At 37.9% G+C, this 144,179-nt stretch overlaps 6 protein-coding genes and 2 pseudogenes across 9 annotated transcripts; 3 read left to right on the forward strand and 5 right to left on the reverse strand.

Moving 5' to 3' along the window:
- Window positions 1-5,531: 5,531 nt before the first annotated feature.
- Window positions 5,532-10,926, forward strand: LOC143536068 (zinc finger CCCH domain-containing protein 19-like). Its single transcript, XM_077030151.1, has 10 exons — window positions 5,532-5,778; window positions 5,890-5,969; window positions 6,040-6,224; window positions 6,347-7,328; window positions 7,411-7,538; window positions 7,622-7,681; window positions 7,757-7,807; window positions 7,888-7,958; window positions 8,062-8,213; window positions 8,308-10,926. The coding sequence occupies exons 1-10, from the start codon at window positions 5,534-5,536 to the stop codon at window positions 10,773-10,775; spliced, it is 4,422 nt and encodes a 1,473-aa protein (XP_076886266.1). The 5' UTR covers window positions 5,532-5,533; the 3' UTR covers window positions 10,776-10,926.
- Window positions 10,927-14,272: 3,346 nt separating this feature from the next.
- On the reverse strand, window positions 14,273-15,944 carry LOC143536043 (cytochrome P450 84A1-like). The gene is made up of 2 exons (XM_077030127.1): window positions 15,000-15,944; window positions 14,273-14,910 (listed from the first exon to the last, which is right to left on the reverse strand). The coding sequence occupies exons 1-2, from the start codon at window positions 15,894-15,896 to the stop codon at window positions 14,302-14,304; spliced, it is 1,506 nt and encodes a 501-aa protein (XP_076886242.1). The 5' UTR covers window positions 15,897-15,944; the 3' UTR covers window positions 14,273-14,301.
- Window positions 15,945-29,860: 13,916 nt separating this feature from the next.
- On the reverse strand, window positions 29,861-31,129 carry LOC143536096 (receptor-like protein 32). Its single transcript, XM_077030167.1, has one exon. The coding sequence runs from the start codon at window positions 31,127-31,129 to the stop codon at window positions 29,861-29,863; it is 1,269 nt and encodes a 422-aa protein (XP_076886282.1).
- A 5,508-nt stretch (window positions 31,130-36,637) lies between these two features.
- LOC143536097 (uncharacterized) lies at window positions 36,638-64,937 on the reverse strand. The gene is made up of 11 exons (XM_077030168.1): window positions 63,912-64,937; window positions 63,709-63,837; window positions 63,243-63,624; window positions 62,192-63,030; window positions 40,305-40,601; window positions 37,642-39,645; window positions 37,504-37,555; window positions 37,281-37,420; window positions 37,109-37,195; window positions 36,853-36,981; window positions 36,638-36,754 (listed from the first exon to the last, which is right to left on the reverse strand). Exons 1-11 carry the CDS (start codon window positions 64,935-64,937, stop codon window positions 36,638-36,640), a joined length of 5,202 nt encoding a protein of 1,733 aa, XP_076886283.1.
- Window positions 64,938-101,646: 36,709 nt separating this feature from the next.
- Window positions 101,647-103,310, forward strand: LOC143536072 (protein SHORT INTERNODES-like). Its single transcript, XM_077030154.1, has 2 exons — window positions 101,647-102,394; window positions 102,940-103,310. Exons 1-2 carry the CDS (start codon window positions 101,719-101,721, stop codon window positions 103,290-103,292), a joined length of 1,029 nt encoding a protein of 342 aa, XP_076886269.1. The 5' UTR covers window positions 101,647-101,718; the 3' UTR covers window positions 103,293-103,310.
- A 27,959-nt stretch (window positions 103,311-131,269) lies between these two features.
- LOC143536069 (protein MICRORCHIDIA 2-like) lies at window positions 131,270-135,112 on the reverse strand (annotated as a pseudogene). Its single transcript, XR_013135820.1, has 16 exons — window positions 134,918-135,112; window positions 134,231-134,305; window positions 134,106-134,140; window positions 133,914-133,992; window positions 133,735-133,824; window positions 133,581-133,656; window positions 133,429-133,507; window positions 132,931-133,059; window positions 132,771-132,869; window positions 132,605-132,706; window positions 132,376-132,522; window positions 132,195-132,287; window positions 131,945-132,108; window positions 131,605-131,862; window positions 131,489-131,531; window positions 131,270-131,406 (listed from the first exon to the last, which is right to left on the reverse strand). The product of XR_013135820.1 is annotated as a protein MICRORCHIDIA 2-like (transcript).
- A 1,104-nt stretch (window positions 135,113-136,216) lies between these two features.
- Window positions 136,217-137,294, forward strand: LOC143536070 (protein RTE1-HOMOLOG-like). 2 transcript variants are annotated; one of them, XM_077030152.1, is made up of 3 exons: window positions 136,217-136,256; window positions 136,481-136,758; window positions 136,853-137,293. In XM_077030152.1, exons 2-3 carry the CDS (start codon window positions 136,489-136,491, stop codon window positions 137,243-137,245), a joined length of 663 nt encoding a protein of 220 aa, XP_076886267.1. In that variant the 5' UTR covers window positions 136,217-136,256; window positions 136,481-136,488; the 3' UTR covers window positions 137,246-137,293. The 2 variants fall into 2 exon arrangements, with proteins under 2 accessions (XP_076886267.1, XP_076886268.1); XM_077030153.1 differs by lacking the exon at window positions 136,217-136,256 and having other exon boundaries at window positions 136,485-136,758; window positions 136,853-137,294.
- A 1,284-nt stretch (window positions 137,295-138,578) lies between these two features.
- Window positions 138,579-143,264, reverse strand: LOC143536071 (beta-galactosidase 3-like; annotated as a pseudogene). The gene is made up of 16 exons (XR_013135821.1): window positions 143,092-143,264; window positions 142,901-142,996; window positions 142,414-142,526; window positions 142,233-142,299; window positions 141,943-142,032; window positions 141,729-141,857; window positions 141,303-141,497; window positions 141,134-141,221; window positions 140,926-141,044; window positions 140,687-140,851; window positions 140,431-140,609; window positions 140,236-140,345; window positions 140,050-140,159; window positions 139,736-139,960; window positions 139,120-139,660; window positions 138,579-139,053 (listed from the first exon to the last, which is right to left on the reverse strand). The product of XR_013135821.1 is annotated as a beta-galactosidase 3-like (transcript).
- Window positions 143,265-144,179: the final 915 nt, after the last annotated feature.

Genomic DNA, 144,179 nt, shown 5'->3' on the forward strand with positions numbered 1-144,179 from the left:
ACTTCTCAATACTTAAAGCTTGATGTTACAACATATATATAATATACACTCCTTGTTTACCTTCGGTCTTTCATTTCTCCGGTCTCGGCCGGTTGAAATGTCGGACTAGTAATGCAAGGTTACATGGAGGACTTTGTAGTCCTTGTTTGTATATTTAACAAATCTAACCATATAACTTGTTATAATTGCTTAAATTCTACATATTTTAGTTTATTTTTCATATTTGTCAAGTTCCATGGTATTGGGTATGTGGTGACTAGCCTCGGTTTCATCCCGAGTTGAGAACCGAACCAAAAACCGAACTTTTGTTTAAAAGCATTATTGTTAACTTTTTGAATGTAAAACTTGAGTATTATTATTTATAAGTTATTTTACAAGTTCCATGGTAATTGGGTATGTGGTAACCATCCTCGGTCTTATTCCGAGTCAAGGACCGAACCAAAAACTGAACTTTTGTTTAAAAGCTTTATTGTTAACTTTTTGAATGTAAAATTTGAGTATTATTATTTATAAGTTATTTTACAAGTTCCATGGTAATTGGGTATGTGGTAACCATCCTCGGTCTTATTCCGAGTCAAGGATCGAACCAAAAACCGAACTAAACCGAGTTCACTCGCTTAAGACACACACGTGTGTTTTTAGCCACCAAAACTCATATTTTTCTTCAAGATTATATTTTAAATCAATTTTAGTTAATTTCTAAACATACTTGGCATGTCGGTAACCAACTTGATCTTATAACAAGTTCGAACCGATAAGGTCGTATACTCGCTTAACGAACGTTAAGGTTCTTCACAATAGAACTACATACTTGGTTATGTCTATTTTGATTTTATTGAGTTATCTCATAACATTTATAATTTTGGGAAGTTAACTGTGAGCTTGGTCAATTATCAAGTCTCGATCCGACAAACCCGAACACTCGTTTAAACCTCGTTTTGGTATTCTTATAACCAAAGGTTTTGCAATATCGCATTTTAACCCACATTATTACTTAACATAGGTTGAGTAAAAAAAGAAAAAAAACTAATGAATAGAATACCGAGACCCGGTTTCGAGTAAACTTATTTTACAAAACTCGTTTCTTTAATTTCTCAAATATTTACATTTTAAATCCTAAACTTTATTTATTTACTTTATTTGTCATGTATTTTATTTTAAACCCTTCCAAGACTACCTACTAACACAAGACCCGTTTAATATAGGTCTTGCTCGTTAAACCGATCTCTCCGATTATTCACGACACTATCTTTCAAGTTACTTGTTAATGTGAGTACATTTTCATCCCTCGTTTTCCATCTTTCGTTTTGGGGGTGGCATTGCATACTTATTCAAATTCAAATGATTTATACTTGAGTCTTAAACCACAACACGAATTGTATATGTTTACTTAAATAAATGCTCGATTTGGTGTTATATGCTTTACATGATTATGTGCAAATTCTTGAATGCTAAGGCGGGTAGCCTCTTGAATGCTAAGGCGGGTAGCCTCATCAAAGTATGATCATACGTTAATTCCGAGTATATATGGTATCCCCATATAGAAATGTGTCGTCAATGTATTCTTATTCGGTTCGACAATGTATTCTTATTGACGGTTTCATTTATCTAAATTGTTGCTATTATTTATTGTTTTCATATACTAGTTGTGGATTTCATACTATATACTTATTGTCCAAAACTATGAAAATTGCTCACCAACCTTCGTGTTGACAAACTCTATTTTATGCAATGTTACAGGTTTGATGTTAGCTTGATTGGATTACTTGAAGAAACTTATTATCTTGGCTTTAGGATATTAGAAAATAAAAGAACAAGTTATTTGTTTATCTATCTATTTGGCATTTTGTATGAACAATTGTTGTGTTATTTATGATGATATGGATTTAAATGAGTTGTTTAAATATTCTAACTTTATAGTGTCATTGTGCAATGAGCAATCATGTCGCGCCTCGACGTTTCCGCCTTCATTGGTCGGGGTGTGACACTGCCCATATAAAAATTCCACCCACAAGGAAATAGAAGGGCATCTGATCCTTACCTCATGAAGTAAAGCTGATCTATCCACCATATTAAATGCATTAGAAAAATCAACTGTAAGCATTGCAAGAGACCCATTAGTGTGGCGCTCACTCAATACCCTGTTGGCGCTATGTAATATGGCCTCCGCACCACCCGACACACCAACCCCAAACTGGAAATCATTAAGGTATTTGGTCATTTCTTTGCCAACCCCTTTCATAGCCACCTTAGAAACCAAACGCCTCCATATAGTACCCACTGCAATAGGTCGAATCCCGTTGTCGGGTTTTAAAAGCGGTGTAAGAGGAGCAGACGCGACAAACTCTGCCAAAGTAGACGGACATCTCCCTCCTAACCATAAATTAACCACTGCAGTGATAGCACATATGAGGTCAGTGGCAATAGCCAACCCTTCTCCACAAAGAGCATCCAAAATATGTTGCGCTCTCAAACCGTCCCTCCCACACGAAGTTCCTTTGGGAAACGATTTAATGCAACAAAGGACACTATCAACCTCTGCCACAAGAGGAGGCTCAGAATAAGTCATGTTCGGCATAGCCGGCGGCTTCTTGTACGGGTGTTTAGCTTCTAAAGCCTTTGTGGTATCAGAATTGTAAGGTGCAACACCAGATGAGCATAACACCTTTACTGCAGCAGTAAAGTGACCATCCACAACTTTTCGAAGACACTGTTTAACGTTATTGTTGACAAGATCCCCCTCCTTTTGAATATCCATGTCACCTTGGCCTAAGGACCTCAAACCAGAACCATTTAACAGATTTTTAATTAACATGGTAATACCGTCAACTTTCCCCCATGTGGCTAAAGAACTCATTATTGAATGATGTTGCATGGCTTTCCTATTCCCGGACCTACTTTCGTGCCTATTTTTGGGTCTGAACACCTGTAAAGTGCAACGAGGAAGAAGTAACAGCCTAACCCACGCATCAACAAAATCTGGTTGAGCAACCACTTTATAGAGTGTTGTTTTCAAATCTTGCGAAAAGGCCATCCGACAACTATGAGGGATACTAGACGGTAACGATAGGTGCCTTAAGTACACGATCAAGGAGGGAGAAATCCAACACGAAGGACTCATGAACAGTTGTCTCGGGGCCCTTGATAAAAGGTTTCGAAATCTCAATAATGTGTGTATCGAGTCAATTGCATGATCATTAAACTTCATAATGCCATCAGGGTGATGACAAGCACGTTTCAAGCTCTGAAGGTTCATGCGATCCCCACACAACCATTGATCCAACACCTTCAATGTTTCATCCACTTTCAAAAACAAGCCATGGTCTGTACAGATCGCCTCCCGCAACACACTTTTACGTTCTTCTTTAGTAAGGTGCACACTCTTGAGATGAGAGATCAAACGAGAAATCCCCTTATCTCTCGCTCCACCATTCGAACAACAATGAAACGCACGGAACGGACACGGCCATGAGCCGTTCAAAATAGAGGAATGAGTTGTCATAAAATATGACAAAACGATACTAAAACTTAAAAAGACATTTCATCGAACACTTGGTGCGCAGTTATAAAGAAAACCCCGTTTCACATGATTGGAGGAAGACGATAGGATCGATGGCCGGTAAAGTCTTAGTGAAGATTAAAATCTTGAAAGACGGGGATTGTTTTGTGGGGGGGGGGGGGGTTGGGGGTTGGGGTTGGGTTTTTACATTTGGTATGTTAAAATACGAATTCGACGGCTAAATCCAGGAGGCTAAGAGATAATGTTGGAGCCGGCCATAAATCTAATTTGAGTACTTATAAGTTTCTATAATGTATAATGTAATGACCTCCTCGGTCATTACATGTACATGGAAATATATGGACAAGTTAGAATGACTAACATTAAAACATATAAATTTGAGAATGTGTTAGAATGACCGGTTCCTTAAATTGAGAAGGATTAAAATGAGCAATATTGTTATCTGGTGTTGTTCGTCTAATAGTCTAACGCATTGTTCATCTTTGTTTTCTTAACACCATAACACATCAAACGTCACCACCACAACCTTCTTTGATGCCCATAACTAAATATTAAGTTCGAATAACATAAACAATAAATGCTATTTTTAATGAGGTAAAGGTAATTTTTTTGAACTCTCAACGAATTTTTAAACGGGTGACTGACTAAATTCACCATACTGGTATACAATCGCTTTTCGATATGGAGAAAACCCTTACATAAGGTCAACACCTGTGCAGTGGCGGATCTTGTACACATAATATAGGTGGACTGGAGGATTTTGAACAATAATTTGGATGGCCGGATTCAATCCATATAATTTTTTTTTATTTTTTCAAAAAAAATACACTATTGAACGAAAAAGCTGGGTGGGCCGCGACCCTCCTTGGCCCACACTAAGATCCGTCAATGCGCTCGTGAACACTCTCCCGAATGCATGACAATACAGTGAGATAAAACTCATTCAGTTTAATGACTCAACCATTGAACTTCATCTACTCGTCTAGTCGTTCATTGTCACTATTCCTTTTGTTGAAAGTCTGAAACTAAATGATGGGAGCATGGCTAAAACCTAGGTTATATAGAACACCAAAATACTATTTGTGCCTGGACCTCCTTGATTCTCGAGTAAGGAGATTACCAATTGTTGTGCAAAAGGTTTGCATGCATTATTAATTCTTATTGTAGGTATAGTTCTTCTTGGGTATGAAGCAATATCAAACTAAAAATACTTCGGGAGGGGAACAACTAGAACTGGCTGCTAATACCCAGTAGACCAAGGAGCAAAAGGAGGAATCCCCCAAGGAGGGGCTCATATCTTTCTTAAAACAAAAGGAATAGAGATAAAATCAAACTGATTCTCGAAATCCCTTTTTGTATGACTTCAATTATCTATTTCACTATGTCTCGTCTAGCCTCTATAGTTTCATGTTGTTTTCCATGCTCAAAAGTTTAGATCCTTAGATCTATCATGTAGCAGTTTGCCAACGTTATATTACAATCATCAATTATCAAAGGACCTGTAGTCTAATGGTATCAAGATGCGTAAACACATATATTTATTATGTTAAAAAACCATCTAAGAACTAAAGGGGGACATGTGTCCCATGTCATTGCTTTAGCTTTCCCTTGGTTGGACATTCTATATTCCTTAACCCTTTAGGACTTTGAAATTATGAGCTAGACTATGCCTTTTGTGTGGAACATGTTGGAGTTACAAAGGTGTGCCATAAAAGGTCGGAAAGAATTGCTACAAAGTCCAAAAAAGTATAAAAATAATTAAAAAAAAAACCTAAAGAATCTACAACTACACATTCAACGCCCCCTCTCTGTTTCGTGTAACACTGTCTGTTGTGTTGCCGATAAAAAAGAAAGCTAAAGCTAAACTCCACCTGATCAACAACACATCAAACGACGACGTACTGGTCAATCAAATACTCACCTCCATTTCTGACTTCAACCTACCCCCAAAATCTAGGGTTTGTTTCTTCCGTAATACATGCCGACCAATTCACTTTAACCTACTTCAATTCCATGGAAGCTGAGAGTCAAACCTCTGACCAAAGTCAACAACCGATTGACGCCGCCTCGAAGACGGTTGGAGATCCGGTGGATGCTGACGTGGAGTTAGGTAATGGAGCTGATATGGTGAAGAAGAGGCGTGGCCGCCCGCCTAGGGCTCAGGCCAAATCGCCGCCTGCTAAGATTGTTAAAGAAGAAGATGAGGATGTCTGCTTTATCTGCTTCGATGGCGGCAGTCTCGTCCTCTGCGATCGCCGGTTCGTGTTTATAATTCATGTCTATTGGTTAGGATTGGCTAGGGTTTTGAACTTTTGATTGAACTTTATGCCAGCATTGAAATTGTTCTTTTGTTGTCTTTATATTTGCAGAGGATGTCCGAAGGCGTATCATCCTGCTTGTGTGAAGAGAGACGAGGCGTTTTTTCGGTCCAAAGCTAAATGGAATTGTGGTATGTTTTAAGCTGTCTTAGATTAAGGTGCTATAACAATGAAAGTTTATGGTGTTTGAATGGATTTCAGGTTGGCATATATGTAGTGTATGCCAGAAGGCAGCTCAACATATGTGCTACACTTGTACGTATTCGTTGTGCAAGGGGTGCATAAAGAAGGCTGATTATGTTTGTGTCCGAGATAAAGGCTTTTGCACCGTGTGCATGAAAACAATCATGCTGATTGAAAACGGTGGACAAGAAAAAGATGAGAAGGTATGTTATATCCAATATACCGTGAATCCATGATATCGAATTTGTAATCCAAGTTTGGGATTTTATAATTGTGTTGTTACCATGTATAGAAATTTAAATAATGTATGAACCGTTATGGCCAGGCACAAGTGGATTTTGATGATAAAACTAGTTGGGAGTATCTTTTCAAGGTGTATTGGATCTATTTAAAAGGAAAGTTATCTTTAACACTCGATGAGCTTACTCAAGCTAAAAATCCACTGAAAGAAGCTAGTTCAACTACTACGGTTATTACATCAACATGTGCTCAAAATGGAGACACTGATATGAAAAATATTAAACCAGACATGTCTCAGAATGTGGAGGAGGCAAGTGAATCCAAAAGAAGAAAAACAGTTATTGCATCAACATGCGAACATAATGGAGACAATGATATGAAAAACATTACACCAGACACGTCTCAGAATCTGGAGGCAATTGAATCCAAAAGAAGAAAAACAGATGAACAGGTTAGTGTAATACCTCATAAGGAAACTGTAATCGCAAAAAAACCGCGTACTGACTGGGCAACTAAAGAGCTTTTAGAATTTGTTGCACACATGAAAAATGGCGATACATCAATGTTGACTCAGTTTGATGTTCAAGAACTTATGTTAGAGTACATAAAAAGAAACAATCTTCGAGACCCTCGAAAGAAAAGTCAAATCGTATGTGATTCGAGGCTAAAGATTCTGTTTGGGAAACCACGTGTTGGTCATTTTGAAATGTTGAAGCTTCTAGAATTTCATTTTTTCATAAACGAAGATCTCCCAAAGAACACAATCAAGAGTATTGCAAAACAGGTTGACCCTGATTGGAATATTGATAATATGGTGGCAGTGGGAAAAGAAAAGAAAAGAAAAAACCACAAGAAAACTGAAGAACGTCCACCACAAAATAAATTAGATGATTATGCTGCCATTGATGTTCATAATATGAACTTAATATACCTACGCCGGAAATTAATGGAAAATCTTATTGAAGATAGTGAGAATTTTCAAAAAAAAGTGGTTGGTGCGATCGTTAGAATAAGAATATCTGGTAGTGATCAGAAGCATGACATGTACAGACTTGTTCAAGTTGTAGGTAATGGCATGTTAGCAATTAACACCATTTTTTGGAGCTATCGTGTAAGATGCGCCACTGAAATTATTGTACATGTTTGCAGGCACAAGTAAGGCAGATAAGCCATATAAAATTGGCAACAAGTCTGCAGATGTTGTGCTTGAAGTATTAAATTTGAACAAGAAGGAAACTGTGTCAATCGCTACAATTTCAAATCAAGATCTTTCTGAGGTGACAATTGTTTTTGTTCGTATAATGAACACAAAACATAATATATTGGTATTAATTACATATTATGCCCTTTCTGTTTACAGGACGAATGCAGGCGTTTGAGACAAAGTATAAAATGTGGGCTTGTACAACGCTTTACTGTAGTAAGTTTTTTGTGTTTTTAACTAATTATTTTTATTTCTCTTTTTTTTTTGGTGCTAAATTTGTGCTTGGTTTAGGGGGATATACAGGACAAGGCGGTGTCCCTTCAATCTGCGAGGCTCAATGATGTGAGTTATAGTAGGATTTATTATAGTTTTGAATTTTATTTATTGGTTTAGAATATATTTTTCTCCTTTCTATATTTTAGTTGATGGAAACAGAGACATTGCGGCTTAATAATCTCCGCGATCGAGCTAGTGAAAAAGGGCATAAGAAGGGATATCCTTTGATGCTAATAAATTACTTGTTATTTATTTATTTTTTATTTTCCATAATAATATTATTCGTCTGATGGGACCTTGAGTTCCTTGACAAATTTCACTCTTAGAGAATATGTTGAGAAACTTCAACTTCTTAAGACACCCGAGGAGCGTGAGCGCAGATTGCGGGAGATTCCCGAGGTTCATTCGGATCCTAAAATGAATCCAGATTATGAAAGCGATGACACCGAAGAATATTTTAATAAAGAACAGGGTTGGTTTTATCCTTCTTGAAACATATCTCTTGTATTATACTTTAAATATATTATCACATTAACTGTTGTAATTTTATATAATGTTTTCTACAGAACACACGAAACCGAAGTATGCTGGAGTTGGTCGGAAAAGCACAAGCTCTATACAAAAAGGAAAAGACCTTTCAAATAGTATTAATGGCAGGTCATGGAAAACCGAAGAGGGTCTTACTCCTACCAAGCCTACAGGGAGAATAAACATGAAAAGAGATGGTCAAGGACCCGGTAGTTTGGGCCGACCACAAAGTCAAGTTGATTATAATGGGCCAACAGTCACCAACCGCAGTCATACCTCTGCATCAGAAACATCTACTTCATCCAACTTAGTGAAGAACACCCCGATTTCCAACTATAGTGAGTTAGACAAAATGTGGCATTATCGGGACCCGAGTGGAAAAATTCAAGGCCCGTTTTGCATGGTACAGTTGCAGAAATGGAGCACGACTGGATACTTTCCAGAAGATATGAGGATATGGATGAATCGGGAGGATGAATCTTTACTCTTAAATGATGTTTTAAAACAGCAATTGAACGTTAAAACATCCACTGATAAAGCTGGTATTCGGATCGAGGGTTTTACAGTTCGTACCACCAATCTATCATCTCCACAAAAATCAGTCAACCACGAGAAATTATCCAGTATACATGGTTCCGTGGGACAATCTTCTGTACCAAATTGGATTGTCAACGGTACCACTAACACCGCTTCTTTTGGAAAGTCAAAAGAGTCAAACATGACGGGCCTGGCTAGTCCTACACCAGCGGAAAACAGTGCGGATGCCAAAAATGTGTCTTCCGCTTTTGATATTGCAAGTGCAGAGATCGTGGACTTACCGAGTCCGACTCCAAAGGAGACAATGGCCCGTGTAGTTGGAAAGGTTCAAAATGGTGTAGATGAAAAGGTTCAAAATGATGTAGATAAAGAAGTCGCGAAAGCTGGCATGGCCCAGCTTCCAGAAACAGCTAAAGAATGGACTGGATATTCGCCTACTGATCGTGCTGTTACTACAAGTACTAACATGGAGCTAGCTAGACCTTCATCATCTACACCTTCATCACAGCCGAAGGAGACAGCGACCCTTGTAGATGACAAGGCTCAAAATGGTGTAGATGAAAAGGCTCAAAATGGTGTATATGAAAAGGTTCAAAATGATGTAGATAAAGAAGCCGGGAGTGTTGGTGGGGCCCGGCTTCCTGAAACAGCTAAAGATTGGACTGGATATTCGCCTACGGATCGTGCTGTTACTACAAGTACTGACATGGAGCAAGCTATACCTTCATCATCTGCACCATCATCACAACCGAAGGAGATGACTGCCCGTGTAGATGAAAAGGCTCAAAATGGTGTAGATGAAAAGGCTCAAAATGGTGTAGATGAAAAGGTTCAAAATGATGCAGATAAAGAAGTTGGGAATGTTGGTGGGGCCCAGCTTCCGGAAACAGCTAAAGAATGGACTGAATATTCGCCTACTGATCGTGCTGTTACTATGAGTGCTGACACGGAGCAAGCTATACCTTCATCATCTGCACCATCATCACAGCCTGGATATGATTATATGCCAGCCTGGCAAGGCGTTCGTGAAACAATCGAGTTTAGCACGTTAGCGGAAGAATCTGTTTCAGATTTGTTGGCTGAGGTGGATGCAATGGAGTCTCAAAATGGTTTCCCTTCACCTACATCAAGAAGGAACAATTTTGTAGAGGATTTGTTTAATGGGTCTTTTGATGACTTCAGTCCCACCCCTCATATTCATGGTTCAAGAAATCATCCCTTTAGTTCCAATGAAACCGAGATACATTTACCATTTCAACCAACCACCACCACCACCACCACCACCACAACCACTGCCGTGGTGGTGTCTTCTCAAGGCAACAACAATAATGCATTTGATTTGGTTAGAAGTTCTACTGATTTACAGTTTAAGTGGCCTGAAATACCGCCCGAAACTATTTCCAAAGACGTGATTGATTTGAATAACATCATAAAAGCCGATGTGAGAGAAAGAGAAACCAAGGCTTCTGAAACGAGCCATGATTTGGGTGACCACACCGAACCCGTGCCAACAAAGTTAAAGGACCCGAGCCCTGAATTGGTACTGCAGTTTAGAGCCAACCATAAGGAAGCAGGTGATGGAGCGGGACCTGCAACGAGTGACACTGCTGAACCTCCACCACCATCCCAACCACCAAGACTTGACCTCCGACAAAGTAGCATGAATAATTTTGGAAGACCCGATCAAGAATTGACCCAGGCCGCTCCATATTTAAGCACGAGTCGGGGCATGACTGCAGGATGGGACCCACACCAACAAGGTTATGGTGGGGAGAGATTTAACAAGGTTGAGGATTCAGGGTATAGTAGGAACGGTAAACCTTGGGTTAGACAGCTTTCGTTTGGTAGTGGTGGCAATAGTGGTGGTAGTGGTTATTCGAGAGCACCGCCAAAAGGGCAGCGTGTTTGTAAATTTTACGAGAGTGGGCGGTGTAGGAGGGGAGCTTCCTGCAACTATTGGCATCCATGAGTTGGCTTGATGGCCTGTTATCTCTATTGTTGACCATGTATGTATAAGCCATATATTTATAAAGCATGTGTCTTACTGCTATATGTGGTTGTAAGTTGTAACAATCATGATTTGATTGACTGAGAATATCTCAGTCTTGATTTTCAATACCATTTTTCCCTGGAGTTCAAACTTCCAAAACTTGTCACTTGACCCTGTGATCGGGTATTATCGTTTGGGTTTGTCTGGGCCACAAATACATGTGCAATGGGCTCAATAAAATCAACATTAGCGGCTGGCCCAAATGGTAAACACATGATTATTTGGATACTGGTAGATTGTTTGGCATTTGGCCTGAGATAATATATTTAACAATCACTCGTTTTCTTGGTAAAAAAAGAAAAATTATTAGTGACCTGGTGGTTGGTTTTAAAATTTATGCGGTTACAGAATGGGTATGGTGTTAGGTGATGTAGATTCAGTTGCATGTTTACCTGAACCATAATGTAAATGCTAATGTTACTTTAAATTCTTTTTTTTTAACTAGTACAGTTATTATTATTTTTTCAACCGTTAACTTTTATAAACAAATCGAAACCGAACCTCTCTCCACAACATTCTTCACAACATGGAGAGGCGCCCAAAGACAACAATCACCTAAGATTGAGTTTACTCCATTTTTACCAACCTATTGATTTACATATGGATCTATTATTAACCCATAGGAGCATTCCTATCCCTAAATAAAAAATTACATTAAAACGCATTACATTTTCTCTTTCTATTTCAATTAAATAATACTTTTTATACCTTTTATCATTACATTTTCTCTTTTCTTCACTCACAACCACTTTCAAAATATATTAAAAAATTATAGGGGGTGAACAGTAACTTTTCAAATATACAGAAAAATTACTACTTTTTCTAAAATATAAAAACTCTTCACTCACAACACCCTGAATCACGCTCTAAATTATAAAAACACCCATCACATAAAATAAGGGGTTGGATGAGAATACTCTAAGAAGCTGAGAGACTTCGGGGGTGGTTGGGATTCCTTATTTTTACCTCTTTGACTTATAGCAATAAGTTATAAGTTTGTAACTTATCAACTTATTCTTTCACATAGAAAAGTTGTAAGTCATTTAGGAGCTAAAAATAAGGAATCCCAAACACCCCTTTATGTCGCCAATAATACCTTCGTTCTTGATCTCGTTGCCTTAAAAAATCTTCTCGTTCCTAGCTTTCTAAATCCTCCAACAAGCTAAAACCACAATCTCTTGAAAATCTTTCTTTTTCCAAATCCCCAAACCTGCTTAAAAAAAACATCTCCAACAAATCTCTAATCAAGAAGGCGTAAATCAAAGGAGCCTTACACCACAAACTCAAGAAATCCCAAACCTTGGAAGCCACTAGACACCCCGAGAAAAGATAATCGACCGACTCAACTTCCGAGTCATAAAGACCGCAAAACCAAGAAGAAGCCTACAAATATCTTTTCCTTGGTGCCTCCTGAGTGAAGATTCTATCCATCTCCGCTCTCCACGTATGGATGTTACTTTTAATATAGGGATATAATATGCAAAAATTAGAAGTAAGAAATATAATTTGAAATCCCAAATGACAATTTAACACCTAATAACGATCAAATTGAAAAAAGCAAAAATCGCCCTATGTTTTCACATATTTTTACTCTCTTAACTCTCTACTCTTCAAATTCAAAAAAAAATAAAATAAAATAAAATAAAAATAAAAAAAAATAAAATTCACACAATGGATACGTTGAACGAATTAAATATTTTGTTATATTTTTTATTATTAAATTATTTTATATTTTAATAATATAACATTTTTAAGTTATTGTAGTTTTATTGTTTCTTTAAAATTACGATAATAAAAATAAATGCGTGTAGAATTTCTATACTTTTGAAAATAAATTAGAGTTGCTACAAAATGAGATGACACCCTGCTGTTAATTTTGAAAAAAGTGAGATGAAATTGGGAAAAAGGTTATAAAAATAGACGTGGCATGCGGGATAATTAAAACGAGAGGGGATCCTTGTTCTCTAGTTGATTGACAAAGTTGACTATATATTCTAAATTTCCTGCATGGCTGCATGTCGATGAAATTTGAAAGCATAGCAAACTGAGATGAACCTATAAAAGCCTGTATAACAATAAATCCATACAAATCGTTACATCATATTCCAAACTTGTCTCAAAAACCTTATTTTATTTCACAACAACAAACCTTTACAAACCCTATTAAAAATATTAATATTAAAGTTGGATATATATATATATATAGGGTAAAGTTAAAATAAAAACCCACTTGAGTTGTGAAAACTCTAGAAACCCATTCTCAACCACATGTTTTTAATTAAAGTTTGAATCTTGCGTTCCACAATTAAAGTTAATAAAAATGTAAACATAAATATAACTTTTTCTCTCTCCTGAAAACATATATAAAAATTGGTAAAAAATTGTTAAAAAATAGCAAAACATTTTTTTTAGTTTTCGATATTTTGTATTAAATGTTATAACATATATTACGCGTGTAATAAAAAAAACAAAAAAAAACGATGTTGCATAGAGTTTTCACGGGTTTTCATAACTCAAGTGGGTTATCATTTTATACTTCCCCATATATATATGTATGTATGTATGTATACGTGTGTGTGTGAGAAAGAGAGAAATTGCCACATAATTAGATTGTTCCTAGTTTGCTTCTACAAACTTCTTACAGACTTAGAAGGCAAACTCTACTTCCACAACAAGAGGATTTGTGACAAAAAAAAAAAAAGTGTCACTTGCCACGTTAATTCAAACCTTGGGTTTTGTAGCCCATTGTGGTTGCTTAATGAGTATCCACAACAGGACATTCTTGAAGTGTTTTTGAGAAAAAAATGATGATGTGGATGAGGGATGTTATGATGTGAAAGAGAGAGAGCATTGCAAGGTTTTTGATGAAGAATGCTTCAAGAATGAGTTTGTAAGAAAAGATGTAGAGAGCGGAGAGAGAAGAGAAGAAATATACGGTATTTTGGTAGGGCCAAGTGCTATGTGACACATAAAAAACACCCAACAAACATCCCTGTTGGTGATGGTGTAAGACATTGGTTAGAGAAGCACTAATCTGAGCCGTTGTATAAACATACCGAACTCTTATAGTCATATATTGAATAAAGTGCATATCTTCTACTATAATAATTAGTTAGGCAATGCCATAAAAAGTCTCTGAGTCTAAACCGGCCGAACTGTTAGCCCAAGCACCATAATACGTTAACATTTGTCTGGTTGTCTGGTCGTAAAGTATTGTTTGAGGATGACTCAAACCGATTTGGTGTTTCCTATTCAGGTAATTGTGGACGTTTTAATGATTAAAAGATGGATCATAATTCATTGGGCATGCAAGGTTTGTTATGAAAATAAATTGTGCACAAGAAAATATGGATTTGTTGCATGTTATTGTACTCTTACCATTTGGTATAGATTTTTTCAAAATAAAACCTTATAAGGAAAAGAAATATAAATTATTTAAAGACAATCAATACAAGGGACATAATAATCGTGGTGTCGGGACCGCAACAAGTCGACTCGCCTTGGGTGCGGTAAGTCCATACACATCGCTCATGTCGATTTCATTTGGCAACTCCCATGTGAAACAATGAAGAAGGTGGACCAGAGCCATCTCCATCGCGTATAACCCGAGTTGCATCCCTGGACACGACCTTCGGCCTGAACCGAAAGGCAAAAACTCATAACTACTTCCTTTAAAATCCGGAGCGTCATCTTTCAAAAAGCGAGACGGGTTGAAAGTATTAGGATCTTCCCAAGAGTTCTTATGGCGGTTGATAGCGAATACGTTGACCATAACACGCGTCCCTTTCGGGATGTGGTAGCCCGCAACCTTTGTCTCTTCGGATGATTTGTGGAGGGTAACCGGGATAGGAGGGTGGAGACGAAGTGTCTCTTTTATGACGCACTTGAAGTATGATAACTTCTCAAAGTCGGATTCTTCGACCCGACGGTCAAGACCGACAACATCGGTCAACTCTTGTTGCACGCGTTTTAGCGTGTCAGGTGTATGCATCAACTCGGTCAACGCCCACTCTATGGCAGAAGCCACTGTCTCGGTACCACCAAACATTACGTCCTGTAAAAAAGTTAAGTTAGCTGTCAGATCATATTCTTTTAATCTGGGGCGAACATTAAAGCAATAGTAAGGTTGTTTTCATTACTTACCATAATTATAGCTTTGATATTATCTCGGGTAAGCTTAATGGCATTTTGCAAGTCCTCTGCTTCGTTGGCTTTTCCTTCCTCGCTATAAAACACCAACATCTCATCAACCATATCGCTATCAGCATTTTCATCGCCGGTTTTCTTCCCCTTGCTTAAATGCTCGTCGATGATCTTATCAATGAAACGGTCCAATGCAGCTCGGGCCGCAGGTAAACGGGTATTCAACCCGGCCGGGTCAATAAACCCGAGCCATGGAATGAAGTCAGCCAAGTTGAATGCACCAAAAAGCTTAGTGTATTCTTGTAGGATTCTAATGAATTCCTCTTTACCTTCATGAGATATGGACCCAAAAGCCGCTCGGTAAATAATATCATGGGTGAGCCCGAACACAAGCTCACCCAGGTTTACCGGGGCACCAGTATTTACAACGGTGGACTTCACCATGGAGTCCACCTCATCACGGACAGAATCCCATGATTCTGCCCGTCTGCGACTGAACAACTTCATGACGCTCAGCTTCCGCATCTGCCTCCAGAAGGGACTATAGTCCGAAAACGCCATATCCACTCGGTTATACGTTAAATAAGTGATGGCAATGGTGGCGGGACGGTTGGCAAATATGTGATCTTGAACTTGAAGTATTTGGCGTGCCATCTCGGGCGATGACACCGCCACGGTGTGGCTAAATCCCATCTTGAGATGGAGAATGCCACCGTATTTTTTAGCCAACTTGGCTAACCCACGGTGGGTGAGTTGGTCCATCATCAGCATGTTGCCGATGATTGGCCACCCCATTGGCCCCGGGGGAAGGGGTTTTCGGCGGAGCCAGATGAGAAAGAAGGCAGTCAAGAGACAGATCGCGGCGTAAACCGATACTGGGATTTGGATTGAATCCATTATTGAATGAAGTGTGTAGATATGAGATAATTAGTTGCAACTTGTTGGATGTTGTTGCCTAGAGTGAGATAATAAGGTGGTATATATACAAGTTGAGCGGGCACACCGGGTTTGAAAGGGCTTGTATATAAATTATATAATCGTTTTCTTGAAAACTGAAGTTGGGTGTTATCAATTTATTTGACTTACCGTATACAAATTTTTCATTTATATTTTTAGAAATAAGATGGAACAATAATATCTCCACCCACCTTTTAGAGCTTTTTAGGTTTTTCGATAAATATCTCGTCGGTAGCATAACTAAAGTACTAAACCAAGGGGATCGATGTGATTTGTACATCATTTTACACCATCTATATGTTTCTTTTTATCTAGTAGATGATGGGCATGTGTCACTAAACTATATTAAAGTGGATAAATGCAGTGACGGATTTAGAATTTTTTTTTATCTGGTTCGCTATTTTAAGATGCTCTAAATATATAAGAACGCGTATAAAAAAATTGGGTCGGGTTGACAATTCGGATTGGTTTAACGGTTCGGGTCAAGTAAATGCTCCACTACGGTTCGAAAAACACCTGGTTCGCTAAAAAAGTCGCTATTAAATGCTCCACTACGGTTCGAAAAACACCTGGTTCGCTTGACCCGGTACTCAATTAAATAAATCCGTCCCTGGATAAATGTGTAGTAACGGGCTACAATTTCATGTTTAGAGCTATCACTCAACTAAATGTGATTTACATCTGTATATATTAAATACAGACTTGAGTGTTAGAGGGATATCGTAGTCTTGTTCTAACGAGTTTTCTTATGTTGTGGTTTTAGAAAAGAATCGTGAAAGGTTAGAACCGACTTGCGTAGCTCCGAAGTCTGAATTCAACAACCGACGCTTCAACCATATCATATCAAAATTTTATTCTAATGTTATAAGTTGGATGCAATTCCCTCTCAAACACAAGATGGTGTCGGGTTGGTTGAAGTGGGTTAATTTTGAGTTATGAAATTAAGTCAATTAATTAAAGGGATAAACTAAAAGATTTGTAAATTTATGATAGCTAATTAGATTAGCAAATAACATGTGGGTTTTATTTATTTGTTTAATGAGAAGTTCGAGTCCATCTCTAATTGTACCGAGTCATGGTATATATATAACCTAATTAAAATTGTGATTATGGTTATGAGATTGTAATCCGTTTTTGAGTTGTACTATTATGGTTAATAAGAGAGACAATTAAATTCATCATGTGTGATTCATTTTAATTGTTGATTGGGAATTGATTATTATATAGAATTGTTATTATTCAATATAATCGATGCTTTCTCATATTATTAGGTTGACATCAATAGTAAGTTTTAAGTTCTAAGATGATCATACAATCAACAAAAGTTGAATATGGGTTCGAAGGTGGCTAAATCTAAGTTGTTTTTATTGACGATATATTAATAACCATTATTAGAGATATATAAATTAACCAGCTTTAGAACCTGTGTAATATATGGGATGATTTAAATTATAAAATTACAAGTAAAACAAATAATTACATATATTGATTTTATTTATGCTTATACCTATACTATATGGACATAAATTGATTTTATTTATATCACAAAACGATTTTTTTTAAATGAACTTAATAAAAATAATGCACGTGCAAAAACGTACACGAGAACGCTTTTTCTATTGAAAATTTCATACTCAGTATCATATAGTAAAATTGAAAGAATTTTGGTTATGAACCAATTTTGGAAGAAGACTTCTCATACGATAGTAGTTATGACCACTCAGACTAAATACAAAAAGAACGTTACCTTTGTTGGAAGTTTTTGGACTAATGTCTAATAATAATTATTAGTATATGTTACAAATAAAATAATTATTAACGGGTCCAATGAGTAAAGATGAATACGATATCGATACTAAAAAGTGTGTAGTTGAGAACTTGAACACTGGTAAAAAGAGAAATGGGTTTGTCCCACATTGGTAGAACGTTCGAGAGCCGCCTTATTATTTTTGTGTAGTAGGGTTGGGTAGTGTGACACTTGTCGTTGTCCAATGATAAATTAGCAGCCTACATGTCGCCTTCTGAAGAGTTGAGTGCCACCAGCTGCCATGTATCGGTAATTGAGATGAGTCAACACGCCATGTGTCAGCGCTTGAGCTCACCTCAATTCTGTGAGTGACATATGCCCGATGACACATCACACTTCCTTGCTATAAATAGAAAGTGTGTGGGAGCATTTGAGATACAACAACCACAACACTAACACCGAAAACCCAAATCAGTAACATCTCGTATGCACCGACACATGTCACACTCGACCCAACCACACAACGCAAACCAGTTCGTGTTCTCAATTCCAACTCTCTTCTCTCTCTTGATCCCGATATCTCGTTACAAATATAGTTCGGGTGCTAGGGTAATCCCGGCAGTACATACTACTTCGGCTGTTGTACCCTGGGAAACAAGCGGGCTCGCGAAGATGGCCTGAAATTTGTTTTAAGGGACCTCTGTTTAACAAAAATCCTCAGCCACAATCGGAAACCATAGTTTGTTCAGTCTTGCAGCTAGATGGTTTCGGGTGATCAAGGGGTTCACCAAGCGAAGGGACATACGAAGACCTGACTTGGAGGTGATGCTCGGGTCTTAGTAAACACGAGCTAGATGATGTGAGCGCGGTTCCGGTGCGGTTTCAACACGATGATCAACTCGGCTTCGGTCCAGCTTCAACTCGTCAAAGAATTACATGTTCGAGCATAAGTTAGGGACTTCGGTATGAATCAAGACATATGTGTGTGTGTGTGTGCGTGTTATATTTGTTGTTATTCTCGTTTAAATTTGTATACGGTATATGCAATACAATTTCCCAAATTTGTATAAAGAGATTATTTATTTTATTGATATTGTTTAATAAAATCGTGACTCATTTCCTACAACCTTTATTGATATATTTATTAATTTACCACTCATAGAAGAAAACGAGAACATTAAAGAACGTTACTGTGCACACCTCTACTTGGGATATGCCATCCTTAACATGATATATATTAGAAGTAACCAATTCATGATTTCCGAATATACCGTCACCACATGTTTTTGTATTTATGTTTCGATATGCAAAATTGAGGTGTCGTATTGATCATATTTCAACTTTAAATTTGGGTATTCACTTTTGATTGCTATAGCGCATGCCGTACTGTACAGGCATCGTAACAAACCGCAGGTATACTGACCGAACTCCATCACGTATCCACTACAACGTTGAATTTCACTAGAGTTTGATTATTTTACGATTTATTAACGCTCGTGCTTCTTCTTTTACTATTGCTTTTTACAAGCGTTATCTGTTTTAGCTTCAAGAACCCGATCTCTCTATTATCATAGCTATGCTTTTGGTACTAAAATTGTTTTTGTTCGAACATGACGAGAATAATTGGGTGGATCTACATGAGAAACCAATAATTTTAATGATTTACACAGACAGTATCTCGTACTTATTTGTTATATACGTATGACAATTGTCAGCATGATGTGTAAACATGAGAGGAGATAGTAACATTTTCAAGATGTTTAGTGTGATGTTCTTTCTACGTTTGTTGTTTAGTCAAAAGTTATACAATTTTCCAGATGTTTAATGATTTACAATTTTATGATTGTAACTATTTTTGTTTTATGTGTAAAAGTTATATAAATAGCGGCACTCGTTTGTTGCATTTTGGGTTTGAACGGTTAATGAACAGCACTTTAGTGTTTTAAAAACCGGTACGTACTGGCCGGTGCTGAACCGGTTATACCGGATTTTCGTTAGAGCACCGGTATTTTTGGACGGTTCGCTAGAACATTGTACCAATATACCGGTTTAAACCGGCAAACCAATTTTAAATCCAAAAGATTTTTTATGTTTTTTACGTCCCATATTTTTAAAAATGACTAGAAAATTGAAACGAGTAAACACAATAAACAAAGATTAGTTAATCAACCAATTTTGTATCATGCAAATCTATGCTGGTTTATTTACATATTTTGTAATTGACTAATTTCGTATACAAAGTATAAACTTTCTATTTGACTTGACCATTGTTCATGTGTGATATTTGGTTCAAGTGTGATGTTTATTAATGTAATTTGGGTTATTTTTTGAGTTGAAAGTGTATTTATATGGAATTACAAGGTAAATTATTTAACCCGGTTGAACCTCCTGATACATTCCGGTTCAACCGGTTAAACTATTTTTGAATCAAATCCAGTATAAGTAAAATACCGATTTTTAAAACATTGTACTAGTGTGATAGTGTATGATGCTGAATTTGTCATCTATTTCATTTGACTGCTTTCCTTACATTTTCCCTTGCAATTGAGTTTTACCATAACCTCATTAGTTATATTTAATACTAGTTTTTATCTCACGTATTATAGGGGTTGTTTTATATTATTTATTTTTAATATTTATATCTTTTTTTGGATTCTATTTTTATTTATGGTAAGAAAGTCAATAATATACTTAAAATTTGATGATGAATTGATTTTACAAATAAATGAGATGTCATAACCGGTTTAAAATTATTTAGGTTTGGTGAAACCCATGGCTCGCTTACTTTTTTTTACTATAAAATTGTTCTTAATTATAAATAATATATTTAAAAAACGGATATTAATTTTTAGTATATCCCTATTTTAGGATTTTCATATGAAATATTTGATAAGATTAATTTTTAATTAATGAGATGTTATAACCTGTTTAAAGGCTATCTAGGTTTTGTGAGACCCATACTCGTAAATTCGGGTCAAATGTATGAGAAACCTCCATTTACAAATAAAACAATATGGTAGCTTGAGAGAATGTACGGAGGTTTCGTTTATGTGTATTAAAGATGAAGATATATTAGTATTGTTAAGAGATATATATAGATTATTTTCACTATTAAATTAATCTATCTATCTATATAAATATCTATCAAAAATCTTATGTGTCACTTTCTGATTGCTATCCACTCCCTCTCAAGCCACAAGATTGCTTGATTTGTGATTTAAAGTTTCTCATGCGTTTTATCCGAATTCGCGAGTATGGTTCTCACCAAACCCCGATAGTCCTTAAATGTGTTATAATATCTCATTTATTTATGAAAATCTTTCATAATCAAACAATAATTTTCACGGGTCATGGGTCTCACCAAATCCGTATAGCCCTTAAACGAGTTATAACATCTCATTTATTTGTGAAATAACCCCTTAAACATAAGACAATAATTTTTGCAGGTCATGGGTCTCACCAAACTCGGAGTTATAACATCTTATTTATTTGTGAAACTTTTTTATCATCAAACCCTATTTAACTCCTCTTTCTCCACCGCCAGTTTATCATCTCCATCACCAGTTAACTTTCAATTACCACCCACCATCGTCAACCTCCTCTCTCTTGCATCAACAACCATCGTCATCTACATCAACTGCCCATTTTCATAAGACAAATATTTGTGTTTTTCATTTTAAAAACTCAACATGTTTTTTTTCGTTTATGTTCGTTCGTTAAAAATATAAAAAGTCTGCACGTCTCAATTGAAAGAGCCCAACCGCTAAAAAATATGATACACGTAACAAACGAATATATACGTATTAAATCAAAACAAAACTACGTTAATAGTTAAAACTAAAAATTACAAAATATAAAATAACAAAACAATTAAAAACAAGAACCTAAATAAATCATCGTAACACGGGGTCAAACTAGTACCATAATAAATGTTAGTTTTGCTATTTGAATTCTTGGGTACGGCTTTATCAGGTTCCTAAATTTCCTATATCTATATGCTACCAACCTAAAATATACAGGCTGAAAGCTTTATATTATGACGGGTGAATACAATCACTTTTAAAAGATTTTATATTCTAAAATTAAACAATATTTTTTGACAAACCGCCTGTTTTTCCACGTCTATTTCGATGACCTCCGGTAAGGAGGTAACGCTCAAAATGGAGCGATTAAGATTGACAAAACATCTTCTTTTTTTTTTCCTTTGTTATCTAGTTTACGATATTTAATGTCATTTAGCTTCAAAACAATTAAGCCGTTCAAAAAAAATTTATTTATCTTGATTTAAGTAATTTAAAATATTATTTCCTACTTTTTTTACTTCAAAATGATTATAACAAGTTTTCTCTTGGTATCCGGAGTGTCCTAAAGAAGGCGTCAGCGCCGCTAGAAACACCACCTTCGATGATTCGGTGTCGACTAAAAGACTCTCTGATCAGGGTAGCCATAGTGATTTAAGAGAGAGAAAGAGAGGAGAAGAAGAAGAAGCTTACTGTTAGAGAATTGTGGTTAGGTTGGTTAGGTTAGTTAGGTTAGTGGGGTTAGTTTGGTTGTTTATAGTTAGGTTAGTTTGGTTAGTAGGGTTAGTTAGGTTAGTGGGGTTAGTTTGGTTGTTTATAGTTAGGTTAGTTAGGTTAGTAGGGTTAGTTAGTTGTTAACTGGGTTAGTAACGGGTATAACGTAATCCGCTATTAACAATAGCGGATTAGGTGCGAACGGAATCTTTTTTATAATTCGTGTTTGACAGTAGCGGCTCCTACAAAATATGTAAACAATATGGACACTTTGAATTATTTATATACTTTTTATTTAAATATCGAAGTGGTGGGCTAAAAGATGGGATGTTTTGTTGCATAAAAGAAATATGCATAAACCTACAAAATGGGTATCTTAAGTAAACTCTTAAGCTCCTAAAAGAAACGTCTGCATTTGTACCTTCTTGTTTGCTGTGCAGTTGTCTTTCCACTCTAAAACAGGAAGAGTTTTACCCAAACGAAATATTCAGAATAATTCAGAATTCGAAAGCCCGATTAACTTTCAAAAGGCAAATACATGATAAAAAGTAAGACCAGCATACATTTCCAGTAAAGAAGAAGAGGAAGTAGAGCATGATACCATTTTCGAGAGTTGACCGTATACATGCATTAACCATCATATCGGGAACAAGCAGATCAAATGATAGGCCTTTAAGATCCTTTGTCTGTATGGAAGTCCAAGAATGACATAAGTTGTAGCAAATAACAAGTCAGACTATCAAAAAAGTAAAGAGTAAAATGATGGATATAGCCAGATATCTTAATGACTGATAACATAGGCGGAAATAATACTAGATTTTTTAAAATTGTATTTGACATTAAAAACATATCAAATAAAAACAACCAAACCTTGAGCTCTAGGATTCGTCGAAACTCAAAAGGTGTTCCTACAGGTAGTGGTGCACTATATGTATCTGCCACCGAGTCAACCGGGGATAGAATAACCTGTACATAACATGCTAAAAACATTGCAAACAACAAAACTTCAAATGCGAATCAAGACTTTTCAAATAGTTTTAGAAGAGAAAATGAGACACCAGGTTAATCACAAACCTTTAATAGTGCTTCTGCTTTGCTTATCTCATGACTCGCAAACATTGAGTAACTAGCAGCTCCGGCTCCTTATCTCTGATCAGAGCAACTTATAATTAAATGAAATTATAATAACAAAGATATTAACTTTATCGTAACAATAAAATAAAATATATCAACATATTTGTTGAGCTCTGGTTCAGATATCTGCAAGAAAAAATAAGATTATAAACCAATGGGCATGCACATCAATAATATCATTACCTAAATATGAAATAAGGCTATTCACCTTGTCTAAAAAGAACTGGAAACAAACTGAACAAAGATGGCATCCAAGTACAGGGAGGCCACCATCTAGAATCATTTTTATGTTTGTAACATACATGCAAATACAACAAATTTGTAAAAAATAATGCCTTAGCACAATACTTTTAAGTTTAATATGCACGACTCGCGACTTACTCTGATTTTAAAAAATAATGTCTTAGCACAATACTTTTAAGTTTCATATATACACAGCTCGTGGCTTCCTCTGATTGATTGCCCACACTTTCACGTGTGCCCCATGGTACACGTCTCATTGCAGCCATTTCAATGCCAAATTTGGGTTACTAATGGGTCCAATGCTTTGGTTGTAACTACTGAAAGCTCGTCCTGTACATACAATACTATGTTAAGTATAGCTATAAGAGGCAAATAATTTTGATATACATGTGTGTATTGACATAATAATACAAATTTAACTATGTTATTATTAAACATACTAAACAACTTATTTAGATTGATCAACGCGTATAATACATGACTAGCTTACCCTAGTTTACCAAGTATATATATATATACACAAATCAATGTGTCGTTTTCGCTCACCAAACTTTTCGGTTATACGATAAAAAAAAAAGGGGTCATTTTAAGTTAACTGTCTGCAGTCAAGATCCTCCTCTTGCTCCTTTCCCACTTGCTCCATTTTTCATTATGCCAAGAATTCATTCTTCTAGAGAATAACTTGGAATTTAATTAAAATAATCTGCAAATATTTGAAACTCATAAACACATGTAAGACGAATATGAGATAACTTTTGTCGGATACATATATTTCTAAGTTATTAAGGTTCCATGTTTCTTATTTCAATAATGGATTAGACCAAATGACTTTTCATCTTGTTTGTTACTTTAACCTCAAAAAATATAGATCATATCCCAAACACAAATATACAAATGCATGTTTGTTTCACTTCTGTTCGACACATTGTGAAGAAAATTCGGTTTACAAAAACATAAAATCAAACCATCGGTTTTTGTTTGGGTCTGGTTATATCTATTATAGATATGTTTTTTCGATTTCAAGCCGCCCCGAAAAGGCCGAGTACAACAATTCTCTAATTTATCTAACTAACATCGCTGACCTTTCTTTCCAAGCCGGCGTGCCAACTCCTAATACTTGTTCACCGAAGAAAATGTCATTCGAATAAAAACTGAATTATGTGATCTTCTGAAAAAAATGGGATTTAACAGACAGTTTTGCAAATTAAAGATTGCTATAAGTTTTGGATATATAATAAAATTATAAAACTTATACCTCTTCAAGGATTTGCAGAGCTTCGGCTTGCCAGCGAGTGATTTCAGGGGCAATGTAGTTGCTTATCTCCCATACCTGATCAATCCATAGTTAATGTCACAATATACTACGTATAAAAAGTAGCACAAAATTTTATACTAGGATATTATTGATTACACAAGTAGTACTTGGAAGATTTGAGACCAGATATTCATTAAAGAATTTTTGAAGTTCAAATTTGAGCTGAAACATGGTAAAATATTTCTAATTGCAAAATACTCATTAGTTCTCTTAAGATTTCTTACTATTAAGTTTAGTGTAGTCATCTTCGAGTCAAACCTTCAGTGCATTGATACAATTCATGAACTTTAAAAACTGACAGTTCCAATTCAAAAGAGAAAGATATAACTAAATTGATAGTGTTACATGTTTTTTTTACAAAAGATTTGGGATGTGTAATATACATTTATTGTAAAGTGTAACGATTGGATGAATTTCTTACCTTACATATGTTGTTTGAGCTAGTTATTAGAGTTTATATATTACTATTTACTTTACTTAATGCCAGATGAAAAAGAAGATTCTATGCTAATCTTAGCATTTGATGAACTTCTAACAATATTTTTATTAAAATGAGTTAACATAAGTATATAGATAAAGACATCTCGCAGTTCGAATAAAAGGAGCAGCTGGAATGAGAACCTTTCTCTTTCTCGGCTTTTTTCTTGGCTGCAAAATCCACAAGTAACCAAACAGAATCAGAACTGAATGAAAACAACGTAAAATTTGAAACGGAAGAGTATTACCACACTCGATGAGGTAGTGATGGTTGGGTAAAAGTTAGTTATTATTATATATTAATTAGTTATATTTAGTTAAATAATTAAATGAACATTGTTACTTCAAGCGTTGTTATGTGTCAAGACATTGGAAGTTAAGGAGCTCAAACAAGCTAATTCAGAGCCATCCAGATGAAGATTAAGCAAGCCTCGAGATGATGGAAGCATGGGGAAACATGTATTGAGGGTTAAGAAGGATTCATGAGAGGATTGGATGAGAAACATGAAGCCGAAGTGAAAACTGAACAACATGGGTTACCAGGAAAACGTGTTTTAATAAAATGGGCATATCTTGGCCTAGAAAATGAGTTACGGAATCCATAATATATGAATTTCATGTTTCTCAACAAGAGGAATTCGAATATGAAGTCACTTGCATCTTCGCGTATCTCAAAGATGCAGGACGTGCAACTTCGCGATACGCGAAGATGCTTAATATCGACAAAAGTTAGGGTTTACACTATATAAACGATTTTTCGACCTTGTTTTGGATATAACGACTTCCAGAGGCAGAAGAGGTGTTCTAGGACGATTTTCAGCCATCCCGAAGCTTCCGGTTTGTCCTACAATCGTATGTTCATCAAGATAAGTGATTTAACGATTATGTCGATGTCCGGCTAGTCGTGTGTGTTCGTTCTAGGCTAAGGTTTTGTGTAATATACTGTTATGATCAGATTCTTGTGCTTCATGAATATAACTTGATTAAGTTTATATGATTTGTCTTGCTTAATTAGTAACTGGTTGATTAAAGCTTGAGTTTGCGATTATTGATTTGTGTAACGTTTGTTTGGTTGTCCATCAACACTTAGGGTTAGGCTCTTGTATCATTGGACTAGAATCATCAAACCTTATCATTGAGTTAATCATCTTAGACATAGAGTTGGTAATTGTGGTGTCTGGGTGCATTTGTGTCAACAATTCGGTTAGGGTATCGTTTGTCATCATAAATCAAACCATAGGACTAGCAATTATTATAAAACCAAAGACTAAAGAATCTGTGATTAACGTATGGAACACATTACCCGAACCTAGAATGAATACTTTTTAAATAATATTGTTTACAAATCTTTTTAAGTAATAATTAGTTTTAATTAAATCTTTTCATAAAAACCGCCTGCCATCGTCTGTCCGCTTAGATTATAATTAGTTATAAATTAAATAAACTTGCACTTTCCTTGAGTTCTTGTGGAGACGACCATACTTACCCGTATTTATTATAGGTATTTAAGTCTTAAAATTAATTGTTTGAGTAGACCGCAACAGTCAGGTAGCTGCAAATTGAGAAAGGGAAAAAATCAGGATTTGAAAGCAAAACTGAAAACCAAACCATTTCTTCGAGTTCCTTAACTTCATGTTTGATTCTCGTCATTGTTGTCATTCGGTTGGTCCCCGGTTCCTATTTTATACTTAAATCCCAATGGTGTGACAGAGGTCAAACTACCAACTCTTTGAGTACATTACTTTTAAACTTAATCGAGATTTTTATTTATTTCATATTCTTTAGTTCTATTGATAGTGTGATTGTGCATGCAATTCGATTCGACCCAAAAATCCAAGAGGAGTAGGCGAACACCATTTAAAAAACCAAAACTCACCTCATGACTAATTCAAACCAACAAGGTGTGTTTAAAATACACAACTTTGCAGCAGGTTGAGTTGGATACCCTTCATAAAAGTATAAAACAGGACGGATATAGACGGCCTGCAAACGAACTGAACGATGGCATGTTTGTGTTCATTCAACTTTAATCTAGCACGAGCACGGACATATAATCAAACACAATTTTTTGTTCTTGCACATTCATTAAGAAAGTAGGCATGCTCATGTTTGTTTATGTCCGCTCGTCTAAAATCTAAACGAACAGTTCACTAACAGAAACAAACACAAACGGATATAAACAAACTTAACGAACACAAATGAACATAAGTTAGCATTAATGAGCACAAACGACCAAGTCTAACGCATCACAATTTATCCAAAAACACATCTAAATTAGTTGTTTAAGTTTACATGATTTATTCAAAATATCCATCATGATTAGTGATTTAAATGAGCCCGTAGTATGTTTATATTTATATTAATACAACTACTTATGTATTTACTAAATATTAAACGGACATAAACGAGCGTAAATAAACGAACATAAATAGACGTTCACAAACATAAATGTACGAACAAAACGTGTGTTCATGTTCGTTCGTTTATTTAAATGAACAAAAGAAATTATTCATGTTCATTTGTTTAACTAAATAAACGAACTTCTAGCCGAACACTTCACGAACAATTCATCAATGTTTGATACGTTTGATTCATTTACAGGCCTCGTATAGTTGGGAGGGGAAATATAGCCTTGAAATATACTAAGATCAAATTCTTGTTTGTATAACTTGCTTATAATATCAATGCATAAACATGTCTAAATTAAAACAGAAATTTTCGTTTCATTCAGTTGACCGACCATTCAAATGTCGTAAATTTACCTTTGTGTATTCTTCATAATGCTATTCAAGTACAGTCTCATGTATCTGCCACTCATCTCAAACATGACATCCATTCCCTTTATTATCTACCAAATCAGAACATAACCATGTGTTACAATTACTTGTTTTATTCAACTAAATTAAGAAAAACAACATATCACTAGTAGCACAAATCATATTAAATTCATTAATTACCTTAGGCAAACAACTTGAACCAAGTGCAGCCAGTTGCCCATGAGCAACTGATTCTCCATTCATTAAAGCTGAATCCTTCCGGATATTTTTAAGCGCGGATCCATGCCATCGTTCACCATCTGTATAGTAACCTGGTTTGACAAACATGTTAACATTTACAGTATTACAAAGTATTTTTAGATATTAAACGTTGTTACAAAAATAGACATGCTGGAAATCAATAGCAGGGCCGTCTCCCGTCTCCGAGAATTTATGTACCTCGGCCAAACCGAAATGAAAAGGCTCGTAGGCGCTAACAAGTAACGAATATATAAACTATTTTTTTTAAATGACAATAACGTTATACCAATAAATATAGTAATAAAATCAAAGGGGATGGTTTAGGCGAGAACAGTGGCGGATGTATATGCATTAGATATCATACAAAGTTGGTTTGTGCAAATATCTCTGTGAGTAAATCGATATGATCCCTATGCATAAACATTGTCAAGTAAACTCTCGGACAATATATAAAATATACTGAACGAGACATATATGTATATATGTATACCTTGACATAAAAAATGAATGAGTCTCGCGAAACTTTTTCAGACATTTCTAGGTACATGCATCTATTGCGTCTAATGAAATTCCATAAGCTAGTTGAAAAAATAGCAGTCGTACATTTTTGGATGGTTGTGAAACCTGGTCTACGTCTTGCATCTTCTCTTTGTTGAAAAAAAGGATACCGATCCAACAAATCATTTGATAAATGCATGAATAGTTGTCTACTCATTCGAAACCGACGCCTAAAATGTTCTTCGTCAGAAAGGGGATCGGGGCTAAAATAGTGGCGTACCAAAGTTTCATTAGCGCCCACTCGATCATGACGAAGAGGTGGTTGTCTTATTACTCTTTGTCGTCCTTGGAACCGTTCAACCAACAAGTTAACCATATTCTCCCGGCTTCAAAAATAAGATCGTCTTCCTTTGAAGAGTCGGACGAAAAAAAGGAATTCCATTGCAGTTTTGGTTTGTAATTTGGTGTATTGGAGAGAAATGAGTTGAATGAGTGAGTATTTTTTGTAGGTTTTTTGGTATGTAAAAGTGTTTGTTATGTAGGTATATATAGAAAGCAAAAAATAAAAAATAAATAAAGCTTCAACGGTCACATGCACGCCCCCCAACACATTCTATTCCCAACGAGCCACTGTGACTACACTCGCAGCTGCTCGCTCATGGCTCCACTCACGGATGGCCGTTGTGGTGTTCACCACCGACATGGCTAGTGCCAGCCACTCGCCGCTCCATAATAGATAGCCAAAGGCTGGAATAACATTTAGTTACACCATTAACCCCAAACTTGCTACCTGTGAGTGTTTGACACAAACTTGTTACTTTTGGCAACAACCGGGACTATTTGCGGTAATTAATTAACTTTACATGTATAGTTTCACACTAAAATATATTATAATTATAAAAATAATATAAATTGGAATTATACATCACACAAATACAAATAAACTTGCCCTACAAAAATTAATCTGATGGAATAACCGGAGTAAAACTAAAAGTCTTACACTCCATCAAACTTTTCTGCACCCCGCCATCACAAAAGTAAAAACTCTCGGGACACTCGTACAAACAATTATCCCCTAACCGGATCGTCACACTCGACCCGGACTTCAACTGCAAAAACGGACCCGGTATCAACCCGAACAAATAATTCCCACCCAACAGCAACCTCTCAAACGGACCCACACCCAACTCACCCTCCGTCACCGCCTTCACCGCATACTGCGTCGGAATCACGCCGGAAAACTTATTATTCTCCAAACTTAAAGCCGATAGCTTCGGCATCCAACCCATGAACCCGGGTAGAAACCCATTAATATTATTGTTGCTTAAATCAACTGCTATTAGCTCGCTGTTGTTGATACTATTCCGGTTTAAATTAGCCGGAATTAGAACCCGTTGGAGCTGGTTGTGTGACAGGGTTAGTTGTTGTAATGACGGGTGTGTGAAAAGCTCCGGCGGTAGAGAACCGGTGAGATTGTTGTAGCTTAAGTCCAGTACTTGAAGATAAACGGAACTTACTACTAAACTCGCCGGAATATTACCTTTTAGTGAGTTGTTTCTCATCGTCAGTTCGATTAAGTTGGCCGGAAGAGCCGCCGGAAGGTCGCCGGAAATAAAATTGTTGCTGACGTCAAGGAAGTTTAGTGTACCGAGTTGAGTCAACTCAGGGAACTCGACACTGAGTTGGTTTTGTTGAAGCTTGAGCCTTTTTAAATTTTTTAATTTGTTAAGTGATTGTGGGATGGGCCCAGTGAGATTATTGTTGTCAAGTAAAAGCTCTTGGAGTGAGTTGGGTAAGGACCCGCCCGAGTTTGGGATTGACCCGGTGAGCGAGTTGGTTGACACACTGAGTCGACTCAAACGAGTTAGTCTTGAGAACGAGTTGAAGTAGTTGTTTGTTAAGTCTAATGTTTGAAGGTAAGGAAGGTTCCATGAACAGGAATTGAGTGAACCGGAGTAACCAGCTTGGTCGAGTGTGATTTCGGTTATTCTAGCAATGCCGGACATTGTTTTGTCACATCGGATGCCACAAGTGAATTTATCGGTCGAGAGCGAGTCGCATGGGTCGAAGGTGAAGTCCCATGAGGATAGGCAGGAGCCCGGGCTGATCGATTTCGAAAGGACACCGTTTCGGAATTGTATGTCTTCCCAGTGTGTGAGGGAGTAGGCATGAAAAAAGAGTTGAGTGAAAATGATGAAAAAATGGAAATTGAATTGGAATAGATTCATTTTTTGAATTTGGGAGTGAATCTTGGAAGCGAGTATTTTGGGTAAAATGAGTGAGTGGGTGTTTTATGATTTGGGCAGAGTCTGGTTGTCAGAGGGCTTCTTTAATTTTTTTTGTACAGAAATGGATTGATGAATTTTAATTATTTTTAGCAAGGTGATGAAATATGATACAAACTTTGGATCCTAAGCTTAAATGTTTAATGTTTTCGTATCTAGTACAATGTTTAACCTGTCCTTTGAAAGAGGAAAAATTGGTTGGGTTTTAATTGGGATAGTACACTTTATATAAATTTTGTGGATTACTAAGGACAAAAGGTAAAAAGGATTTCAAGGTTGGATTGGTGTTAGATTTTGTAGAGCTAAATACGAGAGGCCCAATAAATGTGTTCTTATTTGTTTTGTCTTTTTAAAGTATTACATTAAGCCTATTGGCCCAACTTCTTTTTCACTTTTATCACTTATATAATCCAAGTATAAGTACACTTTGTATAAATCATGAGTTGTTCGAGACCAATTCATCAAAAACTTAAATTAACTCGAGTTTAAATGAGAATGAGTCTATGTAGCAGCTCATCAAGAAGCTCAAGTATGAGCTTCATAAACCAAGTATTACTAAACCACGACAATAAACAAGTCTATTACTAAGTAGGAACCTCTCTTAGTATATTTGATTACTAAACCACGAACTTTTAATAATTTTATGAGAATAATTAAATAATTTAAAAATATAATTATAATATCTATCTCTACTATATATATATATATATATATAATATACACGAGTTAGGAACCTCTCTTATATTTTAAGAGGTACAATCACTATTACATAAATTACAATCACTAATGCAAACAATTTTAAAAATTTAGGGTTAATATGGTCTTTCCTCATTATGTACAGTTTGTTAAATAATTTAGTTTGAAAAATATTTGCGATAATGGTCCTTCAACTTAATGGTAAGTTTGTTAACTTATTAAATAGTTACACATTTGTCCTTTATTTTAAACCAACTATCCCTACAACATTTTAACGACCATAAATTTTTTATATGTTAATATTTAAAAAAAAACCATCACAAAAACAAGAATTTTATTCTCTTTAATTTAAGTATGGTATTGCTATATTTGTTTAATTTTATTAAATAACATGTTATGTGCTTACAAGTTACTAGTTAAGACTGCAATGGGCCGGGTCGGGTGGGCTTGGGTCATGTGTAGGACATATTTATGTGTTCAATAGTCGGTTACATATGTACTGACTTTGCATGAGTTACGTCCAATTTTGGGTTACTTGATAATTGATATTGGACTCTACTTGTTTAAACCATGTTGAAGATTCATCTTCCGTCATAAGTTGAAGTCTGATTTTTATTGTATATCCGAGGAGAGCTATTATTGTAAACATTCTGTATAAAGTATTTACATTATTTTACTATAAGTAAATGCAAGTTTCAAGTTTGACCTTTTCAAACTAAATAACTATACCTTCATAAAATGTACTTGGAATTCAACAAAAGAAGATAGCATGGGTGTTATTGCCATTGACAAAATACTAACAATAAGTCAATAATATGGGCAAAAGAAAACCTTATTGGCAAAAGAAAACCTTATTGACATTCATACACAATATAAGATTTTCATCACAAAACTTGATCATGAGACTAGTGGTTTATTGAATTATTGCACTTTGACCATTTCGTTCTCATTTTCTTTAAAACTAACTAGAACGCGCCAGGACATGCTGGGCAGTTCTGTATTGGTTACACCCGGACGTCGTTTCCTTAAGTTGACGCAAACTCGGTTGGTATCGGCAACTTTCTTTACGGTATCAAAACTAAACCAAAAAAATAATTCCTCAAACTAACGTATTTAAAACAAATTAAAAAACAAAACACCACACCACATTACTTTTTTATTGCTTGATAAGTATGAAATCTATAAATACAAAAATCTATTTATATTTAAAAAAACAAAAAAAAAATGGCTTCAAGATGGCTCGAGCGCAAGACTTGCAAGTTGCAACAACAATACCACAACAACAGCTTCTTTTTTTGTTACTTCTATTACTTTCAATAAACAAATACTAAAACAAAACAAAACAAAAGGCTCCTGAAAGAGGCTCGAACTTGCAACAACACAACAAAACCACTACACGAGCTTCCATTTTTGTAACTTCACCTAATTTCAAATCAATACATTCTAAAACAGATTTAAAAAAAAAAGAAACTTAGTAGTTATCACATGGTAGCCACTGATTAGACCACAATTTTTTTTACTGTAGTTTTAGATTTCCTTTTATATGTAGTATAATTTTGCTGGGAAAAAAGTTGCACGTACACACATGCAAGTTATATAAAATACCCTATTAAAGGGAGCAATAAAAGAACGTTAAGAGCTTAGATATAAAAATTAAGATGGGTACGGGTCGGGTGGAACGAGGTCCATGTGTGCTTTGTGAATGGGGAGCAACATGAGGACCCATCATTTATTGAATCAGTTTCATGATCCGGGTGATGGGCATCATCACGAATCACATGGGCATGGGACATCAAACTCTTATAATTTTATCAACTTACAGAAATTTTAAAAAACTAGATTATGTGCTTGTTTTTGGTTAATTCTTCTATATGAGAAAGTACTCTTTTATCAAACACCAAAGCGTATCTAGCCCACGCCCTACGGTATTATATTAAGGTGTGTAGGAAACATGTTTAACAAATTTATCAACTGGGTTGATAGAGCACACAGAGTGATCTCGATTCTTCCGGATCAGTTTATATCCCATTTTCCCTGCCTTCCTCAATTTTCTTCTTGCATTTCTCTAACCCCCCCACCCACCCACACCATGTTGAATACTTCACGAAAAACGGTTAATAGTGATATGGAAAAAGCTGGGGACGGTGTTTCCATCCGATACCGGTTTTCTCCTGTCCTTACTCTGTATGCTCTTATATTAGTTTAATTGCTTTATCAACAGATGTAACCATTCCTATATAAAATTATATATGTTTGGTAACGATCAAATATGCAAAACCAGAATCTTGTACGATTTGTTATAAAAATTATATTATTATTTTAATATATATTACTTTTTAACACTTTCATTAAATGTTAGGTAAGTATACACGGGAGAATTCTATATATAAGTAAAATAATAAAATATGGATATTTTGGATGACTCGGTAGCAATTAAAATTTAAAATATTATGTTAAACTTTGACCAACGTTATTGTAAAATACTGAATTAATATAATAGAAAAATGAAGATCGAGAAATGATAGCCGTTACATAATAAAGATGGCAAAATATTGAGCATATAATAAAATATTAGAGATGATAATAGAAAACTGATCAAACAACGTAACAGAGATGTAAGATGATTTCGTTAAGTTTCTCTATATGATGCGTAAAAAATACAACCGACGTTATATGTTATTTGTTTTATTAGCTTGATGATTTTTTTGTCAATATAAAATATCCACTCAAAAAATAAAAAGCAAGATGAACTCTAACGGCACGTGATACCTTACGATGTGCTAAAGTGTTGGTGAACTTTCATTGTAAAAGAATGAAACGCTCATGACACGTGACATGGAGAAATAGAAAGAACTTGTACTTGGTCAATGTATCTTCTTCGTTTTCATAATAGATTGTATTTGATTTTGTAGTATTACATTTTGATGAGTTTTTGAAAACTCTTTAAACTCCTTTTATAATTTTCTTCGTCAACTTCCGTTGTATAAACGTTTATCACTATATTTCTTTTGAAGACTATTTGAGTACTCTTGTGTTACAAATCCATTGATTGAAATACGTATAAATCAAAATCAAAGTAAAAAACACAAATTAAAATCTCAAATCCGAAGTAAATTTGTAGGCAAATGAGAATATTAAATTTTTGTAGAGTTAAAATACTAAATAGTTTACATTGAAACTTTTGGGCCTAAATTAAAAACTGAGATATTTGGGTTATGTTGTCTTTAAGTTAGAGGTGTATATTTGAACTAGTTAGAACCCCGAAAGTCCGGTTATGTTGTCTTTAAGTTAGAGGTGTATATTTGAACTAGTTAGAACCCCGAAAGTCCGAAGCCAACCGATCTAATAACCAGTTATTAGAAAAACCAATGTTTAACTAATTCGGTAGGTTAGGAACCGGTTATGTGTTTTGGAAAAGGAACTGCTTAACCGAAACTAAGTTTTTCGAATGAGTTAATAATCATGTATTACCATTAGAAAAAAAAAGTTGTCGTTATAAAGCCATTGGAGAGTTCTTTTGGACCATTTTGCCCTTCATAAGTTACTATAAATAGGTATTGTGCAGAGGTGCCAATCATGACCCATTGTTAAAAAAAATGGGTTGCTTTGAGAAAAAAATCATCATCATCATCGTACTCAGTAATTCCCACCGATAACAAAGTTATGGTAGGGTCTGAGGAGGGTAAGATGTAGACAGCCTTACCTCTACCCTGAAGGAATAGAGAGGCTGCTTCCGGTAAGACCTCCGGCTGCTTTGAGAAAATATAAAATGTAAATATTTTAATTTGGGTCACCTTAAATTAGTCATTCAAACTAGGTCAAAAGATAGGTTAGCACAACTTAAAAAAGGCCAAGATAGGTTAGCACCACTGAGACTATGTGTAGCGGAGAGCTACAAAATAGGGAAGATTTTCGATACGTGACGTCATGTCAGCACATGAGCTATTTTCATTTTAGAGGTGTAACGGTGTTCCACACCACTTTTCTAGTTCTCAAAAACACAAAAATCCTCAAAATTCTCTAGTCTCAAATACATGAAAATTATCAAACTCAAAGTTTCGTTGCTATTGGTGCTTCCTCATGTGAATAACCATTTTCGGGTATATATGTTAGTTTCCACGTCAAACAAGATTTTAATCAACAGTCACGGGTAATCAGAAACAACATGGAAATCTAACATACTTATTCATGAAAATGTAGATAAGCAAAATAAAGTATACACTTAACAGATTTTTCCTGTATAAATATAAGTATATAAGTTGATCTTTGTACATTCCAAAACATTTACAAAGTGAATACGAAAAAATGCAAAATGATTTCACTTATTACAATTTTCTTTTGAACGGTGATATATCAATTTAAAAGATTAGCTAGGGGCAGAAAAAGTTCACTTATTACATGATGTAAACATTTGTTCCATACGCACACTAACGCATAAATATATAAAAAAAAAAAAGAAAAAGAAAAAAAAAAGAAGAGAAAAAAAAAGAGAGAGAGAGCCAGATATTCTCATGATTCACTCTTTTAAGTCATAACACCATCAAAAAGACTAAAAATCAACAGACTGGTTTAAAATACTCAAAACGTTGCAGCAGGTTGAGTTGGATACTCACCCTTCATAAAAGCATAAACAAGATGGATATGGATGAAGGATATATATAACCATGAAATAAGTATATAGCAAAATCTTGTTTGTAATACTTGCTTATAATTTCATGTATAAGCATTTGTATATTTAAAATGTAAACTTTTGTTTCAATTGACCGACCATTCAAATGTTGTAAATTTACCTTGTGTTTTCTTCACAATGTTATCCAAGTACCATCTTACGTATCTGTCATTCATCTCAAACACGAAATCCATTCCCTTTATCTACCAAATCAAGACATAACCATGCATTACTATACTTGTTTTTATTCTACTAAATTTAGAAAAACAAAATATGACAAGTGAATTAATTAATTAACTACCTGAAGCAAACAACTTGAACCGAGTGCAGCCACTTGCCCATGAGCAACTGATATCCCGCTCATTAAAATTAAACCCTTCCCGATATTTTTAAGAGTGAATGTCCCATTGTTCTCCATCTTTATAGTAGCCTGGTTAGACAAACATGTTGACATTTATTACAAAACATATTTAGTTATTAATGTTGTTACAAAAATAGACATGCTGGAATCAATAGATCCTTAAATTAGTAGAATTTTCAATTTTGAAGATTCTCACCTGTTGCCTAGATATCATGTTGGCATGAGTTTCTTTTCTTAGATCAATATCAACTTCTGTGTCATCTGTTGATCTGCCTATTGTGACCTGCAACACAAATTTCATTGGTTTTATATAATTCAAGAAACAGTAAATACCTAACCTTGGTAACAAAGTTGACAAATAAATGTACCTCTGTTTTCTTGATATAGTATTTGAACTGATGGCTGTAAAAGACAGCAAAAGCACCAAGAGATGGCATGGCTCTTTGTGATGAAGACTGTTCCAGTCTATTTAACGACGATTTATACCTTTCGTACGTACCCCTCTTAACTTCAATTGACAACAAATCGAGTGAGTTAACAATTATACACAAAATGCTCATCATAAATGGAATGAAATACTAACTTAACCACCTTCGTTGGTAATCCAGGACTCCTGAGCATATTCATAGTCCAGTTTACATATCTGAATGAAAAATATACAAGTATTAAAAGAGAAGAAATGATCTAAAGAATGGCGTAGACATCAGACAAAAGGATTACAAAGTTTACCAAAGCATCAATATCAGGAAAGCTAGGTAGGTCATTATCACTGTCGGAATTGTTATGATCTGCGATAAAAGGATCATGATCCACTGATACATATTTACCAACTTGTGGATGTGCAGAATCAAATTCACAAGACAAATCTGGACCATCCATCTGTGACCGAGCAAAACATGATGCAGAGTCGATAAAATCTGTAGCAGAAGGAGATGACATTTGTTGATCTTCAATATCTGGATCATCCTCAGTAAAACATGATGTGAGGTCAATAGAATCTAGAGCAGTTTGGAGTCTAACTGAAGCAGATCGTATTTCTGGATTTATAATATCAAGAAAGCCGTGTACATCAATATCACCGTTATGGTCTGATAGAGAAGTACTGTGATCCATTGATACAGATTCAAGAGTGCAATCAACATGTGTATTTGCAGATTCAAAATCAGAAGATAAATCTGGACCATCGATCTGTGACCGACTAAAAGATGAGGTGGGATCTACAGAATCTGTATTAGTTTGGGGTCTAACAGAAGGAGATGATATTTCTGGATCTTCAGTAAAGCAAGGTAAATCACTATCGCTGTTGCGGTCAGATATAGAAGGACTATGATCCACTGATACAGATTTAAGAGTGCAACCAACACATGGACTTGCAGATTCAAATTCAGATGATAAACCTGGGCCATCCATCTGTGATTTAGTAAAACATGATGCGAAGTCAATAGAATTCATAGCGGTTTGGGGTATAGCAGTTGGAGATGGTACTGCTGGATCTTCAGGAGAGCAAGGTACATCACTATCACTGTTATGGTTTGATATAGAAGGATTATGATCCCCCGACACAGATTTAAGAGTGCAACCAAGATGTGGACTTGCAGATTCAAATTCAGATGATAAACCCGGGCCATCCATCTGTGATTGAGTAAAACATGATGTGGGGTCAATAGAATCCATAGAAGTTTGGGGTCTAACAGAAGGAGATGGTATTGCATATTCAATATCAGGATAGCAAAATAGGTCACTATCACTAGAGTCGTTATGGTCTGATATAGAAAGATCATAACCCATTGATACAGATATAAGAGTGCAATCAACATGTGGAGTTGCAGAATCAAACTTGGGAGATAAATTTGGACCATCCATTTGTGACTGAGTAAAAGATGATTCCAGGTCAACAGATTCTGTATCACTTTGGGGTCTAGCTGAAGGAGATGAATGATTCAGCATGAAAATATCATCATTGCATGGTATTTCTGGATCTTCTGTATTTAAGATGCAAATAGTTTCCTCTTCAAAAAGATGAACAGGGTCAAGGTGTGAGATTGAAATTGACTCCTCGTCATCTTCACAGTGACAAACATCCTGCTGCTCATCATCAAATGAGTCATCTTCAGAGAGAAAAACATACTGCTGATCACCATCAAACGAGTCATCTTCACAGTGGCAATCATCAAGCAGGTCACCATCAAATGAGCAATCTTCTAGATCATCTTCATCAGAATCCAGCAATTGTGAATCAGGAATATTATCAATCGTTTCTTCTGTATTCAAAACACAATTTATATAATCCTTACTTGAGAAGCTCAAAAGACTTGGATATTCAACTTCTGTAACACCACTAGAATCATCCGAGTCACCATTATGCATATGACTATCATGATTTGGTTCAATGCCCGTGTCAAAAAAAGTCATCAGATTATCTGTTAGTAAAAAACAATAATTTTCATTAACTTTGCATAATCCATCTCCTCTCATTGGACCATTTGAATAGCCATTTTGAATTGACTCGTGACAACCAGTAGTTGCATTACTCCCAAAATTGTTTGCAAGAGAGCCACTGGACATAGCATCATCAACCTGAGCCTCATGATTAAGTGTAACATGAGAGTTAAATGATTCAGATTGTACGCTTCTTCTTTTCTTGCGGTAATATTGTTTACAGATGCTCCTGCCTTTTCTCTTATTAGGGATCTGCTCGTTTCCTTTAGCAAGTGCTTCCAGAGAAGCTCTAGCCTGTAAAAGAAGGCATCACTTATGAGATAAGACATAAAAGACTAGACTACAAGAGTACAAGACTATAACAAAGTCAGAGTCAAGCAACAACCCCCCACCCACACACACACAATCCACCCATATTTGCTGCAAACGTCTTTAATCCTGCAGGACATCTCTATTTTCACTAATTTAGGAATTAGTATATGCACATAAACATGTTTTCAGTGACATTTCATATATTCCTGAGTTCATTCTATTCTAAAATATTGAATCCACATTCAAATAGATACACTGATACACACCAGTCTATAATGATCTATATACTCTCCACTTAATTTTGCTAACTACAGGTATAGGTTTCTTCAGCTATCATAATACATTCAAACCTGTATTATATACTAATCATGATTCATGAGTATAGTACATTCAACCAAATAAGTATATACACACTTATACAGTCCTGTACATGCTAACGATTTTGTTAGGCAACATACATAATAGCATTTCAAAAAATCAGACGCAAATCCACTAAATATTTCATGCATCACCAACACCTAATAATGAAAACAGAAAATCATGAACAACGATATCGTCACTGAAGTTCAGAAATGCAGATTTCTCATAGAAAACCCTAAAAACGATAATCGATTACATAAGGCAGTAGAACAGTCTGATACCTCGATTGTACTCTCTAGCATCAGCTCATCTTCCGGAATCAACGCACAAGTTTTCATGTTCATTGAATCATTTTGAATTGACTCATGACATCCAGTAGTTGCATTACTCCCAAAATTGTTTGCAAGACAGTCACTAAACATAACCTGAGCCTCATGATTAAGTGTAACCTGAGAGTTAAATGATTCAGATTGTATCCTTTTGCTCTTGTGATTATACTGTATACAGATGCTTCCGCCTTTTCTCTTACTAGGGATCTTCTTGTTTCCTTTAGCAAGTGATTCCAGAGCAACTCCAGCCTGCGAAACAAGGTCCCTCTTATGAAGTAAAACACAAAAGACTAGACTACAAGTTTACAATATATTCGGCTGTGCACGATTCGATTAGGTTATTAGCCTCAACCAATTTAACCATTTGGTTTTCAGTTAATCGATTAGTTTGTCGGTGTCAGTTCGGTTCAGTTAATAGCCAAAATCAAACTTGGGCTAAAATTTTTACTTAGAAATGCATGAAATGGATGCATAAATACATGAATGGAGATATAAATACATGAAATGGAGGTATAATCATATAAACATGTAATAGTTGTATAAAACACAAAGTACATGAAATGGAGGTATAAAAGCTAGAAATATATGAATGGCGTAGATAGTCGAAAGACAAGGGTACACGCACCATTCGGCCGGTGTCCCGGTGGTTGAGTGTTATGTGCCTTATGTCCAAGGCTTGATGCAAAAACTACTATCGAGCCGGGGGTCTCACTGGAAGCAGCCTCTCTATTCCTACGGTGTAGAGGTAAGGCTGTCTACATCTTACCCTCCTCAGACCCTACCATAGCTTTGCTATTGGTGGGATTTACTGAGTACGATGATGATGATGATGATATGAATGGTTCGGTTCAGTTTGGTTAAATTCGATTAACCAAGAGTACAAAAAAAAACCGATACCTGATTATTGGTTAATTTCGGTTCGGTTTCGTCTCTTTTCAGTTCGGTTATAGCTCACCCTAGTCAAAATCAACCCCCCCCACCCCCCACCCCTCCTCATTCCATCCATATTCACTGCAAACATCCTTAATTCTGCAGGACATCTGTATTTCCCCTAATTTAGGCATTAATATATGCACATAAACATGTTTTCATATATTCCTGATTTTATTATTATACTCTGAAGTCTTAACATTCAAATATATATGCACCAAACAATATGGATTTATCTACTCTCTACTTAATTATGCTAACTACAGGCATAAGTTTCTTCATCCATCAAAGGACATTTAAACCTGTATTGGATGCTGAAGAGCTGTTTATTTCGAGCTCGAACTCGTGAACAGCCCTTATTAAACTACGGGTATAAGTTTCTTTCTTTATGACATGATTCATGAGAGTATATACACATATTATAAAGTCCTGTATATATTAATGATTTTGTTAGGCAACATATTCAACAAATGAGGACGCAAATCCATTAAGTAGAATAGTAGCTAATAACGAAAAGAGAAAATCAAGTCATAGAAAACCCTGATAATCGAGTAGACTACAGAATAAGTATAAGTAGAGTTTGATGGTACCTCAATTGTAGTCTCTAGCATCATCAGCTCATCTTCCGATTTCATGTTCGCCGGAAGAAAACAGTCAGTAATTGCTTGAAATTTATGATTCCGAAGTGACCTCCGTATCCATTTGCGAGACACCGGAGACGGAGAATTTGATTGATGGTGGAGCTCGGATAGGGACGGCAACGGGTAGTGGTAATCCCATGCACGTATCCATTACCACGCCCATTACCCGTAGAATATCGAACAATAACATATTCGTGAGCCATGAGTATATTTTTCATTTATACTACACTTATTACAAATTAATATATAATACAATCTATATATAAATATGAGCGTTAAAATAAATGAATTATATCACTATAATTTTCATATAGTTTACATGCATATACTTCACGATCTATAACATACAAAGAATTTTTTGGGTGTATGATTCGGGTATATGGTTCGGATAAACAGGTATATGTTTTCAGGTAATCGGGTCGGATATCATCTAATCCCATACCCGCGTTTTAAATCTCAATCCCATACCCGACCCATACCCATCGGGTTTCGGGTATAACCGTCTCGTTTGTTTCGAGTTTCGGGTATATAAGTCGCAGTAATCGTAAACAAAATACCGTCTACAATTAATAATTTTCTATTTTTAGTAACCTTTGTTATGAATTAGAGAAAACGAATAGGTAAAAGACATTTAATTCTTATCATCAACTATTAAATATATCATATATATATATAAATATATACAGGTACAAACATGAAACCATAACTAAATAATAAACAGGGGAATGATGCTACATGATGTCTGCTAATTATCATCATTTATCACACTCCCCCTCAGACATATAACCGCTTATTATGCACATTTAAAGCATACTTCATGATGATGTTAAATCGGTACTTCAGGACCCAAATAATAAACTAGTACTTCTGAATCAGCTTTGCTACTTCATTAAAAACTTTACTAAGAAAATCCTGTGAAACAAAACTTAGTTTAGGTAAAAAGAGTTTAGTGTGTATACTTCTCCTCCTCAAATAAATCCACATCTTTCAATATGTAGAACCTAATCTTTAATGATGAGTACTTGAATTGATCTTAGGTGTAGTGTTTTCTTATTTGTGTTATGTAAGGAGCAATGTCTTCATAGATGTTCGTCAGGTCCTTCTTCATTATTTCTTGTTTGACACTTCTTGTATTTGTGATTGAGCTTGACTGTAAGCATTCTTGAGTTGTTTTGTTGTAAATTCTCCTTGATTTGATAATGCTATTGAAGTTTGTAATACCGACAACGAAGATATAAATGTGTCGATGTATGAGAACACGTAACCTATATGATCATATTTATGTATATCTAATATATTATGAGATGTATAAACGAATACATAAGTCACACGTCTTGTAAATATATAGATATATGTGTTTTATTTTGTTTTTGTTTGCACATGTAATAGATTGTAATATAATTTCAGAATATAAGCGCATTGATCGTGTTTAAGCATGCTACTTTTGGACCAACTACTTCTTTGCCCTCTTCTTGGGACGGTAAGGATTCTTGAATACATTTAGCGATTAGACAATAACTGTGACATTCGTCAATTTCGGGTCTTGTTTGTATTTGTTTTTGTATTTGTTTATTATGTAAACCGACCCGATTTGTAAACCGAAGCTTATGTTATAATCAAAATGATGGATTTATGTTACAATATTGTTTCACACTTGTTGGGTCTTGAAAACATCCTATTTTTATTTTTATTTATTATTTATTTATTTATTTTTTTGTTGTTTTCTGTTTTTGTCTTGATCCATTTTACATGAAAACTCTTGTGTCTCACACCCATATTTGACCACCAACATTACCCTATATATACACCACCTTTCCTCTTTATTTTCCCTTGCTACAACTCCAAAAAAAAAAAAAAAAACTCTCTTAAACATCAAAGATTCAAGGTTATCTTCTTAAGTGTTCTTGAAGGATTTTGGTCTTTCATCTTAATTAGTTTATGTAGCCTTATTAATACTTGTTTATGGTTGTGCAACATATATATAATATACACCCTTGTTTACCTTTGGTAGTTACTTCTCCGATTCCGGTCGGTGAGGTTTCGGACCCCATAAGGCAAGGCTTCATGGAGGACTTCGTGTCCTTGATATATATACATCTATATAACTTGTTCATACATATTAATCTTGCTTATTTTAGTTTGTTGGTCATGTTTACAAGTTCCATGGTTATGGGTTTTTAAAAGTCTATGCTTCGGTTTAACCGTAAATAGCTCTAAACCGTAAACCAAACTTTGTTACTAGTTTTGTTTGTTTAAACATACTTAGTGTTAGATCTAAGTTTCTAAAATCATTTTTTCAAATTCTATGGTTATGGGTTTGTAGAATCTTACCTCGGTCTTAACCCGAAACACGATCCGATCCGAACCGAAAACCGAACTTTTGTTTAAAGACTTTATTGTTAACTTTTGGTATTTTTTTATTTGTACATTATTATACAAGTTATTTAGTGTTTGGACATGTGGAAACCATCTATGAACTTGTTGTGAGATGGAAATCGAACCAAACCGATTCTTGCTCGCTTAAGACACACAAGTGTGTTTTTTTAGCCATCAAGACTTGTATATTTCTTTAAAAATAGTTACAAATTGATTTTTAAATATTTTCTTAAGTACTTGGAAATGTTGGATCCAACTTGATCTCATAACAAAGTTTGGACCGACAAAACCGAACACTCGCTTAACGTGCGTTGTTAGTTCTAAAACAATGGAACTACATACTTGGTTAAGTCTTATTAAATTTAATTGAGTTATCTCATAACATTCAATATTTTGGAAAGTTGACTTTGGGTTTGACCAATTATCAAGACCCGAACCGACAACCCGAACACTCGATAAAAAAAACCCGTTTTAGTATCTTTATTCCAAAGGGATTTGCATTCTTGCATTTTACCCACCTTATTACTTAACATAGGTTGAGTAAATATTAAGGTTAGATACTTTAACCCGGTTTCGAGCAAACTTACATTTTTAAAGGGTTATTATTATAAATTCTTAAATAGTCACATTTTAAACCTTGAACTTTAATTATTTACATTTCTTAACATTTATTTTGTTTAAAGACCTTCAAGACAACCTTTCTAAATTCAAGACTTCTTTTCTTTTTAGGCATTGTGCGTTAAACTCGTCGTTCCGACAAATCTCCAAATTATCATCTTTCAAGTTTACCACTTGAAGGTGAGTACTTCATACCCCATTTTCCATCTTTTATTTTGGGGGTGACATTTCATACTTATTCAACAAAATGCTTTATATTTGAATCTTAAACCACAAACGTAGTTGTATACTTTACCTAAATAATTGCTCGATTTGGTGTTCTATGCTTATATGCCTATGTGTTTATCGCTTTTGGTTGGTGGAACTATAAAATCCTAGACTATTTGGCATCCCCTTATAGCAAGGTGTCGTTAACGTAATGCAATTAACGATAACTATAAAATCCTAGACTATTTGGCATCCCCTTATAGCTAGGTGTCGCTAATGTATTTAGCGATATCTATTTATCCAAATTACCACTTTTATTTATCGTTTCGTATGCAAGTTTTGTGGCTATCTTTATTATATACTAATATGATTAAACTTATGAATTGCTCACCGACCTTTGTGTTGACAAACTTTATTTTATGAATGTTGCAGGTTTGCATCTTGGTTGATTTATGATTGTGAAGAAAACGACATCAAAGACCTTAGGATATTAGTAAAAATGAACAATATCAATTTTCCATATTTTGTGATATCTTGTTTATGGTTATTTTATGGATAATTGTTATGTGACATTTTCAATGTTGTGAAATGAAAAGAGTTTATTAAATACTGTCACTTTAATTAGTGTCATGTGCTTATGGACAATCGTTACTCCTCGGCATGTTCCGCCGCCTTTGATCGGGGTGTGACAATAACGAGTATGCTTAACAAATAAACTTTGTCCATATTAAAATGTACTCGCATCTTCTTGGTACATTTTGATTAATGGGAAAATATACAATTACACAAATACTCCAATGTCAAAGTATAATTACGTTGTGTTAAATACATATATGCTCGAACTTCCGGTCGAACAATAATTAGGATGCGTGCATATGTTATTTATTTCAAAAATTCACTCTTTAGTAGTTTTGTAGTTCCTCCGATGAACTTTAGATTAACAATGTAAACTGTGATTATATGAACAATTAAGAACAAAATTTTGATAAGTAGACATGCCTGATTTTTATCAAAATTTATACCTCTCTTTAACAATATATAATGAGTCGACTGTACCATATACAACATGATTTATTGAGGTTATATCAAAACATCTCGAGGTATTATTTTTAATGCTTCAGGCATTTTAACCATTTAGGGATTTTTATGTGAATGCCATTTAAAGTGTCCCATACAATTACGCGGTGACGACATTCATAAGTTTATCTGAAGTTTTTTTGAGAATGTGAGGCTGATTAAATATGAAGGGGTTTTCGTCTCCACTACAGGGGATTTAATGTAAGTTTTTTTATATTTAACTAGTATGATTTGAGAAAGCCCCTGTGTTAGAAGTTGTGCCTTATTCACATAATCTCATTCTTCACGTTTCTTTTTATTTTGAAGACACCCATTTGGTTTGACGTCTATGGGTTTTCGGACTACAAGTCCGAAACGTTTTGCTTATTGAGAAAATTTTTTTAAGCCTTTAAGGCATCTTGTCATTTTGGCAAATCAAATCTATGTATGTACTCTTACACACTTTTGTGTACGTAATCGTTTTTGTTGATTACATTTATTGCTATAGCATATGCAAGAAATTTCTGTTAGACTCGTTATGCCCAAGACACATAATTTTATTGATGTGGCTAGTACGTCATGATCCAAGTCGGGTCATACCCAATAACAAGCTAGACAAACACCGATAATTTTTGTTTATATATGATATGATCATAACAAATACATATTAACACTTGAGTTATTTGAAAAGGGGTTTCTAAATAATATGTACTTGTGAAATAAATAAATCATATGGATGATTTATGATTTGAGAAAGAGCATTCCATATTGTTACTTAAAATGTTTAAGTAACAATATGTGAATAATGTTACCTAACATGTTGCCCATGTTATGTTATCTTTATAACACAATGTACCTTTTTTTATAACACAAAATATAAACATATATATGTTATATTTAAAATATTGAAAATAATATAAACAAAGAAAGGAAAAGCCCCCCCCCCCCCTCTTCCTCTTTTCTTTTATTTGTTTATTATTATTTAGAAATAGTGGGCAACATGCAAGGATTCTTATTGGACCAAAGGTTGCTGCATTTAGAATAAAACATCTCCACTCTCTTTCATTTCACAACACACAAGATACAAAACAAGTCTAGAGGATAAATCCTCTGCACATTTTCTCCCTCTCTTTCTCTTGGACGGCCAAGAACAAAGACAAGAAGGAGTCCACAAGTGTTACCAAATCCTAGCTAGAAGTGGTGTTTGTTGAAAAGCTTGGGGTATGCTAGCTTGAGGAGCTTCATATTCAAGTTCTTGATATCTTCATCATCATCTCCTTCCTCTTTCTTGAATTTGAAAGGTAGCTTTAACATGCATGTGTTTGATAGTATGTATTTCGTATTTGGATCCGGGCTTGGGTTTTGCATGTGTAAAATTGGTTTTATACATATCAAATTAACAAGATTTAAAACTTATTTCCGCTGCGTTTTCATAAAATTGGGATTTTATGACTTTGATAATCTTGTTAAAACCCAACAATTTCATCAACACGTGTTTTGTTTTGGTTCCACATTATACTATTATGTGCTTAATTTGTAGAGATCTCATTTGTATTTAATACGGTGTTCATTTTGAAACTTTGTGTTCCTCTTCTGAGATAATTTCATTTCTATAATTGTATTTGTCACTTATTTGACAATAACCGCTTATGGGGTTTTTGTATTAGTCTCTTTTGAGAAATTGACCTCTTATGGGGTCATCTAGATAAAATATTCTGGATGTTTTGTAATTAACATCTTTTGGGGTTACATCAACTGCATTATTCTGCTGATTTGGTTTACGTGGGTAATATCCTGGAACCGAGTTGTCTTTCACGTTTTATTTGTATGGTATAATTCGAGTAGTTTAATTTGATACTGGTGACTTTGTCACCTGTTTGTGTTTGTGAATGCATCTAATAATTCATTTGCTACTCGTGGCAAATGTATTCACTCTTTTGGACTTCATATTTACATTGACCATTTCGGGGATCAAAACTTGATAGATGCATTTTACATTATTTATTGTTTTACCAGTATTTCCTTATACTTATCTCCCTCTAAGATTGGGAATACTGTTACATCATATTTAATGGTAAGCACATTGTGTTGCAAAATAAGTCTCGTGTCAATGTTTATAAATATTTTGAATTGACTAAGAGTAAAGCTCATGAAAATACCAAGTATTTTATGCCGTGTTGGTACATAGGCCATACAACCTGATATTTTTAGGTGGGACCGACTTGATTAGCTTTGGAGACTACTTGCATCGGGGAGTATTCCCGATCAGCGGCTGGGTTTTAAACTAAATAGTGTAGTAATATGCCCTTATGTGGAGATGACAATTTGCATCTTATCAAGAGCAGCTAGCGATTAATAATTCAGCTAAACCGCTTTATGTGTGGACATTAGCTATTGAATGTTCAACATATATTCCAATAAACATATAATAGTCGTTACAAACTTAGAATATGAATTCTATTATATTATGTAGTAAGTTAGATCCCGTGTTACACACGGACGGAAAATATAAAAAACTTCATATATATATTTGTGTGTGTGTGCGCGCATGTGCGCTTATGTTATATACATTTTAACGAATTATAAACGTCAGATAATCTAGCATTATTATTATTATTATTATTATAAGATGTCACATTGTTATTTTAATTAAAAGAACCCAACATACAAAGACAAATAGAGAAAAAATAACAATTTAAAACATAATTCTAAATTATGTCACATATTATTATTATTATTATAAGGTATCACATTGTTGTTTTAATTAAAAGAACCCAACATACAAAGACAAATAGAGAAAAATAACAATTTAAAACATAATTCTAAGTTATGCCACATATTTCTAACTTATACCATTAAACAAAAAAGACATAACAGTTAAAACTTCATCATTTACTGAAATCATATGTTGTAAACTATGAAGCATAAACATGCAGATGCTGTAACATAAGTTGTGTGTTATAAAACTATTTTATTGAAATTATAAAACATTTAAGTGCACAACATAAAAAATGCGAAAAATATGAATATAACAATGAGATATAATTATAATTTTTATTAAACCGCGCGTTTAATAAAACAACAATATAATCTAAACCTCGTGACTTAAACCACCATTTCAATCCAAACATCCAGTCCAAACGTTCATAAATAATTTCCCAAAATCCAAAAAAAATAAAATAACAAAGTCTCAAAATTTAAAAAAAATAACAATGAAAACAATTAATAGTCTTTATTACTCAATAAATAATGATTATCACACTTTATTTTGAAACTTTCTTCAACTTAGGAGATAATGTTTAAAATTAATGTTAAAATTAACATGTGAAAATTACATAAAAGAAAAATTAATGAGTTGGAAGCCTATGTGGAAATGCTACTTGAATGTCATGTGGAAACCTTCTATTGCTTTAATAGTATAGTAAGATAAGATTGTTATAAGGTATCACATTGTTAGTTTTATTAAAAAGAACCCAACATACAAAGTCAAATAAAGAAAAATAGCAATATAAAACACAATCTAAGTTATGCAACATATATCTAACTTATACCATGAAACAAAAAACACATATCACTTAAAACATCATCATCTACTGAAATCATATGCTGTAAACTATAAAGCGTAAACATGTATATATTGTAACATAAGTTGTGTGTTATAAAAACTATTTTTATTGTAATTATAAAACATTTAAATACACAACATAAAAATGCTAAAAATATGAATATAACAATGTGATATAATTATAATTTTTATTAAACCACGAGTTTAATAAAGCAACAATATAATCCAAACCTCATGACTTAAACCATCATTTCAATCCAAACATCTAGTCCAAACGTTCACAAATAATTTCACAAAATCCAAACAAAATAAAATAAGAAAGTCTCAAAATTAAAAAAAAAATAACAATGAAAACAATTAATTGTCTTGGTGCTAAATAAATAATGATTATAACAATTTATTTTGAAACTTTGTTGAACTTAGGAGTTAATGCTTAAAACTAATTTTCAAATTAACATGTGGAAATTATATAAATAGAAAATTGATGGGTTGGAAGTCTATGTGAACTTGCTAATTGAATGTCATGTGGACACCTTGTATTGCTTTAATAGTATAGGAAGATTCCCCTTAATTCAAATGTATGATTTAGGCTAAAAACCAGACAAACGCTATACTTTAGGGAGCTAAAAAAAACTTAGATGTGATGATATAGAGATGCATCACTTAAAACAACAAATATTGAAAATGGTCCACAAGTAAATTAATATTTATAAATGTGGGGATTCTTTATAGGTGTTTTGCTTTAGGAAACCTAAAGATTTATTTCTCAAGAAAACTTACTACACATGTGATAAATGTTTTAGTAACAAATACTTCAAAATACTTTTAATGCTACTTGGATGACCTATTTGGTCATATTGTATGATGAAAAACATTTTGGTTTTGTAAGTTTGGGACACTCATAATATTAATAAATTTATATTTGTATATCATATTCTAGTTGGTAAATATTTTGTTTACTAATATAATCTTTTGGCCATATTAGTTAAAGTAATTAAAGATATTCAATATGATTTTCACCATAATTTTAATGTAATAACTGTTATTTGAATATATTCAAAACTTAGTAATCTCTTCAAGATCTATCAGGATATAAGACATCATTTATAATACATTTGATATTTAGACAAGATACCATATGCTCTTCTGGAGCTCTCACTAGGTTACTAACACCCGTATTAGTACCAATATCTCTGTTGGAGATAACCGCTAACAATATGTCGCATGTTTTAAAAATAATGTTGGCAGCACTGCTATCTACCAAGAATTTATCGATTATGATTAGAATCGTTAGGGTACTAATGGTTGGTCTTTTTTACAATTTTATAACATGCTTTCTTGCCCCTTGTGAGACCTTTCACTCGGTGACTGATATGCTATGTCGGTTTGAATCACTAATGTCGAGTTCTTATCAGAACCGTCCACAAAGTACTACCTCAACTAGGGTCACAACTTCTTTCTTTTCTCCTATGATAGTCACATTCGCTTCTGGGAATGTGATAGCGTCGATAAGTTGCTTGTGCTGACTTTTAAATAGGAGGTTGTTTATTCTGTAAAACCACATTAATTATGAATGATTAGGTTAGGTTTCATGCAGATGGTGGAGTTGATTCTCTAAGGCTATTTTCCTTATAGTGGATTTTGACATCCATAATTCAAGGGAAGTAATTGGGTCAACGGATATCAAGTACGACGAAGCTTGAATTTAATAGAATTTGACATTCTGTTTAAGAGTGTCATAATATTGTTTGTATTTTTTTTTTCAAATCATTAAATAGTAATAAAATAACAATCACTCAGTAATGAAGTGATATATGGTTTTGTAACATAACAATTAATAAATAATATGTTTGACCAAGTTAGTGCCCTACACGTTCTTTTCTTCATCAAGAGTTTTCTTTGGCTTATACAAGTCCAACTGTTGAATGAGATCATGATCGATCAATTTCCCTCTTCCAAATGATCAGTGTTTGCTTTGCTCATCATCGAACGTCAAGTGCATACAAATGCGTTGAACATGCATCCAAGGTTGTCCTTGTCCATAGCAGAGAAAACCACAGTGAATAAACTTCTTGACTTTATCCCGATTAGAACAACTAATTGAATCAAGATGTTAAAACAGAAACCAATGAAAACAAGCACGGATAGATCTTCAACAATAGCAAAAACGATTATAAAGCTAAGGTAACGTGTTATAAACTAGAGAAAATGAATAGGGAAAAGGCATTTTATTCCTATCATTAACTATTACATACATCATGTATATATACAAACACAAACATGAAAACCGAAAGTAAATAATAAATAGGAGAATGACGGTACATTATGCCTGCTAATCATCATTTATAACACTTTTAAGTTTTATATTTAAACGAGTTTTTATAACCCACACGTTGCGCTGGGTTTCTAACACGGAAAACAAATTCATATATATTTGAAATCTTAATGTTACTCAAAACACAAATTAAAATTATAATAACATTGAAGAGGTATGCACCCGCCTCAACACCGAGCGAGGCGGGTCAACCCACAAGATATAGACAAGAGGCTTGAAATCAAGATATTATAAAGGCACAAAGCCAAAACCTATGCGCATGACGCATATCACATATGCTCACGCATATCACATATGCTCATGCATCACATGCTCAGGCATCACATATGCTCACGCATCACATATGCTCACGCGTATCACATGCTCACGCATATCACATCTGCGCGTGGCGCATATCACATGCTTGTGCATATCACATTTGCGCATGAAACATCTGCGCGTGAGAATAAAGAGAAGACCTCGCGCATCCTCAGGATAGGCGCATATCACACATGCACATAATCAACCTCGTCCTTATCCAAATCAGGATTAGGGCAACCTTGATTGTGCACGTCAGACAACCTTCCAGAAGGTATATTTTTAAGGAATAAGAATATGCTGATGTTGACAGCAATGAAAGGTGGACAACTCAGCAAAACCCATGTGCTACCACGTGATTATAACCAACGAAAAAGCACCAGGTGTCCCAAGGACACGTGGCGCAAAGCAATTGGAGGAGGCCAACAAGGCCCTAATTGTGTCTGAGCCCAATCATTGGAAACCCTAGCACTATAAATACCACATCAACTCCACAAGGAGACACACACTCAATTACACAGTATTCATCTATATTAAGCAATACACTCCAATTTCCTTACTCTCATATTATTATCTTCTCCTACAAATTCTTATTCTCACACCGGAGGGTTACCCCAAAGAGGACCCCTCTGTCCCTTTCTGAGGGGTAAGTTTACGGTGCTGTTCATTTTGTAGGTGGAAGAATCCAGATTCCAGAGAACCATCGGTGAGATAGCATAATCACACCCGAGGAGAGTAGATCGTCTACCAGTGAGTCGATCCACGTTTCTTCATTGGCGCCATCCGTGGGACCACGGCAACAAAATCTCATCAGATCTCTAAAAAATTATCACCATGGTTTCTGGTGTTCGTAACGTCGATCAAGTTCTGGAGGATATTGAGCGTGAGGATGTTAATGAGGGACAGCAGTTTCTGAGGGTGCCGCGTGATTCTACGCGCACCACCAGTAGCCATCCCTTCATCACAACTCCTCATGGCCAAACTGAAACTCCTCCAGACGATCTCACGTTCCAAAATCTTACCGGCGCGAAACAAAAAGGCCCAATGGGTCCAGAAGATGAAACCAATGACCCTAAAGAATGGCTCATAAACGAGCAACGACGTCTAATGGACAAGTACAATGAGATGGTCAAACAGAAAAAGTTAGCCGACTTAACACAAAGGCTAGCGTTTGACAAGCAAACCATTCAAGGAACAAAAAGGGCGCGCGCGCCGGAAGAGGGTCACTCTGTTCACACTGAACACGCTGAGTTTAGTGATGAAGAAGTGCACAGCATGAGGAAGACGCGAGATACTCATGAGGAAGCAAGCTATGTGATCAGAGAGATACACGAAGGAATCTGTGGAATACATGCTGGCCCGCGCATGGTTGTTACCAAGGCAATGAGCGCAGGTTACTATTGGCCAGGCATGTACTTGGACGCTTTAAAAGAGATCCAAAAATGCAAAGCATGTCAGAGCTATGCGCCAAACACCATGCGGCCAAAGAACAACTTGATTCCGGTGACCTCCGCATGGCCTTTCCACAAATGGGCAATCGATATTGTGGGTCCCCTACCGCAAGCGCAAGGGCGAGTAAAATTTTTGGTAGTGGCAGTAGACTATTTCACAAAATGGGTTGAAGCCAAGCCACTAGCAAAAATCACAGCCGAAGCGATGAAGCAGTTCATCTGGAGCCACATCATATGCCGTTTTGGCTTGCCCATGGAAATTGTGAGCGATAATGGCAAGCAATTCACTGACAAGAAGATATCCAGCTGGCTCAAGGAATTGCGCATCAACTAAATTTTCACTTCAGTTTATCACCCTCAGGGGAATGGCCAAGTGGAACGCGCGAACCAAAGCTTGCTGAATGGGCTGAAGAAAAGGTTAGAGGGAGAATCCCATTCTTGGGTCGAAGAGCTACCTAATGTCCTGTGGGCACACAGGACATTAAGCAAAACCAGCAATGGCGAATCCCCGTTCAGCCTAACCTATAGAACGGAGGCCATGATTCCAGCAGAAATTGGATGCCCATCCCATAGAGTGCTCATGATGAGCAAGATTGATAACGAGCGCGAAAGAAGGTTGGATCTCAACTTACTTGAAGGGCGCAGAGAAGCGGCTATCATCAGTGAAGCCAAATACAAGAAAAAACTGGAAAAATATTACAACCAGCGCGTGAAAGAATGCCACTTCAAGAAAAATGATTTTGTCCTTCGAAACAATGAAGCTAGCCGCGCGATACCCCCGGGAAAAATGTCCCCCAATTGGGAGGGACCTTATCAAGTCTTGGAAGAATTGGGAAAAGGCGCATACGCCTTAAAAGATTTGAATGGAAAGAAGATCCCGCGCTCATGGAACGCAGCACAGCTTGGAAAATGTTTCATGTAAAAATTGTCAAATTTGTAATCAAGGCTCTTTAAGCCATTATGAATAATGATACGCGCTATCTTCTCTTAATGTGGATTCTATTACCTTTTGCATACATGTTTCACACTTCCCTTTATTAATTTTGAGCAATATGACAACATTGTATTGACATCAAAACGAAATAAAACGAAGTAAAACATACATGCGCGAGCTTCAAGCTCAAACGCGTTAACGAGTCTTAACTCTAAAACGTCAGGGCCTTAGCCCAATAATATGAGCCTTAGCTCAGGGCCTTAGCCCAATAATGTGAGCCTTAGCTCAAATCACTCACAACATCCATCCTACATGCTGCGCAGCCTGACCATAAAAATACCTAAGCACAACTAAGGCAAAGCAAAAGCCAAAACATAGTTGTTAAGGTCTCAGGTCGAGGTCGCGCATGAAATTGTAATGGATATCTGAGTAACACATATTGACACGTAAAGGCTAAAAAACTCATAATTCCATATAATAAATGCGCGATAACGTCGCGCAAAAGAGGAATAATGAAAACGCCAAGGCACGTGTCAACATAATCAAGATATGGCAAAATCACTTACAATATGACAAGGATTAAGTATAATAATTTCATAACAACCTTGTTCTTATTTCAACGTGCAAGCATATCTTATATTCAACAAGCAAACATGCAATATAAAGAGATGAATGGGGAATGCGCAAGATGCGAATAAGGAAAAAACAAAATTTCATTCCAAAGCATTGAAATTTACAAGTTTACAAGATGATGAGATACAAACTACAAATAAAAAACAAAAAACATGAAGGGCTTCTCGACGTCAGCCTCTTCATCATCCTCATCACCGCCCTCAGCATCTGGCGCAGCCTGCTCCTCGTCATCTCCAAACTGACCATAGTCAAGTTGTTCATCCTGAATGGAGTCTTCTATCACAATAGTGTCAGGAGCGGATCCTTTGGCCACGCCAGAGCCGCTAGCAGGGGCAGCATTCCCCGCGCCATCATCGCCGCCACCAGCCCCTTCGCACTCGTCAAGTAATTTCTTTAGCGCGCCGAGGTCGGGCTGGTCAGCAAGCGCGGATATCTGCAAATCATATGGAAAAATATGAGTACAAAAAAGACTTGGAAAATAAGTCAAGGTAATATCATTAAGGTTAAAATACCTGCCCAAGGATGGGAATGGTAGTATTCAAATACTTCTCCCCCATCTCGGCCATGTCTGCGCAGGCAACGTCGCTCTGATAAGGGTAGTCGGATGGGTTCTTCTTCAGCATCCCATATTCATAGCCATCCTTAAACCCTTCAGCTCGACCCACCAGGCGCGCGGCAGCGTTGCAATCCATCACAAGGGCCTGAAACTCGTCTGAGTATTTCATCGCATAAGCGCAACGAGTCATACCCTGTGAGACTAGCCATTGGTGATCCTGCGCGAGAGAAGAAACAGTCGTCTCGAGGGCAGGAATCTGAGAGTTTAACAACTCAACAGTTTCCTTAGTCTGTTTCAGCTCCTCTTTGTCGGACGCTGCTGCCGCCAAGGCTTCTTCCTTTTCCGCCCGCTCAGCATCAAGTGCTTCCTGGCTAGACGCTGCCGTCGCCAAGGCTTCATCTTTCTCGGCCTGCGCGGCCGCCAGCTCCTTCTTCAGGCGGGCAACCTCACTCTCCAGTGATGATTTGTCAGTTATAGACTGGACAAGAGCTTGGTCACGCGCCTCCGCGTCCAGCTCCAAGTCGCGCACTCTACGCGCGTACTTGGCCGCGTCCGCCTCGGCCGCCTGTAACTTCTCCCGCGCAGCCTGTAGCTCATGCCCGCGCTTCACGAAGGCGGTGTTGGCACTTGCTCTGTTCTCACTGAGCTCTGCTTGGAGCTTCTCAGCTCTCTCTCGAGCATCAGAAAGATGCCAAGCAGACACTTTAGCCTCTTGCTTGGCTTCCGCAAGAGCATCACGTACCTTTACGTAATCATAGCGAAGCTCTTGGGAGGCAGCAAAGAAAGCCGACCCAGCAAACAGATGATCGTTGAGCAAGTCATCGCGAGCGCGGCCCTCCTGAAACCTCCTTTCAGCTGGAGGCACAGAATGAGCCCAGAAGTCCGCACACACACCCATGGACTGAAATGAGCTGTCCTCAGTAACATTCCATCTCGGGCGGTAAATGTGATCGGCTTCCTGCAAACACAAAGTAATTATCTAAGTCATCAAAACACTAAGATGGAAGTCCGCGCAGCGGAGCAAAAACGAACCTATACCTGCGGGGATGAAGCAGAAAAGTCAGCGCCAGCCCCACGAGAGGATTCCGCCACGAAACCTCGTGGCGCTGCAGGGCTGGCGCGCCCACTGTCGGAGCCTTCAACTTGAACCTCCTCATCCTCCTCTGAAACAGGCCTTTTCTCCTGCGACCTTGAACCAAAATCAGTCTCGCGAGGAGGGCTGCGCGCAGGAGGAGGTGAGGGAGGTCTCGACGCCGCCAGGTCGGCGCGTAAAACGGCCTCCTGCTCCTTAGTAATCCCGATGAGGGGAGATTCAGCGCTTGCAGGAGCAAGAGCAGTACCAACGGCGCTGGCACCGGCGCCAGGAGTGCCGCCAGCAGCTTGTACGCCAGCAATGACTCCTATGAAAAAATCAACAAAAAGAAATGGTTCATGACTTGATCTAAAAGAAAAAAGTCAGAAAATAAAAGCGCAATACATACCTTGGCGCAACTCCGTTCGCGAGTCAAACATCGCCATGAAGTCCATTCTACCCTTTTTCGAGGGTAAAACAGGGGACTTCGAAGCGACCTCCGGCGCATGCTTGGCACCTTGTTGCGCCTGAGTTTGGTCCACCAAGGTCGCCGGCTCTACAAACATTTGAGACAGCAAAGATTCATTAGTAATTCTATCAGAATCGCGCTCATAGAACCATAAAGAATAAGCAAAGTATACCTGTCGAAGAGGAAACGGCAGGCGCAACGCCGCTTCCCTTTTCCGCCGCGCGAAGGGAGGAGGTAGTGGCACCATACCTCGTGTGGACAGGATGTCTGCCCACTTTTTGAGGCAGGGAAGACAAGGAAAACTTGGTGGTAAACACCTGGGTTTTCTCAAGTCCCTTCGCCTGAGTAGGAGGATCCTGAACTACAGGGGCATCATCTTTCTTCTGTTTCTTACTGGCCCCTGCGCCAGTTTTCCCTTTAGCCTTACGCTTTAGTTGGGGCACCTCAGCCTCCTCCTCCTCCTCCTCTTCCGCGAGCTCCAGCTCGTAGTTTTCGAGCACATCTACAATACGTGCAACGGAAATGTTAGTCAAATTTGGTATTATAAAGGCATAAGCATAAGTACAAAGGCTTACCAGGCGCATCGCTGTCAAAGAGAGATCCCAGATCAACAGGGATGAACATGTCATCAAAGCGATCGGGGAAGCCAACCTCCCCAGCGCCCAGCGCGACGGAGCCACCCTCCATATGCTCATCATAGGCGGCGTGGACATACTCCTTGCTGACTGCACAAAACAAGTCAAATGATATCAGCAAAACGAATTATATTCGCGCAGAAGTAATGCAATGAGATTAACTTACTCAAGCCGTCAACTTGGATAACGGGCTCAGTCGCGCTGTCGGCCCACCTCCTGCTCATACCAACCCCCACCAGCGCCTCCTCGCAAATGTTCTTGGCGGGGGATGGTTCGGCAGTCAACTTGTTTACCCAGGCGCCAGTTGGGTTCTTGAAGACACCCACATCCGCAGGCGCAGAAGAGATCGCGCGCATGGTCATGCGGATGGGGATCACACCAGCCCTGATATAGAAAAATCTCTCAGACCAGTCATGAAGGCTTTTGAATGAAACAGTGCAGCACTTGACCTTCTGACTGCGAGGAATAAATGAGAACCAAGAATCTTGGATCTTGGGCTTGTAAAAAAACTGAAAGCGCCGAGGGGTGGGCTCCTCGCGCTGAGATTTGCACATGAACTCAAAGTGAGTCATGCGCACGAGTCCAAACGGATGGACTTGGGATATATGAATCCCATAAAATTTAAGCAGCGCACCCACAAACCTTGTCATCGGGAGACGAAGGTTGCAGTGGGTGAAAAAATGTCAATAAAGGGATATATAGCCGGTGGGCGGGTCCGCCGCCGTTTGCCCGGCCGCCGACAGCATGCAGCCATACTCAGGGAGAAAACCCTGAGAGGCGATAAGGCTGTCAAAATCGGCCTGCCTCAGTTTGCAGGGGATCTCATCCCACTTCTTCACTGCCTTGGTCCTCCCTACCTCCTCCGATGAGGCCTCAGCAGCCCTCTTCCCCTTGCCGGTCTTCTTCAACGTAGACATCACTAACGATTTCACACGGCAATGGATGGGGGAGATTGTGTTGTCTGAGCTATCAGACATACAACTGTAAAAACGGACAAAGGATGCTTCTGAAGAACAGAGATCCGGAAGCAGAAGACAAGTAATCGGAATAGAATGAAAGAAAGGAAAGCTTCGAATAAACAACAAAGAAGATGAAGAATAAAAACTCTAAGGGCTTGCTTTTATAGGCCTAGGAGAGAGAAAATTTGGTACTGATCGGACTTCACGCGCCCCCACTCGCAGGTGTAAGCCAACGCGAGCGCGACACGTGTCCCTGACACTGTGTGAGGGAACACGAAAAGAAACGATACAGGTGCTGCCAGACTTCACGCGCCACCACTCGCAGGTACGGACCAACGCGAGCGCGACACGTGTTCCTGACACTATGTGAGGGGACATGAAAGGCAACTATAGCACCTCGAGCACACGAAAGGTCTGACACGTCTCCATCACTGACGCATGTCAGCAACAACCAACCACGTACAGAGACGACTCGTTTTCAACCAAAAGGATAGAATTTCGCGCACCGATGAGTAATAAGAAGAAAAGACAAACCCTATTAAAAGAGCAACCTATTAAGTCTAATATCTATCTTACCTCGCTCGCGCGAGACAAGACACACATTAGACTGGGGCTTGAAGAGGTATGCACCCGCCTCAACACCGAGCGAGGCGGGTCAACCCACAAGATATAGACAAGAGGCTTGAAATCAAGATATTATAAAGGCACAAAGCCAAAACCTATGCGCATGACGCATATCACATATGCTCACGCATATCACATATGCTCATGCATCACATGCTCAGGCATCACATATGCTCATGCATCACATATGCTCAGGCATCACATATGCTCACGCATCACATATGCTCACGCGTATCACATGCTCACGCATATCACATCTGCGCGTGGCGCATATCACATGCTTGTGCATATCACATTTGCGCATGAAACATCTGCGCGTGAGAATAAAGAGAAGACCTCGCGCATCCTCAGGATAGGCGCATATCACACATGCACATAATCAACCTCGTCCTTATCCAAATCAGGATTAGGGCAACCTTGATTGTGCATGTCAGACAACCTTCCAGAAGGTATCTTTTTAAGGAATAAGAATATGCTGATGTTGACAGCAATGAAAGGTGGACAACTCAGCAAAACCCATGTGCTACCACGTGATTATAACCAACGAAAAAGCACCAGGTGTCCCAAGGACACGTGGCGCAAAGCAATTGGAGGAGGCCAACAAGGCCCTAATTGGGTCTGAGCCCAATCATTGGAAACCCTAGCACTATAAATACCACATCAACTCCACAAGGAGACACACACTCAATTACACAGTATTCAGCTATATTAAGCAATACACTCCAATTTCCTTACTCTCATATTATTATCTTCTCCTACAAATTCTTATTCTCACACCAGAGGGTTACCCCAAAGAGGACCCCTCTGTCCCTTTCTGAGGGGTAAGTTTACGGTGCTATTCATTTTGTAGGTGGAAGAATCCAGATTCCAGAGAACCATCGGTGAGATAGCATAATCACACCCGAGGAGAGTAGATCGTCTACCAGTGAGTCGATCCACGTTTCTTCAAACATCAAGCACAAAGTCATTAACTGAAAAGTCATAACATTACCTAAAAAAAATCAAAATATAAATCAAATTATTTGAGGATTAGATTTTCATCTTACGTCAGATAGCAAAGTGCCATCATAGACTGAAGATTTAAGCAACAAATGAGAACAACATAAAAACATCACCCATTGCCACTGCCATTGGCAGCCAAAAATGGCACCGACACAATGCACTAACGTGTCAACAACCAGCAACCACATACCGCCACGCCACCATAGCATCATCGTGTACCGCCACGACGAATCAAATCACTGCCAGCCACCGCCACCATCCTCAACAACCAACGACAAAACGCCACCACGTCACAAAGCATTAAAGCCCAATCGCCGTCGCCACCATCACAACATCACGTTTATAGTTTTGTAGTACGCAACTTTGGTTTCTGATTCGATTTTAAACTACCATAACTTGGTTTGATTTTTGGTTTCGATCGTAAACAGGGCCGACTGGGGGTGGTGCTGGTTGGACCGTCAGCCAGGGCGCGTAATTTTTTGGGGCCAAAATTTTTTATATGTACATTTAAAAATATAAAACTTATAAAATATGATTTGATCTATAATTTGTCTAATAATTATTGGCCAAAAACCCTTTTTATCCATAATCCATTTAATCAACTTTAAATTATTGGGTCCAAAGTAAAAACTAAAAAAAAATCAAATGCAAAATAAAAGAAATAGCTATCGATTATAATTATTTCTTGGCTCATTCATTCTCTGCGAAGGCTGAACAAAACATGAACAACAACCAATCCAACCGACCACCACTGTTCGTTCGTTGTGACCACCAGGCTCCTTCGTGGCTGACCAAGCCAGCCACCAATGACCAATGTATGTATGTATGTTTTTTTTTTCAATGTTTGGAGAGCTTCATGAATCATCGATTAATCATTAGCTATTGCAGTATTTGATTTTAATAATATATTTTTCTATGTTTATTGTTATAACATTTAGCGTCGTTTAAAAAATTAGCTTATATATTTCGTTATTTGTTAGGGCTATGGGCCTTCTTATTTCGGCTCGGCCGAGATATTTAAATCCTCGGAGATGGCCATGATCGTAAACTTTTCAAACCGAGTAAACCGAACCGATGAACACTAAAAGTACAAGTGAAATGTGTTTCAATGAATCAAAAGATATGACTAACGTGTAAAAATGGTAATTTAATTAAACTTATGTTTTATCTCAAAAGACTTGAGGTTCCAGAGTCTTAAAAGAAGAACTTGCAGAACACAACAAGGTTTACAAGGGAGAACAATCCAATTCAACAGTCTGATCAACAGTTTTTCAAACTTTTTGCAGATATTATTCTAATTTGCTACTTACATATTCATCTGATGTACATAAAACCAATTTACTTGGACACCTCTGTTGCCATTTGATCAAATATCATTATTGAAATTGTTTGAATAATACATTTCAAGTTCATGATTCCAATTTCAATCTGTAGCATTAACAGTTAGATTCCAACTCCTCAAGATCAAGAAGGTGTTACATATGTACTCGGCCGCCACAGCGACTTTCGGCCACTGATCACCCGCTTTCCATCTAGCTTAACCTCCCAATCTAACGACCTTAAATGTTTCTCCAATTCGGTAATCATACTTGCTTCATCGCGAGCGATCAACACTCCACCCGGTCTCAAAATCCTATCAATCTCCGCCATTAAACCTTTAATCCTGCACCTCTCTTTCACCTTCGAAAACAAATGGTCCGCGTGGAGAAGATCATACGTTCGAGGATATGTGCTAAACGACTCGCACCAATCATGGTAGATTCCTACAAGACCTCTTTCGAATATCATCGGTAATGTATCTGGTGATGACGAATCTACATTCACTACATTTAACACCCATAGTTTTAAATCCTTCAATGCTGCAGCGAACCCACCGTAACCAGCTCTCATGTCCATAACATTTCGCACATTCGACCACTTAATCCCTAAGTTACGAGTATATGTTTTCTTGATCACTTGTTTCCAATATTCATAATCTTGTATAAAGTCTCGTGGAGCGGGTTTCCCGTCGATGCCCATTTGGGTTTTGTTTAACCAGTAGGGCGGTTTCTGAACCCGGGCTGGCCAGTCTTCGGGCCAATGTGAACCTCTTTCCGTGTCACCCATTGGGACCATATGTGCACATGTTTGTAAAGGTACATACCAAGAAAAGTTAGGATCATCATCGGGTTTACATATGGGAGGCTGGTGTGGCTTTACTACCTCGTAACATGCATTCGTGTCTGGTTTGTGGTAGATGGCAACGCCCATCGCGTTTGGTTTATCCTTCTTGATGGTCACAAGCTCCCAACACAATGCCACCGTCAAAGCAGACATCTCTGATTAATAAAACAAACAAACAAAAGTAATCAGCTTGTTAAACATACCCAATAAAATCTCACTGGTAGCAGGTCAAGTATGAGATAATAGCAAAATTTTCATCTATACCAAAAGATAGAGAGATTGCACCAATGGGACATAGCTCATCTCTTACTAATGAGTGTACCCAAATTATTTCAAGAAATCATAAAGCATAACTATAGTATTACACCTTTCCATATTTGGACATCTTCTTCAAGTGTTCCATAAACAGGTGTTCCTGACCAAACGAAATAGCCTCCGGGGCGAAGCAAGCGGTTAACTTCCAAAAGAAGAATGCCACCATCTTTATGCCAAGGTACTTTACATCGAACACAATGCACAAGATCAAACACCCTACTTGGAAACGGAAGGCGTTGAGTGCCCATGACAGCCGAGATCGCGGGTATCCCTCGTTCTAATGCGAATTGGATTTGAGATTCTTGATCATCTTTAGGCGCGAATGACATTGTTAAAACCTCTTTATCAAATAGGTACCCTCCAAAATTAGCCACACCGCACCCTACATCAAGTACCACTCGCGTGCGCTTCCCCCACGCTATCTCAGGCACCACCTGTTGTTCTTAGATAGAAAATAAACCAATTAAAAAAGATGTCACAAGATGTATATTAAAGTTAATAGTTTGGTTTGTTGTTACCTCTTGTAGAAAGTTGATATAATGAAGAGCTCCTTTTAGGAATGTGATGAATTCTCCTGTCACCTTTATCCAGTTTTGGTTACCCTTAAAATTTGCTAAGGCCTTGTTTGGCATATTATGAAGCCATATCTGTAATTAAAATCCGTTAAACATTTAAATTTAAGTAATGATGTTTTTATGTAAATTAAAATATTAATCAATACTTTATCTCTACTTTGACGCCATGAAATAGGTGTCTTGTAGTCATTTGGAAGAGGGACTAGACACAAAGGAGGCTCATTTCGGCATCGTCTCTTTATCCCATTATCCAAACAAGGCATATAGTCTGCCCCGGTTGTCACATTGCATAAACTCCATTTGTAACTGTCGATAAAACCGCCAACACGACCGTTAGCGACACTTGACTTCCCTGCTTTAATAGGTATGGTGATGTTGTTAGTTATGATCGGTTCTATCTTAGCTTGCTCCATTTTGTTTCTAACATCGCGCACCTCTTGACTTTCGACATGCGCCTGTGTCTCGGCTGCCACTGAGTGAGATTCTATCGGCCCGTCCTCATGTTGTTCTTGTTCATCTTCTGGTTGATTCTCTGTCCCTTTCTTGCGGTCTTGATCCGTCGTTTCTTGTTCCAAATCACGGATATCGTCCTCTTGATTCACATTCTCACTTTGTTGATCAGCATTCTTTTTTGTTTTGTCGTCGTGTTCTTCGTTTTTCGATGCTTTTTCTTCGATGTCCGAATCAGTTGATGTTTCAACATCTTGTTCTTCTTTTCCCTCCTCTTGGTGTTCCTCAGCCTCTTGTTTCCCAGCATCACTATCATTCAAACTCTGGGCATCGTCATCATCCACAACATTATTATTAATATTCACGATCTCTTGTTGCGGTTCCTCTTCGATTTCCGCTAACCAATCCCTATCGTCATCAAGCTTATAACCATTGTGAACAGGTTCGTCATCATCTTGGGGTTTCTGTTCATCATCATGTGGCACAACATGATCACTATGAATGTGTTCATAAACACTTGTATTAGTATCAATCGGGATTTTACGATTCGATTTTAAAAACGAGGAATCACCGTAAGGGGTGTTTGGTGGAGAAGTTGTGGAGTTGGAGATTAGTATCCAGACACCAAACACACAGACTGTTACAAGCACCGCCGTGGTGACGGTGGATGAACATGAACCACCAGACTGCCTTTTGCTGCCACGTGTTTTTCCGATCGCCATAGGATGAGGGGAAGTAGAGTTGACGAGGTGGGAAAGACATGAAGAAAGATGAGAATATTCAGCAAGGTTTGTGGAGTTCATATGTCTTGAGATCCAAAATAAATGGGGTAGTTTATTAATGTTGTTACACTATTTTCTTCTTATATCATGCAACAACCATAACATTGTACAAAACGAAAATTATATAGATAAAAAATATAATATCCAAGTATCACACTTTGATCGGGCTTTTAACAAATTAAACAAAACGACTCTATCCATCATCTTCTTCAAGATTTTCCTGAAACAGTTGAAAGCACTTTCATAATGTGGACTCGAGCTTGATACGAAAATTCAAGACTGGAGTCTAGCTTAAAATGCTTGATATATCTCTCTCTCTCTCTCTCTCACACACATATATATATATCATAAAGAATTTTACTTTTTGTCATAAAAATAAGTTCTTATCTAATGGTGGTTTGTGATAGACGATAGTTTAACTATGATAACTTAGACAAAGTGCATGTATATCCTACTTTTAACTTTGTTGACTATATGTGTTATAATTTGAAGTCATATCTTTTGAGGTATATATTGTGCAATTTGATGACCAAGTAAATGTATAATTTTTTAAGAAAAACTGGATTCTAATAATTAAAACTATTGAGTATTGGTAAACAATAATTCTAACTAACAATATGAAGCGATGTCAAGTTTTTTAACAGTAACAATCTCAACCTAACTTACCATTAACTTGGTTAATTATGTGTCACTTTTGACTATTTAATAGGTAAATTTTATTATAATAAAATACTCACTCATTTCATCATCTTCAACACGCAACCCCACCAAATCCTAACCTCGTCACCACCTAAACCACTCCATCGCCGGAAACCACCAGCACCACCGCCGGAAACACCAGGTTTAAACTTTGAACTCCAATCTTGAATTTGATGAGCTGAATGTACTAAATGCACATCCAAAGCCTAATCATCTCCTTCAATTCCCGGATACTACAACACACTTCGACAATCTTGAGATTGTTATCTTCAATGGTGGTAGATTCGTTTCAGCGGTGCCTAATCGAGTTCCCAGTGACGGTGGCTTAATGTGGATGAATAAGGAGTGGCGGCGAGCAGTTGTTGCGTGGCTACTGGAGGCATAGGTGAAGGTTTGGCGGAGGCGAACGTGATTAAACGTGATTCCGGCAGAAAATACCGGCGACGGTGAAGAAAGATGTTTGATTGGCGGGAAGGTGATTCCGGCAGATTGAGAGCTCCATTTTCGCCAGGGACGTGGAATCGTGGACGCAGCTTTGCATATTTCAAATTGAGCTTCAAAATATGGCACATAACACGCCACATCATCAAAAAATTAACGAAGGTAAGGGTCAGTTTGGTTGAGATTGTTATTGGTTAGAAAACTAAAAGTTAAGATTACCACCACTCACGTTGTTTGTTGAGATTATTGCCGGTCAATATACTCAATAGTTTGGATTATTATAATCTAATTTTTTTTTTAAATAACTATGTAGCACTTTAAATGACGAGTTGCATTTATTAAGAAACAACCACGTTATATAAATGACGATGTTTGTATTGATTAATAGACGTAATTTACTATCAACGTTATCTAGATTAATCCATATATAACCACGTGATGCCATCATAACCAGTTGGTGAAGAGGTAGGTCCCAGCAGAGCCCAGTTGGACCCGCAAGACTTACCTTAAACAGGGACGTCTGCGCAGAGACCAACTGGATCCGCAAGACCAACCATGCTCAGAGACGTGACGTCCTTACGCGCAGTACGCAAGCTGTTCCCGCAGGAAATGCCTCCCATGGTGAAGGACTCCGCCTGTTCCCGCAGCCTCGGATACAAGCCATGAGGGAAGGCCACCCGCGCAGCATGGCTACACGCACAAGGTACTTAGCTCTCGATCATTCAGTGTCACCTGAAGGAATGAGCAAAGCCGGGAGCAATCCCGCACAGAGGCGGGAGGGGGAATACTCCCGCCCAAATAAGCCAGTCTGTATACTGAAGGATCTTTTACTGTACCTGACGAGGTATGGGCGAAAGATCTGATCAGAGATACGACAGCTCACTGATACAGTATGGCGAGCAGCATGCTCCTGTACTGTATCACTATTAGCCGCTGCCTACTCACCAACTACTGTCATACCACGTGCGTAGCCGGCAGTTGGTGGAAAGGGAATAGTATACAGCAGGCCTGGTCACTATCAGCCGCTGCCTACCCACCAACTACCAGCAGGGCACGTGCGTAGGCTACTGTTGATGAACAGGAACACTGTTGCAGCCGGCCATACCTCCTTGGAAACCTACCTTCGGCTATAAATACCCCAAATGGTATGATCATCTGGACACATTACATTATCATCATATTATACCTGATATCTGCTCTAGCAATCTCTTAATATACTTTTATATTTAAAGAGCAATCTAGTCTGATTCTCACGCCGGAGGGTGGTCACAAGGAGGAACCCCCCCCCCCCCTTCTCAGTGACGAGCTCACGGTGTCTGTTTTGCAGGTTATCAGAAGAACCATCTTCCAAGGGTCTAACCCCTCGTGGGAAACAGCTATCCAACCCCCAGGTTACCAGTAATCTGTCCGGGGTCCGGTTAGTGTTTCTTCATTGGCGCCATCCGTGCATAAAGCTAGAACTTTATTTTTCTCCAGTTTTTTCAAACTTCTACAAAGATGGTTAGAGAAATTCCGGTAACCACAACCCTAGCTACTGGGATGAACACCGGCAACACAGTTTTTACAAACACTACCCAGGCTACCGAAGCCGGGGCAAGTGAAGTAAATTTTACGAACACTACCCCACTTACCAAAGCTGGGGCAAGTGCAGTAAATGATCACCTACTGGGATCCACCGATATCCAGTTTGAGAAACGAAGACTTCCCCGCCAGACTCTCGATGAAGTTAAGGCATGGGCGGAGGCACGACAAAAGGAATTCCAGGCTGAGTTGAACGAACGCTTGCGTTCCGTGCAACAGGCCGACGAATTCGAATACTGGGAGGACGACTCGGAGGAATCCGACTCCGACGCGAACCCTCGCCATAGGGCAAAAGGGAAGCGTAAGGAAACGGAATCCCAACCGAAAAGGCATTTTGGACAAGCCTTCAAACCAAAAAGCACAGGTGGAAGTCCACGAGACTTCTCTAAAACATTCAGACCAAACGTTACAAATGCAGGAACGTCCAAATTTGCAAGGGACATTGCTGAAGCAATCGCCCCAAAGAGTGCCAAACAAATGCCCAACATAGGCACATATGACGGTATATCTGATCCAGACGATCATTTGAACAGGTTCATAGCGGGGGCAACCGTCAGCAATTGGACGGAACCCACGTGGTGTTACATGTTCCAAATGACGCTGGTGGGGGCTGCTAGAGCTTGGTTTGATCGCCTACCGGTCAACCACATCTACGACTGGGCAGACTTCCAGCAGAAGTTTAGCCAACACTTCAGCCAGCAACGGAAGTATACCGAGGAGCAATGGACAATCCTCAAATGCATACGAGAGGAAGATGAATCTCTGCCAAACTTCATCACTCGCTTCAACTCAAAGAAGCTAAGTTTGGGCAATATCAGCGAAGATCTTGTTCGCGCTGCCTTCATCCAGGGCGCACATGACCCAGAGCTCATCCGCACCCTAACGGGTAAAGATGGCATGCCATCCACATGGGATGGCATCATGACAGCAGCAAAACGCTATGCGGAAACAGAAAAGCAACTGGGTAGAGATCTCCCACAGAGCACAAACCTCTACACTCAGAAGACGAGAGAAGACAACGTCCTCACCGCCAGACTAAATAAAAAGCGAAAGCTAGGCATTTGGCAGTCAAGGGGCGGCTTGCAACATCGAGTGGGCGGAAGGGATAATGTACAGTCGCACCGGAACTCCAGATGGACGCCACTCACCAAAAGCGTCACTGAGATATTCGCCACTGAAGAGCTCCCATGGCCAAAGCCTCCAATAATCCGACATCGTCACGATGCTGATCGGAGCAAATACTGTGACTTCCACAAGACAAAAGGCCACAACACTGAAGAATGCATAGACGTAAAGGACATGGTCGAAGCATTTGTCAGAGATGGGACGCTCGCGCACCTCGTGGCACAATAAAGGCTGAGCAGGCGGGTGCGTATAGAACCTCAGCTGGGGAAGACACGAATCAATTCCAGCTTCAAAATCGAGACTACATGCTGCGTAAAGAACGAGATCCCGAACCAGGTGCGTATCGGCTCGATGACACTCCCATCCCAACATGGAAGGGAGCTCATTTACACAGTCTGCATGTAAATCAATTCCAATTTGTAAAGAAAAGGCCAAGAGCCACTTCTAATGGAAATGATTCTCTTTAAGAACATCGAAGCTGATGATTTTACATTCATACTTTTCTGAACACTAATATGCCGGTTTTCACCGCATAATTACGAGAAGTCATTGCATGGGAAGGCGGTCCTACCCGCACGAACCCAATAACGTGACAAACCTTCACGCAGGTCAGTTGAAGGGGAAGAGTTCAATTATCCTATTAAATGAAAGTGCCGGTCTATCCGCATGAATCATTAAAGGAAACTGAATAATAACCTATCAACAACCGCGCGTCGAACGGTTAAACTATGCAACACTGGTGACGGCGTTCACATTACGTGAAGTCGTTGCGTGGGAAGGCGGTCCTACCCGCACGAACCCAATAACTTGACAAACCTTCACGCAGGTCAGTTGAAGGGGAAGAGTTCAATTATCCTATTAAATGAAAGTGCCAGTCTATCCGCATGAATCATGAAAGGAAACTGAACACTAACCTATCGACAACCGCGCGTCGAACGGTTCAAAACAAAATTCTTAAAAAAGGATAAGGAAAACCTACACGCAGGTCAGATAAGGGTAAAGTTTTGCCATCCTACTAAGTGCAAGTGACGGATCTACCCGCACAATCACGAAAGAGGAAGCAAGACTTCCTGTTATCAACCACGTTCAAAGGTTAACTTATCTTAATGCCTTAAAAATTTCGAAAAGTAAAACCTACACGCAGGTCAGAAATGGGTAAAGTTTTGCCATCCTGCTAAGTGCAAGTGACGGTCCTACCCGCACAATCACGAAAGAGGAAGCAAGACTTCCTGTTATCAACCACGTTCAAAGGTTAACTTATACTCAAAAGGTGAGGAAAACCTACACGCAGGTCAGATGAAGGTTAAAGTTTAGCCATCCTACCAAGTGCAAGTGACGGTTCTACCCGCACAATCACGAAGGAGGAAGCGAAACTTTAACCCATTATCAACCACGTTCAAAGGTTAACTTATTCTAAACACTTGGAAAATTGCTAATTTAAACTAAGTATGCAAGTCATAAGTTTATAAAGCAAGGAACCCAAAGAAGGAAATAACAATCTTAGCAAAAAGATTAATATTTCAAGAATATATTACAAGAATGGCCGGTAACTACCCGCCTAAAAGAAAAAAAAAAAAAAACTATACAAGTCTATCTTAGCAATGGGAAGGGATCTTCAGGATCAAGCTTCAGGGCCGCTTCCACTTGGACCAGCTCCGTCAGAAGAACGGGGTGGTTCGAGGAACGCTTTGAGGACAGCTAACCCATCATCAGCCGCAGCTACTTCGTCCACCTTTTCCACCACTGGATGCGGGAAGGCGGCGTATTGGTTCAATGCTTGGTCATAAATGGCTTCGGTATCCACATCGAACAAAGGGAAGTTGGAAGGCGGGACGCCTTTCTCAACAAACCCTAGACCAAGCAGGAAGCCGGCCTTTTCCCCATCCTCATGAGAAGCGTTGAGGGCTGCGGTCATAGCATCATCGTAAGAGGTCTCTGAAAAGACCCGACGCACAACCTACAAAAAAAAAAAAAAAAATACAAGTATTAGAACCTTTTCTTACAAAAGAAAAGCGTGAAGATAAAGCTAAACATACCTGAGGCAACGCTTCTCGAAGAAGCCATTGGAGGGCAGCTTGAGCTTCGTTATGGGCGCGTTCGGCTTCGCTCTTGTTAAGGTTGGCAAGTAAAACTTCCTTTGCGGCAGCCTCTTCGACGCCCTTAAGTTTCCGCTCGGTGTGGTCAAGCACCCCCCTCTGGTCCAGGATTTCCTGGAGTTTCTTGGCATCTTCCATTGCCAAGGCATCATGAGCGCGTTGGAGAGCCTCTAATTTGGCCTTGAGCTCCTCATTCTCCACACGCAAAGGCTCAGCAACGGCTTCAGCCTTGGCAGCCCTCTCGGTTGCGTTTCGCGCAGTCTCCCTGGCCAGCCGAAGCTGTTCATTCACAGCTTGGGCAGCCTTGGAGCGGGCCTCGAGTCGCGCCTGAACTTCAACCTCGAGGGCCTTGAAGGCCTTCTCCTTGTCGGCGGCAGTTGCCGCCAGCTGTTGGTTCTCCTCCCGAAGAGCACGCGCCTCAGATACGTCCCTGGCGTGAGCTGCTTTCAACTTGTCGTTTTCACGACAAAGCAGCTCGACGCGCGGCTGCAACCGGGCTTGGAGAACCCGAAGCTCATTGGTTAGCCTACCCTCCTGGTAGCTAGCCATGGCTTCCCCCAACGCACCATGAGGAGCGGCGTGGCGAGCCCAGTCCACGCACTCCACAGGGGTACGAAGGGTTGTTCCTCGGCGTATGTTCCATCGCGGAACATACATTTCATTGGAATCCGACACTGCAAAAGAAACAAATGCAGTAAGGAAAAGATGATAAAAAACATAAGGGAAAAAGAAAGGAACCCTACGCACCTGTAGGGTCAATGACAGGCCGATAGCCGCCAAACCCATCACCTGAACCTAAAGGAAATCCATCCAACAGGTCAGGCAGACGGGAAGGGGGCAAAGATCGGCGGAAAGCCCTGCGCGTACCTGATGGTCCGGCCGTAGGTGCCGGTGGCGCGGGCATGGTGGCAGCCGCCGTGGTCGCCGTTGTGGTCGCCGCCGCGGTCGCCGCCTCAGCAGCAGCAGTAACCGCCGGCTCCGTGAAGGATGCGGTAAAAATCGCTCTCACGGCCGGCGGTGACGTCATCTCGGCCGGAACAGTTGGCTCAAAGGAACGAGCAACTGGACCAGCGGATGCAGGCGCAGGCGCCTGGGTCGACGCCTCAGGAAGGCTGACCGAGCCTACCGTCATTGGCGGGGAGGTACTCCCCTGCGCTTCACCCCGGAATGCGTAAACATCCACGCCTGCACAAAGAAGAAAGTGTTAGATAAATTTATGAAGTAATAAATCTGCAAACACATTATGATTGTACTTACGGGTTTTCTTGACCCTGAACGTACGGACGGGCGGGGAGGAACCCGATGGAGCCGGCCTCTTGGTACCGGACACCGTAGTCTTCGTTGGTTCTCCGGAGGTAACGGTCGTAGCCTCCGGAACAGTGGTCTTCTCACCACCGGGCTTCCCCGCCACCTCTTCACTATCTGACTCCGAGTCAGATAGAACCATTGGATCAGCTGTGGAGGCCTTCTCCTTCCCCTTCACGCCGGCAGCAGCCTTCTTCTTCCGCACCAACGGAGGAGCATCTGAGGATTCCTCAGAAGAAGACGGGTCAGGAATTCCAGCAGCGGGTACAGCATTGAGGGATTGAGGAAAGAATATCGCCTTACCTGGCCGCCGGTGGCTCAGGATCTCGTGTCCCGGCGGATAGACCTCCACAAACCGATCCGCCGTTTGCTCCAGGATGGGCAACTCGCCCTCGTCCAGAGCACGAGTACCCATCCGCGCGGGACCGTCGGTTTCCCGCGGGTACAGAAGCGACTCCAAATCATTTCCCTCTGAAAGAAAAGAAACAGTTAGAAGACAAACTCGTATCAAAAAGAAAGACAAGACATACCATAGGGAATAGAGTTCAAACCATATTCGAGAAGGATGGGAACCTGAGACGCATCTTTCCACACCCGGCTCATCCCTAACATAACCATCCCGGATTCCGCAAACCGGTAAACCGGAGATTGGATCCGGGATATCTTCGAAAACCATTCCGCCTCCTGGTAGTTGGGGGCGTGAAGGCTCGGTATCGCTTGGCCATTTTTAAACTTCATGGCTAGGGGGATGGCGCGGGCAGAAATGTAGAAGAATTCCTGCTTCCACGCGCGAAGACTGCGCTCGGTGTCGCAATTCTTCAGACCCTTAATGCGGGTCGTCAGGGTGTACCACCCCTGGATGCACCTCCAGGTATAGAAGGTCATCAGGCGGTCCACATGGGGCTCGATGCCCAAAATTTGGCACACCCACTCAAAATGGCGAATCTTGGCGATCGCCATGGGGTGCAGCTCGGTCAAATGAACACCGTGCCTCTCAAGGACACGGTAAACAAATTTAGTCAATGGAAATCTAAGATTCCCATAGACAAAAAATGCAGCATAAACCCCGATCTTGCCTCTGGGGGCATCGTACACGGTCTGGTGGGATTCAGGAAACTCAGGCTCGAGATGATCGAGCATGAACTTCCTGACAACATACCGGTACTGATCGCCGGGCAGAGCACACTGGCACTCGCCAGCAGTACCCCTGTCGTCAGCTACAGCTTCAGCATCACGTGAAGACATCTTGCAGAGGAAGAAGAAAACGATTTCGAGAGAATGCTCGATTAAATAAAGGAGTATTCGCCGGAAATCGCCTTAAAAGATGAAGAGAAGAGTGAAAAGTATGGATTACAAATAACCCTCTCCCCCTTTATATAGTAATCGCAATTAATGCGGTGAATTTAATGCGGAGGAGAGAGAAATCGAAGGTGCAATGAAACTATGACACGTGGCAAAAAGCAAGCTGGCAACAGCTGTTGAAAGGACGTGTGCCAGTAATTTCGCGGCCACGCGCCCAAAAAATCACGCCCACGCGCCTGAAAAAGCGTCTGGAATGACCATGTTCTGTCACGTCACCATAACTTCCTGCACGTCCTGACACAGTCAGAAGAAACCGTCGCACGACGTTTCAGAGGTTTGGACTGTTATCTTTTCACCAACTCTTCGAATTTCAAAATTCAAAATTCGAAAATATTAAAAAGCGGGAAAATACCCCTTACCTTGGCAAACAAGTAACCATAAGCCGGGTGCGGGTACAGTGTAAAGGCAAAACCCTTCACATACCTAGCACCCGCAGGGAACTGAAGCCAAGTAAACCTTGGTGAACAAGTAACCGTAAGACGGATGCGGGTACAGTGTTAAGGCAAAACCCTTCACATACCTAGCACCCGCAGGGAATTGAAGCCAAGTACCTTGGCAAACAAGTAACCATAAGCCGGGTGCGGGTACAGTGTAAAGGCAAAACCCTTCACATACCTAGCACCCGCAGGGAACTGAAGCCAAGTAAACCTTGGTGAACAAGTAACCGTAAGACGGATGCGGGTACAGTGTAAAGGCAAAACCCTTCACATACCTAGCACCCGCAGGGAACTGAAGCCAAGAAAATCTTGGCGAACAAGTAACCGTAAGACGGCCGCGGGTACAGTGTTAAGGCAAAACCCTTCACATACCTAGCACCCGCAGGGAATTGAAGCCAAGTATTCCTCGGCAACCAAGTAACTACAAGACGGGTGCGGGTACAGTGTAAAGGCAAAACCCTCCACATACCTAGCACCCGCAGGGAATTGACGCCAGGAATACCTTGGAAGTAAAGTAACCGTAAGACGAGCGCAGGTACAGTGTCAAGGCAAAACCCTTCACATACCTAGCGCTCCGCTGGGAATTGAAACCAAGAAGGATCTTCTGGGCAATGCTTGCGGAAACGGAAATAACATCCCCGCATAGCGGGAACGTCGAGAACTACGTTGTTGGAAGTTCCAAGATGGAATTGATGGTTTTAACATAATTGATCACTATGTTCAAAACTACCAAAACCTCATGGAAAATACATACAACTGGGACTCAATGCTCCTGACTTGCGAGGAGGTTACAGACCTACCCGCATCATACCCAAAGACCAAGCAGGAAACTCGGGCATTTCTGCAAGTGACAAGGACTTCCGCGGAAAGAATCCCCATGGAAAACCTTACAAAACCCTTTTCAAAACCCTTTGCTTAAGTCCAAAAGTTCACCTCACTTTATTAAACACGCATGAGAAGAACATTGGACTGGGGGGACTTGAAGAGGTAGGTCCCAGCAGAGCCCAGTTGGACCCGCAAGACTTACCTTAAACAGGGACGTCTGCGCAGAGACCAACTGGATCCGCAGGACCAACCATGCTCAGAGACGTGACGTCCTTACGCGCAGTACGCAAGCTGTTCCCGCAGGAAATGCCTCCCATGGTGAAGGACTCCGCCTGTTCCCGCAGCCTCGGATACAAGCCATGAGGGAAGGCCACCCGCGCAGCATGGCTACACGCACAAGGTACTTAGCTCTCGATCATTCGGTGTCACCTGAAGGAATGAGCAGCGGGAGGGGGAATACTCCCGCCCAAATAAGCCAGTCTGTATACTGAAGGATCTTTTACTGTACCTGACGAGGTATGGGCGAAAGATCTTATCAGAGATACGACAGCTCACTGATACAGTATGGCGAGCAGCATGCTCCTGTACTGTATCACTATTAGCCGCTGCCTACTCACCAACTACTGTCATACCACGTGCGTAGCCGGCAGTTGGTGGAAAGGGAATAGTATACAGCAGGCCTGGTCACTATCAGCCGCTGCCTACCCACCAACTACCAGCAGGGCACGTGCGTAGGCTACTGTTGATGAACAGGAACACTGTTGCAGCCGGCCATACCTCCTTGGAAACCTACCTTCGGCTATAAATACCCCAAATGGTATGATCATCTGGACACATTACATTATTACATTATCATCATATTATACCTGATATCTGCTCTAGCAATCTCTTAATATACTTTTATATTTAAAGAGCAATCTAGTCTGATTCTCACGCCGGAGGGTGGTCACAAGGAGGAACCCCCCCCCCCCCTTCTCAGTGACGAGCTCACGGTGTCTGTTTTGCAGGTTATCAGAAGAACCATCTTCCAAGGGTCTAACCCCTCGTGGGAAACAGCTATCCAACCCCCAGGTTACCAGTAATCTGTCCGGGGTCCGGTTAGTGTTTCTTCAGTTGGTTTAACTAAACTTCAGGCTACCTCTAAAGAGAATAAATTATCAAGTAGCTGATCGGTGATAATTGCATACTATTTTGTACAAAATTTGTAGAGACCTAATATTTAAATTTGATGCTTCTTTCAAAATTTTATGTTCATATTAGTCTCTTCTAAAAACATATTAGTCTTTTCAAGGACATTAACATTCACTGGGCATTATATCAATAACCTCTTATGATGATTTACATGTAACCTCTTCTGATGTTACACCAACTAGATTATTCTGCTCATTTAATTATTTGTTGGTTTTTGGTTTTTGGTCTTTGGAACCAATTTGTCTTCTACATGTTACTTTTATATGGTGATCTTGTTTGGATTGCTTCATTTCGAATAAGTGAATTTTATACTTGTATATATGGTTATGAATGCATCTAGTAATTCATTTACTACTATTAGCACATGTGTGGCATATTGCACTTCATATTCACATCGACCACTTCGGTGGTGAAAATTTTATTGTGATGCATTTCATGTTATGTGTTGTGTTACGAGTCTTTACTTATTCTTATCTCCTCTAAACTGAAAATACTGTTTTATCAAAATAGCAGTCAACACATAACGTTGTAAGAAAGTCTCTTGTCAATGATTGTAACTATTTAGAAATAATTGAAAGTTAAAACTAATATAAATGCCAAATATTTTATGCGGTCTCATTTTGGTATGGTGTGGTGGTGGTAGTGGTAGATAGACCGCACACCTAATATTTATATATGGGACATAGGTGTTATCTTCTAGTCTTCTAGAGACAAGTTATACTTACAATAACTGTTTAGCTATTAAAACTGATCACTGCAACGATATGAAAATGGCATGCCCTCACGCAGAAGATGACTATTCATATCTTATGATATATAGCCGGTTTAACAACTATAATCGTTTAACGATTCAACTAAAACGTCTTTGTATGAACGTGAGCTACCTGATGTTCAACACTTATCCAGATAGGTATATGATAGTCGTTAAAAGATGAAATCCATCTCGACTACAAACTCCTCTATACTTCACATTATGCCCAACAATGACCCTCATAACTACTTAGTCAAAAAAAACAACGTTAATACATGTAAAGAAAAACAACGTTACATATCGTAGGCCATCAATTACGACCACTAAATATGAAATAAATGCATATATGAAATTAACGGGCATACATGCATCTTTTATTGGATTCTTTCCAAACGTAACACAGACTATTTGTAGACGTTGTCTTTCGAATGGCCTTACTAGTTGTAAATTAATAAAGGTATTGCTAAGCGTATCCCGTTCCGTCTCATTTTACTGAACATACAATCTCCCTCAAGTTTTACACTAACACAATTTAGACCCTTTTTTGTCATTTTTTTTATCTTTAACTATTATTATTTTGAAAATATATTTTTTTTTTAAATATTGTTGTTTACTTTTAATTTATATTTTTTAAAATGATTTGTTATTATTTTTTAAATAACCAAAAACAAAATATAAGCTATGCGAACATATTATTCAGTATTTGTTTTGTGTTAGTTTTATTGATTATAAGATTTAAAGTAGAAATATGAAAGTTTGTTTTTATGTTGTTAGTATTGGTTTGTGAGACGACTTTTTTTTCAGTTTATTCTATGAAGAGAACTTTTTTATTGGCTACTAAATACTAACGTAATGTTTAATATGAAAGAATGAATGCTGGAATGGTATGAATTATTCCAATTGAATGAATTAAAACATGTTTGGTTGTCATATGGTGATGGAATGAGTTATTCCTTAAGGAATGAAACTTCTTTCAATTATAGGATTTCCATTCCTTTAAGAATGGGTGTTTTTTTTTATTTCTTCAATGAATGAAAATACCCAATGATAATAATAAAATAATTGTTATTATAATTATTATTATATTGTCAATATTATATTATATAATATTATTATTATTATTACCATTATTGATTTGTATATTATAATATAACTATTATTATATTAGAATTGTTATTATATTTAAATGTGGTGAGTTAACATTTCAGAACGCGCATGCATGATTCAATGTTTTTATGATTATTGTAATTCGATTAAATATTCTCGTTGTAACCCGCGGGTTTTAAAAACTAGTTATTATGAATACTCATATTATTAATTATTATTATTATTTTCTACTAATAATAATAATAATTAGTAAATAATAATAATAAATATTATCAGTTTATTATTATGAGTAAATAATAATAGTATTATTATTATTAACAATAATAATATTTACTAATAATAATAATAAAGTGAATAATCATTTCATTCCTACATGATAACCAAACATGACAATGAAATGTAATGATCCATTTCATTTATTTGTCCATTCCATTACCACGTCCATTCCATTCCTAACTGTCCCGGATTGTCACACCTCAATCCTGACAAAATCAGATTGGGTATTCTTCTTTTTTTTTCTACCTTTTTTTAAATGAATTAAAACTCAAGTTTTAACTTCTTATCTAAGTCACATGAATATTGAGTAAGAATAAAAACTAAAGTAGCTTCATATTTATCTAATTAGCTTATGTATTTTCTATATCGTCATTTTTTATATAACTGTCATGTGGTTTTTATTTACTTCTTAAATAGTTTTTAGTAATAAGTTATTATAATTTATTTCTTATAAATAGACTGGTCCCGTACGTAATGCCACTCATAATCCCTTCATTATTAACATAAAGAAAGTTTCTCCACACATTCAATTGATAATTAGTTTTAAATAATGGGCATTAAGTAATTAATATTATAAATATCAATCATTTTACTTTTTAGTTCTTTTGCTTTTTATAAATTATAGTTTAGTATTTTTTTTTTTCTTTATGCCTTTGTAGGAGAAAAGACAACTACATGCAAATTGTTGCTCACTTGCTTTGTTTTTCACGAACAATATATATTTTAAACTACGCGTTAAAAACGTATATATACTAGAGAGGTGTGCACGTGATATGCCAGATTACATAAACACTAGTAATCACGTAACATGTTACATTTTTTAAATTAAAAAAAATATACCATACTCAGATTAAACCAAATGCTTGAAATGAGTTTCCTAATTACAATAAAATCACTATTAATTTAACTCAATTATATATCTATTTTCATAAAATCGCCTCTTGTCAAAATCACTATTGTTATTACATCATTTAATACTCTTAAAGCTCCATCATTTTCCCACCACAATAGACATAGTATATATATATGACCTACAAGTCATTGCGTGGTAAGGTAATTATGATATAAAATAGAAGCTAAAAGGTCCAATCTGTGTGACATGTAATATTTAGCTGTTAAAAAAGAAAAGAATTACAAATAGTTCCTAACATTATGACAAGCTTTTAACACATTCTTTTATATGTTTCCAATTAAATATAAAACTTTCTTTATAAAAATAAAAGCATGTGTAGAATTAAGCTTGGCAAGTTGTGAGCCACAAGCATGTTCTGATAAGCCCAAAGCATGAAGACTATAGGCCCTAAGTAATGTAACACCAATAATGATAGCGATATATAGTTACTTTCTATGGAAAATAGACTTGATTACACGGATAGTCGACTGACGACTGCAACATATTATATATCATTTCCTTGAACTCAAGTCCATTAATTACTTTTGTTATGCGTATTCATTTTAATTAAGTTTGATACTCAACCTCTTTTCATATGAGCAAGCAAGAAAGTAACATGCATCAAGAGGGTAGAAAGGAAGATGACAAGTAAGGTTTTGTATTATCAACATTTACAACACTAGCCACTAGAATTAAAAAAGAAATACGTTTTTGGAATAAGACCTCAATCTCTCATCATCATATAGTTACAATAGCTAATGATCATAAGAAGTCACATTCTCCGACCAACTTAGCTTCGTTTTAACCATATCAACTCTTGCGATTCTTCTATTTGCTATTAAGGAAAAATGAGAGGTGTCATACTTAAAATGATATACGAAAAAAGAGAAAAAAAAAGGAGTTTGATTAGGCAAATTGTTAAATTTATACTACATTGTTTCTTAAAGATAATAAGCATTGTTAGGAAACCGATTTCACACATGCAAACAAACTACGAACATAAGCAATAAACGAACACAAGAGATTTAATATGGTTTAGTCTAGGTCTGACCCCATCCATGAACAGCAACTAGGGCTTATATTAAATGATAAAAAAATACAAGTACAATGAGATGAATATATAGGTAAAACCACATTAGATTTAACCCTTGAAAACTTAATCAACAAGTTAACTAGCTAACCGTAGTAGAGCTAGGGCCGACCAATACCCTACCGCTTCTCCTCATAACTGACTTGGCTCCAAATGGGCCAAAGCCTATAAACATCACCATGGGTCCAAAGAGGTCCTTTTGGCTTTCAGAATTATATGTTGTTTCACACTACTTCGATATAAATAGGAAATTATTATTGCAATAAGAAACAATATCATAAGAGAAATAGACATTTTTTAATGGCAAACGCACACACCCGGCCGTAACCTTACTCACAAATCTACATCATTTGCCCACAATGACATTTAAATCCTTACCACTTGAGAATTAAGTAATTATAATTGAAATAGGAATTTTATTTAATCTTTAACAATTGTAATCAAATACGAGAACCAAAAACATAGAAATTATACAATTTGATATGTCTTTTTAGGTGTAAAATTTTTAAATATGAGTTAATATTTACTAACCCGAAATTTAAAGCCACAAAATTTAAAAGAATACCTAGTAAATACAGGTAACAGCCCAGCTACCCTCGCATCATAATATTGTCCGCTTTGGCCGGGACGTACCATCATCGCCTTACGGATTTGCTTTTGGTTGCCCAAGTGAAGACTTCCCAGAAGGTCACCCATCCTGATACTACTTCCACCTGAGCACGCTTAACTGTGGAGTTCTCCTCTCATCCACTACCATTAAGCGCCCAAAACGCGTTATGATGGGGAATGTATCCACCTCCTTATAAAGAAGGCTTAGTTCTCCTCCCCAACCATATAAATGGGTGGTTTCCAGGAACCACCTGAGTTTTGAAATAACAGCGTGTTGGTTATAGAAAACAATAGAGTGAACCATCTTATAAATTAGAAGAGAACCACTTTGATTACAATATAAGTTGCTGGTCTGGTGGATAACTCTCTGAGTTGTTTAACTACAGGTCATAGGTTCAAATCTGTTTTACGCTACTTTTATTTTTTTATGCAGTCTTTTAGGTTTCACAAACAAAAACTTTTAAACAAATATGCAATTACAAACGTCGCTCTCTGCCTTTCTTCCTTCTCACCACAATTACACAAGCGGCTAGGCGCCACACCTCCTTCCTCCGGTAGTCCGGGCATTCGGTCGACCACAGACCACCGCCATACGCCGCAGGCTCGTGCCTTTCTTGGGTCGTCTTCCTCCAGCCTTACTAGTTGCTACTCTTCCTCGAATCCTCCGACAGTGACGGTGAATTTAGATTCATTTGTTAATTGTTTTTGATATTATTCATTGTTTAGGTTCATTAGTTAATTATTAATATATTTGTTAAATTTTAGATTATAATTAGCAAATTAAACCAGCGGTAAAGCAATATTATGTAATGAACTAACCCGAATTGTCGAACTGACTCGAAATTTTTGTATCCAATTCCATAAAATTGAAGCATTTAAAACTAGTGCACCACCTGAAAAAAATTCCTGGATCCGCTACCGAGTAAATAGCATATGGAAATGATGATATTGTACGTGTACATATCATATGTGTACGTACTTTCTTCCATGGATTGTTTGTAGCTATAGTTTTATTCCTCATGTTTGATTGACGCGGCCGGATGTCCGGATACCTTAACGTGCGTATAAATTAATATATTATGCATGCAAGATCAAGATCAGTAAATTCAAATTTTAACAAATCATTATGGAGCACATGAAATTTGAATTATTAAATAACAATTACCTAGCGTATCAACTTTAGTTACGTTCTATTGGTAATTTATTTAAGATATTAATGGACGTTATAGATGGTAAATTGGTAGAAAAAGCCGTTTTTGAGGGTCTTTGAGCATTACATGTTTAAGATTTCCTTTTTACTATCCTTATAGATATGCTAGGTTATGTTTCTGATGGAGTATCGTACTATCCTTAAGTATCGCTTCATATTTCCGATTGATGTAATATCAATCTTTATTGTAAGGCGTGTTTGAACTCCTTTGGGGAGCACACAGTACATTATAGAGAGCTCCCAAGGTTCCAGTAGCCACATGGTTTTGTTAGGGATGTGTTCATTAACATTTTTAAACGCATTGAGATTTCTGTTAAAAAAGAAACACATGTGAATTTCTAGACAGGCCTGTTGGATGGAAGGTCAACTCTTATTGATATTTTGGTCTTTATATGGATAGGAGAGAAACACGCATGTGTAGTTTTGACAAGGGTATCCCCTTTTGTGCGCTTGAGCAGTAGTGTTTTCACAGCTGTTCAGACTGGATTAAAAGTTGCTTCATGTAAAATGACGAAACATGACAACCAACACGTGTTTATACCCTTCACATTTTATACTTTTGGCATCCTATATCGTCTATGTTGTAGAGATAGTTATTGCCGGTTTACCTTTTTTTATTGATCACTCTTTTAAAGAAGCGTATATGTTTAATATAAAAGATATATAGATGGATAATTAATAGCATAAATATATTAAATTAAAAACTGTTCCCAATGTCTTAAGGAATATTTAATCCTATAAATTAAAAGGATTAATAAATAATTAACCTAATCCAGACTTTAATGAAACACTTTTCCATTTTAAACCATGCCCGTATATGGTGTTGTCTTTTGGTTAATTCAAAAAAGGAAAGATACACCAAAAGTAGCGGGTTTTGTTGGATAAAAGCGCCAATGCAAAAAAAGGCATGTCATCGATCTGCATGCCAATATTTTACCCTAATTATCTTCATGATCATCTCTTACTGGGCTTGCATGTTTCAACTTTTACACACTTTTTGTCTCCCTACAATTCATACACACATGCCTTTAGTCCATATGCTTATAAATTTAGCAATAATAATAATAAGTAGAAATCGGTCACTTCCAGTTTTAGTTATTTCGTATGTGGGGGTATAATTAATAGACTAAATCATCATCGTTAATTAGTAGACTAAACCAAGTTCGCGTACAATGTCAACGGGCGCTGACTATAATTCTTAAAACAAGTAAAAAACATGTTTATTCCATTCCAACGAGGACGACTTATTTGAATTGGATAATTGTAAGGATATTTAACAGTTTTTTTGTAAGATCCTTGGACATTGTATATTAATTGTACACTTGTTACTGTGTTATGTGTGCACGTACTACAAATTGGTATGGCCGTATGGTGTAAGTATATTGTCTTAACTTTTACCGATACTACTTTACGGGTTGGATTATTTTACAAATGCCAACAAAAATGAGAAGTGTGATAAGCAATAGTTAGTTGGCATGTGTCAAGTGAGGACCAAAGCAAAAAAGGTATAAAAGTAATTGTACACTACACACTTCTCTCTCCACATACAAGTCATATGTTAATTTTCCTATCATTTTAAAACGTCTATAACTTTTTCATATAATATTTAAAAAAAATTCATCATAATAACAATCGTTTTTTATCTTTAATATGAGTATCACTTTGTTCATCTCAGTAGTTCATCTCCTTTTAATTAGAGCCCATGTGATTTTGTCTTTACATGAATAAGTTTTGTGTTTGGTTTAGGATTGCATGCTAGACTGATTACTTGGTGTTTTCGGTTGTTTGTGGTAGACGTCACCATAGGGTTTGATTGGTTAAAGTTGTTCATCTCAGTAGTTAATCTCCTTTTAGTTGGACCAAGACATTAGGAGTCGGTTTATCTCTTTGGTCTAGTCGATTTAGTTAGCCGTTGCGAGACCTCGTTCGGTTTTCTAGCCATTGATTAGGTTAATTTGTAAGCTGAGTTATTTAATCTTTAATATTGAATTACCCCTTATTCCCTAAGTTTGTTAGGATTACGAGCTTTAGTGGAATTTGTGATTTTGATACGGACCAAGTAATAAATCATTAGGGTTCTTAGAAAATCAACCGTGCTTTACCTTTCTTTTTAGACGTTTTTAGGGGTCTTTAGTAAAACTGATCGTGGGGACCTATTTTCCCTTATTATTGTCTAGTTAGATTATTTTTAGAACCTGGTTTCACGTGTTCGTTGCCACCCGAGCGTCGTTGATAGTCGTTAAGATTCCTTACCTAGGTGGTTCCTCTTCATCATATTTGAGAGCTCCGTTAGTGTCGTTAAGTTTTCCCGTTAGTTTCGTTAATTTAAGTAAGTTAGTTAAATTAGTTTAAGTTAATAAAAAATAATAATTAATTAAATATTGTTATTAGGCAGTACTTAGTTATGGTTTAGTATCCAAGCCACCTCACGTGTCCTTGAGTCCGATATCCGGACTTCCTTATATCTTTGCTGCACGCGACCGGTACGCTTGCCGATTGTGTGAACTAGGTTAGGTTGTTTGGTTTTAAAAGCTTAGTTGTGAATTGTGTTTAGTATATATATATATATATATATATATATATATATATATATATATTCGCACATCAAAACTATTGCAAATTGGATACTTGGATTATTTTTGGATAAATAAACAAACCAAAAGAGACATTAAATATTACAATCAAAAGGTCACTAAAATATATGATGGAAGATGAAAAACAACCCTGAAATGAATAACATAATTTTTAGCCTTTCGTTCTTAATTGCCATTTTTCCTTTCAGTAGCTTTAAGATGCCTGAGTTCATCTTAGTCATTGTTCTTGCATTTTCTTCATGTGTGTTAATTTAGTTTAAAAGTCTGGGTATGATAATAGTAGCTCTTTGACATATCAGAGGATCAAGCCAAATAATAAACCCACAGCTTTGTACCTTTCAGTATAACATCAATTAGGTCAGAAAATCGGAGTAACAACATCGATTAATTGGGTCAGAAGTGAACAAAATTAATAATTTAACTTATCTTTCTACCATAGCAATAAAAATGTCGACCGAGGTTATATGATGTCCAAAATGTTCGAACGATAGTTGACTAATAACTATGATAACCAAAAAACAAAAGGGAAGACAGTGAATTCAGAGTTGATTTTCATTGATTGTTTGTTTTTTTTTACTTACAAAGAGAGAAAATACAAAATAAATAGAAAAACTTTTTGTGAGGTTTTAGCCTAATAATGGCAATTTAAAACAAATAAAGGATGTGAATCCTTGATTGATTCTCTCAAACGGCTCTATCTTGGCTGTCAATTAGGTGTATCAATCTCTAACAAAAGGCAATGATGTTGATTGCGTACTGATCCTTGATTTATCTTTATTTTTTTTTTCTAACACTCCCCCTCAAGTTAAGTAGTGGGGTCTCCCATGCTCAACTTGTCAAGACAATTGCTGAAAATTCTTCTGTTGACGGCTTTGGTTAATATATCAGCTAACTGGTCTTCTAATCGGACGAATGATAGTTCTATAATTCCCGCTTCAAGTTTTTCTTTGATGATGTTCCTATCAACCTCTATATGTTTTGTTCGATCGTGTTGAACCGGATTTTCTGAAATTTGTATAACAGCCTTGTTGTCGCATATAATCTTACTGGCTTCGCTTTGGAGAAAGCCAATTTCTGTCATCAGTTTACGTATCCACAGAACTTCTGCCACGCCCCATGCAATCCCTCTGAATTCGGCTTCAGCACTAGATAGTGCTACTACTTTTTGTTTTTTGCTTCTCCATGTAACTAATCTTTGTCCCCTGCCCAGTCAGTATCAGTGTATATTTGGATTTTTAGGTGTTTGTTTGGTTGAAAGAGAACCCCATGACCTGTTGTCCTTTTGAGATATCTAATCATTCTCCATATTGCCTCCATGTGAGCGACTTGGGGTTGGTGCATAAATTTGCTGACTACCCCTACTGCATATGCAATGTCCGGACGAGTGTGTGAGAGATATATCAATTTTCCTACCAAGCGTTGGTATCTTTCTTTGTTTCTCAATTCCCCTCCTTCCTCCATATGAAGTTTATGATTTACCATAATTGGTGTGTCCACCGGTTTGCAGTCGATCATTCCTGTCTCGGCCAAAAGATCAAGTATTTATTTTTTCTGATATATAAAGATACCCCTTTTAGACCTTAGTACTTCAATACCAAGAAAGTACTTTAGTCTTCCTAGGTCCTTCATTTCGAATTCCATGAATAGGTTTTCTTTTAATTTCTTCATTTCTTCCTCATCGTTGCCTGTAATAATCATATCATCAACATATATAATTAAACAAGTTACAAGGTAACCTCAGTTTTTAAGGAAGAACGTATGATCAGAATTGCTTTGTCAAAAACCGTATCCAATCATTGCTAAGGTGAATCTGCTGAACCAAGCTCTAGGAGATTGTTTAAGCCCGTAGATAGTTTTTTTAAACGGCATACTTCCTTTGCTTTAAAATTTTCTGTGAACCCAGGTGGGGCTTCCATGTAGACTTCTTCTTTTAATTCCCCATGAAGGAATGCATTCTTAACATCAAATTGATGAAGCGACCATCCTTCATTGGCAGCGATCGAAAAAAGGACCCTGATTGTGTCAATCTTGGCTACTGGAGAGAATGTTTCTTGGTAGTCAATTCCATACGTTTGGGTATAGCCTTTAGCCACCAACCGTGCTTTGTATCTTTCAATGGTTCCATCTAGTTTGTGTTTAATCGTGAATACCCATCGGCATCCTATCGGTTTCTTCCCTGGTGGACAGTTACATTTTTCCCATATATCATTTTTAATCAATGCCTTCATATCTGTTTCCATAGCATCCTTCCAGTCCTTGGATTTTAAGGCTTGTTCTACAGAGTTCGGAATATGCTCAGCGTATAAGGAAGCGTTAAATTCTTTGGCTTCTTTTGACAGGTTTGCTTCGGCTATGTTTGCAATGGGATACCTACTTGATTTGGATTGTTTCTCTAGGGAGTATCTTTTTGTAGGTATTCCTCTGTTGACTCTTGGTGGGAGGACGTATTTCTCGGTCGTTTCTTCTTGTCTTGTTTCTTCTGTATAGGTTCTTGTTCCTCATGCACTACTTCCTGCACTACTTGTTCTCCTTCTACTTCATGATCAATATGTTCATGAGATACGTTTTCAAGTGTTTAGGAATTACTTTCTCCGAATGTAAGGTAGGGAGCATTTGGGTCTGGAACAGTGATTGAAGGCCCACCAGGTTAATGTGATGTCGGTGACTCATCTTGGGTACTATGATTAATTTCATCATATGATGGGCCCATTTTGGAACCCATTTTAACCAACTCAGTGTATCATGCCCTTTCTCCTCCTCACTACTGTGCTGGAAGGTATAAAAGTACTATGTTTCAAGAAAGTCACAGTTCATGGTAGTGTATACATGACGTTTTGCTGGGCTATAACATCGGTACCCTTTTTGGTTGACCCCATAGCCTACAAAAACACATTTTTCAGCACATGGGTCAAGTTTTCTTTGGTTGATTTTAGGTATGTGGACAAAAACCAAACACCCAAATATTCGTGGTTGAAGTGTAAGAGGTGGGGGTAATTTGGTGAATTCTGAAAGGGCTTGAAGAGGGGTTTTTAGGTCAAGAGCCTTTGTTGGTAATCTGTTGATAAGATATGTAGCAGTTGCAAGTGCTTCGGGCCAGAAAGATTTTGGAACTTGGGATTCGATCAGAAGAGCTCGAGTTGTTTCAAGTAGAATACGATTTTTCCGTTCAACTGTGCCGTTTTGTTCGGGAGTGTGGGAACACGATGTTTGGTGAATAATTCCTTTTGTTTGGCAAAACTGTTTCATAGAATCGTTAACGAATTCCCCCCGTTATCGGACCAAAGGATTTAGATATTGGTTTTGAATTGTGTTTGTATCATGGTGTAGAACATAGTAAATTTATCAAAAACTTCAGATTTATTTTTTAAAAAATAGATCCATGTCATACAAGTGCAATCGTCAATAAATGAAACGAAAAAACGGAAGTGTTGCCCCCAATAACTTTTGCCGAACCCCAAACGTCCGAATGAATAAGTGAAAAAGGTAAACCAACTTTTGTGTTATTTGGTTTAAAGGTATGTCTATGACTTTTCGCCATGACACATGTTTCACAAGTTATTGTTTCATTACTAGGATATAATTTTAGAAATAAAATATGCAAATAACCGATAGATGGATGTCCTAGTCTTCTATGCCATAACCAAGTTTCTCTATTTATTGTTCCATGAGCTAACATCACAGTACCATGATGAGTTACTTCGTCCACATAATATAACCCCTGACGTTCAGTGTCACGCCCAATAATCAATCCCGTCCTGATATCTTCTAAGATACAGAAGGCCGGGTGCATTAAAACTGTGCAGTTTAATTCCTTTGTCACATGACTAATAGATAACAGTTTATGTGACAAAGAAGGAACGTAAAGACAATTTGACAATTTCAACATTGGTGATATTTCAATAGTTCCTCCTCCCCTTACAGGAACTATTCCCTTATTGGCAGTTTTTATATGATTAATTTTAGGTTTAGAATTTGAAATTATGTCGGATAATTCGAATGTCACGGTGTCGGTAGCACCACAATCAAAGATCCAAGCTTTATTTAAATTTTCACTTGTTTTAACCATATTAGCTTCTCCTATACTTTTAGTTTCGTAAAAAACATTATCCCGAAGGTCTTTCGAGAGAGAATCATTAAATTTTTGACCTGTATCAGAAAAAGATTCTTTCGGGTTTGTTTTTAATTTATACGATTCTGTAAGGGGGTTACCAAAGATACTAGGTTTTTTCGAGAAGTTATTAAACATAACAGATTCTCTATATTCTTTGTTTAAAATAGTAGTTTCTTCAAGGGGATAATCAAGTAATTTTAAAACTGTAGGGTTAATAAAAGAAGAATTGCAAATACAAGGGTTTGAAGATAATTCCTCAAACCCTTTACCTTCATCATCGCATCTTCCATATTCTGGATCCCAATTTTTTGCTGATTCCATTCTACCAAATGAGCGGCTTCTTTCTCCACCACCATGAAGGCCGTCGCCGCCGCCGGTTTTGGTAGCCTCTGAGTTGCCGCCGTCGGTGTTGGTAGCCTCTGAGTTGCCCACGGGGGCCAGCGGCTTTGCTTTGTCCGTTTCCCCTTTTTTGTGGCCATTGTTACACCAATTGGGAACTCGGACGCGCTTGAAGCATTGTTCCTTCGTGTGTTTAGGCAGCTCGCAGTGGTCATATTTCCATTGCGATTTATCACGCCGGGATGATGACCCAGTCCGTATCCACCCCTGGTCTGACCGGTGATTTCCTTTTTGCACTAACCCTAACCCATCGGTAATATTCTGTTTGGGGGTTTGAATAGGACATTATTTGTGGTTTTGAGTTTCAGTCGAGGGTTTCAAGGTTACTGGACGAGTTACCGTCTGAATCAGACATGGCAACTTGTTCACGGTTTGGCTGGCTTTATTTTGGCTGTGAGGTATATGAGGAGTAGTAAAATCCTATGATCGTTAGCACTGCTTTGATACCACAATAACTATGATAATCAAAAAACAAGAGGGAAGACAGTGAATTCAGAGTTGATTTTCATTGATTGTTTGTTTTTTTTTACTTACAAAGAGAGAAAATACAGAATAAATAGAAAAACTTTTTGTGAGCTTTTAGCCTAACAATGGCAATGTAAAACAAATAAATGATGTGAATCCCCTTGATTGATTCTCTCAAACGGCTCTATCTTGGCTGTCAATTAGGTGTATCAATCTCTAACAAAAGGAAATGATGTTGATTGCGTACTGATCCTTGATTTATCTTTATTTATTTATTTCTAACATTGACAAACCACATTCGCAAGGCATCATATCGCAATTCATTGAACTGGAAGATGAACAATATTTATGTTTGAATGATCGAAGAGTAGGGGATGATATGTTCATTTAGGGTTAGTATTTAACTTTTTAATTCTAATATGTAATGTTTTTTTTTATTTGCCTAGGCATTCAAAACTAATCCAAGTATCCAGTTGCAAGAAATTCAAAAAAGTACTAAATTGTGTAACTGAACAAACCACATGTATGAAAATGATAATTAACTCAAAAGAGAAAATAAATCAAATAAACGAAATTACAAGTTTACCCCTAACTTAATCAAAAAAAAGACGGGGTTAAAAGTACTAAAATGACATATTTTTGAAACATGAAGCATCCGGCTGCAATTAATTCAAAAACGATACTAGCGTTGCGTATTTTAACAAACCGTATGTATGAAAATGATAATTAACATGAAGTTGTAATAAAAGTTACAGTTTTAAGAGAGAAATGGAAGAAACAAAAGGAAAATAGAAAATATGTTTCTGAGTTTTTTAATGGAAGGAAATAGAAAGAAACAAAAAAGAAATGATTTAAATACTTTTTACTTCTAATTTTTTTTTCAAAAATAGAAGGATTTAGTGAGAAAGTAAAATTCCTCCTTTCTTCAAGTTCTTTAATTTTTTTATTGAATTCCAAAACTGAAGAGGTAGGTCCCAGCAGAGCCCAGTTGGACCCGCAAGACTCACCTCAAAGAGGGAAGCCTGCGTAGTTAAACCCGCAAGACTCACCTTCAACAGGGACGTCTGCGCAAAGGCTAAACTCGCAGAACTCACCTTGAAGAGGGACGTCTGCGCAGAAACCAACTGGATCCGCAGGACCCACCATGCTCAGAGACGTGATGTCCTTACGCGCAGTACGCAAGCTGTTCCCGCAGGAAAAGCCTCCCAATTGTGAAGTACCCCGCCTGTTCCCGTAGCTGCGGATACAAGCCATCAGGGAAGGCTACCCGCGCAGCAAGGCTACACGCACAAGGCACTTAACTCTTAAATAATTCAGTAATGTCACTTGAAGAAGGAGTAAGCAAGCCGGGAACACTCCCGCCCAAATGAGCCAGTCCGTACGATACTGGAGGATCTTTTGTACTGTACCTGACGAGGTATGGACAAAAGATCTGACCAAGGATACGACAGCTCACTGACAACAGTATGACGAGCAGCACGCTCTTGTACTGTATGTCACTATTAGCCGCTGCCTACTCACCAACCTGTCTGAGGACGTGCATGGCCTGCAGTTGGTGGAACAGGAGTAGTACACAGCCGGCCTGGTCACTATCAGCCGCTGCCTATCCACCAACCACCAACATGGCATGTGCGTAGCCCACAGTTGGCAGAACAGGAACACTATTCAGCCGGCTATACCTGCTTGGAAACCTACCTTCGGCTATAAATACTCCAACACCTTGGAATGGTATCATCTTATCTCATATCTCATATCTTGATATATTACTGGATATCTGCTCTAGTCATTCTCTTAATATACACTTATATTCAAGAGCAATCTAGTCTGATTCTCACGCCGGAGGGTGGTCACAAGGAGGTACCCCCCCTTCTCAGTGACGAGCTCACGGTGTCTGTTTTGCAGGTTATCAGAACAACCATCTTTGCCGGAACTAACCCTCGTGGGAAACATCTATTCAACCCCCAGATTATCCGTAATCTGCCCGGGGTCAATTAGTGTTTCTTCATTGGCGCCATCCGTGCATAAAAGCTAGAACTAATTTATTCAGTTTTTTCAAACTTCTGGAAAGATGGTTAAGGTTACTCCGTTGCCAAAGCCAGCGAATGACCAAGAAACCCCGGTAACCACAACCCCAGCTACTGGGGGGAACACCGGCGAATACACACATTTTACGAACACTACCCCCGTTACCCAAGCCGGGGCAAGTGCAGTAAATTTTACAAACACTACCCCGGTTACCCGAGCCGGGGCAAGTGCAGACAACAGACGAGGCCCCCCCGCCAAACACTTGAACAAGTTAAAGCGTGGGCGGAAAAACGTCAAAGGGAATTCCAAGCTGAGTTGGATGAACGCTTGCGTTCACTCCAACAGGCTGACGAATTCGGAAGCACTCAACAGCTCAACATGAGCAATGAGTGCGAGTACTTGGACGATGATTCGGAGGAATCCGACACAGACGCAAACCCTCGCCATAGGGCGAAAGGGAAGCGTAAGGAAACGGACTTCCAACCGAGAAGGAATTTTGGAGAAACCTTCAAACCAAAAAACGCGTGTGGAAACCCACGTGACTTCTCTAAAACCTTCAGACCAACCGCTGCAAATGCGGGAACCTCCAAGTTTGCAAGGGACATTGCGGAAGCAATCGCCTCAAGAAGTGCCAAACAGATGTCAAACATCGGTACCTATGATGGTATATCTGACCCAGACGATCATTTGAACAGATTCATAGCGGGGGCAACCGTCAGCAACTGGACGGAACCCACGTGGTGTTATATGTTCCAGATGACGCTGGTTGGAGCAGCCAGAGCGTGGTTCAACCGTCTACCGGTCCACCACATCTACGATTGGGCAGAATTCCAACAGAAATTTAGCCAACACTTCAGCCAACAAAGAAAGTATACCGAAGAGCAATGGACAATCCTCAATTGCATTCGAGAGGAAGATGAATCTTTGCTAGACTTTATCACTCGCTTCAACTCAAAGAAGCTAAGTCTGGGTAATATTAGCGAAGATCTTGTTCGCGCTGCTTTCATCCAGGGCACAAAAGACCCAGAGCTCATCCGCACCTTAACGGGTAAAGATGGCATGCCATCCACATGGGATGCCATCATGACAGTAGCTAAACGCTTCGCGGAAACGGAAAAGCAACTGGGTAGAGATCTTCCCCAAAGCACAAACATCTACACCCAGAAGACAAGAAAAAACAATGTCCTTACCGCCCGACTAAACAAAAAGAGGAAGCTAGGCATTTGGCAGTCAAGGGTAAACTTTGACACCTCATCCGGCTCGCACCCTCGGTTAGGCGGAAAGGATAACATGCCGTCGTCAAACCGGAACTCCAGATGGACGCCACTCACCAAAAGCGTCACCGAGATATTCGACACCGAGAGACTCCCATGGCCAAAGGCTCCAATAATCCGAGAGCGTCACAACGCTGATCAGAGCAAATTCTGTGACTTCCACAGGACAAGAGGCCACAACACCGAGGAATGCGTAGACTTGAAGGACATCGTCGAAGCATTTGTCAGAGATGGGACACTCACGCACCTCGTGGCGTAATAAACGCTGAGCAGGCTAATGCGTGTAGAACCCCAGTTGGGGGAAACATGAATAAAACTGCAGCTTCAATGTCGGAGACTACAAACTACGTAAACAACGAGATTCCGAACCAAGTGCATATCGGCTCGAAAGGCTCGATGACACTCCCAAGAACATGGAAGGGAGCTCAATTACACAGTCTGCATGTAGATCAATTCCAAACTTGTAAAAGAAAAGGCCTAGAGCCACTTCTAATGGAAATGATTCTCCTTATCACATTGACGCTGATGGTTTTACATTTATACTTATGAACTTTCTACACTGATATGCCGGTCTTCACCGCATACATAAGTGGGGAAGTAAGTCGTTGCTTGTGGAAGGCGGCAAAACCCGCATAAACACAAAAAACGGCAAACCTTCACGCAGGTCAGTCATAGGTAAAGTTTGGTCATCCCACTAAATGAAAGTGACGGTCTTACCCGCACAAATCATGATAGAGGAAACCGAACTAACCTATTGACAACCGTGCGTCGAACGGTTTATTTATTCAAAACGCTGATGCCGGTTTTCACCGCATGTGTAAAGAAATCGTTGCGTGTGGACGGCGGCAAAACCCGCGTAAACACAATAAACGGAAAACCTTCACGCAGGTCAGTTATAGGTAAAGTTTGGTGATCCCACTAAATGAAAGTGCCGGTCCTAACCGCACAAATCATGATAGAGGAAACCGAACTAACCTATTGACAACTGCGCGTCGAACGGTTAACTTATTCTAAACACTTAGAAAATTTCTAACGAAATGATGAGGAAAACCTCCACGCAGGTGAGATATAGGTAAAGTTTAGCCATCCTACTAAGTGCAAGTGACGGTCTTACCCGCACAATCACAAAGGAGGAAGCAAAACTTCAACCTATTATCTACCACGTTCAAAGGTTAACTTATTCTAAACACTTAGAATTTCTAAAGAGAAGATGAGGAAAACCTCCACGCAGGTCAGATATAGGTAAAGTTTAGCCATCCTAAGTTCACGTGACGGTCTTACCCGCACAATCACGAAGGAGGAAGCAAAACTTCAACCTATTATCTACCACGTTCAAAGGTTAACTTAGAACACTTGGAAAGTTGCTAATTTAAACTAAAGTATGCATGAGCAAGTCATATAACGTTTATAAAGCAAGTCATCCACTGAAAGTAGCGGTCCTACCCGCACAAAGATTTGTATTCCATAATAATTCAAGTATTACAAGAATGGCCGGGTAACTACCCGCCTACAAGAATATAAATCTATACAATGTAAACCTATCCTAACAGTGGGAAGGGATCTAAAGGTTCAAGCTTCAGGATCACTCCCTCCAAACCCACTTGTACCCGCACCATCAGTTGGCTGTGGCGGTTCAAGGAAGGTCTTAAGAATGGTTAGCCCATCATCAGCAGCAGCAACTTCGTTCACCTTCTCCACCACCGGATGCGGGAAGGCGGCATACTGGTTCACTGCTTGGTCATATACAGCTTCAGTATCCACATCATATAAAGGGAAGTTGGAAGGCGGGATTCCCTTCTCAACGAACCCTAGACCAAGCAGGAAGCCGGCCTTTTCCCCATCCTCATGAGAAGCGTTGAGGGCTGCGCTCATGGCATCGTCATATGATGTGTCCGTTAAGACTCGATGCACAACCTACAAGAAAAAAAATACAAGTATCAAAACCTTTTCTATGTACAAAGAAAAGCGTAAAGATATTATGAAATTGCGCATACCTGAGACAACGCTTCTCGAAGAAGTCATTCCTTGGCAACCAGAGCCTCCTGGAGGGCAGCTTGAGCTTGGTTACGGGCGCGTTCGGCTTCACTTTTGTTAAGGTTGGCGAGCAACACTTCCTTAGCAGCAGCCTCTTCAACGCCCTTTAGCTTCCGCTCAGTGTGGTCAAGCACGCCCCTCTGGTCCAAGATCTCTTGGAGCTTCTTGGCGTCTTCCATAGCCAAGGCATCATGAGCCTGCTGGAGCCTCTCTAATTTGGCTTTAAGCTCCTCTTTCTCGGTGCGTAGAGGCTCAGCAATAGCTTCAGCCCTGGTGGCCCTCTCAGTTGCGTTCCGAGCGGTTTCCTTAGCTAACCGAAGCTGTTCGTTAACAGCTTGGGCAGCCTTGGAACGGGCCTCGAGACGGGCCTGAACTTCAACTTCAAGGGCCTTGAAGGCCTTCTCCTTATCCGCAGCAACGGCGGAGAGCCTCCTGTTCTCCTCCCGGACAGCCCGCGCTTGAGCTACTTCTTGGATACGAGCTGCTTTTAACTTGTCGTTTTCACGACAAAGCAGCTCGACGCGCGGCTGCATCCGGGCTAGGTGAATCCGGAGCTCATTTGTCAACCTACCCTCCTGGTAGCTTGACATCGCTTCCCCCAGCGCACCAGCTGGGGCGGCGTGGCGCGCCCATTCGACGCAGTCTACAGGCGTCCGAAGGGTGGTTCCCCGGCGGATGTTCCACTGCGTAACAAACACCTCGTTCGAATCTGACACTGCAAAAACAAAAGGCAGTTAGGAAAAGATGATATATATATATATATATATATATATAAAGAGGCCAAATTCACCCTACGCACCTGTAGGGTCGACAACAGGCTGGTAGCCGCCGAACCCATCACCTGAACCTAACGGATATCCATCCAAGAGGTCAGGCAGATGGGAAGGAGGCACAGATTGGCTTGAAGCCCCAAACATACCTGCTGAACCGGCCGGGGGCGAGGTAGTTGCCGGCGCGGGAGGCACGGTCGAAGCCGTTGCGGTGGAAACCAACGGAAGTGAACTCACCAGAGGTGAACTCACAACCGTGGCCGCGGCTGCAGAAGAATCCACAGAAACTCTCACCGCCGGCTCAGTGAAGGAATCAGTGAATATTGCACTGACAGCCGGCGGGGGACGTCGTCACAGGTGGAACAGTTGGCTCAACCGGGTAAGCAACTGAACCAACTGAAGCAGGCACAGTCGCCTGGGTCATCGCCTCAGGTAGGTTGACCAAGCCTACCGTCATGGGTCCGGAGGTGCTCCTCCCCGCTCCACCCTGGAATGCGGTAGCATCCACGCCTGCACAAAGAAGATATAAGTATAATGGTGGAAAGCTATGCAGTTAAAGTAAAGGAAGATTATACTTACGGGTTTTCTTGAGCCTAAAAGTGCGAACAGGCGGGGACGAACCCGATGGAGCCGGCCTCTTCATACCGATCACCGTCGTCGTCCTGGGCTGCTCGGAGGTGACAGTCGTCTCAGCCTTCGGAGCAGTGGTCTCAACACCACCTGGGTTCCCCGCCGCCTCCTCGCTCTCGGTCTCCGAGTTTGACCGGTTCCCCTGATCGGCGGTGGAGGCAACCTTCGCCTTGCCCTTTCCGCCAGCAGCCTTCTTCTTCCGCGTGAAGAAAGGACCGTCTGCGGATTCCTCATCAGAAGATGACAGAATTAGAGGAACTCCAGCAGAGGTTTCAGCATTGAGAGGTCGAGGGTTGAATAACTCCTTACCTGGCCGCGTGGCGCTCAGAATCGGGTGGCCTGGCGGGTAAACCTCCATAAACCGATCCCTCGTTTGCTCCAAGATGGGCAACTCGTTCTCATCGAGAGCACGAGTACCCATCCGAGCGGGATCATCAGCCTCCCGCGGATGCAGGAGCGACTGCAAGTCATTCCCCTCTGAAATAAAAAAAAAACAGTTAGAAGAAAAACCTAAATCAACAAAGAAGACAGAGCATACCGTAAGGGATAGAGTTCAAACCGTATTCAAGGACGATGGGAATCTGCGGCGCCTCCGCCCCAGCATTCTTCCACACCCGGCTCATCCCAAGCATCACCATCCCAGACTCCGAAAAGCGGTACACCGGAGTCTGGATCCGGGAGATCTTGGCGAACCATTCCGCCTCCTGGTAGTTGGGGGCGTGAAGGGCGGGGAGTGCTCTCCCATTCTTAAACATCATCGCAAGGGGGACGACGCGAGCGGAGATATAGAAAAACTCCCGCTTCCACGACCGAAGACTGCGCTCGGTAGCGCAGATCTTCAAACCCTTGATCCGATTGACCAAGGTGTACCACCCCTGGATGCACCTCCAGGAGTAGAAGGTCATCAACCGATCAACGTGGGGCTCCACGCCCAGAATAAGGCACACCCACTCAAAGTGGCGGATCTTGGCGATCGCCATCGGGTGTACCTCCGTCAGATGCATACCGTGCCTCTCCAAGACACGGTATACAAACTTCGTCAATGGGAACCTGAGATTCCCATAAACGAAGAATGCAGCATACACCCCTATTTTGCTCTTGGGGGCATCGTACACCGTCTGGTGTGGCTCCGGAAACTCAGTCTCGAACGGCTCGAGCATGAACTTCCGGACGATGTACTGATAAAGCTCGGTGGGAAGAGCACACTGGCATTCGCCAGCAGTGCTCTTATCGTCTTTATCAGACGTAGACGTCGGAATCTCGACGTACACGTCAGGTTCCTCGGCGGCAGCCTCAAAATCGTGAGTAGAAGACATGTTTTGGAGGTAAAAAACGATTTCAGAAAGAATATTCGTCGAAAATCGCTTAGAATGAGAAGATAAAAGTGAAAGTGTGGATTACAAAGGACCCTCTCCCCCTTTATATACTAATCGCAATGAATGCGATGAATTTAATGCGGAGGAGAGAGAAAAGAGCTGGTGCAATGAAACTATGACACGTGGAAAAAGCAAGCTGGCAACAGCTGTTGATGGGACGCGCGCCGTAAAATCCGCACCCACGCGCCCAAAAAATCGCGCCCACGCGCCTGAAAAAGCGTCTGGAATGACCATGTACTGTCACGTCGCCATAACTTCCTGCACGTCCTGACACTGTCAGAAGAAACCGTCGGACGACGTTTCAACAGTTTGGACTGTTCTTATCCTTTCACCAACTCTTCGAATTTCAAAACGATTCAAAAAGATTCAAAAGTAAGCGGGAATATACCCCTTACCTTGGCAACCAAGTAACCATAAGACGGGTGCGAGTACAGTGTCAAGGCAAAACCCTTCACATACTAAGCACCCGCAGGGAATTGAAGCCAGGAATACCTTGGAAGTAAAGTAACTATAAGACGAGTGCGGGTACAGTGTCAAGGCGAAACCCTTCACATACCTAGCACTCCGCAGGGAATTGAAACCAAGAAGGATCTTCTGGGCCATGCTTGCGGAAACGGGAATAACATCCCCGCATAGCGGGAACGTCGAGAACTAGATTGTTTGAAGCTCCAAGATGGAATTGGTTGTTTAAACATAATTGATCACTATGTTCAAAACTACCAAAACCTCATGGAGAATCTACACAAGTGGAACTCAATGCTCCTGACTTGCGAGGAGGTTACAGACCTACCCGCATCAAACCCAAAGATCAAGCAGAAAAGTCGGGAATTTATGCACGTGACATTAGGACTTCCGCGGGAAGAATCTCCATGGAAAACCTTAAAACTAAACCCTTTTCAAAACCCTTTGCTTAAGTCCAAAAGTTCACCTCACTTATTAACAATTCATGAGAAGAACATTGGACTGGGGGGACTTGAAGAGGCAGGTCCCAGCAGAGCCCAGTTGGACCCGCAAGACTCACCTCAAAGAGGGAAGCCTGCGTAGTTGAACCCGCAAGACTCACCTTCAACAGGGACGTCTGCGCAAAGGCTAAACTCGCAGTACTCACCTTGAAGAGGGACGTCTGCGCAGAAACCAACTGGATCCGCAGGACCCACCATGCTCAGAGACGTGATGTCCTTACGCGCAGTACGCAAGCTGTTCCCACAGGAAAAGCCTCCCAATTGTGAAGTACCCCGCCTGTTCCCGCAGCTGCGGATACAAGCCATCAGGGAAGGCTACCCGCGCAGCAAGGCTACACGCACAAGGCACTTAACTCTTAAATAATTCAGTAATGTCACTTGAAGAAGGAGTAAGCAAGCCGGGAACACTCCCGCCCAAATGAGCTAGTCCGTACGATACTGGAGGATCTTTTGTACTGTACCTGACGAGGTATGGACAAAAGATCTGACCAAGGATACGACAGCTCACTGACAACAGTATGACGAGCAGCACGCTCTTGTACTGTATGTCACTATTAGCCGCTGCCTACTCACCAACCTGTCGGAGGACGTGCATGGCCTGCAGTTGGTGGAACAGGAGTAGTACACAGCCAGCCTGGTCACTATCAGCCGCTGCCTATCCACCAACCACCAACATGGCATGTGCGTAGCCCACAGTTGGCAGAACAGGAACACTATTCAGCCGGCTATACCTGCTTGGAAACCTACCTTCGGCTATAAATACTCCAACACCTTGGAATGGTATCATCTTATCTCATATCTTATATCTTGATATATTACCGGATATCTGCTCTAGTCATTCTCTTAATATACACTTATATTCAAGAGCAATCTAGTCTGATTCTCACGCCGGAGGGTGGTCACAAGGAGGTACCCCCCCTTCTCAGTGACGAGCTCACGGTGTCTGTTTTGCAGGTTATCAGAATAACCATCTTTGCCGGAACTAACCCTCGTGGGAAACATCTATTCAACCCCCAGATTATCCGTAATCTGCCCGGGGTCAATTAGTGTTTCTTCAAAAACACAGAAGTTAAATCACATATTTTTTTCCCTCACTTTGTTTTCTCTCCTCGATTTTCTTTCTTTAATTTTATTTCGTTTATTAAACTCGAAAACAGAGCAAAAATGTTCTCACTTGTCACGTATTTAGTATCTCATGGAATCCGGCCAACATGGGCATTCATTTTTGAATGTGAATTGTCTCATGCACATGTTTAAACCTTTCATGTGTGAATACATATTACAAATGTACCCAACTTAAACCACCTGTGATTGCTCAATCTCGACCATTCAATGTTATATCAGCTGGTGTTCACTTTGGACCTCTGGTTTCTCCAGGTTTCTAATATTTTGTAGTTGTTAAAGAAATGCCAATATGTGTTTCTCCGATTTTCACTTTGGACTCGCTTGATATTGGATGGTTGTATGCAACCACCACTTCGTATTTAGAAAATACCTCTTGTGATTTCGTTTGTAACTTTATGTTAGGAAGCAATTGGTCTTATGTTCCAACGACATTGAGGTGATGGTTAAACTTTGGGATCCTTATGATCTTAGGTTCAATACCTGACTCAAGGGAGTTTCCCACAACGGTGGGTTTCTTCCTTGATGGTGTTCTTGGATAAATCAGGCTTGGAGCGTCAAAATCAGTATGGATGACTGACATCCCGTTTCAGAAAAGCTCACTCAGGTATTAGAGGTTTTTCCAAACGCTGCTAAAAAAACTTTATGTTAGGAAGAAACACAAACTATGTGATTATACCTAGACTGGTATAATGTGTGAAAAGAAGGAGAGCTATATGCTTCCGATAATTCCTAGAAGTCATCAACCTTCTACATATGTTTTATAACTTCAAACCTTTTTCATCGACAAACATACCCTGTAATTCTACTTCTAATTCTTCGTGTTTGTCTACCATCAGACTTGAACACTCAACTATATTAGTAGGAATACTTGCATGCTTCTCTAGATATCGAGAGACTAAATACCCTTTGATATATGCCTTTAATTGCGTAGTTAATTAAATTTCAAAATTTGTTTCAAGACAATGCTCCGAAATCAAAATTGATTTTAAAACTTCAATCAAAATCATTATATTTCTCAAGTTTCTCTAATTACATATTTAAACAAAAGGTTTATAATTAAACATTTATAGCATTAAGTATGACGTGTTTATGTTCTTAGGACCAGTCTATACGAGACCAAAGTTACTGACGACCCGGGAGTAGGGGTCTGATAGATTTACAAACATTATTTGTAACTATATGCCAAGTGTTCTAAACAGTTATGTTCAAGTTGGTTTTTCAGTTTCCATATTTTTGACTAACTAAAACTACACAATTAAAGAAATATTTATATTTAGTCCTAACATATTAACATAATATTTATATATGCTTATAAATACAAAAGTTGACAAAATGGGTAAGCTTGAAAATGAAGCCTTAGTTTGGAGGACCTTTAAGTAATTCACTCCCTAAGAGTTTTCACGTCTCTCCCTCACTCGTAGTGATAACAAGAGGAGAGAGGATGATGAAATCCCAAAAAACAAGTAGCTCCTGTCAATGAAGGAATTAAAGAAAGAAACAGGTTGCCTTAATGGCTATGGCGGCGTGGCAGACCTGTAATTTTTTGGCTTCTTTAATGCTCACGTACAGCAACCACACAAACCATTGAATGAAAAAGTGTATTAATTCCTCAATTCTCAGCTGAGATATCAGATTTCAATTTTAATTTCAATTTCAATTTCAATTCCAATTTCAAGTTCCAACCCTGGAGCTAGCTAGACATATAATTAAGTCAGTCACCATCTACTTTCATAACCTTTTATTTTCTGTTTTTGTGCCTTGTGTTATATATTTTTTTTATAAATATTTATAAACTCATCTAGAAATATAGGGTTAGGAGAAGGTGGACATAAATAGAGTTTAGGTTGGATTTTCAATTGCTATGGATTGTTGTGAGGAGTCTCAATTGGGGTGTTGTAGTTGTAGTTGTAGTTGTAGGAGTAGTAGTACTTGTCACATAGTTAACACCTTGCAGAAGCTATGGCTGGCTTCTTCTCATTAGGATCTGCAACTTACCCTACTCAACAACACCCTAACACCAACACCAACACCAACACCAACACCAACATAAACCTTGCTTCAAATCCCACTTCCAACTCAAACCCTACTGAGTCCAGCAGCTGGTTCTTGTACAGCTCCACCAGAAACACCACCTATGACCACCGCCCCACCACCACCAAAGACTTTGAACTCTGGCAGCAGCCACCTATGACTGCTGCTGGTGGTGGTGGGGATGGTAGAAATAATAATAATAATATTATTAATTTCTCAGATGAACCCACCTGGGGTTCTGCCGGCTTTGTGATGATGGGGCATGGCATCACCGGCGGAGCTACGGGTGCCGGTGGTGTCAGCTGTCAGGACTGTGGAAACCAGGCCAAGAAAGACTGTCAACATATGAGGTGTAGAACTTGTTGCAAGAGCAGAGGGTTTCAGTGTCAAACACATGTGAAAAGCACGTGGGTTCCGGCGGCTAAACGCCGGGAGAGACAGCAGTATCTCTCCGCCACCGCTGCGCAACAAGATCACAACCGCCGCCGTGTTATTACAACCACCAAAAGGGCAAGATCAGGTCAAGATCATGATAATAATAATAATTTGGTTCATCCGATTACTACTGCTGCTACTACTATAGCTATTGCGTATAACTCCTCAGGTATATAAATTCTTTATCCAATAATATTCTTTAGGTTAATTTTATATAAATTTAGTATCTTTCATTCTTTCCCAAATGGTGTTTTTTAAATTTGTCTATAATTAAGAAACCTAACTGCTTCCTAGGAAAAAAAGCCTAACAAATTCGGACTTAAGATCTTATACAAGCATATTTTATAATTTTATGAGGTCGTTACTCGTTAGTATTTTGTATTCCGTATCTTTAATTACATTATTATATATAAAGATAAAGATTTATATAAGCAAACTAATCATCACGTTCTTTGCCATCCCGTGACCAGATTGTTAGGGAGGGAAAGTTGATGAAGATGATTAAGACTTATATTATATTAATATTATTTTTGCACAAAAAAATATATTTAATAAAAGAAGCTTAAATTAAACGTGCATACAATTGTACAATACTCATACGCATATATAATTTACAATCACTAAACCATAATTTTTACTGTAATAATTAACTTAATACTACTGATAATTTAAATCATTTTTACTTTAGTGATTGTTTACTTGTTGTGCAACTAGGGTTTGAGGTAGGCAACTTCCCATCAGAAGTTACAACACCGGCGAACTTCAGGTGCGTAAGGGTAAGCTCGATTGATGACACCGATGATCAATTCGCATATCAAGCCGCTGTAAACATAGGCGGGCATTTGTTTAAGGGAATTCTATATGATCAAGGCACGGAAAGTCAATACATGGGCGGAGACACCTCGTCCGGTGGCAGCGCAGGGATCCCGCAGCTAAATCTCACCACAACGTCCCCGGGTAATTCGGCCGCGGCCGCAAACTTTATCGGTCATTCTTTATATCCTTCTCTTGGTGGCAATGATTACTTGACCAGTACGCAATTTTTCCATCAAATATCAAGAGATTAATTAAGTACTCGTCAATCATCGCATCATAATATAATAAGTGTTATGAAGATCAGTTAATGTCACATCCTACAATTAGCTCAAATGAAGGCTGTGATTTTGTTTTCTGATTATATTACCGGTGCACATTTCGATGCAAAGTTGAAATTAAGGTCCTATATTTTATACTCTTGTCGTAAAGATTTCTTGATTAGTAGGAGACAATATACCTAGGAGTTGCGTCCGTATTGTTTGTTTTGGTGTTTAATTTGTTTGTTTTTTTAATAAAAAAATGTTTTGGTTTCCTAATTTCAATAATTTGTTTTGAGTGTCTCGTGGGTTTGAATTTGTTGCAAAAATCCTTCTTTTTCTTCCTTCATTTACGCCTTAAAGCTGGAATCCTCTCATTTTTATTTTATTTTTTTGCGTTCTTTTATTCGGTTTCTTTGAGCCCTACAGCCATGCATGAAAAGTATAACCACACAACACATATATTTTAAACGATTTTTTATTTTTTATTTTTTTAAACCTAGTAGAACTTCCTTATGTGGGTCTAAAGATTTGACCTTTTTTTTTATCTTGTAGTTGCATAGAGCCACAAAAACAGACATCTTTTCATGTCATTGGTTCTAGAAAGGGTTTACAGTTTTGTATATGAAGAATCATCATATGAGTGTTTTTGTCCTAACGATGGTGCTTTGAGTCCCAAATGTAAAAAAAAAAGTAAAAAGAAAAAAAAAAGTGCACAAGAGAATATAAATGCGACTTAAAGGTGATGTTGAATAATATATGTACTGTGGAACATAAAAGAGCCATCATGTATATCAATTATTTGTGTCTTTATTATACCTTAATAAACTTTGGTTTGCTTGTTTTAGTTGCTGCATGCCGTTCAATCTTTGCCAAGAAACTCCTACCCTGTGACTAATAAATGCATTAGCCTTTTCCAGTATTGATCGTTAGATGTCTATTATGTTACTCCCTTAAATATCTTAGGGGTTGTTTGAATCTAGATTGCCTTGAATCGGTCAAAGGTATAGTGTTTTTTGTTCACTAATAAGACACCTCTTAATGGTTTATAAAGTTTTTTAATGCTTAAGTTTCAGAGACATGCTAAATTATTCATAGGTACCTCTTGATCAGTTAGATCTTTAAATGATTTAACACAAGATTATCAAACAGCCCCTTAGTTATATGTTATGTATTAAGTGGTTTGGAAATTGGACTGGTATTTCTATTTATTTTTTGAAACTTGTACTTCTTGACAGTTTGCTTCCCTGCAAGCAAACTAGGGAAGTTCGATTATTTTGTTGGAAAACAAACTTGGCAAGTTCGTTCGGGTAGCAATCGAACTCCATTGATGAAAGACTCTATGAAGTTCAGTTTACACCTAAGCAAACTTACCGAGTTTACTCATTGATAGCAGACATAGAGGTGTAAGAAGTCTCAAATAGCCTCTTTAATTAAGTACCTCTCTCATTCCTAAGCAACCTTCTCCCTCTCCCCAAAAATTCTTCTTTGTCTCTTCTTCGTAGTATTTAGGTAATGTAATTTAAGCGACAAGCGCGGATCATCGTGCACTTTGTCCCAATTACAGATGGTTGACAGGCGCATAACAATGGTTAGCCTTAGAGGTTTTAGAATTCACGTCAGTTAACCTCACCAAAACAATACCTAAAAGAGTATGGGATTATTGAGAGAGTTCACTAATTATTAATTATTAATCACTTAGCTGAGACCAATAAAATTTAGCGTGACTGATTGACAAGATATGTTGTCCTGCCTTCATTACAATATATATATTTTATCATCTACAGTAGGGAACTGTGCTTTGGACATGAAATTTCATCTTTTTCATATATATCTCCTCTCTGCAATATCAGTCTTTAAGTGATATGAGCGTCAATATCCAAAAATTTTCTGTTGATTCAACGTTTGAACATTTTCCTTAACTGATAGCCAACATTTATATACATAAATGGGTACAACAATATAAATATGAGTGGCATTAGAAAAAAGAATGAAAAAAAGGTTAATCTTCTACGGATCTAAGAAATTCATATTTCAACTCCATTTCACAAATAACCCACCTATAACGTTTGATGAAAAATAACAACTCCTAAAGTTTGCAAATGAAATGTTTCTTTGTCACATAAAGATCGATACGTAAATTGGATCATTCCATTATCATGCGATAAGTAAAATTGAATGTTTCCTCGTTTCACGAAACACTACGAATGTGATTTTCCATTATCATGCGTAAATTCTACTAATTGCATTCTAAACAAGTTCTACTAATTTTGTTATTAGGAGGAATGAAGAAGATAAACGGCTTTTATTGTGTTGGGGACTATAGATGTGTTGGGTTTATGGAGGCTTAATTGGGCCCGAGTTAGAAGACATATTTTGTGACAGATTAATTAAATGAAAACTAGTGGCAGGCCTGGCCCATATTATTTAATTATGGCCCGATATTAGTTTCTTGGAGATTAAGTTGTAAAACCTAATATGCTCTCTCTATATATTCATTGTACTTGTAATATCCTCATCACGAGTGAGGCAGAAAGCAATAATAAAAGTATCCTGGTTGCAGCCCGTGGACGTAGATCAGCCGACCGAACCACGTAAATCTCGTGTGTCATCTTCGTTTATATTTCTCTTGCAGTATTATTGTGTTTGTGTGTGTTTTGCAATGTCTAAATCCCTAACAAGTGGTATCAAGAGCCGAGGTTACGGTTACACACAGGAGAAACACGGTAGCGAGAGGATAGTTGGTGTCGAACTAGGGTTTAGTGTTTTGGCAGTCGCCATAAACCAGTTCGTTGGTCTTTATTTACAACCGCACTGTTTGTTTTGGAGCTTATCACCAAAATACGACAAATAAAGAGATATGTTGAATTTGGTTTTCTAATTTGTTTTGTCTTTTGTGAGTTTATGCATCACCACATATTAACAAAGTAAGCAGGAGGCTTATTAATTGGTATTATCCATTATTGTGTTGTTCGATCAAGAAGAAAAGAAAAGGCAGTAGGTTTTTTTTATTCTCTTGCTTGCATTGTCATATTGCAACAAAAGAAATTATTTTTTTTGTTGCTTAATCTCAATCAGAAAGAAACCAAAGGAGCAGGTTTGCGTTTCCAGTTCGTTTCAGTTTTTGATTCTTCATTAGGTTTTGGGTTTTTGGCATATTTATTGGGCAGTTTAGCCGGGTGGTATTGTGGTGACTTTCGGGGTTATTTTGTTGGTCCGAAGTTTTTCTTGATATTGTTACCTAGATCCAAAGTTGGGAATTCTTAGTTTGAGATAATGGCTGAGAGCGGGAAACTTCAGATTGAGAAGTTTGATGGCTGAGACTTTGGTTGGTGGAAAATGCAAATAGAGGATTTGCTGGTTCAAAAGGATTTGGACATGGTATTGGGTGAAAGACCGGAGAAGATACAACCAGACGAGTGGGAAACTTTGGATAGAAAGCCAAGGCAGTTATTAGATTGTCGTTATCGAAGGATGTTGCATTCAACATCTTGAAGGAAACCACAACGCGTGGGATAATGAATGCATTGTCTAATATGTACGAGAAGCCTTCGGTAGCTAATAAGGTTTTCTTGATTCGTGAACTGGTGAACACGAAGATGAAAGAAGGAAGTTCAGTTACAGTACACATCAACAAAGTAAACTCGATTTTGTCAAGACTTGGGTCAGTTAGTATCAAATTTGAGGATGGGGTTCATGCTCTACTACTGTTATCATCATTGCCAGATAATTGGTCGGGGACTGTTACAGCGATTACTAGTTCTACCAGTGAGTTCACTTTTGATGGGATTCGGGATCTTATTCTAGACGAAGACGTCAGACGAAGAAGTTCAAGTGAATCATCAAGTGATTTAATGCATGTTGGCGAAGGAAGAAAAAATAACAGAGGTAGTGGGAGCAGGAACAGGAAAAGGAGTCAGTCTAGCACTCGGAAGGATGTGGTATGTTGGAACTGTAACGAGACGGGACACTTTAGGAATCAGTGTCCGAATGATAAAAACGAAAAAAAAAAAAAAGAAGTCAACACAGCGGAAGAATACGAGGACGAGGCTTTAGTTCTTAGTGTTGAGGGTAATGTTGATTCCTGGGTCATGGATTCTGGTGCTTCATTTCATGCCACCCACAGCAGTGAAGCATTGCAGAATTTGAAGGAATGTGATTTTGATAAGGTTAGACTGGCGAACAATGATGTTCTTGATGTTACGGGCATGGGTGTCATGAATTTAGTTACTTCAGTCGGTTCATGGACCTTGAAGGATGTCAGAGTGATTCCAAGCTTAAAGAAAAAGTTGATTTCTGTTGGGCAGTTGGATGAACAGGGGCATGAGGTTAAATTTGGGAACGGGCAGTGGAAAGTTGTTAAAGGGAAATCTTGTCATAGCTCAAGGAAGAAAGATGAGTTCATTGTATATGGTCAGTTTATCGTCTGAGGGGGTGACTGACCCAGTTTAGAAGAAGACCAAAGTCCGGTTCACAGAGTCTAGTGGGCAGAAGAATGTTTGTTCTGCAGGAGATAAACCCAGAGCCACATGTCAGATTCAGGTTGAACGTGCTAGAAAAGGTTCAGATAAACCAGTCAGGGGTTTTCGTGGCAGTGAGAGCACTGGCAGTCAGTCAGTCAAAGCTTTAGCCAGAGTTACCAGACAGTGGGTTAAGAGAACCGGTATTTCAGCGGTTAAAGTCTCTCCAGAAGATTACCTGCTTAATATGGAGAGTGTTATTTGTTCTCAAGGTATTCCAGGATTCGGCAGTTTTTGTAAGTGGGAGCCGGTAGGGATAGAGAATGAGTCGGTGGCAGTTGTAGCCATGACTGATGTGTTGGAGCTCGGGGGAGCTTCAACGAACATTCAGGTTAACTGATGAGAAGGCAGATGCAACCAGGAAGACGAGGAAGATTACAAGAGGTACAAACGATCATCGTAGGCAGTTTGAAGTTTATCAAGCCTCCAAGTGGAAGATTTTTGGGTTTATGGAGGCTTAATTGCGCCCGAGTTAGAAGACATATTTTGTGGCAGATTAATTAAATGAAGACTAGTGGCAGACCTAGCCCATATTATTTAATTATGGCCCAATATTAGTTTCTTGGAGATTAAGTTGTAAAACCTAATATGCTCTCTATATATATTCATTGTACTTGTAATATCCTCATCACGAGTGAGGCAGAAAGCAATAATAAAAGTATCCTGGTTGCGGCCCGTGGACGTAGGTCAGCCGACCGAACCATGTAAATCTCGTGTGTCATCTTCGTTTATATTTCTCTTGCAGTATTATTGTGTTTGTGTGTGTTTTGCAATATCTGAATCCCTAACAAGATGAAGGCATATGAACATCAGGATGAAGATAGTGATCTATTATTTTAAAGAGTGGATGCATGGTGGTAGCTATGATCTTAAACGTTGATTGTAATGATGATGATACTATAATGGTGACGATTCAGTTAATTTACTGATGTAGATGAATATCATAGTGGTGATAAACCTAATTGTATTAATGGTCAATGTTGTAAAACTCCGGAGTATGTGACCGAGTACTCCCCGATTACTTCCCGCCTAGATAGAGTACTCTGCGCCTCGGCCGAGTACTCCTTAGGTATTTTCCGAGTAATCCCCGACTACTCCCGAGTACTCACAACTCCCCAGTCTACCGCCTAACGACTTTTACAACCTTGTTTATGGTCTATTGATTTTAGAGTCCCACATACACAAATTTAAAGATGAGGTAGAGATTAGTTGTCACTTGTCACCTAATGTACATGTGACAAACGAAGAACTTAAAGTTTCAAGAAGCGTAAAAAAATGAATTGCATGTGTGAAATTAAATAATAACACAACTATTAAAATTATCGTGTAATTATAGTCATGTCACCCCTTTGCAGCCCACAGCGCACAATCGGTCGAAGGAGAAGGATATTAAACCTCTGTAAAACCTTCTAAGAAGGCAAGAAAGTAAAATTCAAGATGAAACACTAGATTATATCTAGAAAAAATATCTTTCAAACATAAGATATCTAATCTAGTGAGAGAGGTGCTAAACAAAACGCATATAATAGCCGCAATCTTTGATTTCCGCAAGTCATTTCTTGCTTTGTTGTTGTACATATCGACTTTCACAAGATTAATGTTATGATATTATGTACATCATGACAGAATTAGCACATGATATAACCTAATAATGAAACAATGAAACGAGCCGATTTAACAAATGTAAATATAATCCATTTACAAATAAAAATAGCGAATATGTACAACGAAACTTGTGATATAGATATGTGTGTGTGTGTTATTAATAAACAAAACCGAAATTTAAAATAGGTCAGGTTTTCGGGTTTGAAAAGTAACGAATGTTACATCAGATCTACTAGAGGTTTAGGAGAACATGACAAGCCAACACATTAGATACACTCATCCAATGTGTATAGCCTTCCATTTCTCATTACCTGGAATTGATCTAAAAGTCAAGAAAAGACAAGAGGCCATTCAAAAGGTATTATATTTTTGACACCATCAATTCCAACAAAAGTTCAAGAACCTATAGTACGTGAGGTGGCTTTGGAAGAGGACGTGACATAATATTATACATAATTTGGTGAAGGGAGGATTTTGCAAGAGGAAATTATTGAAGAATTTTGAAAATGGCCGATTATTGGAGGAGTACATTTGCAAGTTGAAAATTGCGAAGTGATCGATCTTTTATTTATTGATATGATTTTGTTATGGTTGCTCCTAACTCATTTAATCGATATTAATTCTTATTAGTTGATAGATGGACCACCTATCTTATTTAAAACCATTTACTATAAATGCATTTTATCTTCCAATTTTGAATCACTACCATAAATGCATCTGTTTCAACTTTTAAATGTTCAACTATTTTAAATTTATAGAACGGTTTGCATTATAACCAGTGTAAAATTACGTAATTTTTTATTAAAAAAGGAAAAGGTTTAGTATTTTCAACGGTTTAGTATTATAACCGTTGTTATATGCAAAACGTTTTAAGTTTTTGGAACAGGTCTTTGGAGAACCGTTGCAATAATGAATATATTAACGGAATCTAACGAGAAGATGTTAACCGTTTTAAGATAATGCTTAAAACCCGTTGTTAAAGGTTTTGTCTATAAAACAACGCTAATTTCCTTTTTATTTACAACGGGTTGTGATAATTGTTCAAAATAAAATGGTGCTCTGCATTATATTCACCAGTTGAACTTCACATCGTTATAAATAATTTTATAGACCGGTGTCAATATACATTTTGTAGTAGTGACGTACAACAGATCCCCGCCAGTATACACTGTGACGTATGGTACGCCAGATGTTGCATTGGTTATCAATTTCCATCTTTCTAGCTTGCTAATTTGATCCCGAATTTTCCATGCCTACTTCTAAATACCATAATTACATAAAAATTAGATGATAAATCAAACAAGTAGTTCATCCAAAGAATCCTTTAGTTCATATTTGAATAAAATGTTTTTAACAACATGAGTTTTACATCTTAACATACTCGTACACATATAATAATTAAAGTTACAATAATCAAAATACGTAAAATTTGATGGAGCAAAACGAGACGCACACCTTATTCCATTGTGCATCAATCATACTTGAAATAGGTCAAAATGTCAAATAACTAAAATCCACTTTGTTTTGTCACAATTGTTTTATAAGGTGTGGGAAGTCCCGACTTAATATATAATAAATTTTAAGTTTGATTTTGTTTTTTTTTTCAAATTCTTTTCTTTATTATTAAGGGAATAAGAAATTTTGCATGCACTTAAAATAAAAACCAACCAACATCACTTTAAGGACCATCATGTATCACCGTTGAGCGGAAAAAGAAAGCATATGTGTAATTTTAGAAAGATAGACGAGCATAAACTAATACCAGAGAGCATCCATGTAATTAATTTTATGCTTTTCTTTAGTAAAACCATAAAAAAATTAAAATAACAAGGGAAACGTTAAAATACGTAGAAATACAAAAATGAGAAATGTGAGAAGGATTTATACCCACATAAAAAAGCCTCAACAAAAAATTCAAAAATAATAATAAAATCATTACTCAAAATATAAATAAAAAATAAAAAAATTAAAACTCAAATGTTTCCTTGTCATTCTCGTTCCAAAAAAACCGACGAAAAGAATGAAGAAAAGACACAACTATAACTAAAAAAAGACACATTAGATCGCAAAATATAGTGCAATGCCGAACAAAATATAACACAATATTGAGTAATATAACACTATATCAAGAAAAAAAAGACATAATGTCAAGGAAAACAGACACAATCAATGATTAAAATAAACCCAAAACATAATGATGAACAAAAAAAACACAATAATATTTTTCCCTCACCATTTTGTCTTCTCTCTTTTTTTAAACGAGGAAGACAGTGGAAACATTTTTGTGTTTTTATATTTTTTGTATTTTATTAAATTTTGAGTTATGATTTTTTTATTATTTTATTAATTTTTTTTAAAGATTTTTTTATGTCACTATAAATCCTTCTTATTTTTATCTATTTTTTTATAGAATAATTTGACCCTAATAATAAATTTAAGTATAACCGTTATTTATAGAATTTCAAAAGAACACAAAGTGTGTCAAAGAGTGGCTGCTTGAGTGCTAGCTAGGTTATACAATGCGGGCGGCAATTGATTTCAAACACAAGCATTGATTCCTCAATCAGGGTGGTCCATTGTCTATAAATATACAAATACGCACAAACCCTAGTTAATTTAACTTGCGATAGTTTAATTTAATCATCCGTACGATTTGCTTTTTTTATTCTTTATTATGATGATAAGATAAGATTTAGTATAATACTCTATTTAGTACGTATACACGTAAGGGAAAAATATATATTATAATATCGTTTTAAAAAGTATTGTAGAACATGCGCAAATAGAAATATTTGGAATTAGTGTTGACGATGTTGTTTGTTTTTAAGTATGCATGTCTATAAATACATGGTTATTTGGATAATTGTTATTTGTTAGTTGGCTTGCATATAAAATGTTTCTGAGTGCTTTATTTTCGTTCACTTCGAATGAATATAATTCAAGAATTGGCAAGTGTTACTTTGGTTAATATAACAATAAGGTTTGGGGCTAAGTTGATGTTATGTTATGTTTTTTTATAAGTAACGAATTTTGATATGTAAACTGATATTAAACGGGTCAATAATGACAATGAAAATGATAAACGATAAAAATATGATGGCTTTTTAATTATTCTCTGCAATTAATTAATTAATTAATTCTCATATTATTGTTTTTGGTTTAACTATTTTTATAAAAGTTTCTATAAAATCATTACATCTTATGTTGAAAAAAAAGGGTATTTTTTTATAAGTGTTAAAAGTGATTTTTCCTCAACTTTGGACACAAATATTTATAGTATATTTCTGTTAATATTTAACACTATAAACCAATTTTATTGGCTTCTATGTTTAGAGAGCTTCATAACGAACAAAACGTGACCAAAACAAAGTTAAGATGAATGAAACATCCATGCTCGAAGTTGGGTATATAAAGCTATGAAAGCTGCGAAAATAAAATGGAGGAATAAATAAGAACTTGTCCCACATTGATGGGAAACAAAACCTTGAGAGCTTTATAAGAAGAATCACTCCTTATCATTTTCTTTAGAATGAGGCATACTCATGCGAAGTACTAAACTCACACGCATGTGGTGACGTGGGCGTTGGGCGCAACATGACGCTTTGATGGCACACTTTGCACTTAAAAAGAGGTATACACAAGTTTGACCCAAAGGGGTGCGAAACACTTAACTCGCGCACACGTGTGCAGATCAGTATTGTTTGAGCTGAAACATCTGCTGCTTCCATTCAAACATTTAAACAAAATAAAATGGCCACTCATGTTTCTTTTAAGTCTTGACAAATTTGTTTCGACTGAGTTTCATCTATAAATACAAAGGGATCCTTAGTTGCAAAACACATTTGTGACTCACCAATCAGACTCGCATAACACAAAGAAAATCTCTTCCAACATTTGTTCTTTTTATCTTCATCTTCAAGGTAAATCTCCGGGTGCTAGAGTGTTCCTTCAATTGAACAAATTCATTTGGTTAAAGTATCATGGGAAACAAACGAGTTATCTTTGAAATTTTAAAAATTTGTTTTAAGGGACACGTGTACAAATCCTTAGCCTATTGTTTATAGTCTTCATCTCCATTATGTATTTTTGTTTATTTTAGTTGTAGAAGTTCTATAATTTACTACTTTATTTCGGATTTTTGTATTGTAATTTTATTTAGGCAAATTGAATTAATAATCCCACCTTTTTGCAGTTTATCGATAATAATCTCACCTCAGAAAATAGTTGTCGCCAGTGTTTTAGTCAAAGATTGACAATAGTGATTTTACAACCAAATTAGTAAAATGGGACTTGGTGCTAATAAAAATGGCTTGAACACAAAGATTTGTTGCGAGGAAAAAACTCGTTATCCTTGGGATAACAAGCAAAAAACCCCGGGTGGTGAAAACTATCACCACCGGTTTATTAATAATAAAGGTGATTACAAATGTGGAGCTCAAACTTGATCGTGATTACAAAGAATGCGAGTACTAGTAAGTTCTCGAGTGCTAGAGTGTGTCTTTTGATCGAAGTTTGCAGCTCTATTTATATCAAATGTGTACAACAAACTTTGCCTATAATTTAGGAAATAAGAGACCGCATCCAATTAGCCGTTAACTTCTTCAATTAATCATGTTTTCCTTATTGGCCACGTCCTAATAACGGCAAGTCCGAATCTTCAATTAATCTTGATAAGTACTTTGACCTGGTAAACAAGGAAAGTGGCGGACAAAGTGTTAGTTTTATAACATATTTATGATACCTGTTACCTTAGAGGATACCGTATCCTGGAGTTGTTCTGAAGATAACATTTGTTGAGGATACTGAAAATCCGAGCCCTAACAATTGTCCCCAAATTTAATAGCTGTAGATATGGTTTACAGCTGTAAAATTTTTGAAATTTGAATTTTAAATCTTGTGTGGTGAATTTTTAATGCAGGTGTCTGCCGCTCTCATGACTCGCCAAACCCTAGGCCGTCCATATAACTACCCAGATAAATAATATTTCTCTCATCTTCTCCTCTATCTAGGTAACTCCTTTCTTCTTCTTATCTTGGCGAAACCATGAGTCCAAAACTTTCTCCTTCCGGCATCGAGGATTTCGTGTGTCAGAATCTCCTCGCAAGTTCTGCGAACGAGATATGTATTTTTGGAAACACCGACATCGCGAACCTTCGGTCTCGGGGTTGCTTTCCTGCTGGAACTGTTTTCCGACCTTTTGATGCCGCTTTATCCTCTGATCTTGTTGCTAAAACCTGGATTTGTTTCCCGTTTTTGCCGTTTAAAATCAGTTTTTCATTTCCATTTCCTGCCTTCACCACCGAGTTCTTTTCCAAAACAGGTCTTAATTATGCCCAAACCATGCCCATGGTTTGGAGGATCTTGTTTGTTTTGGAGAGGTTAATTGCTGACCATGCCCTTGATCTTACCCTTTCAGAGCTTTCTTCAATATATAACCTTCGTAGTCATGGGTCTTCAAGATATCTTCTTAAAACCAAATCTGGTCGATCTCCTCTTATTTTGAAAAACACTCAGAATAATGACCAGTGGAAGAGACAATTTTTCTTTGTCAGGAGAGATTCTCTTCCACGGCCCGATACCCTTCCTTATCTCTGGGCTTCCAAAAGTAGGATACTGTATCTTGAAAATATATACTGATATCTTTTGTGACTGATGTGTTTTTTGTTCTTGCAGCCTTGAAGTTCTTTGAGATTGCCCTTCCTAAGAAGGATACTGAGAGCAAGCTATCTTCTTTCTACCTCATTGACGAGGAAGAGAGAACGTTTTGCTGCCAATCGGGTCTTCAAGAACCATTCCCCTCCTCGAGTTCCGTTATGTCTGGTAAGAAATATTTTGAGATGTTAGTAAGAAATTTATAGATACTGACCTGTGCATTTGTAGGTAAGTCTGCTCCCGCTTTTGCTCTTGACAACACTGATAGCATGGTATCCACTCGAAGCACTATCAAGAAGGAACCTGTTTCTAGCTCCATCCCTCGTCCAGAAGGTAGTCGAGCAAAAGGCTCTAAGAAACGGAAGAGTCAAAAGACCAGCGAATCCGTTCCTGTGCACGACGTTGATTTCCACGATGCCATGAATAAGACTTAGCAGGTATCTTTTTAGTTTGTCATGATTTCTTATATATTGAGGATAATTTATATTGAGGATTCTTTATCCTTGTAGGGCCTTGAGTATCTTTCCTCCCGATTTGCTGCCATGAGCCTTGAACTCCATGAAGCCCATACTCGTATCTCTGAACTGATGAAGATAGGGGTCACAAAGACCAGTCTTTTTGATAAGAAGACCAAAGAGCTGGACGACATGAAACTGGAGCTGTCACTGGCCAAGAAAGAGCTGGTCCATCAAGAGGCTGAATGCTTGGTAAAGGTTTATGAGGCTATGGAGGGGCGAAAAAGTCTGCTGCTGTTTCCGTATTCCAATCCCGGCTCAGGATGGCCAAAGAAGCGAAGGAAGCTGGTCTGGACACTCCCTTTTGAGACATAGCTGGTTGGAAAAGGGTCTTGGCTGAGTTAAATGGGGAAGCGGTGGAGGAGGCTGGTCCGAGCGGAGCGGAGAAGGTTGCGGAGGAGGCAGTGGATGTGGCGATCAAGGGAGCGGTGAAGGCGGTTGGTGATGAGGTGCAATTGGGCAGTGATGGCGGTAAAGAAAAAGCTTGAGCCCAATTTTTTAAGGTTTATGTGTTTGTTTGTGGTTTGATGTTGGGTTGTAATGGTTGTTGAACAATTTACTTTTTCTGTCTTGAACAATAGTATGCTTAGGATATTAGGATACATGGGTGGAGGGATCTTGACTTTCCAAGACGAAGCCCATGTTATCTTGACTTTTGAACATCTGGCGATACTTGGGTGGAGGGATCTTGACTTTTCAAGACGAAACACAGTGTTGCCATTTTATTTTCCTGTACTTATGATTAGTAATGATATGATCTCGTGGCCTTAGTATTGTGTTTTGCATGTCATTATAGATAATCTATCCGAATATGTTTTAATTAGAACATGTCTTGTGAAATATTTTTAAGTTTTTGAAATAGACTATCTTGAGGATAATATATCCTAAACATATTCCTTAAACTCTTTATACCTTAGAGTAAAATATTCTAAAAAATATGTTTTTAAGTTCAAAAATATTTTAAGGACAATATATTATTGAATCTAAAGTGTTGACAAATATTTTTAAGAAAAAACAATTTAATATGTTTTTAACATAACACATCCAAAAATGGTTTTAATCTTTCTAAAGTAAAATATGTTAAATATAATATATCTATGAAATAAATTCCCAAAACTTATCATATTAAAAAATACAATATTTAAGGTTGGTATTTTGTAGAGAACATGTCCATAATATATTTAGAAAAATACTTTCTGGATAACACATCCAAAAGATATATGTTTAAAATCTCAATAATTGAGATTTGACACAATTGAGCCGAAAGATCATTTTTCAAATAAAATGCAAAGGAAATATTAGGTATAAAAGTGTTTTATCAAGGATAATGTATCCTGAAACATGCTTCTTGAATATTTTAAGAATTATAGTTTCAGAAAATATATCTTTAAGACTTTTGGATCATATATCTTTAACATAAAATACTTTTATGTTTTTAGAAAACATAATCAAAACACTTATTAGGAATTGAAATAAAATATTTTAAGGGTAATATATCCTTATACCTTGTGTGAGTTACAAAATTAGACCAAAAGATCATACCTTGAAATATAAATCGTTTAAGAAAACTAAGTGTAAAGAGTACCTTCATGGAGAGCATTTAAAAATTTAGTTAGCTTACATATGATGTCCCCAATTATTGAGCTTCTTGAAGTATCATGTTTCTGGAATTTTGCTAAGTCAAAAACAACTTTGTAACATCTCTCCATTTAGTGATTGTCTGATCTTCGATCTGTCAAAACAAAGTTAGATAATTATCCTGGCGATAAAGCCCATTTACTGGTAATAAAGCCTTTTCATTGGCGACTGGGCCTTTACTTGAGAGACATGAAAATGTCTAAGCTAGAGATAATACTAGGGAAAGTCCCAAACGTACGGACATGTAAATGCCAAAACTTGAGATAACATGAAAATGTTATAAACCTTAGATAACATGAAAATGTTATAAACCATATGTGTGACACGTCTGCCACTTATCTTAAGGATTCGGTATATAGCCAACAACAAACGAATTATCAGCTGGTCTGGTCTGCCTACCTCGAACTACATCCGAATCATCGTGCGCTTCAGGAGATCGTTAGAAAGGTGAAGACCTTTAAACCTTAAGAGATATCTAAGATATCTTATTCGTGCGCTCCTGGAGTTCGTTAGAAAGGTGACAACATTTAAACCTTAGGAAATATCAGGGATATCTTATTCGTGTGTGAGGTGATCAGCCTCTGACTGTTGTGAAGATAACATATCCTTGGGATAACTGCAAAACACTAAACTCTTGTGAGGGTTGGGTGTTAGCCTGGCTAACACCCCTCCGATGCTTAAGTCAGTAAACTTGATTTAGAGATAATAAAGTTTAAGAAATATAAAAATAGATGAGGGAATATACCTTCATCCTGAGGATACGAACATACCAGTCGAGGATCCTAACAAAAATATGCTTTAAGGTGGATAGCGTTCCAGGCTCTTGGTATAGGAACACCTTCCATAGTGATTAACCTATAGGCCCCTTTTCCTGCTTCTGAATCGATCAAGTAAGAATCTTCCCACTTTGGAGCTAGCTTTCTATCTACTGGGTTAGTAGTATTCTAAAATGCCTTTCTTAACACCATATCTCCTACCTGGAACCTTCGAATCCAAATATTCTTGTTGTAGGACTTGGCTATCCTTTGTTGGTATGCTGCCATTCTGATCTTGGCGAGATCTCTGAGTTCATCAATGGTATCTAGGTCTTCAGTAAGGCTTTGGTTGTTGGAATCAGTATCTTGAATGCTGGTTCTTGCTGTGGGGATCACCATCTCTGTTGGGATAATAGCTTCGGCCCCAAACACCAAGGAGAAAGGTGTTTATCCTGTTGCATTTTTTGAAGTGGTTCTATCAGCCCAAAGAACAAATGGTAGTTCTTCAGCCCATTTTCCCTTCTTGGATCCCAATTTCTTCTTCAAATTGTTGATGATGATCTTGTTACTTGACTATGCTTGACCATTGGCTTGAGGATGCACTGTAGTTGAAGTCACCATTTTGATTCCCCAACTTTCACAAAAGTTGGTTGTTCTACTACCGATAAATCGTGATCCATTGTCACAGACAATCTCTGCCGGGATACCAAATCTTGTCAGGATATTGCGTTTGATGAATGAGATCACATCATTTTCTTTAACTTGAACAAATGCCTCAGCTTCGATCCACTTGGAGAAGTAATTTGTCATTGCCAGCATAAAGACCTTTCCACCAAGAGCTTTGGGCAGCTTTCCCACGATATCCATTCCCCATTTCATAAATTGTCACGGGGATATGATAGGATATAATGATTCAGCCGATTGATGCAAGATATTGTTGTGTCTTTGCCAAGCATCACACTTCTTGGAGAAATTCATTGCGTCTTTCTTCATCGTTGGCCAGAAGTATCCTGTGCTCAGTATCTTGGATACCAAGGCTCTGCCCCCGGTGTGGTTTCCACAATCACCTTCATGTATATCCTTGAGAACTTCTTGTGCTTCTTGATATTCCAAGCATCTCAAGTATGGATCTGCAAGTGATTTTCTATATAAAATATTGTTTAGGATAGTATACTGGGTTACCTTCATTCGGAAAGCTCTTGGATTTTCTCCTTCTTGAATCTCGTTATCCTGAAGATACCGCATTATGGGATGGGTCCAGAATATTGGATTATCTTCAAGATTCGAAATCTCTAGGACTTCTTGGTTCTCCTTTGTTGCTGGAGTCAAGATATGCACAATAGGTATCTTGACATCATCTGGTATCTTGAGAGCTGATGCCAAATTTTCTAAGGCATCTGCTTCAGTGTTCTCTTCCCTTGGTACCTGTACTATATCAAATATTTCGAAACACATAGCTAATTTCTTAACTATTTCTAAATATTTTACTAAGTTTTCTGCATTCACTGCATAAGAGCCATTAAAATGGTTAGCTAGTAACAAAAAATCAACATAAACTTGAAGATACCTGACATTCATATCCTTAACTAACTGCAAACCAGCTATTAAGGCTTCATATTCAGCCTCATTATTAGTAGTCTGAAATTCACAAGATATAGATAGAGGTATTATGTCCCCCTGTGACGATTTTAGCAGGATACCTAGACTTGTTCCTCTTATATTGGAGGCACCATCAGTATGCAAAGTCCAACTCTCCTTGATCTCTAGTTGTTGAACTTCCTTTTCTACTTCCTCAAGTATATCCTGGCTAAAATCATCCACAAAGTCAGCGAGTGCCTGAAATTTGATGGTTGTTCTTGGCTCATACAAGATATCGTATGCACTAAGTTTTACAGCACATTTTGTCATCCTACTTGACATTTCTGGTTTTCTCAAAACAGCTTTAATAGGATAATTAGTCTTTACATGAATAGAATGAGTTTCAAAGTAATGTCTTAGTTTAGTAGAAGCCATTATAAGTGCCAAAATCAACTTTTCAAGATAAGAATACCTGGATTCAGCATCTAGTAGACTTTTACTTACATAATATATTGGATGTTGTTGACCTTCATGATCTTTGCTAAGACAACACTTATCGCACTTCCAGAAACAGCTAAGTACAAGGATAAAGGTTCACCATTAACCGGCTTCATCAGGAATAGTGCTGAGGATAAGTATTCCTTCAAGGATACCAATGTCTTTTCATGTTTCTCTCCCCATTCGAACTTTTGATTCTTCCTCAGAATATCATAGAAGTCTTTACACTTCTCCAAGGATCTTGAGATGAATCTGTTGAGAGCAGCGATTCTTACGGTCAATCTTTGGACGTCTTTGACATTTTTTGGTGATTTGATATCCAGGATGGCCTTGATCTGCTCTTGGTTTGCTTCTATTCCTCTTTTGGTGACCATGTATCCAAGGAATTTTCCTGCTTCGACTCCGAAGTGACACTTGGCTGGATTCAACTTCATGTTGTATCCATCCAGGATATCAAATGATGTTGCCAAGTCTTTGAGATGATCCTCGGCCTTCTATGACTTTACCACCATGTCATCTATGTAGACTTCCATCGTGTCCCCCAGTTGGTCTTTGAACATCATGTTGACTAGCCTCTGCTATGTTGCACCTGCATTTTTTAGACCAAAAGGCATTGCAGTATAACAGTATATACATGTGGAGTCATGAAGGCTGTATCTTCCTGATCTGACGGCTCCATTTGAATTTGTTGAAATCCTGAGGATGCATCCATGAAGGTTAGAAATTCGTGGCCAGCAGTTGCATCCACCATTGAGTCGATGTGTGGGAGTGGAAATGGGTCTTTTGGACAGGCCTTATTCAGGTCTGTGAAATCCACGCACACTCTCCACTTCCCATTTTTCTTCTGGACAACAACTAAATTGGCCAACCATCTAGGATATTGGACCTCTCTTATCATCTTGGTTTTGAGCAGCTTCTGCACTTATTCTTGTATGATAATGTTTCTCTTAGGAGCAAATTTCCTTCGCTTTTGATGTACCGGCCTGAAAGATTTATCTATACCGAGTTTATGAGTAATTATAGATTTAGAGATACATGTCATATCTTCATGTTTCTAGGCGAAGGTAGAAGCTCTTTTCTTTAGGAAGGATATCAACTCCATCTCAATATCTTCAGGAATACTTGATCCTAACAATACTTTGATCTCAGTATCCTGAGGATCCAAAGATACTTCCTTTACATCATGCTCTCTTGCTTGCAGGACCTTCCCTGGCTGTTTCTGTAATTGCTATGCTTGAGTAGGCTTTGTAGTCCACTTCATGGATGAAGGATAGCATTCATTGGCATCTTGCTGATCACTTTCAATTTTGATGACACCCCAAGGACTTGGGAGTTTCACGCATTGATGATAAGTTGAGAGTACTGCCTTCATGCTGTGGATCCAGGGCCTGCCTAATATCACATTACAACAAGATAATGAGTCAATAACACAAAATTTTTGTAGAGAGTTAGTTCCCTCAATATATATTGGAAGTTTAATTTCTCCCAAAGTGTTTTTGGTCTTGCCACTGAATCCTACTAGAACTGAGGATTTTGGGATAATCTCCTTTTCCAGGATATCCATCTTCTTTAAGGCATCCATTTGGATAATGTTCACAGAGCTTCCTCCGTCGACGAGTATCCTGCGCACAGAACAGTTAGCTATACATAAAGTGATTACCAAACCATCATGGTTGGGATCTACAAGATCACATCGATCCTCCTCATCGAAGGATATGATTCTTTGAGTTGTTAGAGTGGATGTGCAGAGAGGTCTTTTTCCGTTGTCCATCTTTGTTTCTCTAGAACGCTTCTTAGCTGCTGAATAGGAGGTTCCACAGATGTATGATCCTCCCGAGATAAAGGATACAACCTTAGCTCCGGGTGGAGGAAAAGGTGCCCTTTCAGGTATCTTAACAGGATTCTGGCTTTTGTTCTTGTTTTTCCAAAATAGTTCCTTCAGGTATCCTTTGCTGAGAAGATATCCTATTTCTTTCCCAAGTGCTATGCAATATTCAGTGCGATAGCTAAAGTCTTCGTGGAATGCACACCATTTGGACTTGTCATTGATGGATCTGGGCTTTTCATTTTTCTTAGGCCATCTGGCCTTGTCACCTAGATCCTGCATTGCATAAATCACACCACTAATAATAATATTAAAACAATATTCAGAGATTTTAGGATACTCTTTATCATCCTCATCTTCTTCCACAACATTTATCCTGGGATTATCCTGCTTGGAATATGGCTTGGGCCTTATGTACTTCTGTGGAGTGTCTGACTTTCTATTGGTATTCTGACTTCATCAAGATTCCTGCAAGGAGTCATGACAAGGTCATCATAGAAAGGAGAATCCTTCCTTAGTCCCATCTTGAAGGCTTCGACAGCAACTGCCATGTCAAGGTTGGGGATCTCCAAAGCTTCCCTGCTAAATCTGGTTATGTAATCCCTTAAGGATTCATTATTACGCTGAACAATTCTATATAAGTCACCTGTCATTTTCTCAAAAGATCTACTACAAGAAAATTGAATATTGAACAAATTAATCAAATGAGAAAATGACGTAATAGTGTTGGAAGGAATACTCAATAACCATTTGAGGGCTGGACCCGTTGACGTTGAGCCGAATCCCTTGCATAGGCAAGCTTCTTTGATGTCAATGGGGATGGGGTTGATCTCCATTCTTTCTCTGTACTGAGCTACGTGTTCCTCAGGATCCGTAGTGCCGTCGTAGAGCTTCATGCTGGGAGTTTGGAACTTCTTGGGGATTTCTACATCGCATATAGGCCAAGTAAACCTAGATACCTTGTGGCTACCTGCGGGTACTTCAGCTATGGGACGTATTATCCCTGGGATACTAGAAATCATATCCTTCATTTTCTGCAATTCCCTGGCTATCTCGGGGGTTATCCCCTTATCCTGCACATGTCCACAGTTAGTGTATAAATTAGCATTAAATAAACTATTACCGAGGTCATGGTTAGGTCTATGGTATCCTGAGCCTTGACGGCTAGTCCCTCCATTGAGGGTATCCTCAGGATAAGGTGACGCCTGCATTGGGATGTCATCTCCAACATGCATTTCAGAGGACATCATGGGGGATCCTGACGAGAATATGCCAACTGGCATGGTTGAGCGAGGCTGCATGTTGGTGGATTCTGGCCTCGTTGGTCTAGGAAATTCCGAGGATAATGGAAGATAAGTTCCTCCGTATCCTGATTGTTGCTGAGATGGAGTCCTTGTTGATTGTGTCCCCACGGATCCGGGATTCTGAAGGATAGATAATCCTGGAGAATCAAAATCAAGGACCCTATGCATGATTGGAGTAGCCTCCTGCCCTGGTTTCTTTTTGATTCCTTCAATCTCCTTGAATAGCCTTGAATTGGTCTTCTCTTGCTGTTCCATGTGAGTTTTGACCTGTTTCATCAGCAAAAATATCATTGTTAGAAATAATCGGGTCTACCCGTGTAGAGGACCTCGCGAATGGTGGAAGTTCTCCTCTAGGCTGAGTATTTTTCTTTGGCAATGGTGGAGGTCCTGGGTTGATGCTTGGGGCAACAGTGACCACCAGAGCAAAGATAGAAGTAGCTTTTGGTTGTGAGGCCATATCGAAGGGATGAAGGTGATGGTTAATGAAATGAACAAATTTGAAGGATTGAAGCACCGTAGCCCCACGATGGGCGCCAAATTGTTTTGGTCAAAAATTGACAATAGTGATTTTACAACCAAATTAGTAAAATGGGACTTGGTGCTAATAAAAATGGCTTGAACACAAAGATTTGTTGCGAGGAAAAAACTTGTTATCCTTGGGATAACAAGCAAAAAACCCCGGGTGGTGAAAACTATCACCACCGGTTTATTAATAATAAAGGTGATTACAAGTGTGGAGCTCAAACTTGATCGTGATTACAAAGAATGCGAGTACTAGTAAGTTCTCGAGTGCTAGAGTGTGTCTTTTGATCGAAGTTTGCAGCTCTATTTATATCAAATGTGTACAACAAACTTTGCCTATAATTTAGGAAATAAGAGACTGGTTCCAATTAGCCGTTAACTTCTTCAATTAATCACGTTTTCCTTATTGGCCACGTCCTAATAACGGCAAGTCCGAATCTTCAGTTAATCTTGATAAGTCCTTTGACTTGGTAAACAAGGAAAGTGGCGGACAAAGTGTTAGTTATATAACATATTTAGGATACCTGTTACCTTAGAGGATACCGCATCCTGGAGTTGTTCTAAATATAACGTTTGCTGAGGATACTGAAAATCCGACCCCTAACAACCAGTCTCATCTTTCACACTAATTGTTTTCATTGACTTTTGATTTAGATGCCGTGCTCTAATAAAAAGCAAGTATTTATTGACTTAAATACCTATAACTAGTATGGGTAAGTATGGTCTCCGCAGGGAATCAGTGGAAAGTGCTAATCAAACTCATGACTTATCAATTAATTAATTAAGCAGACAAACGATGTTAAACGGTTTCAAAGATTTGTTGAATGAAAGCGTTGTTACTTTTAGCTATAAACAATTATGAGAGAAATAACCAATCTCAAGGTTTCAGGTTGCGAAGCAGGTTAGACTATTTGATTAAACCTATTTGTAAACCTCATTTGTTTATACCTATAATCAAAAGACTAAATATTTGACCTTACGGATCGTTAGATCTTAATCCGAACAATTGGTTTGACTGAATAATAACCTAATTGATTACCAGTTTTAAGGTTTGATAAATGCAATCAGCTTAATGGCTAATGATAAACGGGTCAATGACTCTAAGAACCTAATCCTAAAAGTTGATGACCACAAATCAATTAACTGATAAAACTTCAAAAGCATTCAATTACGAAAAATTGTTTAATTGCACAAACAAGCATCAAAGGTTAACTAACCGAATGGTTAATAAAATCCAAATCCAACGCTGAGGTTTAGAACACCAAAAGTCTAGCTACAAACGCAGCTACTCCGAGAGATGGTTACAAAGGATTTAGCCTTGCATCTTGATCTTGAGTAGCTTCATTGATTGTTGAACGGATGATCGTGATGATTGGAAAGTGTTATAATGGTGGAAGATGGCACTAAAATCGCTCCAATATGAAGTATGAAGGATATCCAAGATTAGGATTTTTATAGCTTAAATATGGAAGAAAAAAATTAGAAAAATCAATTTTCCCGTCAGCGGCCGCTATAAGCTACGGCATTGGCACCGTAGCTTACGCCGGCTCTGTAGGCTACGGTTCCTCTACTATGTCTTATGGCCATATGTATCTCCATACTCCACCGTAAGCTACGGTGGAGCCACCATAGCTTACGGTGGCTGCAGTACCAAATCACCATTTTTTTTCATTTTCTTTGCGCTTGTTTGCTATTTCGAACACCGGTTACTTCCTTTCTTCCACAACTTAATTCCTCTCCATTCTAAGAGCTCCAAATTAGTTCCTTTAAGCTTCGAGCACCTACGATCAATAAACCACTAAAAGTATTCGTGTTAGATATATAAAAACAATTAACACACATGAAATTAAACATTAAGAACACATTATTTCACCTACTCATCACATCCCCACACTTATTCTTTTTCGTCCCGAAAAAGAATTTCAATGGAATCAGAACCAGAATCAGAAATCGTCCTTACAAACACTTAGGTTATTTTAATTAATCACAGACTAACACAAAAACTGCGATCACCGGTATTTTTGTCCAATTAAACTCATGCCCTAATACTTACCGAGACAAATAAGGTGTGACAATTTCATTAGTTCATATGATTAAGTGGGACCCACACTACAAAGCCCTGAAGTCGCCTTACCACGCTTCATTATGGTTTTACCAAACTAGACCACCCCAACTTGACTTAACCTTAAAATCAGTTGATCAAAACTTTGCACAACAAGATGTACCCTTTTTAAGCACGTAGACATTCAAGGATATTGTTTTCCACCTAAACTCAAACATCAAAGTCTACAGGAATGGCCATTAGATACAGTTAAGGTACAATTAAGTGATTATCTAGCAAGTGGTCCCTACTACATGGCATGCCCCCATTATCAAGCATCACCCCGGAGCGCATCATCCCAGGTGAATATGCACGATTTTATATGTAGGGTTTACATGCATTAAATCTCAGGTGGGTTATTTCTTATTGGTATGGAAAGCGCAAGAGAGACCAACGTATGACTAATAGCGAAAGTGATCAACTCATTGTTTAAGTATACAGTGAAGTATCTAATGATCATCTGTGACTTTGTATCACTATTTTGAATAAGCAATTTGCATTTGCTTTGCTTTTGCATTTTTGGCAGTAGTAACTACGAGTTTAGCTTTTTAGCTCAATTTAATGTTTGTAAAGCCACTTAGGTAATACAAATACCCATATGACAAACCGCATAATGACCCAAAATTTCATAACCCCGAAGCATCCTATCATTATTGGATTTAAGGCCATAAAACCATACGCCTAGGGCTGTCATAACATGTCGGACACGACACGATAAGACACGACACGATAAAACACGATGACCTGTTGTGCTAAACACGAACACGACACGATAACTAATCGTGTCATTTTTTCCAAACACAAACACGAACCTGTTTAGTAACAGGTTAACCTGTTAAGACCTGTTAAGGAACCTGTTTAAAGACACAATGAATAATACAAGTGTAACGAAACCAAAATATTCAAAACGAGCATAAAAGTCTTAATTAATAGATAATCCGTTACATATTTGAAACAAAAAACCACAAATCCATAACATACTTGAAACAAAAAACCATATGAGCAAAGCATAACATCCATAAAAAACATAATATCCGGTTCTGACGGGCATTAATGACATACCATTTGTAAATATGACTTTATGTTTAAGACTTTAGGAGTGTATATATATTTATTTTTTAAAATAAAAATCTACACGGGTTACTAACAGGTTAACAGGTCTTTAACCTGTTAGGACACGAATTTAAACATGTCTTAAACAGGTCAACATGTTTAAGACACGAAACCTGTTAAGCTCAAACCCAAACCTGTTAAAACCTGTGTCGTGTCGTGTTAACAGGTCCGTGTCATAAATTGACAGCCCTACATACGCCGTAAAACATTAACCACTTAAACTAGAAGTATTCTTCCACGACTTGATTCCTCATCATTCTAAGAGCTCCAAATTAGTTCATTTAAGCTTCGAGCACATGCGATCAATAAACCACTCGAAGTATTCATGTTTCATGCATAATAACAATTAACACACACGAAATTAAACATTAAGAACACAATATTTCACCCACTCATCAACCTTCGTTAAAAGAAACTACCCCGTTAAGTTTTTTCCGAATTTCATATTAATATATTAGGAATTTTGATCAGAATGAGGATACGAGTCGATTTATGTAACACTTACCTCGAAACGGTGCTTCAAAAGACGAAATGATGCTTCAATTCGGGTGTTTAAACTTCCAATTAGCAAAAATCAAGTTGTTTGAAGTATCGTTTCGAGGTAAATTTTACATTAATCGACTCGTATCTTCCTTTCGATCAAAAGCCCTAAAACATCAGTTTGAAATCCGGAAAAAATGTAACAGAGTTAAGTTTTTTTAACGGATGTTCAATGAAAACAATTAATGTGAAATGTGGAACTGGTGGCAGCTATTTTATGAGGTGGGATTATTAAAATTTAATTTCTTTTATTTAAAGTGTTTTTATTTATTCAATATACAAAAGGCCACCTACATACTAGACAATGGAGCCATATTACAACAATGACAATAGCATATTCGTGGCAACACCATCATTTGTGATTTATGAATATAGGGCATTAATTTATGGGAATGAATCAAATAAAAGTAATTTTATGTTTGGTTCTTCAATAGTTGCAATAACACCTATGTCCAAGAAACCATCACAGACCCTTAGTGAGGGTTAAAGAAGGGCTGTACAAGCTTTTTAATCCCTTTACAGATGAAGGTTTATGATGCAAGCTTTATAGTTTAATTAAGGATAATGCAAACAAGGTGAATGATAGAACTAAAAAGTTATGGCTTGTTTCAGGGCTAGCTTAACGATTTTGAAGACCTAAATCGAAATGAGATTTTGTGACTCTTTTATGATAATTATTTAAAAAAAAACCAAAAAAAATGTACTAATAATGAGTCTTGAACTCAACTCATGACCTACAAGTCAGCAACCCAAAAGCTTACCACCAAAACAATAGAAATATTGATTTCTAATCCGCCAATTAAATATTATATTTGTATATAATTTTTTTTTTTTAATTCGGAGGCCTTAACTAAGCTTGGAGTAGTCAAGAAAGAGGCGCTTCATGGGATCATTATCATTGCTTGTTAGAGGATTTGGAAAGCAAGAAATGAAAAGGTGTTTGTTGGAAAAGAAGTAAAGATTGAAGAGATTATAGGAGACATTAAGGCCCTTGGTTTTTTTTTGTTCAAAAATAGGTCTAAATATAGATCGGTAGATTGGGTAAATTTGTGTAACTTTAACTTCATGTAATTTTTGTTTCGGTGTTTGTGCCGCTCTCCGGGCTGTGCAGTTAGCGGGTGGGTGTGCTTGGCGTTTTGTTTGATTGTTGGTTGTTTATAAAAGTTCACCATTCAAAAAAAAAACTAAGTGTGGGTTGTGGCCTTTTCATCATAATCGTTAAGAAAAAAAATTGCTTATTACATAACATATACTTTAGTAACAACCAAGCCTACCATCACACCAATACATTACTTTGAGTTTACCTTACCTTACCCATTATATTAATATATCTATATATAAAGTTTTTTGGGCTTGAAGGCCTTAATTAATTTTGGGTCTAAAGCTCTAACTTGTTTTCGCTGTCCCACGAGCCACCCCTGAGTGTGGACCTAAAGCCCTATCTTTATTTCGCTGGCCCACGGGTCGCCCCCGGCCTATTTTAAGCCTGAAACAAAGCAAGAGAAATGATACAAGATAACAAAGAAGGTTAAAAGGTTAATGCGAAACCCTTACGATGCAAGCTTTACAGCTGGATAATGCGGAATGGATATACAAAGGTTGGGTTGGATGATAGAACTGAAAGGTTATGGTCTATTTAAACCGTTATAGCCTAAAGCAAAGCAAGAGAAACGATAAAGATAACTTGCTTTTTTTACAAGACTAGGTAACTACACTTATTTTTTGTACAAGTTATGGCCTGTTTATGAAGTTATAACCTAAAACAAAGCAAGTAGAATGGAATAAGATAACTTGGTTTCTGTACGAAGTTATGGTCGTTATAATCAAATTTGCATTTGAATACTCCACAAAGCACAGCAATGACATCTAGTTCATCGTAAACTCCAAAATTATTGATGCGTAATGCGTGTTCCTTCTTGAGGTTTATGAATCACCTAAAATGCATGTCTTATAATCATATAAAAGTGATATCACTTTCAAGTATAGCAAAAGTTTACCCCTTTCAATTATATTTTACATCTGTTTTGGAAAATTTATGAAGTCATTTATTTGTTGCATCTAACGTACATGTTAAAGTGATGCATTAATGAAAATCAGGGCCGGCCCTGAGAATTCAGGTGCCCTGGCCGAGGCGGAAAAAATATTCCCTTTAAGCCTTATCTTACTAAATAATGCAAACAATTTATTTTAAACGATGATTAAAGTTATGGCAATAAATATAACAACTAGCAAAATAATGTTATTAGAATGCGTTTATGACATGCTGAATGGGCTAATAGCTAACCAATGATTTGTGAAGCTCTCCTAGCATCTTGATAGCAATTTGGTGAATACCATAACTAATACCATATATTGTCTTAACATAAATTCATAAACGGGTGCCAGTCTAATCTTGGATAGCTTACCGATGCACGCCAATCTTACATCCTTCACCTGCAACTAACGTGATGTGTATATTAAAAGTTAGCTATACTAAGTTAGTTCTAATTTAACATCTGTAACAAAGCATAGCATAACTTCATACCGTGTCATGCTACGTCATATCAGGTTATGTAATATAAATTATGAGTGGTACTTCTACATAGAGGTGTACAAAACCGGTTTTAAATTAAAACCGAACCGGTTTGGTCAACAGCCGGTCAAAACCAGTTTGACTCAAACCGGTTCAGTTTATAAACCGATTTAGACACAAGATTGGCCGGCTTGGTCACGTTGGTTCGGTTCGGTTTATAAACCGGTTTTCCTCAAACCGGTTCGGTTTTAATACTGGTTTGGTAGATCTTAAGGGGAACCGGTCCTGAAACTGGCGGTTTGGGTCGGTTTGAGAACCGGTTTGGGTGAAACCGGTTTTAAACCCAAACCGGTTCAGTTCGGTTTGCCTAAAACCAGTCCCAAACCGGGTTTTTTGTAAACCTCTACTTCTATAGTGAATGAAGAGATTGGTTTGGATCAATCAAACCAATTACCAATGCATGATTGGATGACAAGTGACGAATGGGCCACAAATCCGCAACCAAGATAATTCACATGGACAAATAACTAGTTATCCTTGGGCCGATCCTACTGTTCTATTCTAGCATATAGGGCCTTTTAATTTGGACAGATTTTCTCACATAAGATACTCAGAATTCTTGTTCTTGAATTTTGATTATTTTAAATATAATTTGTTAATCATAAACTACGGAAAGTTTGATTTAGTTAATGTAATAGTGTTATCGATCCTAGGAAGAACAAAGGAAAGCAATGTATCATGAAGGACGCATGCATGCTGGTTATGGTCCCCCTATATATATATACATATATATATATATATAGCTTAAAGAAAAAGTACCAACACCACCCTACCTTCACATGAATTTTTATTTAAACCTATGACTCTTTCACAACATATAAATGAAAATGAACACGTGAATGGTGTCACGGTTACCATTACATTTGGTTGGTGATTCTAAGTTCTAACCAAAACGAAACCAGTTGAACCAATAGTTTTATGGTCAGGTTTTTGTTTATCTGCTCACACGGTCCATGGGACTATCCGTGCTACATGAAATTTTGTATATCAAGTTTTTACATTTTTAACTTAATATCAGTAATCCAATCCTACCTTGAAATTTTGTATATCCAAAGACAGCAACACCATAAACCACATTAGAAAGTTGTAAGTCCTTATATTATCTAAGCATGTTAAGGCAAATGTTAAAGCATTTCATCATCCACAATGATATCCTAAGCCCGCATATCAATCATCAACAAAAGGGTTCCCTAAAACCCGCATATTATCATCAACCAAAGACCATTGAAACATCAGTGAATTGATACGCGATAACCTAGTAACCTTGTTTCTCATCTTACTTGTTTCTGCCTTCTCACATGATCAATATGTGCAGCCAGCTCAGCACATTTCATTTTGGTTTCTGCAATTTGTTTCTCCAAATCCTCCGCCTGATTCATCATTTCAACCCGTTAATACGCGCCTCAATTTGGGTTCTTTTTATCTAATAATGTGAATCAAAACTGAACCTACCTCAGCTTTCAACTCGGTCTCCCGTTGCAGTAACTGCTCACTCCTGCAAAAGACATAATCATGAGTTACTCATAAATGTCACAAAAAAGAATTATGTTATTTATAGAAACTTATACCTCGTATATAGTTGAATATTTTCCTCACATATATCATCAAAAGTCTGTGGATCATCTTCGAATGCCACGTCTTGATCTTGACTCACGGTTTGAAATCCAGGAGGCGGCCCAACCGTTGGCCCCATCCGTGAGCCACTCAAATCGAGCCTAGGGTTAGCCGCACGACCCGGGCTCGGGCTGACTTGGTCCGCAGTCTTTTGCTGTTTGCGCAAGTAACTAGGATCCAGCGGGTGCCCAGCTAAGTGACAGGATTGTTTCCTGTGTTTTTTACATTATATAACTAAAAACCTCAAAAAGTAATTAAATCACTAAAACATAATACTTTTTTAAAAAAACTAACCAGCATTCCATTTGCATTTGTTTTAATTTTGTTTCAAGCCTTGAGAACACGAACGATCTTTCAAAATCTTGTTTGTCATGTGCGGGTTCTATGAAATTCGCTTCAAGAACTCCAACAACACCAAAACCTTTAGAGCTTCCGTCTTTTGTTACTTTCCAGAACGGCTGAAACAATTTGAAACATTTACCAATAATCTTTAAAGAAAAGAAAAAATAAATAAATCAAGAGTCTCAATTCTAGATCTGCATACACGAATCAAACGGTTTTTATGGTACACATTGAATCCATTAACTATAATAGCCGGTGCTTCTTTAATAAACCCAAGTGTTGCCTCCACAACAGCCTACAACGTCAAATTCAGTACTAAAAGAAATTACAGTAAACATAAATATAAATATAAATATAAATAAAAAAGGCGGTGTTACTGTTACCTCCTTCATAGAAGAAACATGTGGTTTGTATATGGCTACTTGTGGATTTACTAAATCATCTGCTATATTATACTGCTCTACGGGTTTACCCCTCAAGATGATTTTGAAGTTGTTAAACTTTTTAAGATACAACACAGAAGCATATGCCTGAAAAGAAACCAAATTAAATATATAAGACACATGAAATATAATGTTAAATGGTTTAAGTATTTAAAAAATAATCAATCACCCTTAATGAATGAAGAAGGCGGTAGGAAATATGTGCTTGTGTCTCGACTTCTTTCTTTCTCAATTTAGACAAATGAGCACTTTCATCTCACAACTTTATATCCTATAACACATAATAAGATATTATTATCGTATTAAAAGGTGACACAAAATGGTGTAAAAATAACCTCATCGTCTTCGTCAAAGTTTAATTCATAGGCGCCTTCATCATTGAGCCATAAGTTGTATATGATTATCTTTGTCCCGTGTGGATCAATATCTTCAAACTGAAAAGTAAACATATAAGTGTGACATCAGTAAATAAATGAAGTATAAAACTAAGCAAACCTGTTGGATTAAATCATCTCTTGAAGCGAACGGTGACCATTCAAGAATTATCTTTAAGTTATTATACCAGTCCTCCAGAATGCCATATAATATAGGTTCTGGCCAACTCCTCGAGATATCAAAATCAATCTGCAATAAAGATTACACATAAGAATGTAAAAAGATTGCAACTATAGTACCCAGTTTTCAAAAATTACACCTTCGGACCAAGTGTTTGCACGAACGTAACATCATTGGTCCCTAAAATGGATGGATGTTGACTTGGTCTGTTAAGTGGGTGTGAAAGTGAAATGACCAAAATACCATTAACGTTAAAATATTAAAGTAAATATAATTACTTGGACCACACATATGACCAAACTTTTAAACCAACCCCTTCCCCCTTTGTTGCTTTTCTGCATAACCCTCCTCCGATGAAACTTGGGGACTAAAGTTGCAATACGAACAAACCACAGGGGCCATCAGTGTAGTTAACTCGAAGTAAATAAAAATATTTACCATTGGGACAATAACATCATCCTGTCCCGTTCTGCGTAGAAACGTATAGGATAACAAACCAACACTCTGGGTCACTCGCCTACACGACAATAAGGGCATAATCATCATTTTCAAGAACTTAGTTAAAAAATCAAATAGCATTAAATCAGTACCCATTCCGAGATGCACGGCTGAAAACAATAACATCAGCTCCTAACCGCATAGTGCTCGTTTTAAACCCGTTACCATCTGAAAGAAAGAAAAGTCAAAACCTTTATACAAACAAACAGAAAAAGGAATTAAGCCTCTAGAAGGAAAAGGATTTACACTGGCCAATTGTATTTTTTCCCTTCTTTGTTGAGTATCCCAAACTCATGCACTTCCGAATGCCATCCGGATCCATTCCGCCTCCATCATCTGTGACAATATATAAGGTTACTAAATTAATCTTTAGAAACATATATCTACCTGGAAGTGTAAAACCGTAAATACATAAAGATTAGTACCAATAAAAAGTAATGCAGGAGAATTATCCCTTTTGTTGTAAATTCTATCAACTTTCACAAAAGTTGACCCATTATCCATCTGTGACACAAGGTTGACATTTGACAACAACAATAATATCATACACATTAAATAATAATAATAAAATATCTCACACAGCAATAAATTATTGTGGTATCTAAGACAAAGGTTACCTCATCAACAGCATTGTCCAAAAGCTCAGCAATTGCTGCAAAAAGATACATCAATAATCAATAACATATAAATATATAATATAACTTGGGCTTTGAGTGATTAGAAGGATAAATTTAGTTCACACCTCCAAAAGCCCATTTGTGAGAAGTTGCATTGGAATGAAGAAACTTCGGGTGCACACGAGCATGTTCCAATTCACCTGCAACAAACCATAACTCCATCAGGATCTAAACTAGGCGTGCAAACAAGCAAAACCGCTCATAAGCTACTCAAGATCAGATTTATAAAAACTCAAATTGATCTAAGCCTTAAAGAGCCCGAGCCTCAAACAAAGCCCGTTAAGTCATCGAGCCAGAGCCTTGTATGGGCAAATTGTTTAGGCTCGCCGTGCGTTAACGAGCCTAGTGTATACTTAAGTTTAAACACTTCTATGTACTAGTTCTACACTGCACAGCCAAGCTTTGGCGCATTTAAGATACTGCATACAAGCTCAAGCCAAGCTTAGGCTCATTAAGTTTTTTTTTTTTTTTTTTTCAAAATATACAAAAATAATTAAAAACGTATATAATTAATTAATTACAAATGAGCCAAGCTCAAGCTCCCGTACCAAAACGAGCTGCTCGGCTCATTTACACCCCTAAACTAAACGATTACTATTTGGTAAACAGACCTTTGATTAATATTAGGTTAAAAGTTGAAAACTTTCTTAGTAAACTACAGTCTCACACTCTCTTGATACCCAAATTGAGTTCAATTTGCAAAAGCAACATATAATGTGTTATGCAATTATTATGTAAATGTAGAAATGGACCTTGGGAAGGAGCCCATTTAGTTGGGCCGATATCAAAGGCTCCGGCTTTCCAGAAACTTCGATTCTCCAGGCTCCGATCATTGGTCTGAACGTGTGGTCTGCTGCTTGGTGGTAATGGGTGTTGATCACCGTCTTCTTCATCATCGCTGTCAAGGATAACTACGTTCGCATGCTTCCCGTCAACCCTAGACATTGTAAACACCAGCAATCAAAGATGAAAGCTCAGTTTATGGAGTCAACTACGACTGTACGAGAGAGAAAGAACGAGGGCAAATTATTATTATTATTATTATTATTATTATGGGAAAAAGAAGAAATTAGGTAGCCTTCGGTATAAATGATAAAAGATAACGAATAATAAACTGTAAATGAGGTGGAATTATCTATTTAATAATTAATTTTAGTTTTTTAAATACATCAAAATCATTTCATCGTTAATTAATTACCTTCTCTTTTCTGTTGCATTTAATTCCATCTTTAACCGTATTTTCTCTACACCGTCACAGCTGCCTTTACCGTCACCAATTATTATGTTTTAGTAAATTTTATTTATTTTGAAGTAGGGTTGTTTTTTGTAAGTTCATTTAGTAAATTTGTTTTTTAGTAAGTTTTATTTGTTTTGAAATAGGGCTGATTTAAGTTCATTTTTTATGTAAGTTTACTCTTTAATCTGTATTAGTTGTATTATTAAGCAACTCTTTTACACTTAATTTTCACCTCGTGCTATGCATCCATCATGCTTATACCTCCTTATCCTGTCTAATATTTGTTTTGATGGACCAAGTCCTACTCTAAATCGTTTTTAATGTCGGTGTAAGTGTAGAACGGCTGCGAGAGACGATAGGCCACTTGAGTGATTTGGAAGGATTATTGATGATAAAAGAAGCTCAATGTAACCATGCCAAATCTAGCGTATCCAATTGACAAGGGTGTGTCAAACCATCGATGATCAATTATGGAAAAACAAATAAGTTCAAACGATTCAGTTATGTTAAAGATGAAATAATAAGATACTATTGCTTAAATCTTCATCCATTGAGTTTATTTATACCAATTAGAAAGACTTTTGTATTGAAATTTAAAATATACTTTTCTAAAGAAATGATTTTACCAAATGGTTATTAGGAGTATCTTATGAACAAAAGTGTTTTAGACAAATCATTAATTAATAGTATTCCTATAACGATCTAGACAGATATTTTGCTTAAATATTTATTTATATTAAAATAAAATAAAAGATATCATGGGAACTGTCACCAGCTATGATATACTAACATAAAAAGAGTAAAGTAATACATGAACTAACTTCCTGTTCCTTGGTAGATCTGCTGCATCAAAGGTACTACTCTCATCTCATTCTCCAATTATAATTATAATAAGTCTTCATGTTTCCTATTGCTAGATCTTGTTCAATTAGGCCTTTAGTTTCATTTTTAGATCATATTATATCAGATCTGCATCCCATTGTTGATTATGTATATGTTAAATGTAGTTACTAACCTTCAATTTCCCATTATAATTATAATCATCATAATTATTATTATTATTATTAATTAACTGTAGATCTAGTCATGGAATTGGACACAGAACCTAAGCCCATGATGATTGAGCATCATCATGTTCCAAACACTATGCAGATTGATCCAACCAGAGCCCGGTTTCCATGCTGCATCGTGTGGACACCCCTCCCGGTTCTTTCATGGCTGCTTCCGTTCATCGGTCATGTCGGCATAGGCCGAGAGGACGGAGTTATTGTGGATTTTGCAGGGCCTAACTTCGTGTCCGTGGATAACTTTGCGTTCGGGCCCGTGGCGCGTTATCTCCAAATAACCAAAGAAAAGGTACATTGCTGATTACACTATACCTTTTGCTAATATTATTATTCCCGGACTTATTGTTAACGATTGATTTAATTATAATTTATATATAAAACAGGGTTCCGAAGAAGAATACAGGTTGGTGGAATCGGGAAGAAGTCATTACAGTTGGGACGAGGCTTTGAAAAAGACGACGCAAGAATACCAAAAGCAGACTTATAGTGTGTTGACTTGCAACTGCCACTCGTTTCTGGCTAACCATCTTAACCGGTTGGAGTCGCAGACGAGTGGGTGGAACGTGGTGAATGTTGCAGCATTGATTATGTTTAAAGGGAAGTGGGTGAGCACGCCATCTATGGTTAGATCTTATTTACCATTTATGGTTGTGTTGTTCATGGGTGTTACCTTTGGTGGTGCAAGCTTTCTAAGTTTTTTGGCTTTTGTTGTGTTTATTCTGTTTGGATGGTATCTTTGTGGTACGTATTATTTCAAGAACATTATACAGATCTAGTTAGTAGGTTTGTCACTTGTTGAAGCTGTTGATTGCGTGCAGTTATGCATATACAAGTGTGAGAAGTGATACGTGTGTTGATCTAGTTTCTATGTTGTACTAGGTAGTCGTTTACACAAATGTTCTTTGATTGCTTTATTAAATTTAACCATGTATGTATAAGGAAATTGGTCGATAAATGCATGTAATATTACATATGTTGGATGCATAATGTGTATATCTTCTGTGTACATGTATTATCATGGTTGTAGCCTTGCAATTTTATACGTTTCATAATTCTTTGTTCTTGAAAACGACGTGTTTATGTGCATGTCATATTCTATTCGTTGAATCTATATGCATTTGTGTTGCTACCAAAATTTTGCTTAGACTGGCTGGGTAGAACTGAAATAGCGCCTCGGAAAGTGATTCACGAATCCAGTACCTAAATCATAAAGTGTGAGCAATTAAAGTCGAATATGTGGATAGTTGAGAGAATTCAATGCGACTATCCGTCGAGGAGGGTCGCTTATATATGCTTTCCAGCTGTATTTAATGCAGCTGATTATGTCGTCTAGCTGTCAACGGCTTTAGATCTGTGTTGTGTCTTATTATCTGGTGATCACAGTTTTTACTCGGGGGATAATTGTTTTACCCAGTGGTCTGATACGATCTGTCATCCCCATGACCCACTTTGACCCGGTTACTTGTTTGGAGCATGTCAAACCCATGTTGACCCATTCAAATTTTGCACGCTTCTGTTGGTTTCGCCCATGCATGTAGAATATTAGGTCCCATGTTTCCTTCTTAATGCATTAGTACTGCATTCGTGTTTTCTGATTATCGCATTCACGAATCCATGCACTGCACTTTAGATGTTTCTTTCTGCATATTTAATACCATGTGTTATTAAGGCGAGGCCCGGCTGCTGTATCCAGGCTTAGTCACGGGTGCAGGCCTTTCTTTCTTTGCTTATTTCCGTTTTCCCCTGGCCCGGTAAGAGCTACCTCATTTTCTTGTATTCTAGTTCCGTATAGATATAAGATATGGATAGTTGGATACTACCACATCATGTTATAAATAAACCTATGTTTCCATGCTTTTCTTACCATAATATTGCAAATCATAAAATTTCGAAATCATGAATTCATCGTTAATGACGAATTTATGGCGCTAACACCATTACTTGTTACGTGGCCGATTACTCATTACTTGTTAGGTTTTTGTGCCCATTTATGAGCTTATATAGTTAATAATTAATGACAGATTAAAAATATCAAATGTTAAGCACCATTCTATGTTTCAGGCTTTCAGCCGTGTAAATGCATTAAAGCTGAAATTGCAAGAAATCAGAAAACACAATTGATTCTTGACATTAAAAAACTGCACACAATTAACATAAATGTTCAGTATAGGATCCATTCCTAAAACCTGAACCTAGTTCTGAGGTTTCAATCCTCCAACCTTAACATTCATACAAATTAAATCACACCACATTTTCAACTGGTTCTACTTTCCGGTCAAAAACGCCAGACAACCAGTACGCCACTCGGATCCATCACGAGGCCCCCAATTTAGAACCCCTGAGATCTTCACTAATTTACACCTACATTACCTTACCTTCTAAACTTTAATAAATAAACTATAAACTAAATCACAGCTTTCTTTGTTAATCAGTATTCTCTTTCATCTTTACTTTCCGCTCAACCCCTTGAATTTGGAGCGCAAACCGCTTCAACTGTCAACCGCTTCAGTTTGTTCGGACACGGGTCTTGACCAAAATTGCTGTTAGCTATGGTCACCGCACACGTTTCTTTACCAATGCACCTCTGCATAACACAATTCACAAATCAGTTAAGTTTGTAAAGCTAGTAATGCACAAAGTACAAGTATACCTTTTGAATAACATCATAAGACGTCGGAGCATGGCAAGTGCCTTGATGGAACGTGCCACATGTGCCCAACAGGGTTCCAAAGCTTGCGAACTTTAATAGCTGAAATGGTCAGACCGGGGCCGCAGTGTAAATGGACCTTCGGTCTGTGGAGCTCTTGTGTTTTACCATAGCTTTCGATATGCCAGTCCTTGATATTCGGGTGGTATTCAAACATATCTGCACACACGGTTGTGGTTGACCGTTTGACCAGTGAGATGCGGGTGGGGTCTCCACCGAGCTCTTCAAACAGCACCAACGAGTTGTCTGTCGGTTTTAGCCATGATCGTGGCACGTGGTAATATCGCTGGGTCGGTTGTCCGCATCCGAGTTGACATTTGGGAGGGCGGTAAGACCCGGTGTAATGGCACCCCTGGCATTTACCCGTGGCATACGCGGTCCAGTATCGACCTATGCTTTGACCGTTGATCCATACTTGACCTTTGCCCATACTGGTCATGTCTAGAGCCAATGGCTCGTCTCCTTCGGGTGCATTGAAAGAAGCCTGAACACCATCTCAACATTAGCAACAATTAAATAGCAATTTGTGATGGTTTACGATGTTGGGAAATTAAAATACCTTGTGCCATGTTAGTGGCTGTTGTTTTTGAGCAATAAGTGAACCCTGCATCCACTCGACAGACGACATACGGTTCGTGGAGATAACATCCATAGCCTCACCCTTCAAGCCTACCTGGTAGGTCCACTTAGCCCATGACAAGTCTTGCTTCCCCTGGTCAAGACCATACAGCGCCACCAGACCCGTGACCCCGGTTTCCCATGTTTCATAATGTCCTCCAATATTCTTCAAATGATAAAACAAAGTTAGCCGATAAATAAGTTGATCTAACGGTAGAATTAAGAATTAACATGTGAAACGGAAAAGAAACTAACCGGTAATCCCATTGCGACACTAAGTAGCGATATTTTATTGTTGCCGGGACGGAGGTTAACTTTTTCTTTGTAAGTAATTCTCCGGTTTTCCCGTGTTCCAAAAGCCGAACCTGAACACATATACACATTTTATATATAACCCTTTTGAGTCAAGTATCTTTAAAGAAAATAACTTAACTAACATACCCGAAAGCTCTCCGTTAACAAACACATGAAGTGCATGACCCGTTGACTGGACCAATAGTTTAGGATGGTCCCCGCCTCTCAAAAACGACTCAGAAGAATCAACATGGACACTACAAAATAAAACATATTCTTTCAAAACTTGTGAATAGTTAAAGACTAATTGGTAAATATAGTGTCAGAAATTATGAAACTTACTCCGTTGTATACCAAAGATAATCACTATTATCTCTTGTGACATTAACCTGCTCCAGCAGACCCGACACCGTGAAAGTCGAGCTGTCATCACCCATGGTTAAATCTTCATTATATGTCTCCCATGTAAACAATTCAGAATTCGTGGGCAACATTTCCATTTGTGTCGATTGAACCCCAACCTGTTTCAGTTTTTCACAAATTAAAAATTTGCAAAAAAATATTCAAATGATTATCAAAAAATAAGAAAGGTTCACACTTTTGCGGTGTTGAAGACGACATTAGTGCAATCGGGAAGAATACTAATTGACCAAGGTGGTAAAGTATAATGCATGTTGTTGAACATAACTTTTGCAGCATCATCAGTATTGTAATTCGCTAGAAAAGCTGCGCAGTGTCCTGATTCGGATGAAAATACATGGGCCTGAAAATGTAAAATAGTCAGTAATTGTATATTTTGCTTTGACTTTGGTTGAGTTTTTCGATAATAATGATAACCTGTTGAAGGTTTCCCCAAGAGGTGATCGTAGGATCTGCAGAAACTAAAGCGGGCTCGCATTGTTTGATAGCTTTGTGAAGCTCCTTCAAATGCCCGTATTTTGGTTGTCTAATCAAACCTATAAATTTTAAGCAACAATAAGTTTGGCCATTAAAGTCAAAATGTGGCATTAAAGTCAAAGTAGGTTGACTACAATTTTGAACTCACCATATTCATCAAGTGGAGCATCATAGTCATAACTGGTCGTGATGAACGGACCGCCAGCAGAGCGACCGAAATTCGTTCCTCCATGGTACTGATTTATTAAAGAAAATAGTTATATTTTTGGTAATTAATATATTATGTTTTAATTTTGGGGATGGAAAAAGATACCAACCATGTAGTAGTTGAAGAATGATCCACCCTTTTGTATAAACCGGGCCACACCAAATGCCAAATCTTGAACGGGCCTCTCGTGGACCGGGCCGCCAAATTCAGAGAACCAGCCACTCCAGGTCTCGGTCCATATGGTTGGTTTGTATGGCTTATTTGGGGAGAAAGCATCACAATAGAAACCATTGCATGTATTTATCTGTCATTAAATAAATGAATTAATTCAAAACTACATGTCAGATTATTATAAGCAACTGACAAAGCCAACTAATGAAAAAAAAAACCCTTTAAAACTTAGTAATGAATGATGATTACCAAATGTCTAAAATACCCTTATACAAGAAAACAAAACAAAAAAAGTTGATCTTTATGACATCACAAAATGTAAAAATGGAAGCTTTTGCATGTGACAGAAGGAAATGAATCTTACAATAGGGTCAGGGGCATCTTCTTGCTTGCACATGACCCATGGGACACCTCCCAGATTTGCAGCCCAAGTCATGTAGTTATGTCCAGCACCTCCAAGTGCCTTCCCAATAGACCCATACTCATTTTCTATCTGCATCCAACCACATTACATTTGTTGTCATTAACCCAAAACAATGTACAACTTCAACTGCACAAAGTACAAGTAATCACTGCACCTGAGAGAGGATAATTGGGCCTCCTTCAGACTCAAATAGTTTTTCCTTCTTCATCATATGCACAATTTTCTCAGTAAAACCCTTCATAGCCTCTGCAAGAATAAATTTTTTTAAAGTTTTTATAGCTTTTATAAATTTAAACTAAAAAATTACAATCTTTTTATATGCCTTATAAAATTAAACTAGAAAACTACAATCTTTTTTAAGTCTCTTGTAAAACTACACTACAAAGTTACAATTTTTTTGTAATCATTAAATAAAATAAGCAAGTTAAAGTAAGTAATTGTAACCTTAAATGGCTCATTATCAGTTCTGAAGCTAATCCCAGGAACATACTTCAACCAAACTGGGAATCCACTGAAAAAATCAACACAGATAAACTTTTTTTAACTTCAACTGTTAAACCCTAAAACCAAAAATAATCCCAGATCTGAAACATAAAAATTTCACAATTTTATTTCTAAAAATTACCCAAAATTCCATTCAGCACAAACATATGGTCCAATTCTGAGATGAGCATAAAGCCCTGCCTTTTGCACCGTCTTCAAGAATCTCACCAAATCATATCTCCCTTCAAAATTATACTGAATGCCACAAGCAACAACTTCAAATCAAAGTACACCATGAAACAATACAGATCTATTAAACTAACACTAAAATTTTCTTCCAAATAGCAAAAAGATGGTAAATTTTTTAACTTTAAACAAAATTAAAGTAAAACTTACACTAATATAACCCTAAAAACCCAAAATTTAAACAAAATTTTAACCTACATTGCAAGAATCTTTATAAAACTATTAGTTAAAAATACAGATCTATTAAACTAACACTAAAATTTCTTCAAAATAGCAAAAAGATATTAAATTTTTAAACTTTTTACAAAATTAAAGTAAATTTTGCACTTAAACCACCCCAATAAACCCTAAAAACCCAAAATTAAAACAAAATTTTAACCTACATTGCCAGGAGTAGGCTCATGCACATTCCAAAACACATAAGTTTCAATCACATCAAGCCCTCCATCTTTTGCCTTCATTATCAGATCTTCCCACATCTACAAAAAAAAATAAAAAAAAAATAAAAAAAAAAAACTCAAACTCATGAAAAACCTGCATTTCAACTTAAAATTAAAAAAAATAGAAACCCCACCTCAGGGGTACTTCTGGGATAATGTATAGAGCCAGAAATCAAGATTCTTCTTTGACCATTTATGACAATGGCCTTACTGTCATAAGTCACACTGCACTGAATCTGATGAACACCCAGTTGAATTAAGAGCAAGAAGAGCAAAACCCATTTGGAAACCGAGTTGGTTTCCATGATTTTGGTTGAATTGAAAATGGGAAGAAGTGAAGAGAAGGATGAGGAACAAGTGAGAGGCTGAAAAGGGGGTAATATTGTTTCGCCAGATCACCTTTGCACCGACATATATGGTGCGAATGAATGTGTACACTTTTTATTTAATATTAATAATACACAGGTGTGTGTGTGTGGTTTTTGTAACATTGACAAGAGTTTCCCGACTAAACTAAAGGGAAAATTCTATAGGGTGGCAGTTAGACCTGCAATTTTATATGGAACAGATTGTTGGGTCATCAAGAAGGCACAAGTGCGGAAGATGGAGTTAGCAGAAATGAGAATGCTACGTTGGATGTGTGGGCACACAAGGCTAGACCGAATAAGAAACGGTGTGTTTCGCGAGAGATTAGGGGTGGCGAATATAGCAGACAAGATAAGAGAGTGGAGATTGAGATGGTTTGGACATGTATAGAGAAGACAGACGACGAATCCTGTTAGATCCGTAGAAAACATTACTATAGAGGGGAGGAGGGGTAGAGGACGACCGAAATTGACTTGGGATGAGAGTATTAGGCATGATTTGATAGACCTAAACCTCTCCGAGGACATGGTTGAGGATAGGAATTCGTGGAGAAATAGAATTAAAGTTAAGGATTTTTAGAGAGAATTGAATACCTTAGGGCTTAGACTTAACTTATTTAGGTCACATACCATAATGGTATTTCCCTTACATATATTATTATTAATACTATAATTATTATTAGCTTTTATATAGCTGTTAAACTGTGATCTTATTATTAATATTATTATAATTAGTAGTAGTTTTTATATAACTGTTAAACTTTGATTTCCTTTATTTTGCTTCATACACATGTACTTAGAGCCGAGGGTCTCTCTGGAAGCCACCTCTTTATTCCTTTGGATAGAGGTACGGTGTG

The sequence above is a fragment of the Bidens hawaiensis genome, unplaced genomic scaffold (genome assembly GCF_021521415.1).
Source record: "Bidens hawaiensis isolate Kalapana, Puna unplaced genomic scaffold, B.hawaiensis_p1.1 tig00010732_1, whole genome shotgun sequence".
Lineage (NCBI taxonomy): Eukaryota > Viridiplantae > Streptophyta > Magnoliopsida > Asterales > Asteraceae > Bidens > Bidens hawaiensis.

Coding starts and splice junctions, on each gene's coding strand:
- LOC143536068 (XM_077030151.1), top strand. CDS start 5,534: ATGGAAGCTGAGAGTCAAACCTCTGACCAAAGTCAACAACCGATTGAC. Junction 6,225..6,346: donor GACAAGAAAAAGATGAGAAG/GTATGTTATATC, acceptor CGTTATGGCCAG/GCACAAGTGGATTTTGATGA. Junction 7,808..7,887: donor AATCTGCGAGGCTCAATGAT/GTGAGTTATAGT, acceptor TCTATATTTTAG/TTGATGGAAACAGAGACATT.
- LOC143536043 (XM_077030127.1), bottom strand. CDS start 15,896: ATGGATTCAATCCAAATCCCAGTATCGGTTTACGCCGCGATCTGTCTC. Junction 14,911..14,999: donor ATATCAAAGCTATAATTATG/GTAAGTAATGAA, acceptor ACTTTTTTACAG/GACGTAATGTTTGGTGGTAC.
- LOC143536096 (XM_077030167.1), bottom strand. CDS start 31,129: ATGAATCTATTCCAATTCAATTTCCATTTTTTCATCATTTTCACTCAA.
- LOC143536097 (XM_077030168.1), bottom strand. CDS start 64,937: ATGGCGATCGGAAAAACACGTGGCAGCAAAAGGCAGTCTGGTGGTTCA. Junction 37,556..37,641: donor TTCCTGATATTGATGCTTTG/GTAAACTTTGTA, acceptor TTTTTCATTCAG/ATATGTAAACTGGACTATGA. Junction 37,196..37,280: donor ACTATATCAAGAAAACAGAG/GTACATTTATTT, acceptor TTTGTGTTGCAG/GTCACAATAGGCAGATCAAC.
- LOC143536072 (XM_077030154.1), top strand. CDS start 101,719: ATGGCTGGCTTCTTCTCATTAGGATCTGCAACTTACCCTACTCAACAA. Junction 102,395..102,939: donor TATTGCGTATAACTCCTCAG/GTATATAAATTC, acceptor TTGTGCAACTAG/GGTTTGAGGTAGGCAACTTC.
- LOC143536070 (XM_077030152.1), top strand. CDS start 136,489: ATGGAATTGGACACAGAACCTAAGCCCATGATGATTGAGCATCATCAT. Junction 136,759..136,852: donor TCCAAATAACCAAAGAAAAG/GTACATTGCTGA, acceptor TATATAAAACAG/GGTTCCGAAGAAGAATACAG.